The sequence below is a fragment of the Epinephelus moara genome, chromosome 13, assembly GCF_006386435.1.
Source record: "Epinephelus moara isolate mb chromosome 13, YSFRI_EMoa_1.0, whole genome shotgun sequence".
In the NCBI taxonomy this organism is placed as follows: domain Eukaryota; kingdom Metazoa; phylum Chordata; class Actinopteri; order Perciformes; family Serranidae; genus Epinephelus; species Epinephelus moara.
The window spans coordinates 20,561,557-20,692,748 of NC_065518.1; the positions used below are offsets into that span (position 1 = coordinate 20,561,557).

Below are 131,192 nucleotides of genomic sequence, written 5' to 3' on the forward strand. Positions count from 1 at the left end.
TTGAGTCAAAGACAGATGTATTTTTGGATATCTGTTTTTATCACTCCATGAATCAAGAAATGTTGCCCATTGCTATTAAAAAACAAACATTTTCACCATGTTTTTAGGAAATAAATGTTATATAAATCAGGTTCTGAATAATATTTGAATAAAACCCTCTGTAAAAACCTTCAGAATATAGATAGGAAAGAATTTGGTTTGTGTGAGGTGGGGTACACCTGGACAGATTATTGTAGTGCCAACATATAGAGACAGACACACATTCACACCTACAGCCAATTTAGAGTCACCAATTAACCTGCATGTCTTTGGACTGTGGGAGGAAGCTGGAGTACCCAGAGAAAACCCACACTGACACAGGGAGAACATGTAATCTTCCCCACCCTGGGGTTGAACCAGGAACCTTCTTGCTTTGAGGTGTCAATGCTAACCACTGCACCACCATGCCACCTGTAAATATATATAGTAAATTCCATACAGTTTAAGACCCAAAAAAAGGGTAAATTTTTTAACTAATACATATCACAATGAAACTTCCACAACTGATCACGTATAGCAGTTTTTTTTGTGTGTGTTGCAAGTCTGTTGCAAATGAGGCATCATCTAATAAACTATGTGCTTTTGGTGCTTTTTCCAGAACAGAAATTTGACCGAGAATGAACACAGTAATGTGTGTGTTTTTGATGTTTTTTATCCACTAGTCTGAAAGAAGTCATGTTATGGAAGCAAAAAAGCCCAAAATTTTACATCTAAATCTAAAATAAAAGAATAAATCAGTGAAAGGGTGAACAGATGTTATTTATTCCAGAAACAGCAATACATGTAGCTTACTGCACTTGTTATGCTCTTTCTACACTAAAATGTATTCATACTCTAAACTAAAAGTCACCGAACAACTTTTCTGTCTAAACCCAATTCATTATCATTCACCATTTAGAATTTACAACATGTATATCACAAAGGCTAAAGCAAAATATCTAACTTTACAGGCACATTTGTGAGTTAAATATGTTGTATTTTAAGTTACTGGCATTTTTTTTTATTTGACATCAACTGCAGTTTTAGAGTTGAGCCGTCGTCACGAGCGTATGCACAAAAGTAAAAGTAGAAATACCTTCGAAGTCATAGAAAACTAAAAGTAAACATAGCAAAAACAGCTAATTAGAGACAGGTATAACCTGTGCATGTGATGTACATGCCGTCTACACTGAACCAAATTTTACAGATAAAGAGAAATGTATTGCCAGATGAGAAGTGGGAGCATTGTAGAAGCTGTTTTTGAATTGACACGTGTGAAATTTTGCTGTAAAAAAAGAAACATGTTATTTTCTAACAACATCAATCTTGCTTAATGTGCTACTATTTGGCCAGCTGTCAGATTCTGACTGAACATGTGATTTAAGCTGCTGATTTGGCTCTGATATACTCAAAAATGCCATATATATTTAGCACTATTCTGGCAGATTTTAGCATGATAACCAACGTAATTATTTCCCAGATTTTGTAGTCCTAAAATATATGTAGAAATGTCGAAAATGAGATGCAAATTGTTGATTTCTTCCAAGGAGAGGAACCCTACAGCCTTCCCACCAAGCACTTCTCAGACCGAAGTTACACTCTTGCACGAGCAGCAGATTTTCCAGTGCATTTCTACAAATTCCCGCCACCGAGATAGACCTACTAAAATTATAGCTCAACTAAAACTGTTTTACAAAAATGATCCTGCAAAAAAGAGTCCTTAGAAATTATGTAATAGCCTCAGCTAGGCTGTTTTCAATAAATAAAAGACTCTATAATTGTTTTTCAGCTCTCATTACAAATTAAAAATCATACCTAAACATGTGCTAAAACCTAAATGTGTTTTTGTTTTTCAGTCAGCTGTCAGACTCATGACAAGCTCTTGTGGGAGTCCTCATGTTGCTGGAGAGGTATGAACAGCCGGACAGCTCCAATCCTGGGCGCAGTACCTCATGCTACCACAGGGTGGTGTTAAAGGGCGCAGTCTCCGGGTTGCTCAGAGAAAAGAAGCCACAGTCCTGCAACACAAAGGTTAGGGCATGAGCAAACCCAACATTAACCTATAGAGCATTTCCCAATATATCCTTACCTTCTGTGGTATTATTTAATAATAATACTGTAGAAGAAAACAAGTAAATATCGAAGTGTTGTGAGAGGTCTTACTGAAAGAGAGAGCCACTGAGCTCATCAACAAGGCCACCTGGAAAAAAGCAATGCATACAAAATTTAACCAAAAGTTGACAAACAAAGGAAAAACAACACAACAGTGCATGCACAATATACTTAATTGCCACCAACATTTACCTGGTGTGCAAATTGTGTCACACAGTATCGGGCAGATGTAGCAGGATGAGCATTCCTGGAAGACATTTTTTGAAAAGGGTTAAAATGAGGAGACTCTTGTCCCACTGAAATGTTGAAATTATTGACAGTTTTTTGGACAGATGCTCACTTGGCAGATCTCACAGTGTTCCGACTCATCTCCGTCTTCACAGGGGCATTGGTCGCAGTTTTTAGAGCAGTGCTGAAAGAGAGGAAGGTACAGTTTGTCAGCACAAGGTACAGTTATCATCACTTTCCATTTGTGAAAAGCACATTACAGCAAGAGTCTTGTCCTCGTAATTTTTACCTCACAGATGGAGCACACACTACACAAAGAGCCAGAGCGGTATTCCAGGATGTCGTCAGCAGGCTCCTCTTCAGTTGTCTCATTTGCTGTGTCCTCATCTTCAAGCTCATCTATAAAGTTAACAGAGTCAACAACAAGTGAGGCTTCTACAGCTGGACCGATACATCAGCCTGCCAATATCAGCTTGATGCAGATATATCAGTATCACTGCGTATTTAGAAACAGTGCCACCAGTGCATATTTTGTCCACCACTTTGGTCAAGACTGAAATATCACAACCACTATGGGATGGTTTATTTAGACATTCATGTTCCTCAGAGGATGAATCTTAATCACCTTGATCACTTTGGTTTATGACTACATCCCAGCAAAACTAGAGACAGCCTCAGCTTTACTTTGCATTTAGCGCTAATTAGCAAATAATAGCATGCAAACACACAAAACCAACGCACTGAATACGACTGTATGTAAAGAAGGACAACGCATTTCCACTCTACAAAAATAAAGCCAAAATATTACACAGACTGGCCAATCATAATGTAGCATCGGGCCAGCTCAGACCAGGGTCCGACAACAACACAGCTGTGCTCCTTTGACTCTAATGCAGTCGTTTCAGATTTCCTTCATTTTCAGGCTGGTGTTGTGGAGTTGGAGCTAAATGTTGTGCCTGGGGCACGTCGTGTATTAATGATACTCGTTACCTGGAGAGGTCGGAAAAAGATACACGTTTCTTCCCTATGTCAAACCCTGAAAAGTGTAGGGTTAGCTAGCTAGCTACTGAAGATATAGCCTACTGAATGTATACACATGCTGCTTTTGCTTTTTAATGATTATAACAGTGAAGAAAGGCCGACCCTGCTGTACAGGAACCAGTGAAGGGAAGCAGGGAAACTCTGCTGATATTCAACCAGCTCTGTGTCATCACAGTGTGTGCAGATGAACGTTGTTTGACTTCCCCTGGAGATCCCTATTCGTCCAGCGGCTGAGGTCCAGGAGCTTGCAAAGCCAGATACCGTTTATTTGCACACACTGTGATGCCACACAGCTGGTTCAATATCAGCAAAGTTTCCCCTTATATTCATTGTCTTCTGTGGCGATCAGCAGTGATGTGGTGGTTCACTTTTACACTGTGATCTGTAGCCTATAGTTCGGCTTTAGCTTCTAACTATCTTGGTCTTTTTAACCTGTTGTTGCTGCTGAGTCAGTTTGACATCCTGGATATATCCTTCAAACACAGACTGTAGACCCCTCTGTCTGCTTCTCTCTGGAATCACTCTTTCATTTTTCACAAAATATGATCATATTTCTTCAGGGAGTGCAGTTAGTTACAGTGTGGGCTCCATGCTAACTCCGACAGCTTGCCGGGCCATCACAAAGGGGCGGGGCTTATGGAAAGGTCAATTTGAGGTAGCCAACAGCCTGGTGTTATACATCCGAAAAACTTCTTGGCAATCAGACCAGGCCTCTAATCGAGACAGGCCTTCATTTGTCAAAATATGTAGCCACACTGGGCTAGTAAAAAGGACTGGGCATGCTGCTACCGAGCATTTAGCTGTTGGCTACAGCCTCACAGAGCCGCTAGCATGGCTGTAGACTCTCTTGTTACATTGTAAAACGTCCTGCTTGGTGTGGAACTTGGTCACAATCTTTTAAATGATATATCTAAAAGAACTTGTGTCAAGACTGCAAAAAAATAACACTTTTGGCTTTTATATCGTTACAGCCTCTGCTTCACGTGAACCTTCCCTTCACCACAGTACCTGTTTCAGGGTCTCAAAATAGCGACATTGGTTCAACAAAAGGCACGAATGGTTTAGATACTGCTGGGTGCCTGCAACCCCACAGATAAGCCGCTCTATTTTAGGACTGATATGTGTGACAGGGTTTCCACAGCGGCTGCAACAAACCCGACAATGTCAGGAGGCTACTGTGGAGTCAGAACACACACAGAGGGCCCAGGAAATAGTCACGTCCGTTATACTTTATATTCAGTAACTGCTTTGTTTGGTATTTTAATGACTCATATATATATATAGAAAAAACACATTTAAAAAAGTGGGTATACCGTCGTCCTCCTCTGCCTCAGCTGCATCCTCTTCCTCAGAGTCATCATCATCCTCATCGTCATTCTCCTCTTCATCATCACCGTCCTCCTCCTCCTCAGCTACTTCCTCTCCTTCAGCTGCCTCGTCATCCTCCTCAGAAGCCTCCTCTTCCTCCTCTTCTGCTGCCTCATCCTCCTCCTCCTCATCATCATCATCTACATCATCATCCTCTTCCTCATCTGCAGCCTCCCCCTCCTCCTCCTCCTCCTCCTCCTCCTCCTCCTCATCATCATCATCATCGTCCTCTTCCTCATCTGCAGCCTCTCCCTCCTCCTCCTCATCGTCATCATCCTCAGCTGCTGCCTCACCAGCCTCCTCATCCTCCTCCTCATCATCATCATCATCCTCAGCTGCTGCCTCACCAGGCTCCTCTTCCTCCTCCTCCTCCTCCTCATCATCATCATCCTCTTCCTCATCGGCGGCAGCCTCCTCCTCCTCCTCCTCGTCTTCCTGCTCAGCAGCCTCTTCCTCCTCCTCCTCCTCCTCCTCCTCCTCATTATCATCATCATCATCCTCAGCTGCTGCCTCATCAGCCTCCGCTTCCTCCTCATCATCATCATCATCTTCCTCTCCCTCATCATCATCTTCCTCTTCCTCATCAGCAGCCTCCTCCTCCTCCTCAGCATCCTCTTCTTCCTCCTCCTCACCCTCCTCTTCCTCTTGTTCATCAGCTTCTCCCTCATCATCCTCTTCTACCTGTTCTTCTCCCTCACCTGTGTCATCATCATCACCCTCAGCGGTTTCGCCCTCCTCAGCCACAACCTCTTCAACATCTCTGGCATGGAGGCCTTCCTCTGCTTCAGCCACGTCCTGGGCACTCACCAGTCCAGGGAGCGGGACCTGGGACGGGCACAGGAGGACCAGCAGAAGCCCCACCATCCAGCCTTTCACGGGCGCCATTTTGGAAGACTTACACAGCCACACAGAGGACCTCTTCTAAACTACAAATCCACACTGGATGATTGTCTCTGCTGTTTCTTCCACCAAAAACAAAAACAATCAGTGGGTTTTTAACACTTGAAAAAAATTAAATCCACAGAAAACGTCACAGAGCTGCAGGTGATTCAGTGATATTGTTCAAGTCTTTGCTCCAAGCTGCAGAGACAGACGGGCGGAGGAGGGCTGCGTTCACAAGACCAACAGAGCAGAGTGCCAGCCTTGTGCTGGGAACACAGAGGACACAGTGGAAACACAACTGGGTGTGTGGTGTGGTTGTGTGCCTGTCTGTGTATGAGTGACAGGGGCACATGTCCGGGAAGAATGCTCCTGATGCCCTTAACCCAGTGTATTAGAGAGGTGGGTGTGTGCTTAGGGCAGGCAGGGGGGGTGTTAGACTGCAGGAGGGAGGGGAGAGGGGAGGTCAAAGAACATAGGGAGACATTTAATTACCGACTTTAAATAATTCCAGAGCAAGTTTTAATTGTCATAGTGCTACACTTTATGTAAAGGTGTGGGTACATAATACAATAATGTCTATTATTTATTACTATTGTCATTATTTTTGTTTTATTTATTCATTTATTAATTATGTTGGGGTTTTTTTACCTACTTGCATGTGAGTTCAACAGGCCTGTGAATCCCCCAGAAAAGAAATGATCCAATAAAGACTAAATAAATTAAATTAAAATACATGATTTTACAGTTAAAGGTGCAGTATGCAATTCTGGAGAAAGACAGCTGATTGGTCGTCAAATACTGATTTGTTTGGTTGATGGTTCACTCATAAAGCAGCTTTATTTGATGACCTGGGAATGAATCAACAATCTTTTTCCCGAATTGCACCTGCATCATTTAAAAAATAAATAAATAAAAAAACAAAATAAAAATATTGGTTTTATAAAACAAAAAGATACAGAAAGGATGCTTACAATAATATTTGCCTGCATATAATAATTTAATAAAATAATATGAAATAAAATAAAATAAAATAATGCAGAATTAAAATAAATGACAGAAAAGTTGTATTTTTTTCCCCCTACTTAAAAAAAAAAGCATTACATTAGTACTAAGGGAGTATATTTCTACCATTCCTATCAAGGAGGGGAAAGGAAGATGAAACATTAATGGAGTTGTACAAAGTCTGCTCAGAATGAGGTCATAAATTCAATCCATTTATTCCAGACTTTAAAGATTTTGTTTCCCAATTTTTTCATTTTAAATATTTCCAAACTTATTCCATACCAAAGTAGGTGGTACAGGGTTTAAGCCAGTTTATTAGGATTGATTTTTCTCAATTAGTGCACCTTTGAGAAGTTTTAAATGAGACACATTAAGAAGAACCGATGGTATTCACCAACTCCCACACCTCTGACTTTTGCGGTTTACTCTGCCCAGTAAAGTCGTTGGAGTTGTAATTAGGCGCACCAATACATTCTCTTCTTTAATTGAATCTATTATTAAACCTGGCTGAAACTCAGGACTGCATGTGCACTCAACTCTACGGAACATTTTAATAAGGGGTCATTGGAGGTAAAAAATAATAGAAATAATTACAAACAGTAGTATTAGTAATAATGCACCCTTTAACAGTGGCTTATAAAGTAACCATGAGGTTAAACCAACACCTCCCAGACACAGTCTCAACAGTGCTGGTAGTATCTGCTTGCCAGTCTCAAAGCAGAGGAGAACATGTCAGGATGATGTATGGAATGGATGTAAATAGACGGAAATGGAGATGATGGCGACGTGCACATGTGCAGCAACTGACACGGCAAAGAAATGCTTCACATGTGAGGCACAGAATGTTTTTATCACAGGGATTTCATTAGGAAGACCAGTGAGAGACACAGGGGGGGGAGTTTGACACAGTGGTGTTGCAGGTTGTGTGAAATGAGGAGAGTTTAAATCAAACTCAGAAACTGCACACATGCTCACTTACACGGGTACATATTTGCACATGCAGCCGTCATGCAGTGAGAGGGCAAGCCAGGCAGAAAGTGATGACACCGCCTCTCTTGGTGTGAGCCGCTGCTGCGATTGACAGGTGGCCCAGCCGGCTATTTACAGTAAAGGCTCCTTCAATAGCCTTGCTCCACTATGTGACCTTCAATAGAGCTCTGGCAAACTGAAATTCAGCACCATGGTGCACCTTTTAAACTATCCATATCCTCTTCTCTTTACAGTACACCCAACTATCTCGCTCCTATGTTTTAGTCTCACTTTGCTTCAGTGATTCTCTTGTTAAATTTACATGATTTAGTGCCACATGTAGTTTGCATTTAAATAGTCATCTTAGTACAAACTTAATTTTCAGACTTAGGGTGTGTTACTCTTGACACGAAAGCACCATGTTTCATTTCTTTCTTGCCTGCAGTGTTTCATAAGCTAAACAAGAAGGGCCAGACAGTAATAAATCATGATTATTCATCATTAAAGAACTAGTTCATTAGGGAAGGACACATATTTGCTTTCTCGCCAAGTGTTAAAAGAGAAGATCAATGCCACTCTAATATTTGTGTAGTAAATACGTGGCTGGAGCCAGCAGCTAGTTAGCTTAGCTTAGCTTAGCATGACGACTGGGAACAGGGGGATACATGACAAATACCAGCACCTGTAACAAACTAACCTGTAACTGACACTGATTAATCAGTCACTTTAGGATTTTGAGATGTTGCAGTGGCAGCAATTAATGCAAATTCAGCCCTGTGAATTCTGCCTGACCTTGCAATTTTGTCCAATCAAGTGCAACTTAACTGCAAATTTGACTGTTTAAAAGAGGCAAAATCTCATGTCACTGTAGAGCTGTGTGCAGCATATTGATTCACTCAGCCCCTCTCTGTTGATGCTTCTCAAAGTCAAGGATCCTTCCGAAATGTGTCCTACAGAGGCAAGGCAAGAGTCACTCAGTGATCACACATGAATCAGGCGAGTGATTACACCTAGGTGTGTGTCATTCACCCTCTGGGGACTGAGGAGGTCTTAGGGTGATAACTTTGGCACTTTCTAATGTTGTTGCACAATTTGAGCAAATGCAAGCAGTATTTTCAGAGTCACATGACTTTTAGGAAGAATCTCTGGATCATACAAAAAAAAAAAAAGCACTCCGTCTCTGCTGTGACAGATTAATTTAGAAACTGTTCTGTTTTTATCAAAATCCCTATATTTAGAAAAAAATAATCATGTTATTTGGCGGGCGGCACGGAGGTGTACTGGTTAGCACTGTCACCTCACAGCAAAAGGGAGCCCTTTTGTGCGGAGTTCGCATGTTCTCCCCATGTCAGCATTTTCTCTGGGTACTCCAGCTTCCTCCCACAGTCCAAAGACATAAAGGTTAATTGGTGACTCTAAACTGGCCGTGAGTGTGAATGTCTGTCTCTGTGTGTCAGCCCTGTGATAGTCTGGCGACCTGTCCAGGGTGTACCCCGCCTCTCGCCCAATGTCAGCTGGGATAGAGTCCAGCGCCCCCACGACCCCCAACAGGATAAGCGAAAATGCATAAGCAAATTTCCCTACACAACAGTAACAGAAATAACTCATTCATTACACCGTATATACAATTTATTGAACAGAATAAAGTAATGTAGCAACACAAATACATGATTCAACATTTAAGGTTGCCAGAAAGTAACTGAACACAACAGTATCACAATATGCACATGCATATCAGTGACATTCAATGTAACCCCTGTAAACTATCATATATCGCAGTAAAAACCTCTATAAAAACCTTAAAAATAACAGCAGTAAAGACATGATAGCACTGGCAAACAAAACATAAAATATATCATGCCACATCATAAATATATACACTTGACTTTGGCATTCTTATAAGATTGATTGCACCCGTAAAATATCAGCTTTGGCATGTAATCAATACTGTAACAAGTAGTGATTTCTGCTACATGCTTTTGTAGTTGAGAACAATTAAAACTATTCAGTAACTGAGTCCAGTGATGAACGTGGCTGACAAACAGTACGACTGGGGGAGCAGCCAAGGTAAAAGCGCTTAAATCTTGTCTTATACCGACCCTGAGCAAATGAAGGCACCACAGAGGCTGAATCAGGTGGAATTGGAAGAGGAAGGGAACGTATCTGTGTGAAGAGGAAGAAAATGTTACAAAGCATGTTAAGTATGAACGACTTGAGGCTAACGGCACTAAAAATAAAGAGAAAACTAGTCACGCAAGCTTGGTGAAAATAAACCCATTACTTTAAGCATGTAGTTTCACTTGTTCCTGGAAAGAAACTTGCATGATCTGACTTTGTACCTCTAAGCGTAGGTGGAGGCCGAGGGGGTTTGAATGTGCTGCCTTGAGCCAAAGTATCCACGACCCAGCTGAGAGCACTTGAGCAGTACTCCATCTGAGGAGGAGGATCAAAAGAGCAGAAAGCTGTGTATTAGAATACAGTAACAATAACGCCATGCAGTGGGCTGGGGCCTTGTCTTGACACTTCCCAAGCTTTGAACATCAGTGCAATCATGTTGTGGGATTTTGTCTGAATGCTACTTGCAGAAGAGTTTTTGGAGCTGAAAATGGTCAGTTAATATCAGGCATTTCCTTAAAAGTTTGTCATTTGGGAACACTTATTTGCTTTATGGCAGAGAGCAGGCTAAGAGGTCGACTCTCATATGTGCCTGTTAATACGAGGCTACCACAAGCAGCCAGTTAGCTTAACTTAGCATAAGGACTGGTACCAGGGTGTAACAGCTCGCCTTGCTCTGTGTAACGGTAACCAAATCCAGCTATCACCACCTCTGCATCTTACTACTTCACACATTATACTTGGCTTGGGCTGTAGCTATTTTTTCACACCTTCATACCTTCCTTACATGTCACTGGGGTGTGCGGTATATGATGTTTTTGAGTAAAAAAACAAACAAAAAAACTTAAAGCTGAGCTGCTGGTAATAGAAGTTATTGTAGCATATATGACATTGTCAAGCCTATATTGCTGTGTGTATAACATGCAACTAGCCAAGTTAGAGAAGTCTTGTTGGTTTTAAATACTTACGGCCCATAGAATATCATGCATTTATAGATATAAATACAAATATAGTGACAAATTTAGGCAAAAGCAAGTATAAGTTTCAAGACAGAAAGGTCAACCTTGGCTCAAAATGAAATTAGTAATATAAACACAAAGTGATGAAAATTTGTCAAACAGATAGTCATATTTTGTTTTTTTGGGGGGGATGTTGTGTGCAATATTTTGAAATAAAATGGCAGCAAGCCCCAGAATCTTATTTTTCTACTTTCCCCTTTGAGTCAGGAAACTCCTTGCCAAATTTCATACTTGTATGACTATTCATGCTGATGTAGCACCCTAATATTTGCATTCACATAATTTTACCAGAAAAATTAGGCCCCCTGAGACCAAACAGCCCCGAGTTGGAGGTGCTTGTTATCAACATGTGATGGCCCACGATACAGGCTAACAGGAAATAGTAATGATAAAAAGGTAGCAGAAACACCATGAGGGCGGGACCTGGCTCTCAGTCTAAGGTGGTGGTGGCAGACTAGTAGCTGAATAAAAGCATGTGGCTAATAAGACTGCTTTTGTAGTTGTAAGATGTCATCTTAAGATAAAGTTATATGTGGCGATGTTTTCATGATTCCATAGAGTCATATTTAATTGATTAACTAGGAGGCATTTTTCTTTACTTGTCCTGTAATGTTATTTTCACCTCTCACAGTTGGCTTCTAAGCTCAGCTGTGTTGCACGAACAGAGACTGACCTCTAGTGGCGTAAGCTGTGCGCTACATATGTACATTCATATGGCAGCTCCGAATCAGTTTAACAGGAAGCGAAACATATATTATACCTTGTTTTTAATCCATACTAAAGTAATTCCATACTAACATACTATTTTATGGAGCTACATTAGGGTTAAAAGTTTTGTACTTGAAAAAATAAAATTTGAAACTGAAAATTCATGTGTTGATCTTGAATTTTGAAAAATACAACAATGTATTCAAAATAAAAATAAGTGTATGAAACATTTTTTCAGGTTAAATATAATTTTGATTCACTTTGGTAATTCTTTTGAATGAAGAATTTATTTTCACTTTTCACTTCTATATATATTTTGACATTTGAGGTCTTATTTTTTTCAGCTGCATGTTTTATCTTTTCAGATTCAGATCTTGTTTTTTACGGTTTCAAATCTTATTTTTTCACTTTCAAATCTTGTTTTCACTTTCAGATCTTTTTTTTTCCCACTTTCAGATCTTTTTTTTTTCACTTTCAAATCTGTTTTTTTTCACTTTCAAATCTGTTTTTTGAGTTTTAGACTTTTGACCCTGATGTGACGTGGGGTCGTGGCATCAACTGAACGTTTACTGGATGAGGAAGCATCAACAGGGCCGGTACTACTTAAATTATAAGATTGGATTTCAGGGTGGGCTGCTAGATTCTCTAGGTATATACTGCATTTATTTATTTATTTATTTATTCATTATTCCACTGAGGATTGAGTACTGTATTTCGTTCAGCATGTACATGATGAATGACAATAAAGCAACCTTAAACACTGAATAAAGTGTTTTTTGGTTTTTTTTACAAACTTGAAAGTCACTTGTGGTCCATTCAGAATGAACACACGACCTGCTTTTGGACCGCAGCCCACCAGCTGGGAACCACTGCCTTAATGCAATGTGATAGAGAACAACAGACAGCAACTACGACACCCTGTGATGTCAATACCGCTTCAGTTTAAGTGTAAGTATGCACGAAATGTGAGATTTCACTTAGCTGGTTGAATATAGTTTCAAAAGTGTTTTTAAATTACAAGGTTACTGTGGTTACGAGGCTCTCAGGAAGTGACGTGATAATTACAGCTCTCTGCATCCAAAACCATATATACTGTTTATTTAGACAAATGTATGTTTAATGCACATTTCTTGGCTCTGAGCAGTTGCCAGGCAACTAGCGGAGATTCCAGGAAGTTATTGGTCCCAGTCAAGAAATAGTCAGGCACATAACCCCCGCTAAAACAGTCAACTGTTGTTTTTAGACTAGCTGTTTACCCTCAGTATGCTAAGCTAAGCTAAGCTAAGCTACTCTAACCTTCTGTGGGCTGTGTAGTAGCTCCACATTTACTGTACAGACGAGAGTGGTAATTTTCTTCTTATCTGACTCTCACCAACAGAACAAATAAGCGTATTGTCCTAACAAGTATGTGATTTTCCCATACATAAACACACATTGTGATATCAGTATCAGAACATAGTGTTCTAGTTATCATGATGCACCCAGCCCTGCTATATCGAGATGGATGACATTTATTTAACCCTTACACAGGAGGGGCTGCCTGAGCAGACAGGCTCTTTTATAGCAGTATCAAGAGCGACACAAATGCCACAGATGATGAGCTCAGTTTGAAAAGTGTTCTTTAGTTTTACCTCATTCTCCAGAGCTCTCAGCCTGTGTTCAAAGTCTCTGCTTTCAGTCACGTGTTTGAGCACACCATCCACCCTAAAAAAGGACACGTTCACCTCAGTATGATGGAGGTAGAAAACAGGTAATTTTGCTGGTGCAGTGTTAGTTTGGGAAGATGTGCTCACTTGACAGACATCCGTTTGAGCCTCTCTGAGTCGCTGCTTTTCTGGATCTTATTCTGGGCGGTCAGGAAGTCCTCCTTCTGAATGGTTTCCCATGTCATTAGCCTGTTGGCTGCTTTCCCTTTTAACTGTAATACTAACAGAGGAAGGCAAAAGCTTTTTATCACTGCTGTCATTCATGTCAGCCTGAACAAAGCAGGAACCACAACAGCTGAGCTGAAGGCGATGTAATTGATGTTACATTAATTCGACTCGCTACTGACCAAAGTGGTGGATCTTGATGGAGGGCACCTTGCGGATCTGCCTCTTAATAAAGAGATTGATGTGCGAGAGGATGATGAAAGGAGGAGCCAGGGAGGGACGGGAGTGGTACTGGACGATCAGGTTGTAGCGCTGGAACTTCCAGTAGATGTCGCTGTTCGCCTGCACTTCAGAGAAGGTGTAGCTGCGTGGACACAAAGGCAACAGAGAGAGTTGGGGTGAGCGATAGTGTCAGTGAGGTCACAGAGACGGACTGACTTTAATCTTATTCTTTACCTAAACATGGCAATGAGCAGGTTGATGAGCAGGATATTGGTGACCAGCAGATAAACAATCAGCAGAATGACCACTATCCAGTTACTATACATCGTCCTGCACGGCTCCGCGCCGTTCTCGATCATTGTAATGTTGTGCGTGCATTCCATGTCCCACGTCTTTCCAACTGGAACAGACACAAAAATATAGAGAAGATTAAAATAAGTCCCATCTTTTCATTTTATTCCTTTTTTTTCCATTACATGTGTGAGTTTGGTACAGTATAAATCAGCTCTTATTTTATTTTTCTTCTCACTATTTTTTCCACTGTCATTGTTAGTTTGACTTTAGTTTCATCATTTGTGATTTAACTTTTTTTTCTGCTATTATATACAGGAATCAGTCACAGTACAGGTGAAGTACAGTAAATCTAAAATCTAGTTTCTTGACCAAGTGCAGCACTTTAAAAAATATTGTACATGTCTACAAATCAAATAAATCTGCTATCACGTCACAATAACAGTGATGGAATGGAATGGATATGAAAAAATGTCCAGTACAGGCTGCAACATTATTCTTAGACTACTTTAAAACTGTAACTTTTATTCTCTTAAGATGCCCTTTTACCATCCATCTCCTCCACAGGGATCTGTCCAAAGATGTGCAGGTACGGTCTGTAGAAAACCCGGCGAAAGATGCGATCTAAGCTCGGGTCGTAGGCGTAGAGCAAAGCCTGATTGGCTACTCCGTATGCCATGAGCCACACCATCAGGAAGAACAGGAAGAAGAAGACGTCCTTCATCTGAAAAGGAGCAAACAGTTGTCTTTCCATCATTATAATACAAACATCCTGCTAAGAATCACTGGTATGATGTGAACTTGTGGTGACGTTTCTCACCATCTTGCTGACAATGATGATTTTTGGTCCCAGCTGTTTGTGAATGGCAAAGATGTGAATGAGACGGAGGGTGAAGACCATGTAGTCCAAACACAGGAACTCCCGGCCAAATCCGTATGACGCTTCGAACATCCTAAAACACATAGGGAAGCAGATAGTGTGAGAACACCGCCATCTGTTGGTCATTTGATATAACTGCACTTTAAAGGCTGTCAGCTGAGCTAATACTGCGGAAGATTTTGGCATAATCCTGTAGTAATATACACTGTAGACAGTCCCTGTGTGTAGCTGTTATCCGTACCTGCAGATTACTCCGACAATGAACAGCAAGATGGCGGTGAGGTCACACTTGTTCCACACATCCTGAATGTACACTCTCATCCTCTGACGCCAACTCATCGTCCCCAGAAAGAACGTCTTTGAGAAGAAAAAAAAAACATAAATAAACAGAACATTAAATACAGCCAAATACTTTATAAATGCTGTTTATGTGAAGTGATTTTATGCCATATCTGCTTTTGCAGTGGTTAAATGTGACACAGATGCATGAAACAAGCACGATGTCTCCGCACTTACCTCCCGGATCTCCTCACACACGATGGTGAATACCCAGAAGTACAGCACATACTCAGTGATGGCCGGACCTTCGGGTGGCGGGGGCTTGAAGTCCACCAACAGCACGTACGCAAACAGCAGGAGGAAGAGGAAGTACATCAGGACGTTGCCCAAAAATGAGGTGACGGGTGCAAACCAGAACTCTCGCCATCTTGACACTATGAACGGACGCTTTGGTGGCCTGCGTGACTGGGGTATGCCTGTAGGGAAGGTTATCAGACATGGATTAGGAGCTGCTTGCATTCGTCATGGCTGCTTAAAATATTCATTTATGCATCTTTTTTAGAAGGTGCTGCGTTTAAAGAGGACTCACCTTTAATGGTTGCTGTTCTGGGAGTGATTGGACCTTGTGCGTCAGCTTCACTGGTACAACAATGACATATTTTCAATCAATCAACACAATAGAAAAAGCATTTTTGAAGTAATGTTCATTCAAGACTGTGACACCAGTGCATCCTGTTCACTTGCATTAGCATGATAAGTGAAAGGCAGAAACCACATCACTTAAGAGTTTATTTAGACTTTTTACATGTGCTTGATGTCCGAGAAAGAGAAGACGGTGGTTCCGTAGAGACTGTCGCTGTCCCTGCCCATTCCGTCCTCGTTAGGCTTCCCCTCATTGTCTTGGTGATGGTCCTCTTGTTCCCTGTGAGGTGGAGTTTGTTGTTAAGTATCAGAAATGAAATCTGAATCTTTTGAAAGCTAATGTTAATGAGGTTGTACGCCGTCGCACACCAGCAAGTTTCTCTTACAGTTTACATCCATGTCCGGACGTTTTTGCCAAATTTAAAGAAATTCCCTTAAGGTGTTCTGGAGATATCCTGTTTACGAGAATGAGACGGGTGCAAGATCACACTGACTTTGACCTTTGACCACCAAAATGTCACCGATTCATTGTTGGGTCCAAGCGGACATTTTTGCCAAATTTGAAGAAATTCCATCAAGACGTTCTTGAGATATCGCTTTCACAAGAAGTGGGAGAGATGTAAGGAAGGACAGACAACCCAAAAACATAATGCCTCCAGCTATGGCTATCGCAGGCGCAGAAGCATAAAAAAAATAAATAAGTACTAAAGTGGATTTTACCTGTAGGAGATGAGGTTGGTGTAGCAGAGGATGGGGCAGAAGAAGGTGAGCAGGAGCTTCCACACCTCTGTGTTCCTCTTCATGTCCCCCCACCAGATCTGGGACAGCAAAGACTGAAGGCAAAGAGAGCATTAGACCATTTTCACCAACTGTAATTAATTTGCTCTCTATGAAAGCCGGCTCTGTTGTATGTGTAGTGTTTACACTACAGACTGCAGGCAGGCAAATCATACCGACTCAGATCTTCTTATTTCATAACGATGTGAACCACAGAATCACATGGAATCTGATCCTATCTGATCTGGGCCACTTTCATATTTGGTCCTAAATCACATACAGGTCTGATTTTTTGCAATGCAACCTTGGAATTCATGTGTCTGTCACTCTAGATCAACATTCATCACAATTCTGCGCTGGCCGGAGTCAAACTGTTAATACAAACATGGAAAACAGCTGTGATGGACAGATGAAGCTGAAAGCAGCCCTTGACATCCTGAAAGTTGGGATGAAATCTGTTTCAGTGAAACCATTCACGTCACAATCCCACCACTCCTCACTCTACCTCCCCATTATTATTAAATAATTGAAATTTGGCTCTCTTTTTTTTCACCCTCATTCTCGTTATCAACCCAAATCCGCTGGCATGAGCATGACCACTTTACAGTGGAATCTGATATTGGCCACATTTAAAAAATAATGTGAACAGACAAAAATAAAATCAGATCTGAGCAATAAATCTGAATTGAGCACTAAAGCTTGCAGTGTGAATGTAGCCTATTTAAGCTCCATTTACAAATTACCTATTGGCAGAGAATGTACTTCAATAAAAAGGAAGACTTTAACTTCTTTAATTATTTTAAGTTAAAGAAAGAAATAAGCTTCAGCCAGAAAATCTGGCAAATCAAACATGAGATATACTTTGAAACATTTAAAAAAAGACCAAGCATAAACAGAACTGGTTATACTGCCTACATAAAGTCAGTTACTTGGCTCCATTGTTGTCTAGTCATGTGACAGTCACACAGGTGTGAAAACAGTGACACACCTGTACTCCGTCGTGGCTGAAGAAAAGTCGTGCATCAGCACCCATGCCCATCTGGAGGCAAGTGGTGCCACCCCAAACTGGAGATTTCCTAATCAGCAGGGTGAACGAGCGACTCTCATTGCTCCGATAGCAAGAGCTGAAGACGTCTGAGGAGAGGGAGAGATGAGTGCAGAGAAAGTTTGGTCTTTTTTTTCTGAAAATCAGTTATAATCATTATACAGTGGGCATGCATGCACCGCTTTATCTGACAAAAAATTTAAATACCTACCCATTGAAACACTGGTGCGTTACATAACTTTAAAACAAGGAGTGGCCAAATAACACTAGAGCAATTAGACTGTGAAGTTTAATACCTCATAGTCATTCCTGCACATTTATTTATCAGCTATTTTGTGTAATTAAACTTTGGTGGATGGTGCGTTCATGATCTCACCATGTGCCAGGTTCTCAAACCTCTGGGCCAGCTCCTTCATGGACAGTTTGGTCTCAGTCTCGACCTCCAGCTTGGATATTTCCCTCAGCATCTTGCAGCCACTCAGAGCACTCAACACTGACTCCCCTGCCTGGAAGAGACAGCAAAGGCCTTTTGTTGGTTTCAAAAAGCAGCAGAACATATTTTTGGCTTTCTCTAAGTCTCAGAGGTTTTTACCATCTCCCAGAAGAAAGTGGCCATCTCGCTGCGGTTCTGGAGGACGGCCCAGATGAAGAGAGAAGCCCAGGGGAAGAGGCAGCGCTTCTCCCGATACAAGCAGTCTCCTCGCAGCAGCTTACTGGCACGCTGAGGGATGAAGAGAAGCAGGGGAGGAGGGTTCAATTTGATCATGTCATTCTCTGTTGTCTTCACAAGCCCTACAGCAGTTCACTAGCTTTAATAGCTGTCTACATATTGGAAAAAAAGTACCCTCAGAGCTCTCCTCTTGGATGTCATCTGCTCTAAGCCCAAAGCATCGTAGTAAAATGGCTGGCAGACGTCACCCATCAACAGTTCCAGCACCCCTGAAACCTGAGGAAAAGGGGTGGAGGAGCAAACAAACAAAAATGTACATGTAAAAATTGGTTTTCTTTGATTCTTTGATTGTAAAAGTAGACGTTAGGCATGGCCGTCTCCCTCACAACACACCTCAAAAAGGCTGATCTCCGTCACCGGGCCACTCTGTATGTTCTCTGTTGCCACTCTGGAAGGCGAGTCCGACAGGTTTGATGTTGGCACGGGGACTGCAGTTCCCAGCCGCTCCGCCAGACGGCGCTGAAGCAGCTGGTAAAGCACCGTCCCATCGGCCACCGAGCGGTAGAGGCTCTCCAGCCTGCCGTAGGTCAGGTAGTCCAGGATGTTGAGGCCGTTCTCAGTGAAGAGACGCACAAACTGAGGCTTGTCGTTGACCAGGGCGTCCGTCATGGAGTCTTCCAAGTCTTCATACTGTTGGATTGGATAAACATGTCAGTATAGGGTCAAGACATTCTCACTTATTTCATACCAACACAATACACCACACATTATTCATCTACTTTACAGTGGTAGTATCTCTCTCTCTTTCCCCTCACCCTCCACTGAATGTCTCCATTGAAGAGTTCACTCTTGGCAATGTCAACCCTGTTCCACGTGACCGCTAGCTTCAGCTCTTCATTGTAAGGACTGGCATCCACTGACGCACGCTGCTTACTTGCTAAAGAACACAAAAATAGAAAATAAAGAAGACGAGAATAAGACAACAAGAAAAACAAGAATGAGGGAATGATCCAAATCATTGAGATGCTGATCTTTTTCCCACTTTTCCAATTTAGTGCACCCTTTTATGTTTTAGTATCCTCTGTACATCTGTTGCTACTTTTTTGTATTTGTCAGTATGTGTATGGAATATTTGGTGAAAAAGGGGGAAAACACAAAAATCACACCACGAACTTAAAGGGATAGTGCACCCAAAAATGAAAATTCAGCCATTATCTACTCACCCATATGCCGAGGGAGGCTCAGGTGAAGTTTTAGAGTATGGAGATATTTTGTGGTTTCAATGATGTGTTTTTGGACGTTTGAATCTGGGGCGCCTTAAGCCTCCATTAGGTGGAGTTGTGTTTATATACTTTATTAATCCCCAAGGGGAAATTCCATTTTTTCACTCTGTTTGTCAATTACACACAGGTCTGAACACACATGCACAAACAGGACCTATACATGCACTAAGTGGAGAGATGTCAGAGTGGGCTGCCCATGACAGGCGCTCAGAGCGGTTGGGGGGTTCGGTGCCTTGCTCAGGAGCACCTCGGCAGTGCCCAGGAGGTGAACTGGCACCTCTCCAGCTACCAGTCCACGCTCCATATTTTGGTCCGGACGGGGACTTGAACAGGCGACCCTCCGGTTCCCAACCCAAGTCCCTATGGACTGAGCTACTCCCTCTCCCCTGGGATCTCCGGGAAGTGTTGTGAGGACTCTAAAACTTCACCTGAGCCTCCATCAGCATATGGGTGAGTAGATAATGGCTGAATTTTCATTTTTGGGTGCACTATCCCTTTAAACAAAGACCCATTGCCTCTTAAAACAGCACTCTTCAAAACAGGAATGAGTTGTACCTCCCACCAGCGCTTTGAGCAGGACTGTATCAAACTCATTTGGGCCCTCCTGCTCTCCGTGGTAGACTGTGATGAAGTCTCTGTTCTGGTAGATGCTCAGGACCTGGAGACAAGAAAAGCAGGAATTTCAGCTGTATTAGCACTTGGTGATGCTGAGAAAGAGATTAAAAAGGACACGCATAAGGATAAAGAAAGACTTGGTAACAAAGGGTACTGTCATATCCCTGATATAGTTAAGTGGATGCCTCCTCATGCTGAGTGAGCAGCGTGTCTGACACTTAAAGATTGTATCAGGGTATTTAAATCTAAGAACCAACACGACCCATGAGTAGAAAAGAATAAGATTACAAGTGGGTATCCAGCCACACCTAGTTCAACAGAGAGCAATTCACACCACTGATTACATTAAAGATTTAATAATCATTAGGACACTGATAGAAGAGTCAATAACCCGCCACACTCTTTCAAGGCAGCATGCAGTGTTGATGATGTTCCATCACACAAACTGGACCCCCGAGACTCCAGCTCCATCGCAGAGTGCAGCTGTTTGTAGTCGCCTTCATTAAAATGTAGGGTATAAGTGCAGCACCAAGCTTCGGGACGAACTTCCCTCTCTCTCTCTCTCTCTCTCTCTCTCGAGAGGAAACAGGAACTGTCAGAACTTTTCGTAACCATGGAGGAAAACCCTACTTCCATTTTATGTTCTTCATGTTTATTTTTATCACTTGCATTTGATCTGCATGTGCTGCTTTTGTTCAGCTGAATATTTGTGTATTATCCTGTTGCCAATGACAATCACTTATGTCCCACTAGGAGTGTGGTGGCGTATTTTTTCTACAGAGACTCTGCACTCTGCCTGTAGTTTCTTACAGTCTATGCTCGGCGTGTGTATGGGCATGCACCCCCACAGAGCTCAGGTGAGGTCAGGGCTTTATAAAGAGGTAGCAACCAGGTGCCAGACTGTAAGCAGCGGGCATCCAAGAGACACAGCATGGCAAAAAAAATGCAGTTATAGTGAAGTGAAATGCCAAACGAGCGTGAATCTGGGGTTGGCTTTTCCTTTTAATCTGACTTACAAGTGTGTTTAATAAAATCCTGTATAGTGTACCTTAAAAATAGAACTTAATGCCAAGCTGCTTTTGTGGCATTTCTTTCACTTCTTCTTTCATTTCTTTTTTCTTTGTAAAAGATCTTCTTGTTTTTCACAATACTGTTATAAAATCTGCTTGGTTTTACAATGCTTTACAATCAAATGATGACATCTACTGTTTTCTAGGAACGAGAGAAGGGTATATTTGATACTAAACACAATGTAACCTTTACATTTTTTAACGTCTGGATGACAATATTAAATATCTATCTTAGTTTGAGCAGTTTACATTTGTACAGAGCGTCCTCTATGTCGAACACAATACGCCGTTGCATGTGGTCAATAAGTCATTGATGCTGGCTTGCCGCTGGAAGTTCTGTAACCCTGTAGGTTCTGTAAGGGTGGTTTAGGGGAGGCTGTTTGACAACATATGTCCCTAGGAGATCATGTGGATCAGTATAAAGGCATTTTTTAAAAAATGTAATTGTAATTGGCTACACACAGTCTGTTGTGCTACAAAAATAGTCCTGTTACGCCATGGGAAAACTGAAACTGACCTCCAAACAACAGCTTGTGAGTGAGGTAATTGTAAACAGCAACAGGAACAGCTAAATAACAGCCAGCGCTCTCAGGAATGTGCTGGGACAAGGAGTAGCTTGAAGTTCACAGGCCCAGTGGCGGCTCAATAAATGTTCATTACATGCAACAATTCTGTGTTGGATGACATAAGCAGCATTCTGATAAATCCTGCTGTTCATAGAGCCTCAACAGCAGCAACACAGCTGAACATGTGAGCTTACCCTGAGGGTAGAAGAAATAAAGGCTTCATACACTTGGGATGGCAGAAATACACACAGCAAGTTTGTTGGCAACCTGCCCATTACGATACTGCAAAATATCCTGCGTGAGTAAAGTTGGAATCTTGACCTTAGAGCATTCAAAGAAAGGTCAAGATGCCACAAAGTACATATGAAAGCCTCTGAGACTATGAATATCAATGTTTAATTGCATGGCAATCTAAGCAAGCAGCTGCCGAACATACAGCTTCTTCCTGTTCAGCATGTCAAAAGCCACACAATGACGACACACACACCACTCACCCGTTCGACTAGTTTGTCCGAGTCCGCTTCAGACGGGAAGTGCTTCTTAATCCGATCTGCCACTCTGTCCTTCAGATCCACGCTGGGGCCTGCCTCGCCCTCTCCCTCACCAGAGGCCTGGACGACCGTGGCTGACGACAGACTCGCCAAGACGTCGCTCAGGAAGTCGGCAAGGCCTCCTGAGCCAGCCAGCACCAGCCAGGGCATGGAGTTTTTCAGGGACAGATCCACTCTCTGACAGAAATTAGGGAAAGAGAGCGAAGCATTTCTTTATGGAAATCAAAGGCATAATATAAAAACTAACTTAATTATTTTTTTTGTGGAAATCAACAAACCTCGAGCATGCTGGCTTCCCCAGACACCAGCATACAAAGGACAGGGATGTCAATGCTGCCGCTGCCTAAAAAACAAGTTAAACATTTTTACAGTTAATTCGCAAGTGTGCATTGGTAAAATCTTTGCTTATACCAACTTCTCTTTGATGCAGGTATTTTGATTATGTTTACACACTGACAACAATCAAACTGCATATTTTTCTTGTGACACAAGAGCTTCCAGATGGCAAAGACACAGACAGAGCACCCTGCTAAATTTTTGACAAATCTCTGCTTGATTTTACATGTTGAGGAGCCGTGTTTGAAATTCCTGCAGTGGCATGCAGCGGCTCTCGTCCAGGGCATACCTAAGGTTCATCTTATCGTCACATGCACTAACCAAAAATCACCACAAGAGGGCCAAACAGCAATTTTACAGTTGTGGGAGCATTGTACAGTTTAGACATCTTTAGTTTTCTTTATATACAGTTCACACAAATAGATACATTCCTTGGAATATTAGTATGGGGAACCAGAGACAATACCAGCAAACGAAAGTGATGTGTTATTCTTCTATCTGCATGATGACTGGTTTCGCATATCCAGTTTTACCAGAAATTCCAAGGAACAACAAAACAACCAAGACAAAAATTATTAGGCCTACTTCCTGTCATATTTTTCAGTGAGTCCATGGAGAGCAATTACACCTCTACGATTCTACATACAATGCGAGACATTTAATTTTATTATCCCATCTCTCACCCCAGATGCCTGTGCGCTGGTGGGAGATGTAGTCCTCCAGTTTGGCCCTGAACCCCGTCTCTCCTCCTCTGCGTCCGACACTTCCATCGTCCACCAGGAGGAAGGCCTGGTAGTTGTTGTCCAGGCAGCAGGAGTCCCGGGACGTGTTCTGGACGTAGTACTTAGCAGGAAAGCTGCCCTGGAAGAGGAAGAATCCAGGTTAAACGGCAGGTTTTTGTTGAATCAATGGCTCAATCTCTATCTCTTACTCCCAATTTTAAGGCCTACATGCCCATGGGGACACAGATGGGTGCAAGTACATTTTTTATTTGCATTGGTCTGAAACTAGCAATGATAGTTGCACTGCACTGTACCGCGAGTGTTAGATAGGGCCCTGTATGTTTGTTTTTTATTTGGAATAATCAGTTATATTTGTAACTATAGTACGTGACAACCTCAGGGTTGATCAGCTGCTGTCGGTTGTGCACCAGGCCCCAGGGAGCAATGCCCAGCGCCACCACCTTGTTGAGGGACACCGATGAGGCTGCGGTGGCGTGATCTCTCACCGCCTCTCCAACACACCTGCCGACGCCTTCACGCAAGCCTGCTGTCAGGATCCACGCACCTGGGTGCAACAATCAAACATAAATGTGAGAAGGAAAGAAACTGCTTGGTTGTGGTAGTTTCTTGAGACAAAAAGGAACGTCATGGCAGAGTTTCGCAGTTCAAAGCTGAACTTCAGCGCCTGGAAAATGGTTAAATTACCGCTGTACTAGCTGTGTGTAGATTGGCTGACATATTCTTTATTTCATGTTAGGTTAATATGATTTCACACATCTACATTTTAATTTCTGAAAGCATGTTGTTTTACATAATATTTACAAATAGTCTACAATGATACACACTGTCCTTCCACAGCGTGTATCAACAACACACCTGCATGTTTTTACACCAGTCTAATTACTTTTGCTTTGGTCCGTAGCCTTCGAGAGTACAGCTTGTTTAAATGACCTCAAATGACAGGAGATCGCTATAATCCTCTGCCACCTGCACTTGGCACGGTAGTCGTGAGGAAATGGCCATTGTAGTACCGAATTAGGATCAGACCCCCGAGAGCCATAACGTGCAATGGTACTAGAGTTTGTAACAGCTGTGTTTTTCCCGCAAAGTCCACCACGAGGTTCTGCATCTTCCAAGAAAGTGTTGATTCAACATTTATCATTATTAGTCACTTGGAAACGCCTGCAACTTTGGACTTTACGAGAAGATTTTTACATGAGCAAAAACACGCAAAACTGAAATGCATGTGCTCATATAAGGCTAACAAACCAGTTATAGTAGCAGCTCTTTTCAGCTCTAAAAGGTGTCTGGAATTCATTTGACATCAGAGAAAGAGAAAGAAATCGGTATGAGGCAGCAAACACAGCTTCAAAGAGACCAAAGCATTTGCGCCCATGTTTCTTAAGACTTTTTAAGCTCTGCAGATGCCAGTCAAAGCATGTATTTTAGATCAAGGGGAACAGTCTGTAAAGTCATGACATCACATGCTGACCACAGACAAAGTGATTCACAACTTAAAGCTAACAGAGTGTAAAAAGCGTATATGGATTTCACAACTGGCATGTAACCTATGAACCACATTCGTAGCCATGTCTGAAGTGGTGGTTTAGCTACTTCAGAGTTACATTATGTTTACCTGTGCTTTGTGAGGCTTTCACCAGTCCCTGCCTGAGTACCTCCCGCACCCAAGTCTTCACCTTTGTCCTGCCTTCTCCGCCCACTATAGAAACCACCAGGTTGGGGGAAGGAAGACCCCAGTGGGCTGTCATCAGGGTGTAGACCATAGACGCGGGGGTGTCCCATGACAGACGCAGGAACTGAGGGTCCCCATGAGAGACAAAATGGATATTTGATCACATTTTACAACAAACTTTGACTTAAAAATGACAAATTGTGATCATTGTAGCATCAAAACACATGCTTAAGTTACGATAAAGCAGAGGAGCTTCACAGTACAGATGTGACTTCACTGTCAGTATATTATGTTTGCTTGTTCAGGTGTAGCAGTCGGTTAAAGAAAGGAGATGAAGCATTTAATGAGCCATTCAGAGAACATTTATCATGCAAACAGAAAGGCCACCCACATAGCTATGCCTCTTGCTGGCTCCTGCGAACTGCAATTCTCCGAAAGCATCAGTCGGGTATTCAGAGGAGTGCTGGGCGCTGTCCCAGTGGTTGACAATCGCTGTGCTGAAATAGTCACCGAGAGCCACAGAGCCATGGGCATCTCTCGCACCCCCACACTGACACAGCGCGCCATTACTGAGAGAGAGGTGAGAGGATAATACATGTGAAAACAAGATCATCCTTTGATGCATCACAACAGTAAACAGAGAGTGACTATCACGGAGGAATGTGCTCCACAGAGTTCACAGTACCTGAAAGAATCTTCTACGAAGGTGGTGCACACTCTTTTCTTGATGATTTTGGGGATCCAACTCTGAAAACATTTTCAACAGGTTAACACACTGAAATTTCGGACAAGCTGTTTAAAAGGTTTAACTCCATCCCTACCCTTTTGCGCTTGGAATTCATGTTGCTGCAGGGTGTAGGAAACTGTTAAATGAGAAACACTGACTTTGGCTCAGAGGAGGTGTTACACTGGTGAGATATGCGGTGCCTGAACACCTGGCTGTGACTTCTGACACGGTGCTGTAGATTCAGCTCGAGTTTGCGTGCATGTGTGTGGTGGACACGTAGGCTACTCCTGTGCAGGTATCATTAGTGCATACAGTACATTTTGCAGTACAAATACAAACCTACTTGTCAAACAAAGGAGCCTCAAGGGACTCTTTTTTTTTTTTTTACAACTTAAAACTGGACTGTTCTCTCTTTACAACTTTGAATTGAAAGATGCACTATAAAATATATATTCAAAATATTAATATCTAATCCACTGTCATCTCAACAGAAATATGATAATGGGAATACATATGTCTCACAGGACATTTTGACTGGTAAAATCAGTGGCGCCCCCAGAAGTTTTTCATAGGGGCCAGATGGGGCCACTGAAAATCTTAAGGTGGCACACCAAAAACGCTGTAACTGAATGTCAGGAATCTATTTACGAAGTTGAAGTACAAAGGCTGGCTAAAAACTAAGTCAATATAGAGAGTTAATGAATCACATACAGATTTGGTTTCTTATTTTACAGCTAATATTAGTAATTATCTGATGTGCATAGACGAATACCAGTACAGGTAACATTTTGAATTCCACATCAGTCCTGTTTTAATACGTTATATCCTCCTGAGACCCTGTGTCCTCATATGAGGATATTACATTTTGGATTTACTGGACTTTAAACTCCATTCTGCTTAACTTAGACCTGTTGTCTAAGATGGCAGCCATCTCTGCCAAGTCAGTCTGCAGCCGATCCCGACACAAAGACAGCAAGGTCCAAAACCTGATCACATTAAATGGTTAAAACTTTTACGTTTATTTATAATTAATAATGTTTGTAGTTTGATATGGCAACAAATTTTTACCAATTTTAGCAACAGTAACAAGCTAAGACACTGTTAATTAGGAAGTACTCATTGTAAGACACTGGGAATTTATCATCAGCTCGTTGAAGGACAGTGAGACTTAATTATTGTCTCGTTTGAGGACACTGGGACTTTATTATTGTCTCATATGAGGACATTGGGACTTTATTATTGTCGCATTCGAGGACAGTGAGACTTAATTATTGTCACGTTTGAGCTCATTGAGACTTAATTATTGTCTCATATGAGGACATTGGGACTTTATTATTGTTGACAATGTTATTTTTTCATACTTATCAGGTCCTACTAATCCCAAATAGCTAGGAGAAATTAAAAATGAACACCAAACAAAAGTTCAGGTCTCAGGAAGATATATCAATTAGGGTTACAAATTGTAAGCACTTTCCTTAATCGTTCATTGGTAACATTAACAATCAATTAATCAATTAATAATGATTTTGAATACACATAAAACATTGCTTATAAAGAAAAAATACCAACTGTGCTTGTTCCCTAAATTAAAGCTCAGCAACATGTTCACCATCTTACCCATAGCTCGAATGCAATAGGAGACTACACGTCGTTTATATTTCAGAATAAGACCTTTGTTTGATCAATTCAGTTTCATCCCTCATATCTATACATGCCAGGTGATTCATTGTTCTTTAAATAGGCTTGTCCTTTTCCTTAAAAAGACAAATTTACAGCTTTAGTTTGAAGTTCACTGACTGTAAGGAACAAAACATTTACTGGAAACAAAACTAATCAAGTTTAGTGGAGACTCGTGGGTATCCGGTGACCAACAGAACCCATTTTTATTCAAATATCTTGAGGTGAGAGTTCAAGGGGCCCCTTTGAAAATGCCAGCTGTTCCCTTGTCCAAATTTAGCCTAACTTTAGCGCATTAGTTAGCCTCCTTACCGTCAAGCTATGAATGCCTCAAGTGCGTCATAATAATCCTCTTAATTCAAGCAGTGATATCAGCCTCTCATCATTTTCACCAGGGTGGGCCACTGGAGAGGGGGCCGTGATTGTATCATGCCCCACCGCACGCCCTCCTTGGGGACGCCACTGAGTATAATCAGGAAAAGCACATCAACGGCTAACACGATGGCTGCGTTCCATTTAGCTGTGCCAGGGAGCGCCGTCAGTGAGCCAGCGGCACAACACCAGAGCCCTGGAGCTGGCACACCTAAATGGAATGCAGCCATGATTAATATTATTAGCAACACCTGTGCTTGTCGAGTTAAAGTATTTGCAGTTAAGACATGTTTTACCTTATATTATATTGTATTTTGTTTGTATCTTTTGGATGCCGGTGTTAATATTAAGGGTGGCCATGTCTGTTTACGTTAAAACTTCAACTTAAAGCATAAACCTTACCATACAAAGTTAACTAGGTTAGCTTAACGTTAAATATAGTTAACGTTAGCTTATGAAACGCTAGGGAACTGTTACTGAACATACAATGGGTGTGCTCTTGCCTTTGTTTTTACCGTCAGAGATAACGCAAGTAAACGTTTAAGCAGCGACTAAGTTAGAAATTGAGTCACCGAAGCCTTTCGTAAGTTATTAACGATGACCGGAATGTTAGCCATTAAGCGTAACGTTACGTTGTTAAACGGTCGAAAGTGCCTTTTTAAGCTAGCTTAACTTCCGCCGGTTTGACAAGCACACAGTGTCAACAGATACGAGCAGACCGTAGCTCGGTTTAGCTACAATAGGGACAAATGCGGGGCGGTTCACGCACAGTTGCAACCCTGTAGTGGCTTCGGTCATTCAAGACTCTTTAACAGTGAGTATTAAACCCCCAAAGGAACATTAGATACGTGCTGCCCAAAGCAGATTGACCATCGCTCGTCATTGTGACTCAGAACCTCGCGGGATAACTGCCAGCCGCAACTTTCCTCACCGCTTCCACTTTGTAAATTTCCTTTTTGTTAAATTGTCTGACAAAGCACCGCAATGATATCACAACAGGAGACTGAATAAAAAGCCTACCCACCTGATCCTTCTCAGATTTACAGATTTGGTCTCCGCCGCCTCCTTCTCCTCCTGTGTCTCTCATGTTCTTTTTTTTCCTTTCTCTTCCACTCAGTAAGAGATAGTCGGGGGAATGACTTCAGGATTTCTTCCTGACCATTTTCCAGTGACAATGCTCATTTCCTGGATTGCTGCATTTTTGAATGAGCGTGAATCAATGAAAAGGCCATTTCCAAACTTTTCTCCGCAGCCAGCCAGAGAGGAAACAAGGTGTAGAGCAGAGACACCGCACAGGTGAGGGTGTGTTTTTTTACAGGAGGCCTCCAAACTCTGAAAATAGGAGGGGCCACCCAAAACCACAGATATTTCATACCTGGGGTGTGATCTGAGCCAATGCTGATTATGATCCCCTTACAACATAGATTAAGATGCCCATCTCCTGGTGAGAAATATCTGATGTGGTGAAGTTAGGAGGAAAATACCCCTGGTCATTGATGACATATTTCAACACTGCTGTAGCAGACATGACAACTGAAGACAGAAGCTTGTGCAATGTGCACTGACCAATTTGTTACTGTCATGGTTGCCTAAAAATATCACAGTCAGGTCTGGATTTACACCATGGCAAGTGGGTCAGATGCCTCAATTAGTCCCCACACCATCTACAGCGATAAAGGCCAGATTGTTTTACACGCCGAAACATTTCCAACATCACATTTTAATCAGCATGTGAGAGAAATATACTACATATACTTGAAGACTTACTTTCCTTCATCTGATGAATTTTCATGCACCAATTTGTGTGTTTTTTGCATCAGTTCATGGTGTAAATGTCCAAATTTTTCCAAAACAAAAGTCGACTGCAACTTTCCTGTTTTTATTTAATGGGGGGAGTAATGCAAAATCTGTGCACCTGCATATAAGCCAATTTCTGAGTCTAGCAATTATGTTTCAAAGCCCCTCTGTTGTTTCCTAAAAAGCTAAATCTAATAATCCATTGAAAGAGCCTGTGTAAGCAGCATTCAACCTGTAGGAATCCATTTCTAATGCCCCTTGCGGGTTAACCCAGATATGCATAAACTAAAGCGCCACACACTTCTTTATATTAAATATTTATTGTACAATGCATTTAAATATAGAGGAATTTATATTTTAAAAAGTAACATAGTATTAACACTTCCACATTCAATGTGCTTAATGAGCATAAATCAATAAAAAGTACCAGTCAGTCAGATCATACAGAAATATTTGGTTGTAAATAGATGGAGGCTGTGTTGAGAACTCTCCACCTCCTTAGTCCTTAAGTGCCGCCGTCCCTCTTGGCCCCTATCTACCGAATCCCATCGGGTCATTGGCCTTTTTCGACTCCTCTTTGTCTTTTGTTTTGCTGATGTGGTATAAGTCGCTGGCCAGGTTGTGAACCTGGCATGTCCCAAGCTGGCATCCACGCTGAGGTGCGCGCCGTAGACGTAACTTCAGTGGCATGCTGTAGAAGGGGGGAACAAAATTGAAGTTAAGCACATATATTTACAGAATGTTATCCAGTTTTCACTTAAATAATAAACGTAAAATTTGGGTTTTGCTAACAGCCATAATTAGTAGAACTGAAATAAACACCATACTATTTATGCTGCAGTAATCCTGCATCATTAAATTACTACAGAGATTGTCTAAGCGATATAAATACATGCCTTTCCTCATGCTATATTGTATTATATTTTGTATTTCTAAACTGTAACATTCTAGTTTTATTCATTGTTTTTCATTTCTGCTCCTATATATCTCTATGCAATACATCAGATTGACTGTAACGTATCACAGTTGTCCCCCAGGGAAAAATATTCCTGATTTCTGAATATATATGCTCTTTCGCACCTGTTTTTCAGAGCCTCCAGGTCTAGGTGTTTGTCTTCTGAATGAAATGGGACGATCTTCAGTGCTTTAGCATGCTGCTCCTGTGTGTCCTCTGGTGTTTTCACCTCTGAAACCTGGATGGCGTCCCCTGGGAGGACGGTGTCTGACCTGTTGGTCCATCAGAAAAAGGTATTTATTAATATAGGCATCACGTGAACCAAACAACTCTGATTGTCAATACTGTATTACACAGATAAATTAACATATAGTCCAGTTTTTCCCTTCTTTCTACCTAAATTCCTCTTTTTTTTGAGGCAGTGTTGATATTCCATTTATAGATTAGCAGGCAGTGGGTGACACATTTTTATGGTTACTGTAAGTATTTTCCCCGACATCATTAGCTGTATATTTACTGATGTTTTTCACTGACCTGTGAGTTGGTCTTAGTGGAGTGGCAGCACTCAAAGGCACAGTCAGCAGCAGCAGAACAGCTATCTCCATACCGCAGTTGCCTGTGGCAGAAAAACCATGAGTGACGCTGAGGAAAACATCCTGTCAAATGGTCTATACAAATCAATATTAGTCGTAATGATACAGACAGATAATTGTTTAGACAACTATGATGTAGAGATCTGTATAAAATATCATAAACATGAATGCAGGATGAAACTTACCACCAAGATAATTCCAACACCCGCTGTAGCTTTTTGAGTGAACCATTCGTGGTCTCTTGATTGTTGGGTGTCCAAGTCTGTCACCTCTCTCTGCTCCTGGTCCTTTATAGGTTGATGGCAGGGTGAGGGGGTGTGTCTGTAGCGTAGTCATTATACTGTCAGACAACTCCCACACTTGCAATTAATCAGTTATGATGGCAGTTTTATCGTCTATTTACATGAGCTGTGATACTTACATAAACAACCTTTAAGCATCCAAGCATAACATTGTACTTATCTCGAGGTGACCTTGTCCCTTTTGAGATGTTTACACTGATTCTCAGTGTTCTCCCTTTGCTCCACCGACCTCCCCCCCTCCTCCTCCACATCCTCCTCCATCTCTCTCCTCCTTCACTCCACTTGCTGCTGAGCAATTGTTCCAGAAAATCTTTCTTTCATTTCCATCACCTGCAGGAAGCCTGCAGAGCCCAAAATAACCCCAATTCTCCTCCAGGCTTTTCTTTATCGCCCCATTTTTCCTGTGCCTTTTTCCCTTGAGTCACTTTTGCCGTCAGCATGTTTATTCCTGAAATGTCCTTCACTCACATCCCGCTACAAGCAGAGTTTCAAAAACAACTTCTTGATCTTATACTTTTCCTCAAACATAATAAGTCTAATTTTCCAGATAATGTGATGCAATAACAGCAGACAGGAGTGGTTCAAAGCTTCGCTAGCCCACTTATAAATGGTCATAGAAATAAGAAACGATAAACTTTTCAGGTTTGGCACAAAGCCACATTCTATCATCTCTCTAGGAAATTATCCCATTATTTTTAATCTTTTAATAATACTGTAAATCCATAGGGAGTCAGTGTCACGTTTTTCCAAGCTCCACACTCTGTTTCTCCCAGCCTCCGACCCTCTCTGTGAATCACAACTTCCCCCCTCGGCTCTATTGTGAACCTTTCCTGTGACAGCCATCTGGGCAGGTTGTGTTGTCAGAGCAGTGCACTGAGTCATCACTGGCGCGCGTGCATGCTACAGCATTAGCAGTGGAATAGTGAGTCAGTCTTGTGATTTCACGATTAAGCAATGAAATACACTAAGTGTTGTTGTTTTACGATTACAACCGACTTGCATGACGGCAGAGACTACAGTACGTGCCAAAAGAAAGCAAAGTCTTAGCTCTCACAATAAACTTGTTCCTGTGCACCTGCTGCAGCCTATCTGTGAGCAAATCAGGGGTTTGTGAGAAAAACATGAGCACTCTCATTTTAAACCCAAATAAATGCATACTACAATAGAAGGAAAACATTGTTACTAATGAGGGCTAAAACAAAAGACAGAAATGAATCAGATAATTAAGTAATTTTCCAAGCAAAGTAGCTTTCCCAAGTTTAATTCAATAATATCATCTTGTGCTTTAGCAAAGTGTGACTGCCATTTTGTTTTTACCATTTTCTCACATTTATTCACCAAATGATTACTTGATAAAATGAGAAAACAATAGGCAGATTAATCAACAATCAAAATAATTATTAGTTGCAGTCCTACATTAATGTTGTTTCTTTCCTCTTGGAGAGTTTCAGGATCTTTTTCTGCCCCCTGCAATGAAATCTGGAATTCACCTGGAGAATATGTGTAATGACCACATTTGTTTGTTAAAGGGATACTTTGCTTTACTTTTCAACCAGCTTTCTATCATAACAATGTGGGTAGTATGTGGGTAAATCTTCCCTCCATCTTGTCAGCGCCCAGATCTGCCCGCTCATTTGCTCCCCAGAATGATGTGAAACATGACATCGGATTTTTGGTGGCTTGAGGGCTGTTTCTCGAACTACAGTTTGTACCTCATTTTCAGTCAGATAAACTGTAAAGAAGCGGATCAAGAGCGAGAGATGCCCCTCTCGCTCTCCCACACTCAGAGCAAACTTAGATCAAACAGTTAAACTAGGCAGTGCTGATCAATATGAACCCAGATTCTGTCACTGTGTTGCCTATTTCTCACCTAAATTGTTTTCAGAGACAAATTTTAGCTCACCATTTAACTATACGAGCAAATAACGGTACGTCACCCACCAGCAGGAGCGCTTATTAGTCCAGTGTGTCACAGTGCATTCTGGTAGTTGTAGGTTTTCTACCTTTTTAGCAAAAGTGAATGCCACAGCCCTTTTTTTCTGTTCTCTCTGGTCATATGGCACCAGTATTTGCATCTTTCTACTTCAGCCTAGTTTATGAAAAGACCATCTTTCCAGCAGTGAAATAAGCTACTTCTTTAACTCAAGATCCCCTGTAGACATTTTTAAATACATCCAGAATCTATGAATATGCAATTATTTTTTATTTACCAATTTGTAAACACTTAACTTAAACCCCCATTTACCATTCATAAGCAATTAAGCATTCAATAAATGATTTATGACATACAAACACACACTATAACAAAAACATGGATATCCCCCTACTCGGTCTGAAACAGATTCCAGTAACAGAGGTCAGCAGAGTTTAAGCTACATGCGGTATATTGTGTCCCAGCAGCAATGATGGTTAGTCATGATGTTAGTCTGTGTCAGGATGATTAAAGCAGATAGTCCCGGAATGCATACATCAGTATACGCTTGTTTTCTCCCACTGGTCTGAAAGGTCACCAAGGGTCATTGGTCTCTTGTCGCGCTTGTTGATATCCCACATCTCAAGTGTCTAATTCATCTTGAAGGAATATGCGTCCGCTTCCATGCGAGCACTTTGTCAGGACTCCTCCTGACTTTTCTCCCGCTCTCGCTGACGTAGTGCGCATCCTGTTGTTGTAAGCCTGCAGCCACCGGCCGGCCACTTCAGCCTCCTGACTCTGTTTCCTCTACCCACCGGGCACAAGAGTGAGCATCCTGCCAGGAAAGCCTGTCATTCACTCATATGTCATCTTCTCACACAGGTCGTCTCTCAGGGCAGTCAAGACACTGCAACAAGTTGAACTTTATCTTTACAGGACGTTGTGTATAGCAGGTGAAAGTAGGTTAGCCAAGCTGAAAACAAAAACATCTGATTTACTGGGATAAAATCTGAATTTGAGCAATATTTTTGCTGCAGATTAATTTCTGATGCAGCTGATTTCATACAGATTGGTACCATCTGTAGTTTGTGAATAAAGTAACATTTTAAAGTTTACTTGCAATGTAAACATGATGCGCACATATTGTGAAAGAGATAAATAACCTTGTCAGACTTCATGGCTGGTATGTCATAACATAAAAAGCTTCTCCGTGTGGAACCAGCACGGGAACAGCATTAAAATACTTTCAGTGTGTAATTCACTATACCTTTTTTTATTTACATGATACTATGATCTTGGCCAATAAAAAAAGACATTTTAAGCTATAATAGGCTGGGAGCCAGGTTCAGATCTCAGGATGTTTTCCGCTTTCACCATTATATATTTTCACTATTTTCTGTTAGCCTGTACCTTGGGCGTCACAAGTTGATAACAATCACCCTCACCTCGGGGCTGTTTGGATTCAGAGGCCCGTAACCCCTTTTTTGGATATATTTCTGGCAAAATGATGTAGATGAAAATATAAAGGCACTACAGTTGTGTAAAAAGTCATAAAAATATGAAATCTGGCAGGGAGTATCCAGAAACAAAGAAGGAAGTAGCAAAAAAGAATTCTGGGGCTTTCTGTTGTTTTCATTTGAAATACCACAGAGAAAAAAGTATTCTGATTCTGATTCTGAAAATTCCCAAAAAGACAAAAGAAATTACTGTCAGCTTAAAGTCTCATCAGAAACTACTATTTCCCAGTATTTTATGGGGAATGTAACTGCCTCATTTGTCTATAGAAAACTCTCCAAAGATTATAACATGGGGTGCATAAATGAATGCACAAAGCTACCATGACATCAGCCATTGGTTATAAAATAAAAAAATAAAATAAAAGTGCTGTATTACACAAATAAATAAAAAATAAAATTCACCCCCTGTACAGTTGTCATGCATATTAGAATTAGCTATAGAGACCAAAACTGGTTGTAAACATGTTTATTTCCGCTGTAAAGTTGGGCATTGTAACATGTGGGTCTGTGGAGACCGACTCGTTTAGAGCCAGCCTCAAGTGGCCATTAGAGAAACTGCAGTTTTTGGTGCATAAATGTTGGCTTCATTTTTAACCCCAGGATGATACTGCTTGGTTCGTAAGCTTTAATTTGAGCCCAATATGACCTTTCTATCTTAAAAACAGAGTTTTCAGTTACTGGCCTTCCAGATAGTCTACTTGCCAGCATTGTGTACCTGCAAATGTTGTGTACCCCAAAGTAGGAAATGTACAGTATGGGTCCACAGCATTTAGAAAATGCTATAAATGGTCCTGCATATATTTTGAAATGTGCATAATTAGCATTAATTAGCTTAACCACCTTTTTGCATAATAATTCAGCAACTGCGTGGTCTATTTGGACAATATTGGAGTGGTTTGGGGGATTATTAAGCATGCTGAATCTGTTTTTATAATTCAAAATGGCCTTTTAAACCAGATGATGCTGTGCAGGGGTGGACTGGCCATCTGGAGATTCTGGAGAATCACAGAACGGCCGGTACTCCAGGACGGCCGGCGGCCGCCACGCAGTCATCACCGTTTTTTTGTTTGTTTGTTTGTTTTTTCCTTTTTCTCCCTGATAATCTACTGTTCCACGTCCAGTCCGCTAGGTGGCAGCCTTTAAATTGGATGCCAGCCGGCCCATAGATATCTATGAGCCGGCCGGCCGCCAATCAAATTGAAGAAGAAGGAAGCGCATACCGTATGCGCACCGGTTGTTGTGGGCTGGGCCGAGTCAAAGTCCAGGGCTGTTTTTTAGTCCCAGTCCGCCCCTGATGCTATATTTTAACTACCAGTGGGTCAATTTTGATTAATTTTAAATCTATTTATAAGTTTTAGAGGACACTAATTGATTCAATTGGACAAATAACTTATGTATTCAAAATAATTAAAAATAAATTGTAGGATTTTACTAAGGAACACAATTATCTAAACGATGTACAACATGGTAATTTTAATTCACAGACCATTACACTCTGAGGTAATTCACAACCGGGTATTGGAGGTAACAAATTTAAGGCAAATGTTATACCAAACTAAAATAATATGGCTATTGCTAAGTAATATTCTCAAAAAAGAGAGAAGGTTGTGTAATACAAGTAAAAAATGTTTAACAAGTAGAACACATGAATCCTGGCACACAGGTTTTAAAACACAAGTATACCCAAAACTTCCACAGCAGGAAACTCTATGTGCATTGGTTACACAATGCATTACAACTGGAAAACTACTGGTATAAACCATATCCTCATCATCAGCCTGAACCTGATACAGTGCTCATTACATTCACCTACTTAGACACACACACACACTTAGGCAGATGGGCATGAGCGATAGTCATGTAAGGTCTGGTATGCTGTATGTGATCACTTGCTGATGGAGTCATTTTTGATTATAAATCATTTTTCATGAGAATTTTTCAAGTGGTCTTTGGGGGATTTTCTTGGTGATTTATTTAAGATAGTGAGGTAGAAAGCCCAAGAATCTTATTTCACTTCCTCTCCCTTAGTTTCAGGATACTTCCTGCCAGTTTTCAAACTTCTATTAACTAGTCCATACCCATTGAGTGCACAGTTGCCCACGTACAGTTTCACATGGTGTGTGTTTGGGATACAGGTCATAGGAAATTGCAGATTAAATAGTCAACTGAACCCATTAAGAAGAGCAATGTATTCAGACAGAGTTTTTGTGAATTTGATAGTACGATTGCTTTATTGAAAGTACAGTAGTACCATTGCCAATAGTGGTAGAATGGTATCATTTGTCAAACATGGGACATAGCTTAAATTTCTCCAGTCACCTTGAGGCGTCCTGTGCTACATATCTACCACGTTTAGTAACAATCGATATGGCGGTTAGGCCTAGATAAGAAATTAGCTCTCTAGCGCCCCCATTTTGTTTGATGAGGTCAATAATGGAGGGGTCCCCTCAGATTATGTGTGGTCATATGCCTACAAAGTTGCGTGGTGATGGGTGAAACCCTTGAGATGTTATACACCTTTATGTGATGAGCCACGCCCTCCGCAATATTCATTGCCTTATAGAAGCTCAGTTTTAGTAAGTTTTCCAACTTTTGCCAAGAGGGAACTTTAGATATTGGTCCCTAGATTATGTTCACTGAGTTTCATGCAGATCGGTCAAACTTCCTAGGAAGAGATCGATTTAAGTGTTTTTCAGAAAAATTCAAAATGGCGTAAAATCTATATAACCGGAAGTTATGGGTTTTTTGAGGCAAATTTGTTCCTCATGAGGAGAGGCATCTCTGTGCAAAGTTTCATGTCTGTATGACATACGGGGCATGAGATATGCCCATTCAAAGCTTGCAATTTCAATCGGTTGCTATAGCGCCCCCCTTTGGTCAATTGATGCAATATTGCTTCATTCGCATCCTCCCATGACCCTCTACCACTGTGCGGAATTTCACATGGATTGACCAAGTCAGTGAGGAGAAAAACGTGGAACTCACATGGATTGACCAAGTCAGTGAGGAGAAAAACGTGGAACAGACACACACACACACAGAGTTTTTGTCATTATATAGTAAGATATTCATGCTGTAGTGCCTTCATATTTGCATTTACATCATTTTGCCAGGAACATGTCCCAAAAAGGAGGTTTTGGAACTGCCTTAATAACTGTCCGTTATTAACTTGTGATCAGTGGCATCCCCAGAAAGTTTTCATCGGGGTGGCCAGATGGTTGTGCTGAAAATCGTGGGTAGGGGGGCACACTAAAACCAAAAGCCATAACTGAATTTGCACTTGAATCAGGGGTTTGCCACTGGTTATTATGGCGGAAGATACAGGCAAACAGGAAATAATAGTTAAAAAAAAAGGGAGCAGAAAACATCTGACCTGGCTCCCGGCCTATAAGCTATCAGCTGAGAAATTTTGAGGTCATGTTAGTTGACTCTGTAGATACATTTCTCAGCAGTGTTTTTGTCAAGGTTCAGCTGAGCCATCAGTAGCACCAGTGTGGTTAGGCAACAGCTCGAGAGGCGTGATAAAAACAAAACCTTAATGGTTATGTCAGCTATTCCCAAGCTATTAAGAGATTTGAGTGAAAGAGTGTGTTAAAGCTGGACACACAGAGAGAGACACACACACACACACACACACACACACACACACACACACACACACACACACACACACACAGTGCAGCACAAGTCTGGAAACCTGTAGGTTAGAGGGTCAGCACTGAGAGATATAAGCTTAGAGTCCATTAGTGGATTATAACCATAACCACGCCATGGCTCCTGCATCTCTCTTGGATTAAAGAGAGAGAGAGGGAATAACAGAGAGACAGACAGAGAGATAGAGATGCAGAGACATGCTGAGTGCATGAGGGTTACTGGAAAGCAAGTGAATTGAGCAAATTCAAAGGTAGAGCGTTTTATACTGTGCATACGTGGACTGAGAAACACTGGAAGGCAAGGTGAAGCACTTAAGGACATTTTGGCCCACCTACGGTATATTATCTTAAACTTAATTTATATCACCAGGCGGATTAAGGTAAGTTAAGACAAGCGTATGGAGTTAAACTCTTGTAATCTGTTTGCAGTCTTTTCTTGTGTGTGTAAAAACACATCTTAGTATGGACAAGATTCCGCTTTCATTAGCTAGGAGGCATTTATCAGTGATCCAACGTATATTGTTAAAGTGAAGATAAGATGGAAGGATGACTATTTTACTGACAGTCTATCATTTCTGCTCTTTATTGTCACATTTATTGGCTTTTATTTCCACTGGGTGAATATCAGACCAAGCATATACCGTACCGGGATGTGTCTTTTTGTAGCTATGCGTGTAATCATGCATAACCGCTGTCACCGACCATCCTCTTTATTATTGTCGTTGTGTAACTTTAATTTTGTTATGGCCTGAATGATTATTCCTGTCCCTGTGTGTGTGTGTTTATGTGTGCGCAGGAAGCATGGACGTGGACCTGGAGGGGATTATCCAGTGCATCAAGCAGGGGGATGAGAACGGTGTTCAGATTCAGCTGCAGGAGTTCAACAAAGAGGTAAAACAACACAGAAGCTCACATATCCCCGTGTCTGGGTGATACACTGCTGCTGAGACCATTATGTTGTCCTGATTTCTCTCCCACAGTACGCCCAGTGCTTCTTCTTCGATGCAGAGGAGAGAGACCGAAGGAAAGTAAGTTAGTTTTTACTGATGCACCCATTAACTGAAAGAAAGTTAACCGTCATATCCCTGTCCTACCTGTGTTCCTTGAACTTAACCTTTGCTTAACCCCCCCTCACCCCAAGCCTCCGTCTCATCCACTCATCCCCACCCCCACTCCACAGTATGTCTGTGATTAGTAAATGTGCTGTATCAGTTATTCCTGATCCTCTATCCCTGCATGGTCAGGCAGATTGAGCCCAGGTGGAGCAATTGAATAACAACATACTGCAACACTTAAATCTAATTTGATTTAATGTCACTTTTAATGAAATGGAGGAAAAGGCCAGAGAGTACAGAGCAAAGTTCTGTTTTTTTATTTGTGAAATTTATTATGTCGTATTTATTCAGTTATTTTAGTATTATTTGGTTGTGATTTTTCTTTTGCTCTTTTTCCTCCCTATTCTAACTGACCTGATTGATTGAAGAGGTGCAGACAGATAGGGATGTGTAAGGGTTGGTAGATATGTATATAAATATATCTATATAAATGCATATATGTACACAGAAGGACAAATAAGCAAGGATATGCCCATGTGGATGTAAGGGATTGAAGTGTAGTATCTAGGAATCAGTACCCTCTTTATTTTATTTATTTATTTTTATGCTATTTTATTTATTTATGATTTTTTTTTAAAAGGCAAATGTAAATAAGACCAAAAAAAAAGTATCTGATGGAAAGTAAGTCCTTCCATTAAATTTATCCTTTAATGTTATATATATTTTTGAAATTTAATCTTATTTTTAATGTAATTTTTTCATTTAAATGAAATTAAATGAATTTGATTTAATTTTAAAATGTATATAATTTAAAATGTCATCAGTTTAACTTTTTTAATCTAATAATTTAATTTGATATTAAATAATAAATGTAAATATAAATATTGTATTTCTTTGTCATTATATTTTAATTTCATACTTTTTCATTCAACTTTTTATTTAATTTGGTTTGATGAGGAATTTAATCAAATTTTTTTATTTGATGACATACATTTTATGTTTAATTTTTTAAATTCTATTTATTTGTTTAAATTTATTTTATTTAGATTTACAATTTTATTTAATTTGACTAAATTTTAGATTTTGTTAATTTGTAAATTTGTCATTTGTTTTTTTTTAATCTGATCTTATCCAATGTAGTTCCCTTTTCCTGTTATGATAAATATGGTGATTCACTTTCACTCACACAGACTGCTCAATCATTATAGGCAATTGATGAGTAAATTTATTATAATACATGACGTCATCAAAAGCATCAGGGTCCACCCAAGTCCTTGATTCTTTGCCAGTGCTCTGAATGGTTGCGTATGACACTGATGCTACAGCCACAGTGATGATGCAAATATGTGTTGACATTATTTCCTCTCTTCTGCTGCATTGCTCACTGAAATCGGACTGCCCACTTCCTAAAGCAAAGAAAACTAGAAGAGGTACAGTGCTGCCACAGTTCAGAAACTATGCTCAAGTATTGCTTTTTTTGCATATGAGCGCAGCCTAAATAAACTGTATTTGATGTTATTTGTTCTTTGCTCTGCTGTTCCAGTTCAGGAAGAATAAAGTGAGGGATTACACTGACTCTGACTCCGATTGTGATGAGTACGACCAGGAGAATCAAGGTCTCATCCTCAGACAGGTGCCTCACACTGTCACTTTCTGCAGAGGGATTGACAGTTGTTGTTTTTTTTTGAAGAACGTTGTTAAACTAAATACATATTTTTCATCCTCAGAATTTAGCTGTCGTCCTGGTGAGGTTCATAAAAACAGGAATCAAAAGTCGTCTGTTGAGAGTATCTCTACGTACCCTGCGAATCCTCTCCAGAGACAAGAAGGTCCTGGCTCCCTTGGTAACAGACAACGCTCTCCTGACGCTGGCCAAACTAGCCGGACTGACCACAGCTGATACAAGCGATGAATCCAGCGACCCTGACTCTGATTTCTACGATACCATCATCACTTCTATTGCTGAGGCCAAAGCGTTACATCCCCGCCCCGTCGAGGACGAGGGTGACGTCGAAGCCAGTGACCAAAATGAAGAGTTCTTAGACGACGACGCCAAAAGTGACATAAGCAACGCCAACAGCGACAAAGATCTGGACAGCCTCAGCTGGTTTGGCAGCCACAGGACCAGCATCAACGAAATGCACAGGGGCGGCATCCATCACAAGATGCTGGAGCGAGGGAGGAAGGACCGCAGAGAGAGCAAGGTTGAGGTGGAGGAGGAGGAGGAGGAGGAGAAGGAAGGGAGCTCAGGAGAGGAAGCACAGAGAAAGGAGGCCATGAAGGTGTTGTGTAATGTTGTGTACAACAGCACCTGGGCACAGGAGAGGTTCAGTGCTCTCAGGTGGGCGTCCTCACAGAACACAACAGTCCAAAACACTGTTAAACACAGCTGCTGGCTCTGTAACTTGTCTGTCTGGGTTCACATAGCAGTTTTTTCCTGCACGTTACGGTCAAACGTAGACATTCCTAAATGACTTTAGGGTATTTCCAGTGAAGCTCAGACAAAATTGTCTATGGCTAATCACCGTGACAGTATTTTGTCATAACCTTCATTTGGCTTTTGTACAAATCAGTTTCCAGACAGCTTACTTCTTGTTATTTTTTTCCGTCAGGCTCATGAGTGGCCTTGTGGAGCTTCTGTCCTCCGGTGTTAGAGGCTCATCTCCCTCCAGTGTTCAGTTCTATGAACTACGCCTCATGTTCCTCATTACTGCACTACGGCGGGAGCTCAGCTCTCAGCTTCAACAGGTAACCTCACTTAAACACAAAGTTACTGTTGGGCCTGTTGCAATAGCTACATTTGGTGGATGATACATTGTCCCAGAGATAATTGCAATAAATTATTTATTATTGTCATTTCATGCCACTGATATAATGATTATTTAATAGCATCATAATGCAAGTACACCTTTTCAAAGAGCAATCAACTTTTAATACATAAGAATATTCAGACATTGAAACCATATGTTTATCATGTTACCTTGGATTTGTTCAAATAATGATATAAATAGACTCATGTTTACACCTCAGAAATGGCTTCCTTCCTGCTCTCACACTCCTTATGTAACTCCTGCAGGAGGGAGGTGTGTCCATCTTCACAGCAGCTCTGGAGAACTGCCTGGAGGTTCAGTGGAAGGACCAGTATGAGTGCGTGCTGGACCCAGCGGCACCACCAATCTCACCAGACACCTCTCAGTGTATCGTGGAGATCCTCAAAATCCTCTTCAACATCACCTACAGCACCCACAGGCAGGAGCCAAGTGAGGTCAGTGACTATGAATAAAGCTGTCAGCCACCAGGTGTGTTATCAGAGTATGAAATTTAACTTACATGGAGAGGAATGATCCCCACTGTGTGTTCCCTCCTGCCTCAGGATGATGCAGCTCTTTACCGACACCTGGTGGCCATCCTGCGTCTCTGCCTGATGAGGAAGTGTTTGCTGCCGGACGACACTGATGCGCTGCAGGGGTGAGCATGTACAAAAGTGAGGTCGTAAAGAAAGGAAACTGCAGTGGCAGTTATCATCAATCATTATTGACAACTACGCTGCAGATGCATTTAAAGTTGCTGGTGTTGCATTTTTCTTTCTTCACTCTCTCTTCTGTATCTCAATCCCACAGCCACACAGTCAACCTGTTGTCAGCGCTGCCTCTCCAGTGTCTCGATGTGCTGCTTATGGTGCCACTGGCGCCCGACTCCAAGCAGTGCCAGGGGGTCAACATGGACTGTGTCCACACCCTGGTGATGTTCATGGAGAAACGTCTGGAGCTGGTGAGGGAGCAAAAGCTAAAATTAAGAATTTGTGCCTGAAGTTTAAAAGAGCGACTGTTATAACTCGAGGGATTCTGTCTTGTCTGTTTGCTTCTCAGGGTGAGAAGATGAAGGAGAAGTTGACACCAATCCTCAATCTGCTGACAGAGAGCTGTAGGGCCCACAGAGAAACACGCCATTACATCAGGAAACATGTAATACTCCCCAAAACCATGATACCTCTGAGAAAGCTTTGCGCCTCTCACAATATTTGGATTATATTTGAAACTAGACAACTGAAGATGTAATTTATTCCTGTCATTAGATCCTGCCTCCTCTGAGAGACCTGTCACACAGGCCAGAGGAAGGCTCCACAGTGAAGAGCCGACTGATCCGTCTCATGACTCACCTGGACACAGACCTCAAATACTGCGCTGCTGACCTCATCTTTGTCCTCTGCAAGGAAAATGGTAAGACAACACATCATATGGAGACTCCACTAGAATTTACGGCATGCATTATTTACTCCCTATACATGTACAGAGTTTTAATAAGTTGACACAACTTTTTTAAATAATGTGAAAAATAAAAGATTTGCCTCAACATAAATTTTTGATCATCTACTTCCAGTGAGCCGTTTTGTCAAGTACACAGGCTACGGTAACGCAGCGGGCCTGCTGGCCACCAGGGGTCTGCTGGGCGGCCAGGTGCCGAGGCCTGTCAGCTCTGACGCTCAGTACTCCAGCGACTCCGACTCGGACACTGAGGAGTACCGGCAGGTCAAAGATCGCATCAACCCAGTGACGGGGCGGGTGGAGGCAGAACAGCCAGACCCCATGGAGGGCATGACAGAGGAGGAGAAGGAGGAGGAGGCTCGGAGGCTCATCATGCTCTTCAACAAGCTGTCCAGGTCAGTGAAGTGACAGTGTCTCTTATCGACAACCTTTCACTAACGGTGTGAAACATATAAGGGAGTCTTAAACCTGTGACACTCCTCACTGAAGCCTAAAGGAAATAGTGCTTGAAAAGTACTTGAAAGTCTTTGAATTTCATCTTGTAATGTCTGTATGAGCCCTGAAATTACAAAAAGAACAATGCTAATGAATAAATGGTCCATGTTTTTCACCCCTCATGTGTTTTGCAGAGATAGCATTATCCAGCCGATGGGGGTGGATTCAGAGGGCAAACTGGTCCCAATGTGCGGACTGGGGGAGAACTCCCTCACTGAGGAGGTGAAGTCTGAGTCAGAGAACGACGGAGAAGCAGAGGAAGGAGAGAAGAACTGAAACAGTTAAACCCATTCATTCACATGATTTTATTTTGTAAATATCCCATTTCTAAAGTTTAACAGTGCATACATACAGTGTGTGAAGTAAATGTGCTGACGACATGAAGTGAAGTAGTTCTCACCCACACCCAGTGAAACATGAAACTAAACAAACTCAAATAGGATACAAAGAGCTTTTTTTAAAATTATTTTTTCTTTTCTTTTATTCTTTGGATTCCGACTAATAATATAGAGCTGCTATAAGGTCACACTGGAGACTGAGACTGATAGTAGAAAATAAGAAATGATGATGATATTGCCCAATATTTTAATAAAGTCTTGGAAGCATTTTGTTTGTGTTGATATTATATGTTCAAATGCATAGTTTCATTCAGTCTAAATCCCACCACAGGCTGGTCCACACTCTAACTGGTCAGCTGTGACCGTTCAGTAGAAGATGAAATAAACATCTGCACAGCATATTTCTCTGGTGTGCTGCGATACACAACTGTCTCAGACTGTGCTCAGGTGAACACGGTGCTAAAACTGTATCGTCTGATGCAAGATCAAAGACATTTAGACTGAATCCAGATGTTCTGATCACACCTACACTGATAAATCAACTTTAACTCCAGTCTGATTGTAGTTTTTACTCAGCAGTTGAGTTAATGGCTACACACAGTATTTCAATTTTGATTAGTTTTTCTGAAAGTGTCCGTCTTTATCTGTTTCAGTACACAAACATTTGCAAGGGCAGAATGAAGGAAGAGTGGAAGGCCTGCGAACAGAGTTTGTTTACCTCCTGAGCTGACGGATCCTTTATTTAGCTCAGTTTCTTTGCATTGGAAAGCAGCACGCTGTCTTAGAAATGTGGTTTTAATCCTCAAACACTAGCACCAATGCATCACTAATCATGGAAGAAGATCCTCATTGTTTTACACAAAAAACGCCATTGTCTGAATTAATTTAAAAGCACATATTCATATTTAAACATGGTGCAAGTTGAAAGTACATGATCTATTTGGTGTACGTGTCAACATGATTATTTCTGAGATGTTCTTGTTAAGGATTACAAAGGGTAAACAATGACTTGAAGGCACAGCAGAATGTGTCAGTACATCTCCATCATCTCCTCGAGGGACATCTGCAGCTCCACAGACTGCAGGGAGGAGGCGCCACCTCCTACAGCCATGTCCTTCAGTACCTCCATTGACGTCAGGACCACCTGAGACAGACAAATAAAGAAGGGGGGAGCAGAAAGTCAGATGCCATGACAAGAACGAGGAGAGCGAGATGGCAAATTTGAGCCTGACAGAAGCTGTGAAATCCGAGAGAGCCGGAGCAATGAGACGTGTCGAGCCGCTTTCTCTAAAGTAACTTTTTGTATAAGCTGTTCATTTCTCAGCATGCGCTCCTCTGTTGAGGCTCAGGAGCAGAAAAACCTTTTACACCCGAGGGATCAGCTGTCACCACCGGTATTCAGGCTTTGTTCTCTCACTGCTATTAATCAATACTGAGACAAAATTGCCTCTTGAAAAGTGCTGCTGACTACAGCTCCCTTGAGTGGGCAATTTGGGGGGTTTGATCACTCATGAAATTTGATAGAGGTGTGTGCAGCGAGAATAAAAAAATAGCCGTCTCTGCCAAACTGAAATACTGCTTTAAGGTCTGTGAGAGCACAACACTGTCTGTGGCCTTTAATAATTCAAAGGTACTCTCACCTCCACCATGATGAGTTTCTTCTCCCAAGGCCTGTTGTCTGGGTCAGGCCACTTCTCCCCGAGGCAGAAGAACAGGGAGCACGGAGGGCAGTCTCTCCCATCAATGAAGTCCAATATTCCTGGAGGGAAGGGACAATCAATCACTGCATCAAGCCAACCTGCAGGCTACGGCACATATTCACAGGCTGACAAAAAGCTACATAATTCCTCTCACCAACCTCGCACAAAGTCCTTGAACTGGTACAGTGGCTGAGGCTGCAGTTTAGAAATCTCTTGGGGCTGCCTGTTCCTGTCAAACTTGGAGAAGCTCCAGAACGCTTTGGTTTCCCCCCCTCGTCGCAGTCCGTAGACCACGTGGCCTGACACCCCCACGTCTAAACCATCCAGCTTGTCCAAGATGCGTTGGGTCAGATTGGCTTGGGTTTGATCCAGCATGGCTCCCGGACTTGGCAGAGAGACCAGGGTGAGGCCTGACTCGTGATCCACAACCGGCCCGATGAGGTCAGGCCTGATGTGAAGACAACACTCAGTCATTAGATTTTCAGCTGAAAGCCAGGTTATAAGCACAGCAGAGCCACACTGTGGGAAATACGCTTCTTTCTTGCAGAGAGTTAGATGAGAATGGAGCCAGTTAGCTTAGCTTAACACACAAACTGAGAACAGGGGGAAACAGCTAGCCTGGTGCTAATTAATGAGCTTTAGGCCCTGTTTACACCTCAAATAACACAGGTCTTGGGTGATGGCATCACAAGTTCACAGCTCTAAGTACAGGTTTTAATGTAACCCTCAGTTTGTCGAGAGATTCGATCACTCAGACCATGTTTGGAGGTGGCCTGGGCCGCATATGGTCACATTCTTTAAACAGTGTGTACAGTCATGTATCATGGGCCACACTGAAGGACCGCCGACTCAGCCGACCTCCTTGCTTATCTGACTGCCCACCAGATAAGCTTTCTGTTGCTGCCATTACACAGGTTTAACACAGCACTGAAGGACCGTCACCAGAGCAGCTTTCCTCGTGGCGAATGGTCAGTTCAATGTCTGCCCAGTTAGCACAAGCAACAAACTCCCAGCAACACTGAATCGGCTCCACTCAGTCTTTACACCTGTCAATGACAGCCAAAATACATGGGGCAAAGACATGATGCGTCACGAAGGTGGAGCGGAGCGGTGTTTTTACCTGCTACACAGACTCTGTCTTTGCAGCGTGTGGTTGCTGCCAGCTTCACTGTATGTGCATATTGGGTTTTCCCAAGTGATCGTGGAGTTGGTTAGGGAGGGTTTGGAAGTGTAGGCTCTATCAACTAGTACTGAATTAATCAAATGGATCGTTTTAGCAACAGGATGCATTGATTTGATCGATTTATTTTAATGTGAAATGTAAAAATACCAACAAGGTTGCTGCTGCTTCACATTGCCTCTGTTTAAATAACGTATTTATTTTAATCATTTTAAAACAGACTGTTCTATTTTTAATTTTATGTCATTTCTTTAACTGTTGGAGGACTGCGGAGAAAAAAAAACAACAACTAGTTGGGGAAAAGTAGCAGTTACAAATAGCGGCGAGCAGTGCAGTGCCCCTGCTTCCATTGACAGTGTAGCTGCTTCAGTTGATTATGATGCAGGCATGCTGCAGCACTTTAGGTAACGTTAGTTGTGGGATTCTGACAGTTAGCCCTGTCATTGTGTGCGTGTGTGTGTGTGTGTGCGAGTGGACTCTCACCAACGGTCACAGTCCCGCAGCAGTAGTCTCCTATGACGGTGTCTGACGTGTGTTCATTTGCATATAGGGCGGGGAAGTGAGGTCCGATCAAAAGTGGTCACTTGAGACACACTCTAACGCCAAGTGTAAACAAACATTTCAAGCTGTCCACTTGTGATCTGATCGACCAAGACGCATGATAATATCAGGAGTGAAAAGTGTCTTAGAAGAGCTGGTAAGCAGAATTTGACACCTTTGGACGGAGCAAGCTGCTTCCCTGTTTCCATTTTTTTATGCTAAGCTAAGCTAATTGGCTCCTGACTGGACATACTGACCACACAGACATGAGAGTGGTACCGACCTTTTCATCTCTCACTCTCAGCAAAAAAGAGAATAATGTGTTTCCCAGAATACCAGACTACTTCTCTAACTAGGCTAAACTTTGGATTTTGAACATTTATGAGACACATTTCCTTTGATAAAAGCTTTTTTTTTTTAAAAATGATTTAAATGATTTTAGACCCGAGGCCCTGACTTCACTGTTATGAAGTCATTTGACAAACTCATAAAAAGAGAACTTCTAATGAAAACTGAGCCCCAACTTGACCCACTTGTTCACTTCAGTTGCTGCCAATCATTCAGTTCACTCTGATGATGCAAAGGCTGTATTCCATTGTTTTAGCTCACTATATTTGGCTCCTCCCACCTCCCTCCGACTGTTATGTATGCACACTCTTGTGTGTTCACAGGGGCAAAAATAAAGTTGAAGTTGATGGAAGCTTTATTTTTATGTTACCTGTAGACGAGGCGAATTCCATCTTCATTCTGAACCAGCTGCTCGGACACCTTCACTCCTCTGTAGTACACTGTTATCCTGAATTGAGTCTCTATAGATTCAAAGAGATGAGAAGTTCATGAGAAAAGATGATTAACAGCTGATAAAAACAGGTTATTCAAGGTGTAAATCATGACTGACATTATTCATATTAACAGGCCACATTGTTTTTATGGCCTTACTGAAGATATACCATGTTAATATTTTGTGAAGGATGTCATTTTTAGTGTCTGTGCAAATCAGTAAAATCCAACTTACTGAAATTATCTCTATCACTGGTCTTGGTAATAGTATGAAGAAACTGCTCCACCAACTGCCCATCACAGGCTCCTCCCACGGCTCCCTCCATTGGATGTGCCGGTTGCTCAGGCAACCCAGCTTCACCGACTGCACCCTCAGACATTACTGGATACTGCTGTTGCCCAGGCAACGCATGTCCACCAATCACAACCGGGTTTTGGAGCTGTTGTTGCTCAGGAGGAGGCTCAAAGCCTGCGGTGCCCTCTGTGGAAAAGTTGGAGAAACTGAAAAAGTGTTTCTAGGAAAAAAGTAACTTAGATACTCTTGTTTTCTGCTCACACTGCAGCAGCGAGGAGGAAATGACGAGCAGAGCTGATACCTGGTTCAGGGCCAATGTTCAGTCCCTTTAAACACTCCTGGAGAATATCCTGGCCGGCAGGGGAGTCTGCTGGCACATAGTGATGGGTTCAGAAATATTCAGACAAGTGATTCCAAATTAGCGAGCATTTCTGGGAATATTCACATTTACCTTCGGAGATACAAAAATTCATTCACCAGATAATAAATAATCCCTTACCGGCTTGAAGATAGTCATCAAAGCATGGGACGACCTGGCTCTGAGATATCACAGAAACACAAATCATCAAATCAATTCAATAACATGTTTTAATTTCACAGCATTTACATTTTACAATCCACTAACACAGCTGCTTACTTCTTGTATAGGAAAGCCATAATCCTCAAACAAATCAGGGTCATCTTGGTCCTGGGATCCAGCAGAGGAGTTAGCTTTGAGAGTGAAAGCAAAGAAGCTTAGTTAACATCTGCAGCTCGCTATCTTTGAATCATTTATTCGCCTCAGAAACACCTCTTTAATCCTCCCTCTAATCCCCTTTACAAATGGTATTGGCTCAGAATTTGCATACTACCTTGACAAATCTCAACCACAGAGACATAAATCCGGACATAAATGTATGCAAAACAGACAGTAATGTGATCAAATCAGGTAAGGAGGTAATCAGATATGTGGTGTATGTGGCAGGGGCGTAGAACCAAATTCTGGGGACTATACATAAGCAGTCTCTGTGGGGCCCCCTGTCCTTCCTCTCTTGATCCTTTCTTTCCCTTTCCTTTCTTTCTTTTTGTGGTACCCTGATTTCTTGGGGAAAGACATGACAGTGTACGTTGGTGCTCCAGCAACATAAGGCCTTGTTCGCACAGAAAGTGTTTTAGGAGCTGGAGGCGCCTTTTTGTATTTGTTGTTAATGAGAATGAAGCTTTTTGCCAGAGCGCTCTGAACTCCTTGAGTTGAAAAAACTTCAGCTCAGAGCAGAAAAGTGCCCCACGTCATTTCTTTTTTCGTCATCTTTTTCCCATTGTCCAATTGAATGATTTGAGAGGCGGACCTTCTGTGGTGGTCATGACAACAAGTTTACAGTTGGTAAAGAATAGAGGAGAAACTGGTGGTAGTGGTTGGTGGATAACCAGAGCTATACGGCCCGACCATAGACAGCAGGTTGTCAAACTGCCCACGAGTCATTCTAAAGACTAAAGACTATGCCTGGAGACGGCCATCATCGAGGAGAAGCTCCTGGACCAACTGGTGGTACTCCCCGTGATCCACCCTCTTTATTAGGGTCTCATGTCCCCACACAGATCTCGGTTTATCTGTGCCGAACAAACCATCTGCTGACAGCCTCTCACGCTCAACCAGAGCCACAGCCACTTCCCTCTGCCTCAACATTTTATGAACTAGCTACTAATTACTGTGAAAAACAAACAAACAAAAAAATGGTAGATCGATTATATGGGATGGTTAGTGTAAGGACGTGATGGGGTGGTTGCCTAGCAGCAATAAAAAGTGCAAGGGTGGACTAAACCATTTGTACCTGAGGGGAAAGGGGTCTCTAAAAGCTTCACTGTTTTTCATACAGTCTTTCAACCCATTAATTGACGCAATTTTAATTTAGTTATAGCACAAATTAATTAAAAATAAAAAACTGCAGACAGTGTTTAATCCCAGGCATTTCGAGGACCGCCCTCCCATTGGGGCCCTGGGTAATCAGTCCCACGTTCCCCGACTACAACGCAAAGAGTAGACTACAATGCCCCTGGTATGTGGCCACATAGATGGAAAGGTGCTTTTTTGTTTTCAAATCCATTTAATGCCAGTGAATACAGATCACATACACATGTCATTACATAGCTTTAGGTACAGATCATCAGAGGAAACAGTCCTTTATCAGCTGGCCTGGTGTCCACTACCTAAAGCATCAGTGTAAATTTCAGGGGGGACACGGGGGACATGCCCCCCTCAATAAATAAATAAGACATTTTCACCACATTTACACCATAGATTGATGCAGATAAGGCACAAGTTGGTGCATTAAAATCACCAGAATACAGGAAATTAAGTGTTTGATGCTCAAAAATTTCTGGCGGAGAACCCCCAAACCACCCGTTTCATTAATGTCCACCCAAGTGTTGAAAGAAACCTACGTCCTTGCAATAAAGGACTGACTGTCTATGGGGCGCACTGGTGGATCCTCACCTCCTGACGTTGGCTCATCCGGCCAGCGAAACACTTTATGGGGGTTAGCAGGGTCGTTCTTGTTGTCGCTGACCAGTTTGAAGCCTTTGGCTCGGAGGGCGCTGCGGAAGTTCCTCTTCCACACCGAGGGGTCCCCATGAACCCGCCCATTGCCACTCCCCTCTGCCCAGGCCTGCAGGTTAAAGACGCAAGTTAAAGGCAGGGAGTTTTTTAGAATCGTGTTATTGATGATGACTGAGTGTGACTGTCACCTTAAAGATGAGGATGTCCATGTCGGAGGAGTCCTGTCTTAAAGCATGTTTCCACGGGATGGAGAACTCGGTTTGCTCCAGGTTCGTCCACTGGACACCAGGATACCTTTTGCTGTCAATCTGGGTCCGCAGCCAAGGGATGAGCAGTGGTTTAGAATGAGACATTTCTGCAGGAGCAAGACAAAATGGCATGTCAACAGTGTCATCAAGGCTCCATTTGGCATCCCTAGTCATCAGTAATTCAATTTCCAGATCATTTATAATAGAGAGAATTTAATATATTCTTATACCAGCGTCATTAGATGTTGATATTTGGTTGAAATTAGGTTGTGACAGTGACCAAAATTCAATTCATTGGTCTGATACCAATGTCAAGACATAGACAGATGACGTAGATATTCCAGCGTCTTCCAAACCTCTCATGCAAACAACATTAAAATGTAGTATAATGACATTTAGTCGTAAGGTATGGAGAACAAAACCCATCATATCATATATCGGACTGTCCTTATCACCCACTGCAAAGGGAGTATGAGCTCTGAGCTTTAGGCCGTGGGTGCAGGTTCCTGCTAAGAGGACAATGAGATGCAAAGTCTCTTTTGTTTGCAGGTGGGGCAGCAGTAGCTCAGTCAGTAGGGACGTGGCTTGGTAACAGGAGGGTTGCCGGCTCAAGTTCTACTACGGACCAAGTATGGAGTATGGACCAGTAGCTGGAGAGGCTAAAGTTTGCCTCCTGAGCAAGGCACTGAACCCCCAACTGCTCGGGGCACCTGTCCAAGGCAGCCCCCTCACTCTGACGTCTCTCCATTTAATGCACGTATAGGTCCTGTTTGTGCATGTGTGTGTATTTCGAGCCGTTGTGTATATGACAACAGAGCGAAAAATCAGTATATCTTCTACTTCTCTTTCTTATTTACATAGCCTGATTTTGCACGTGATCTCAGCACCTGAGCATGTGACGTACTCTGCATTAAGCTGTTTCTCTTCATTTGAAGTTTGTCCCTGTGCTCTGTCTGGATTATTTCATTATGTGATTACACCTTTGCATGTTTATCGATTTATGATGCATGTACTACTCTTTTACCTTTCTGTCTTTTCCCACACCCAATAAATTATAAAAGGTATGACAGAATTAAAAAAAGCAACACACGGCATCTGAGCATCAACATCCTGGTTACTGCAGTACCACTGTGCAGCTGGGGGAATCTGCTTATATTTGCAATTTCTGAGGTGTAAGAGGAAGCAGGAGAATGTCAGCCCAGGTGTGGTTCTACACACAGTGCAAACAATACTCTGATATGTGTAAATAAATAAATAATAAAACAAGTACTTAAAATATTACAGAAAACTGTATTTAAGTGGCACACTCATGCTGAAGAATGTGCCCTTACACTAGTATTGGTGTACAGTAATTTAATGTTTGTACTAGGTTATAAAAGTAGAAAGTCTGACATTGAATGCAGCATGTAGCACTTTACATGACATACTGAGTACGTATAATTAACGCCCCCAGTCTCTATCTGTGTGATGAAACACTCCTGTGACTGTGTGATCATGTGTGACAGCAGAGCAGGAACAACAACAGCTGAGAAGTTACATGTGTGATAACAGGTTTAACATTCATCAACAGCTTCCCAACAGAGCACTAATTGTAAGTTTTAACCTCAGGTGAAACACGTAAACACAGCACTGACAGCTCGTTATAACGGTTCTCCTACCTGTGGGCTCGCGCCGAGGTCTCAGCCGGTGTTGTGTGTTGAGTTCAAGTGCAGCTCGTTTTCGGGGTCAAAGCGTCAGAAATACGATGCAGGGTAACGGCTGTGAGTAAGAGATGAAGGTGTATGTGTGTCAACACCACTTGTCTATTCCTTAAATGCCGTCTGCAGTCCGGACCGGCTGCTCCCTGATGTGTTGAGGTTTTCTCGGGAAACTCCGACTAGTCGGTTTCGTTTTCCTGGTGTGACGTCACGAGAGTTTGATGCCAGCCGGGCCCACTAGGCGGGGTCAAACAAACACACACACACGGTTATTTTTCTGTACTTAAAGACCCTGGACCCTTAAAGGGGGAATACCACCAGGATTTAAAATTTCCAATATGTTATTTCCATGACATAAGAAAGTTTAATCAATGTTTGTGAGCATGAGCTGCTCAATTTAATTCAACAGGCTTTACTGGCATGGAATTTAACATGTGCTGCCAAAGCACAGATACAATTAAAAGACAGTGAATGCAACAACCAACCAAGAAAGACAATATTAGTCAATACAGTAAAATAAGTGGGCTAATTAAATTTGTTAGGAGGAATAATATGTAAAGGAAGTAAATGAATGGGGCACTCAGTTGACCCCAATGGAACTGATACGAAACTGTAAATTCGCAAATATTTTTTATTTTCAAAAGTACTGGATGCATTTTTAGTATGGAAGCAAGTTTCTGCCAATATGATGAAAAAATATGTCATTTTAATGAGAAGCTTTCTTGGCATAATGCTTTAGTATCCCCAAATAATGACTTAGTATCGCAAAATAATTATTTAGCATCCCCAAAATAACAACGTAGTATCTGAAAATATTGACTTAGTATCCCAGAAATAATGACACAGTATCTCAGAATAATGACTTAGTGTCCCAAAATGACGTAGTATCCCAAAATAATGACGTAGTATCTTAGAATAATGACATAGTGTCCCAAAATGATGTAGTATCCCAAAATAATGACGTAGTATCTCAGAATAATGACGTAGTATCTTAGAATGACTTAGTATCTAAAATGACTTAGTATCTCAGAATAATGACTTAGTATCTCAGAATGACTTAGTATCTAAAATAATGACATAGTATCTCAAAATAATGACTTAGTATCTCAGAATGACCTAGTATCTTAAAATAATGACGTAGTATCTCAGAATAATGACGTAGTATCTCAGAATGACTTCGTATCTTAGAATAATGGCTTAGAATCTAAAATGACATAGTATCTCAGAATAATGACATAGTATCTCAGAATGACTTAGTATCTAAAATAATGACATAGTATCTCAGAATGATTTAGTATCTAAAATAATGACCTAGTATCTCAAAATAATGACTTAGTATCTCAGAATGACCTAGTATCTTAAAATAATGACTTAGTATCTTAGAATAATGACTTAGTATCTAAAATAATGACATAGTATCTCAGAATGATTTAGTATCCCAAAATAATGACTTAGTGTCTCAGAATGACCTAGTATCTTAAAATAATGACTTAGTATCTCAGAATGATTTAGTATCCCAAAATAATGACTTAGTGTCTCAGAATGACCTAGTATCTTAAAATAATGACTTAGTATCTCAGAATGACTTAGTATCTAAAATAATGACTTAGTATCTTAGAATAATGACTTAGTGTCCTAAAGTAATGAGTTTTTCAGAATGACTTAGTTTCACAAAAGTGACTTTTTCCAAATAATTACTTATTAATATCAAAATAATGGTTTAGTATCTCAGACTAATGACTTAGTATTGCAACATGAAAAACCATTTTAAAATGACTTAGTAACTCAAAATAATGAGTATCATTTATCATTATTTTGACATTTTCAATCAGTATTTTGAGAAAGTTTCTCATTAGATAATACCTCATTATTTTCAGTCATAAGTTTCTCATAATGACTAAGAGGATCTTTTTTCTCTCATCACACTGGTGGACTGTAGTTGCGATGTTACAAATCATGCTCGTAGCGTACATGTCTTCAAAGTCATTTTTACAGTGAGCACAGAGAAACTTTACTCCTTCAGCAGATGAACGAGAAAACAGCTTTTTCATGTGTCAAATTCTGAACGTAGAAGGTCAAACATCCAAGTCAAGACACGCCAACCACATCTTAACCCCGAATAAGTGACGACCAGTCAAAAATGTCCTCACAGGGGTGGATGTAAAGGAACGCACACACTGTAGGGAAATGAAACACCATTTGTTCTTTGCAGATTTTATTTGTTTCTCAAATACAGGAGAGTTAATGTACAGAAGGACAAAGAATTTCATCAAGAACTGTACAATATTTACACGCCTTTTTTTTCCTTTTTTTATGGAAAATTAGATTGTTTTCAAAATAAGTCATAGTATGCACAAACATCAAAATGATAAAAATGAAATGACTATTTCCTCTTTAAATATTACTTATTTATACTCCTTCCCACACGGGAAATGGATAGTTTACTTCTTTTTCTTTGCACCTGCATGACTGATGATTGAACTGAAGCACAACAATGTTAAGTTTCAAATAGATTTTCCCATTCTCTTTTTTCTTTTCTTCTGTTTTTTTTTTTTTTTTTTAATCGTTATTTTACACCCACTGTATTTGATACAATATTTCTGTCTCGACGTCTGTTCTTTTGTATAGAGGGGAAGACGGCTTGGATATGTGGGTTACGATTGTATACTGATCCTGTGGAAAATAAAAAGGTATTTAAAATGTTAGGGCAGCAACCCAGCGCTTGTGAGAGTTTAAGTTAAAAACCTCCTCATATAAATAATAAAAATGTGTTTATATATTATCACACAGCGGACTGGTGCTGCCCTTCACGTAGCACAGGATGAGAGAGAGCGCGTTTATTAACACATTTCATGTTTCTACCCGCGGACGAGTCCAATGTTCACGCTGCTCACGGCACACTCTGCACGCAGTTTTTTTAAAAAGCATTCTCACCCTCTTCCACTCTTTTCAAAAGCCAACAGCTGATGTTAGTCTTCAAAAAAATAATTTATGTAAAAACTAAGTGGTAATAGTTTCTCTTTGAACTATCGTCTTCATGACACACAGTTAACAAGATGTCAGTGGCTCCTCCGTGGACTTGGCGTGATGGCTCCTCCTCTTTGTCCTTCGCTCCCTTTTCACCAAATGGTCAATTCCCTCTTGACCCCGCCAGTGACCCCTGATCCGGTGGGGGGTGGGGGGGGGGGGGTCCCCGCTTCTCACAGAGTAAGACATTTCTTTAGTCAGTGATCAACAACAAGAAAAAGAACAGAGGCCAGTGTCCGGGGTCACATGAACAGACCCCCTTGTGTTCATCGAGGGCCTTTTAAAAATTCATCCTCAGATCGTAAGAGATTTGAAGAGGGTCGGGGGGCTGTACAGTGGGATCCATCTCTTTCCGTTTGTATCTTCATTTTGTTTTTTGTTTCTTTTTTAAATCCTCTCGCTTTAATCCATTTCATCTCTCTCTCGCTGTCTTTGTGGTCGACTCAGGCTTTGGTGCTGAGCGTGAGCAGCTCGATGAAGGAGCTGAAGAGGGTGTCCAGCCAGCTCTGGTTGGCCATGCACTGCTGCACCACTTCCTCTTGGCCCGGGTCCTCAGCTGCCTGCTCAATGGTGTTGGTCTGGAAAAGTGGGACAGAGACACAGACAATTGTGACGCCAACACACAACCCAGAGTCTTAGACTACACAGAGCCAGCTTGTATACTCGTTTTTTTTCCGCCGTTCTAATGAGATTTGAGCTTCAGCAGTGTATTTGAGGGAATGCATACCACAGATTTTTCAAGCATGTCTTGGGCTCCATTGTCTAACATGACTGAAATGTGTTTGCTTACCTCTTTCTTGCACTGTAGGAAGGTGTGGTATTTATAGTGATGCAGGGAGTGGTAGAGACTGTAGATCCGATACGTCTCCCCTGACAGTTTAAGGTCCTTCAAATAAAAAAAAAAGACGGAAATCAAAGTCAGACTCAATTCAATATATTCAGAAGAACAAAATTTACAAAGCGACTGTGAATATTAATCTTACAGTTGCATGTGAGACAGAGTGAAAGTGGAGGAGGTTTGGAAACTCGCAGCAGGTGTTAGAGGGGAAGCTGTTTCACCCTGTCTGCCCTCAGCCTGTCACCCGCCCCTACCGCCAAGCTTTTTACAGTAATGGTTACTTTGGTGGACGAAATGGTTTCAGTCTCACCCAGAAACCAGAAAGAATCACCTGATTATGGGCCAAAAAAATCTCCTTTAGAAGTGTATGAATATTTGACAACCCAAATAAAATTGCAAAAATGGTACTCCCTAGTGGAGTGTCTTAACAATACATTTAATTATCTATTAAAGATATATATTATGTAATATTCCTGCATTAAAGTGTCAAAAAAACCAAACAGCCGTTACACATATGTTTTGTTAATTTTTGTACTTAAATGACCCCAAATGTTTCCAAGAACGTTACAACCAGGGCATAAAATTAACGTTTTTGTACACCGGCCAACTGGCTACTGAATGTTGGGATGGGACTGAAGCAAAACCCGTCAACTGCATATTTTATCTGCATATTGCGAGTGGATGGTGCCAATTTTCTACCCTGGTACTTTTATTCAAAGTGACACTGCACTTCATTTTGTCGCCTGTTACCTGCGTCACAACCCCTTAACCCCTCTAGCTGCTCTGACTTCAGGGGAAACACGGAAACCACAAGGTGATAGGCAAGAGAGTGAGGAGGGAATCGTATAACGTAACAGATTTACCTTTTGCAACACAGTACTCCAGACAATATATTAATTTGATATTTCAATACTGATCCAGCTTACTACAATGTGCAAATACGACAAGTGGCTCATGCCAGCCACCAAGCTAATATGTGCTAACTACGTTCAACCTGTTCATTAAGTTATTTTTAGAACGATTGTTTTGACTACAAATAACAGTGTCGTTAGGTGACCTAGTTGTGGTTATTTCATTAGAATCAAATGACGTCAAGTAAATAAACGTGACTAATAGGGCTGTACCGCATAGTTCAAGGCTTCAGTCATAATGTTGACATTAAAATTCTAAATCAACATTAGAATGCTGCGCAGCCTTTTTTCTGTTTTGCATGTCTATTCGTTGTGTTAAATCCCAGTATTTCTGTACAGTCGCAGATAAAGATTAGTATAAATTAATATTAACGGCAGTAACATTATAGTATTAAACTTGTAGAATTAGATTTCAGTGGTGGCTGTGTGGGATTGTTTTCGACTGTAATGATCCAAAAAAAAGTCCCAAAAAATCTAAATTTACTGAAAAAAGACAGACGTTATCATCTCCAAAATCCACAATATGCTTTTATCAGATGATATATTCTGCTTCAATCAAAATTTCTTTGTGTTTAGCCTTTCAAAAACAACATTTTTACTGCCGTCAAAAAAACATAAATGTGTGCTGTACAGCTTGGGAGGTGTGCCCCTGTAAAGAAAGTTGAATTTAATTATTTAAAAAAAAGGACTAACTTATTTAATCCATATGAAACAGATGTTGGAGGCTTCAGTCAAAAACCTCAATAGAAGCTCTGACTGTAAAGAAAATGACATGTTGCAGAGCCCTTCTATATAAAAAATTAAATACATGAACACGTCCGTGAACACAATTTTTGCCTGACTCGCATCATCAGCTAGACTTTCATCTGCAATGGACAGCAACTCCCATGATCCCACGCTACCCCAGGCCGTCATCAAAGTCTTTGATGACGGCCTGTGCATTTAACAGCCTACAAACACTCCTGGCCCTCGAAACACTCACACACACCTACCTGTGGTTTAGGCAGGGTCTTTTTGACTCTGTTGAGGGTCTTGCGGTTGTAAGCGTCCCCGCTTAGCCGCACCCTCACCACTCCTGAGTCCAGGGGGTCTACAATGATCTGGGGGTACGCATGCAGGACCTCCTGTCAGGGAGGAGATTTAACAGACACAGGAAGACAGAAAATGAGATATCATCAGATATATGTACGAGAAAATGTGCCTGATGTGATTTTTAGTAACAATATGTCTGTTTTTATGATTATTAATTAGTTTAGAAATCATCAGAACCCAAGGTGGTGTCAATTTACAGTGACATGAAATAAAAAAAGCAGCTAATATTCACACCTGAGAAAATGTTTGACATTTTTATATGATAAATGACATCAATTTCTAGTCGATTATTGTCCTAAATTAACTTCCTGTTTATTGACTAACCAGTTAATCTACTGATTGTCCCAGCAGTGGAATCCATGACGTTATTTCGGTCGTGACGGACACAAGACAGAAGCAGAACATTCAGGACAGATTACCTGGTGCTGAGAGCTCATGCTGACTCTCCTCAACAACCTCCGCTTCTGTTCGCTGAGGATGCTGTCAATCTTCCTCATCGGTGGGAGGTACAGCTCATCTGGTGGCCAATGGAGGCAGAGGAAGTTTCATTAGTCATCATTCATGTAGCTGCCAATCATTTTAATACCAAGGGCAGATTCAAAGCGGCTCTGTCTGGCTATCAGCATTCCCGGGGCTTCCCTTCAACCTGTCACACCGTGTTTACTTGGAAAGCCATTAAAAGAGTCATCATTCTAAATATGTGCGCTGCAGAACAATCTCCCTGCTGCCGTGAGATCAGTTTGTCCAGCTGGATGGCTTGAACCGAGACTTGGCAGCCGCTACTTGTCAGTGGCGGTGGTGTTTATTCAACCTGCCCAAACTGCACACGGATACTTGAATCCTCTTTTGAAAATTTCCATAACAATAAGCTCGATGCAGCTGTTTCGATGCACGCGTTTAATCTGCGGGAAACATGCTGCCACACAGGAAGGTCTGGTTAGGCTGGAGATCTCAGACACAATATACAGGCCGCATCGGATCTTTGATTCTATTTCTGTCTCCTATATGTCAGGAGATTTTTACACTGAGCTTTTAATTGTTGCTAAGGAGGCAGCGTGTGTGTGTGTGTGTGTGTGTGTGTATGTGGGTGTGTGTGTGTGTGTGTGAGTGCAGTTCTCACCGTCTGTGTCCTCCAGGGCTTGGATCATGTCTGGATCCAGGGCTGTGCTGACCAGCATCTCCACGTAGCTCCTGAACATCTCCCTCATGGCACGGTTGTTCACTCCGCCTTTCACTGGCACTGAGAGGACGAGAACCAAGAGTTTACACCCTTCTACTACCTTTACCTCCATTACTATGATGTCTAACGTCAAAACGCGAGCACAAAGAATCAAAATGGCATCTCACTTTCATTCTCACTAGCTGCCTCCTCTGATGAGTCCGAGTCAGACGACGAAGGTATTTCTTTCAGCCACTTCTTCCTCTTTTTGGGCGGCGGCTCCGCCTTCACTTTGGCCGGCTTGGACTTCGGTGGGCGCTCAGCCTTCTCCTTCTCCTTCCTCTCCACCGCTTTCTTCTCCTCCTTCGCTCTACCTCGCTCCGCCGCCGCAGCACGTTTCTCCACTTTTTCCTGCTGCGGCTGTACCCGCCTCTCCCTCTCCCTTTCTTTCTCCTTCTCCTTCTCAGGCTCCCTCTCTTTCTCTTTCTCCTCCCTTTTTGCTTTGGGCAGAGCAGCCGGAACCTCCTTCTTCTCCCGTTGTTCTCTTGTCGCTGCTGTCGAGGTTCTTGTTCTCTCCCTCTGTTCGCGCTGGACTGGCGGAGCCACTCGCTCCTCTTTCTCGACTCTGGGTGGCACCTGGGAGGCAGGAGGGGAAGCCATTCTGGGAAGGGACTGGCGCCTGTGACACAGAGAGGAATCGTTTTAGAAATGGGAACCACTTAAAAGATCAACAAAATGTACAGATTGCCAAAAATCTCTAACGAAAATTGGGTACTAGTCCTTAAAAAGGTCACGGCAGCAATATTTTCATCTTACCTTTGAGTCTCTCAAATGGTGATATTTCAAGTATTAATAGCCTACTTCCATAGTTAGGGTGCAGTCAACCAAATCCTCCTCTTTCACCTACATGGATGTCAATTGGGGCTTTTCAGGCTAAGACCAACATGGCCCCCGGGAGTCTGAGCCTTGCCTCCAGGAACTCAACTGGGACTTACTCTCCCTGGCCCAGCTATAGGAGGGGCTACTGGGCAAAGTGATTTTAACCAACTAAATCCAGCAGGTCTTAATCGATTAAAGTAAACCAGGGATGATACTGAATAATCGACGATCGATCAATCGGACGCTAAGAACGTGAAATTTGACTGATTAAATAAAGATCTGATTCTGAAATACCGACAATGTATTACTACTGTAGTAACTACTTATAACAAAGCAGCCAACTTCAGGTCTGGAAGAAGAGCGCGGCGGCAACATTGGAAAACGAAGCAGGCAAAGCAAAGCATTTCAACATGTTCCATATATCTAGGTCTCTACATCTTTATGTTTCATAGGCTAAGCTGTGCTGTTAGGGAATATGTATATGTTGCTTTGTAGCTTTGATTGGGGAGAAAAACACATTCGGTACTTTTTAGCATAAGCAAAGTTTTTAGTTTATTTTAAAATCAGGATCACGAGAAGGTGCTTAAAATTTGCGACCCTTTCTGAAACATGCATGAATATTAGAAATGACTTCAACACTCATTTTCCACAGAACTGATACTCTAGCTGCGCTTTTTCGTTCACTTATTGTAAATGTTTACTACAGTTGTTCTGCTGTTCTCTGCCACTAGCCAAGACAAGAAAAGAGCCTTGTTATATTTATCTTTTAATAAGATTTTCAAACTGTGTGCCCTCAATGTTAATTATTTCCTTCGTATCTAAAATGGTGTTGAATATGGAGATTGTACTGAAGGTGGATATTCCAGTATCGTGACAACACTAGTTCAAAACAGGATTTTTGGTATGGTAAATACTGGTACCTGAGGGCAGGTGTGGCTCTGCGCCACGGTCTCCGAGAGCAGACTCTGACGTAGTCCTTCTTGTTGACATTCTCCAGAAACTTGACGTAGATCCGCTGATATCGCCTCTTGGCATCTCCAAAGTAACCAAGATACTGTGCCAGAAACAGGAGAGTTAATTACACAACCGCACAAAATTGACTGTTGACACTGAGACAATATGGTGTGTAAGAATCTATCCATATACACTACAGTGTTTTCATCATACTCTGTGATGCAGCTGGGGCTGTGTGAAGCGTCTAAATCAACATGACTGTGTGCACGTGTGGTTAAATCAGCGAGGGCCCCGGGGGAAACTCACGTTGCTTGTGGCGCAGAACTGTCTCTGTCCATCTTTGATCTCTGGGCTGAACTTCTGCAGCAGAGCTTTCTGCACCCTCCATATGGGTGGAGGCTCACGGCCCATCTGCAGGGCCAGCTGTGCAAACACATGACACACAGGTAAGTATAAAATGTCTCTGTGATTTGGCAGCTACTGAAGGATTCAAGTTCCAACTCATTTTATGCTTCTCTGATGGTTATTCTGATGGTTTTAACAATATCTTTAATTACACTATTTTTAGCCTGTGCTGACACCTACGTATCAGCGTAGTGATTTTGTAGTAGTTAAAATAATTTATTCAGTTTGTTGCCTCTACACCAGAAAGCATTTTTCTATTTTTGGACCAAAGAAAGCACATTGTAATTCTTTAACAGTCAACAACACACAAATACCTTGAGAGTTCGAATGTCTTCCACCCGTACCACAAACTCGTCCCTTTCTCTGAAGATGCCCTCGCCTCCGCTCTCGCTCTCATCCTCCTCACTCTCCCCAGCGATGGCAGCATCCTCTTGCTTCTGGGCGAGGTGCAGGGAGGTGATCTTAGGAGCCGGGGGCTCCTCGGGAGAGGCGGGGGACTCTGGAGATGGCATGGGAGACTCCTTCTGAACGGAAGGTGGTGGAGGAGGGGAAGTCGCAGGAGGAGGAAGAGGAGGAGGAGGAGGAGAAGAAGCGGCAGACTGAGGGAGAGTGGCGGGTGGGGGAGGTGACGGTGAGGGGGATGTGGGAGCGACAGGGCTTGGAGGCTGGGAATTCTCCTGCTGTTCCTCCGGTGGAGGCAGGGGTGAGGGGAGGGAGAGGGGAGGGAGGGGGGAGTGGGAGGGAGAAGAGGATGAGGCGGGAGATGGAGGGACAGAGGGAGGTTCGGGAGTTTCTGGCTCTGGAGGAATCTCAGGGAGGGGCTCTGGAAGGAGAGAAGCAAGGCTCAGGTCAGTTCTACAGATCAATTCATCACAATGTTAAAACGGCTATGAGAATTTAATCAAATTAATTTTATTACAAATATAATGGGACATTGGGACAAAAAAAAAGTACAGCAATAGCTACGCCTGAGGGGAAATTATTAATTTACTTAAGCTGAGCTGTAGAAAAATCAATGTGCAGGAAAATGGGACATGAGAGGAATAGAAAGTTGGCATTACCATCAAGATTGGGGGCACCCAGTGTCTCCAGCTGTGGCTCTCTCTCCTCTGTCATATCACTCTCTTCTTCTCCTCCCGTGCTCCTCTCCTCCTCATTCTCCTCCTCCTTGTTCTCATCCATGTCTCCATCTTCTGGCTGGAGGACGTCAGGTTCGTTGGACTGGGGCATTGCGTGCGGTGTGTGCATGGTCGGCTGTGGGCTGAGCGTGGGAGGTTGCAGCGTGGGAGTAAGTGGGGACTGGCTTGCCTGAGGCTGAGGCTGGGGAGGTGGAGGAGGTAGCGGGGGCTGGATGTTACTTAGCTGAGGAGTGTCGTACAAAGCGGAGATGGCTGAGGAGATGCTTTTCTGGAGGTCCTGGTTCTTTCCCACTGAGTCCTCCTCGTCAGAGGAGAACGACGGCAAGGTCTCCAGGTTCCTCTTTAGCTCGTCCTCCAAGCGCTTGGGGCTGGGGCAGCTACCCAGAGCGAGACCCCCGTTCCCTTCACTGTCCCCGAAAGGAGGCGGCGGCGGTGGAGGGGGAGGTGCGGGAGACAGTGGGCGCAGACCCCCTGATTTACAAGGTGAGGTTTCACCATTGTCAGGCTCCATTCCTGGTGAGATGTCCAAGCCTGGAGGTCTCTTCCCTGTCTTCAGGAAGTCCAAGAATGAAGCGACGAAGCCCGCCTTGGATTCAGAGTCCTTTTCATCGCCCTAGAAATCATAGAAAAGAACAACACTTACCACCACTAAAACAGTGAACTCCACAGCTACTATAACCTGAATCAAATCTGTTTAAACTTTAGGCAATTTTTTTTTTAGCATTTTCTGCCTAACTTAGCGAAGATATAATCCTGTCGCTCTTACCCTATCCTCCAGCCCCTCGTCATCTACTCCTTCACTCATCATCTGGCTTTTCTGCTTGTTCTTGTCTTGACTCCTGTTGCTCTCAGTGCTGCAGGGGGGTCCAGGACTTAAACCGAGGGAGGGAGCGGAGCCCACTGAGCCGTCCGACAGAGCAGGGTCCGTGCCAGACAGAGAGTCCGTCCTCAGCAAGGCATCCGAGGAGGACAGCGTACCAATTGGTAACTTGATCTAACAAAAAAAAAAGAAAAAAAAAAAAAGGAAACTGTAAGATTTAAACAAGCATTGGGCATGAGTTGATTAAAGTTACTATTAAAATTATTCTTATTTTCTGCAACTGCGTTCACCTAATGGAAATGCCGTTGTAATAATTAGGCACATTTCTGAAAGACTGATTTTAAATATGGAAGCTGAAAAATTGAAACACGCACACATTAATTCATTTGTCATCGTTTTTACCCTTTTTTAAGCATTTAAATCACAGGATAAGTTTAAGACTGACTGAGCCTGGCCGTGAATGTGCTTCTTCTGACAAGAACAAAAGGAGTGAGAAAGAAAGACAGACAGAAAATAAAGGATCCTCAGCGGACACATTGCCATAGCTAGTAGCAGCCATGCAAACTACAAACACTGCAGGTATCGGTGGACTCTCCTTTCCACCACACAAGCACACCTCTAATTTAAATAAAGGGCTCATATGTGAATCTCTTGTGTTATCGCTTTTGCAAGGATACCCAAGACACCATATTTAGCTTCAATAACTAGTGTTTGTTAGTAGCACCTCTGTGCTTAAACAAGAATTTGTTTCAACATTCCCAAGGCATTTCCAGACCAAATGCCACTGACCTTGAGAGGAGGAATAGGCTCGTGTATCTGCTGTTGGGGCTGGTGATGAAGCGGCTGTGGCTGCTGCTGATGGAGGTGATGGTGGTGCATCTGATCCTGCTCCTTCCCGCTCATTTCCATGTACATATCTTCCCTCCTCTGCCCTCTACCTCGGCTCCCGCGGCCCCTACCCCTGCCTCGTCCCTCCACGCTGAATCCCCCTCCTGTCGTCGTTCCGCCCATCTCCCCCATCATCCCACGTGGGGTGTAGGGCTCAGGCATTGGGCGGATGCGAGGCCTGCCTCTCGGCCTAGGGGGACCCTCTCTCTTGGGTCTGGTGGGCTTTCGGCCCCTCTTCTTGGGTCCATCTTGAGGCAGAAGAGAGTGTGAGCCCATAGAGGTGTAGCCGGAGGAGTGGTAGAAGTCAATGTCACCCATTAAAGGGCTGAGGGACCCACTTCCTCCTCCTCCCTTCCTGCAGCTGGACACCAGGTCTGGCAACAGGTCCGGGAGCCTCCGGCTGTTCAACCGGATGTCAGCCGGCTGGTCGGCTTTATCCTCATCGTCTTCAAACTCATATTCTTGAGCGTAGCTTTTCTTAGGCAGTGTGTTGGGGTCCCGGCGCTCCTTCAACAGGTGGAAAGAGCTGGACTTGAGGAGCTTCTTGGGACGAGAAGAGCAGAAAATAGGAGATTGGAGGCCTCCGGTGCCAGGTCCTTGGCTCGTTCCTCCAGGCCCAGAGGACAGTTTAGCTCCAGAGTTGTTGGGACCAGCGGTATTGGAGCCCATGCCCATAGCTGGAGCCTGGGACTGTATCAATCCCAGCTGTTCAGTGTTCACAGTGGAAGGGAGCTCGTGGGTTTTAAGTGAATCTAGATCCAGAGTCATGGTGTTGTTGCTGGGCTCTTCCAGGCCATGGCAGTATGGTTCATAACCCTGATCTCCACCATGGTGACCCATTATGTCATAGCTAGCTCCACTACCTCCCGCTGCTCCACCTCCACCCTGTCCAGCTTTCATGGAATCCATTCCCTCTTGCCCAGTGTGGCTTTCGTTCATCTCCTCCTGTCCTGGTCCTGCCCCCCCAGCACAACTTGACTTGTAGTCCTCTGCGCAAAACATGTCTTCCATTCCTGGAAAAAAGGAGCGGTCCTCATCCTGAAGGAGGGAGTCTGGGAAGCAGATGGAAGTCAGGGGTACAAAGCGGTTACTTTGTTGATTCTGGTCTGCTTTCTCCACCGGGCTGACGGTGTCAAACTGGTGCTGCTCCGACCGCTGTTGGTCCATCTGGCTCTGCTGAGGGGTGAGCTGCTGCGGGTCAGGCTGAGGCTGGGAGTGGGCTGAGGCAGATGGTGGGGGTATGTGATGAGGGTGTGGGGGCTGCTGCTGAGGGTGAGGGTGGTGAGGGTGGGTTTGTTGGTGTTGAGAGCTGGGGTGCTGCTGCTGTTGCTGCTGCGGGTGGTGCTGTGAAAGATGGTGCATGTGAGGCGGGGTGGATAAGCCGATATCGGGCTCGGAGAGGAAGGAGTGGAGTTCAGAGGCTGAGTGCTGCTGTGAGTGATGGTGGGATGGGTGCTGTCTCTGCTGCTGCTCCTGCTGCTGTCTGTGACGCTCACTGCTGCCTCCGTTCCTTCCCCCGCTGCCTGCTCCACCGCGTCTGTCCTCTGCAACGGCTACGTCCGTGCTGGAGGTCTGAGACAGGGAGCGCTCCAGCATGTCCAAGGAAGACACCACTGAGCTTTGTTTCACCTGGCTCTGCTCGTGCTGATGTGGAGGGGGCCCGTGGTTGTAGTGAGCTGCTGCAACCTCCAAAGCCTGGGACTGGAGCTGAAGCTGGAGCTGGGTGGTTTGGGACTGAGACTGAGCCTGATGTTTACTTGAGCCGAGTGCTCCGCCAGCACTTTCCATCACAGCTTGCTGTTGGCTAATAGAGTGCTGCTGCTGTTGGGGGTGAGAGTCCATTTTATGGTGCTGTTGGTGTTGCGAATGAGAATCAATTTTGTGGTGCTGCTGATGCTGATGGGAGTCCATCTTCTGGTGCTGTTGGTGCTGTGGGTGGGAGTCCATTTTTGGGTGCTGCTGATGTGGTTGGTGGGAGTCCATTTTGTGATGTTGTTGGTGTTGCCGATGAGAGTCCATTTTGTGGTGCTGTTGTTGATGTTGTTGGTGGGAATCCATCTTGTGGTGTTGTTGGTGTGGCTCAAGTTTGTTGCGGGTGGTGTGGGACAGCACGGACTGGAGCAAGTGTGGTGGCTGACGGGATTGGTCAGTGGGAGAGTCCATGAGGGAGGCAGCAGCTTGAGATTGGGAGTGCTGCTGCTGGACTTCCGGTGTTTTCCGGGGATAGGGGATTTCGGCGCGCTCCTGTGGCTTCTTTTGGAGCTCCATTTGGGTGTGGGATGGAATCTGTGAGTGAGAGGACACGTGCTGACTGTGTGAGGAGTGTTGGGGAGCAAGGGAGTGTTGACTATATGGGTCACCCCGCCCATAGTGGACTACCGAGCCTAGGTTGTCATGGTGATGGAGATGGGAGTGCACTTGTTCAGCGCTGCCTCTCCCTCCACTGCTTCTGCTGCTTCCAACAGACCTCTCGTTCCTTTGCTGCTGCTGTTGTTGCTGCTGCTGCTGTTGATGATGGTGTTGTTGTTGATGTTGTTGCTGTTGTTTCTTTAGTGACATCTCCAGCTGGTTGTCCAGCCCTGAGATGGACCCTCCAGACCCTGCATTACCAGTGGATGTGGCACTGTGGGTACGTATGACACTCTGGGGGTGGTACCTCTCCTCAGAGCTCTTACCCATGTCATAGCTCAGCCCTTTGCCTGAATCAGTGGTTGGGGGCACTGACTGGGGCTGAGGCTGGGTTTGTTGGGATGTCTGTTGGGGTTGTTGTTGAGGATGGTGATGAGCAGCCTGGGGAGCGGGACTTGCTTGGGCTTGCAGCAGGTGCTGGATCAAGAACTCATCATCATCGTCTACTTCCTCTTGGGATCTCTGAGAGCCCACTCCTAGCATGGAAGCGTCCGCCTTTGATTTAGAGGAGGTGGAATGATAGGACTGAGGTTGGGAGCTTGGGCCTCTGGTGTCGGGGAAGCCCTGAGGGGAGGCGAGGAAGGTAGGGGAGAGAACTGAGGAAATGTATTTATTCGAGCCCGCACCTCCTGGAGATTGCGTGGGGCAGGTCGGCACTGGGGAGTGCAACCCCGGACGGATGATGCCTGAGTTGCCTGATGGAGACGGGCTAGAGTCTGGAATATGATAAGACCCTCCACCACTACCACCTCCACCTCTCTCATTAGTCATTCCATTTCCCGCTCCTCCTCCTGACCCGGAGTTTCCACTTCCTGTGCCACTGCTGCTTCCTCCCCCAGATGCTCCACTGCCTGAAGAACCACTCGACCTTAAAAGGGCAGGGGAGTGACCTGGGGCTCCGTAGCCTAGTGATGGGCTTCCAGCTCCACCCAGAGAGGATGGAAGCGATCCATATGCAGAGTCTGCTCCATATATATCAGTGGGGTATGACTGGCTTCGCCCTCCTAAACTCCCATAGCCTTTCCCACCTGTACCTGAGCTCAGGTCTTGGGCTTGTGGTGAACTGAAGCCTCCGTAGGACTGAGCCAGGTGAGCGGTAGGGGGCTGATTAGGGGAATATGACTGCGTCTGTTGTTGGGGTGGGGTCTGACCAGTAAGAGCAGAGGTGGGGGTCTTCACAGGGGGCACAGGAGAGCCATAGCCTGAGAGGCAGGATTTGGTGAGAGACTGGGGGGCTGACGTGGATGTGGCAGGGGGCTGTTGCTGCTGTGGGGCCGGGGGAGGCGGAGCTGGTTGAGGGGGTGGTTGCTGCCTGGAGGGGGCTGCGCTTGAGCTGGAGGTGGGGATTGAGTTGGAAGGATGAGCCCCAGAAGTGGCAGAAGAGGAGGATGAGGAAGACGAAGTGGAGGAAGCAGAAGGGGGTGTGTGGGGAGTTCTTGAGGATGATGCTGAGCTGGCAGAAGAATAGCCACTGCTGGAGCTGCTTTTGGTACCTTTCCCAGCTGAGGAAGATGACGAGGAGGAGGATGAGGAGGAATAGGGGGGCTGGATGATTGGCCGGTACTGCTCAGTGCGAGAGGTGGGCTTGTGGTCAGATGAGGGGCTCTGGTCGCCCAGTGGGCTGCAGGAAAGGCCAGCATGCCTGTGGTGAGTGGCAATCTGCTGGTACCCTGCCCCTCCACAGCTGAGGTAGTGCTGAAGGGAGTGGGCAGCAGAGGATGAGAGCTGTGACTGAGCTGGCGTGGGCCGCTGGTAGTGCTTAATAACGCTGTCCTGTCGGGGAACAGCCCGTTCCTGAGCCGAATTGGACTGGGACTGGGACTGAGGCTGGGGCTGGGCTGAGGAAAACACTGATGCGTTGTACAGCTGGGACGACTGGTCCTGGAGCTGTGATGACAGCAGGTTGAACTGGTGCGACTGCAGGTGCCTGGCAGAGGACGCCTGGGCTGATGTGGCACTCGTGGGATCCTGGCTGCCCCTGTAGGCGGCTGCCGCAGCACCCTGCGAGGACAGGAGTCTATCAAAACCCAGGCTGGACTGGGAAGGGGCCTTGATGTGTAGTAGGGGGTCATGTGGGGAGAGCAGGCCGTTGGATGTGGGACTAAATGTGGGCGTATCCTGGAGGGAAAGGGAGGCTGTGGGGAAGGAGCGGCTGGAGAAGGATGCTGGATGCTGATAGGCTGAGAGAGCTGAAGAGGAGGGGAAGGAGCCAGAGCCAGGAAGGGCTCCAGAGATGAAAAGTTCAGGAGGAGCAGGCGTGTGCATCGCTGTTAGGAAAAGGAAGACATATTGCAAAATTACTCAGTATTACTCAGTATCCATCAAACTATCATTTCAATAATGGAAAACTAAAAAAGCAGTACTTTAAACTGAGTACTTAAAAAGTATTCGAGAGTAAAACTATTACCAAGTTCAAGTAAAAGGCTTTAATTAAAATTCTCAAACAGCAGCACTGTAAGAATAACAACAATGCAGCCAAACACTGGGAGGATCTTTAAATGTCATATTGACAGTGGGGCCTGTTTGAATGTCAACACATGAGGGAGGATCTAACACAGCCCCACCTGTCTGCCAGGACGGCGTGCGGAACTGGGAGAGAAGGGAGGAGGCAGAGGGCGGAGGCTGGGGACCCCGAGACTCCAGGGCTGAGATCAGATTCATGACGGAGGCATCTGGGGCGGAGGGACTGGCGTGGTGGAGGCCAGTGTCAAAGAGCCCCGACAGACCTTTGGGAAGAAGAGACAGAACCAGGAAAATTGATTAATTGATAAATAATGCAAATATTAGACAGTAATTGCAGAGATGTAGATGATAATATAACTATCATAAATCATTATTAAAATATAATCTAAAGAAAAGGATTTTAGGATCTGGAGTTGATCAATGATTACTTGGCAAGCCTGGTGTCACACGTACAACAAATTTAAATCAGGACATCAGCGGCTGCGAGTGTAGCTCTAAGTAAATGAACCTGTGTTGCTGAAAACATCCCCTAAGATATTGTTAAACTGTATGAGAATGAAAGCTGTGACTACCACTTTAACATCTAGGGCCTCAACTCAGTTAAGCCATAATGTGCACATTTTTCAATGACAATCTGCCAGGGCCTGCATGGCGAGATGGAGAGACATAATAATTCATTGCCTGGGCCCCTTATGGTGGTGACATGGAAGGTATGACATTTATCTCACCCAAACTCCGTCCAGCTGCTCCCCAAGCCCCGCCTTGGCCAGAGCTCCCTGGGTGGTGATTGGTGGCATAGCCCTGCAGAGGGTGTGGGGTGGCGTAGGCTTGTCGGTGAAGGAGCTCAGACTCAGGGTGGGATGATCTGGAACTCCCATATACAAGACTACAGAGGAAAAGGGGGAGTGGGGAATTGGGAGGTGTCATTAATTTCAGAGCACATTTACATAAACTAAATCTGTTCCCAAAATGTGACCCTTGGGGGGGGGGGGGCGCTCTCTAGGCTTGGGTTAGTTTTAAAATACATAAAAGCTCTCACACAAGTAGTTTGTGCTTTAATTAAAAATCCATCAGGTGACAACTCAAGGATGATCATTTGTTTATCTCCATGTGTAACTTCTTAACAATAGCCTTCATAAGAAAGCCAAAATCCCCAAGGAGTGTGATCTATATTTGAAGTTAAGAAGAAGGATTCTTTTCAATCAGTATCTAGACAGATGACAAACTTGGGCATCACACCAAAGTGTGTTACAGTAGGTGCAAATCTGTCAAACCAGCAATGCAAGTGTCATGCAAAAATAATGGGATGGTTAATTTGCAATTATTGTAATTGACCCACAAGACTCAACCATTATCTACTCTATACATTTACAAACTAAATAAGCTTCTCGCCCAACGCTGAGGCTTGCCCAGATGCTTTACACTTCGCTTTACAAAGAAGAGATGAAATGCGTGGCTGCTGCCTGGCTGGCCACAAAACATGCTAGCATCTGCTGCTAGCACCGCCTAGCAGCAATGCACAGCACCTATGGTAGAGATGCAGAGACTAGGCCCAAACTGCTAGGCCAGCATTTCACGTGTAAATAGACCGTGGGTACCCAATGTTCAGATTTAGTGCCAAGTGTAAAAATACAGTTTCTTCAATATAAACCAAACACAAGCGATTCGTGTGTCTGCAACCATTGATTATGTTGATGTAGCTAACAGCTGGACGGTGTAAGTCGACGCAAATGCATGCTAAAGCTGCATGCAAACACCAGCAGCTAGCCAGGTTTGTTTAGACAAATATCACTTCCAATAGGAGCACGGTGGCTTTCGACTCTGATAAGGCAGCAAACTGTGGGTCGAAATATCTCAAATGTGTGCAGCTATGCAAGAAGTGATGCTCCCGAGCGCAGGCCTCGACTCACTTCCATGCAACATAACGCTAGCTTGCATGCTAAAGCTAAAAGCTATCTTTGCACAGCCCAGGCAATTCTTCATCATCTTGTAATTCAACCAGGCCTTGCATTTTGCAGTTTTTGTGGCATTAAAAAAATGCAAGTTTAATGCAGTGGGAATATTCCACAATTTCATTATGCAAATTAACATCCATCACCAATTATCTGGATCACGCTTGGGCAAAATACATCACAAATCACAGTTTTATTAGAGCACAGCAGCACGTCTACTTTAAGATTTTTATGTTCTGATTTCTTTGCAAGGCAACAATTAAAATCAAATTTATTAAATGCATCTGCTCTTCTTGTTGATGTCTGTCAGGGGGGTTTTGCTGTGAGGGGTTTGCTGCGTCTGCACTCCTCGCAGTTGCTATCAATCCAGTGAATTTATCTCTCAGGGTCTGTGTCCAGGCCTGCACACAGGGAACAATAATTCCTATGGATGCTCCAGACATACCCCCACCTCCACCCCGCCAGGTCCACTAAAACCCACGTCTGTCAATCACACTCAATTCATATTGCCAACCTTTCCTTTCTCCACCCCGCCCACCCCCACGACACGCACACTGCTCCATTCCTGTTTATAATATTATTACTATGCAACTGTTTGGATGACAATGCACTGCACATAATGGCAAGGCATGGCACTAGATATGAACCCAATGGCGACAATTTGTTTACATGGGCCACACAGTGCCCTGCAAAGTACCAGTGATGCATGCACATTGTCTGAATCCAATGCATACCTTGCTTTTGCCGATCTCTCGTAACTCCATCCTGCTCCTGCGCCCAAATCACCAAATCCTGTTCCCGGGTAATTTCTATCCATTTATGTGGCGTACAATGTGTGCGATGAGGACGAAAGCAACGAGATCGTCGCAGAGCAGATTACGGAAAAAAATCCAGTCTTTCCCGTTTTCGGTTTCAGGCTATTTTCCCCGGTTTCATAAGCAAGTCCTCAGGAGTGGAAAACAGCATATTGAAAGAGAAATGGAGGGGAGGAGGAGAAAGCTGGATGAAAAAAGAGGGGGGTCTACGGGGTTATAATCCAACCACCTCCAAAAAAAGCCAGTCTTTCTCCTTTTCCTTCGCCTTTCACGTTTATCATTTCCACGAATTCAGATTCAGTCCAAAATCAGTCACGGTCATGATGAAGGCGCCGCGGATTTGGCCGGTAATGGACGAATTGCTGATAAACATTTGATTTGAATGCGTCCTTTTTCCACCGTCTCTCCTCCCCTTTCTTTAGCCTCCTCTTTGCTACGATGCTAGCACAAGCAAAAAGATTGCAATCGACGGGCCACGTTGGTAGCAATCACTCCCCATAGACGAGCAAAGAAATCCCCAATTTCAAAATCTTTTTTTTTTCTTCTTCTTTGAATGCAAATGGTTCCCACCCCCCTCCGGAGCAGAGCTGTGGGCTAGCAGCAGATGCTAACTGTCAGTAACGACGCATCAAAATAAAACAGGGCTGCCTTTATTTCCCCCAAATGCTCGCTCCCCTGATTTCTGCTTTCTTTGGCTGCTACAGTAAAAGCGACGACGAGTTTGTCCACACCGGTAAAAACACAACAATAGTACGAAAACATATGAATACCGAACGAGGAAGTGTAAAGAAAGAAGGCCGCGTTTTAATATTTTTTACTCATTTTCCTCCGGAGACGCCATTTTTGAAGGCGGCTGGCCGCTGTCCGTCCTCCCTCTCCCCCTCTCTGTCTCACCGCTGAGACTCACTCAGTGTCTGCGGTGACCTCCATTCACCGGCCCTCGTCTGCCAGCCAGCCCTGCATGCTTTTTCCAGATTTTCATCGTACCGAGAGGCTGAATATTGACTTAGACTACATTTTACACGAACAAAAATAAGTCAGCTGTCTGTCCCCGTACGCTGCGATTGGCTGAGACGCATTCGAGTGCGAAAATATTTCCAGTGAAAACCAGATTTAAATAGGCCTTCGGTCGCTTTGCAAATTCACATCCGAACTGTGCAGCCTGTTTGAGAGACAGTGGCATTTCCTGCCTCCAGTCAGATGCTTAATTAGGCTGCAGTTTGCTTCTCAGCACCACTTTGCATAGGGGGGCATTTATCCCGTACATTTGCTAAAATTCATAAAGACACCAAGACCCGTTGTAGTCCATGTTATTATCACTATATACATATAGTCCTGATTTTATTATTTAGAGAATCTGTCTGCCAGAGCTTGTATGCACTTGATTTGTACACCAGCAGATGGCACACTGGATTTTATGGTCATTATAAAGCAGGACGAATCACTGGGAGCTGATCCAGAGAGATGCTGTTTCTCACTTTTCATATTTTGACCAGGGTGTACTGAGACACTGTGATTGGGTTTCCCATCATATTAACCTGTCACTGCCTCCAGTTGCACACACCGACTAAAATAATATCAGAATAGTATTATAATACATGAACATGCATCTAAACTAGGTATTGAAGCTGAATGTAAATGTGATCTCTTTTGTTTACAGGTAACAATGATGCACACACTGGAGGCCCATTTGTCCAGATAATCTCTGTACATGACTATGGTGTATGAGTGTTTGTTGCCCTCTAGTGGTGAAGTTAAATTCTGTAACTAAAATACTGTACTTACTGAGTGACCACAACAAGGGTGGTAAACTCATTTTAGTTCATGGGCCACATACAGCCTAGTTACATCATTGAAACCACTACATAATAACCTGTAAAACACAACACCTCCAAATGTTTCCCTGTCTTTTAGTGTAAAGAAGTACAAGTACATTCTGAAAACAATCACTCATTCACAAAACAGATGATGAGCAGCCAATCTGCAATCAGCCAGTCTATTACCCATTGTCATTACATGTGCATTTTTCCATACATGCACTCCTGTGCAATAATGCCAGCATCACCACACCAAACTAAGGTGGCAGCTATTAAGGAAACAGGTTAAGCTATTCATGCCTCACAAACCAGTTACAAATCAAGTTATTGTAGAGCCTCAGCCATAAGGTTTCTGCAAAATGCAGCTGCTCAGCTTTTAACTGACACTAGAAAACATGACCATATCAGCTCTGTTTCAGCTTCTCTTTACTGGTTACCAGTCAGTTTTAGAATTGATTTTAAGATGTTAACTTTTAAGGCACTTCATGGCTTTGCCCCCAGCTACATTGCTGAGATGCTGCTCCCCTATGAGCCAGGTCGAAGCCTCAGATGCTCAGATAGGGCTCGGTTGGCTGTCTCTCAGTCCCGGCTCAAAACTAGAGGTGACCGGGCATTTGCAGTCAAGGACCCTCAGCTCTGGAGCTCCCTGCCTGAGGATCTGAGGCTCGCTGAATCAGTAACATCTTCTAAATTACTTCTTGAAACTAATCTGTTCAAAAAAGCCTTTTATTAGTTTTAGCATGCTGCTTATCTTACATATGTCTCATTTGTGTTGTCATCAGTTATTTCGCAATTAGTGGCCAACTTAGCTTATCTGCTTCAGAGACGGTATTTTATCTTTATTTTATTTTTATTTTTATTGTTCTTTGTATTTTCTTAAAATTGCCTCATTTTATTTGCTTGAATTCAGCATTGCTTCAAATCCAGGATCAACCATGTAAAGCACTTTGTAACTTTGTTTTGAAAAGCCCTTTATAAATAAAGTTTATCATTATTATTATAATATTGTTTTAAGATAGAAGTCTGATGCAGATTCTCTTGTAGCCTGCTGAAGCTGCTAACTGCCAACACTTTGCACAATGTTTTATATCTCTAAATATGACCAAAATAGGTATTCCTGTGTCATATGTGCAAATCAAAGGAGACAAAGCATCTCCTATGTTTTGTCCTGTATTACATGCACAGTGATGGAAATACATTTAGTCATTGTTTTAATTTACTGTCATTTCTTTTAAATAATCATTATTTTACCCCCAAATTTACACAGTATTTACATATTTCAATTGACTTCAATTAACATTTGTATTTGTATTTTTATTTTTTTTTTGCAGCTGAATAATTGCCGTCCTTTTTTCCCATCCAGAATTAGGAAAAGGAGCCTCACACTGTCATCCAGACGCAGTTGTTGAAAAAGCAAGGTGAAGGTACGTTAACTGTACTTGTTCTGTCAAACTTTTTACATAACATTTAGAGGAGAAATCACTTACACATCCTAAGAAAATTCTAAAGTTATATGTTAAAATGTAAAAAGCACAATATATTTTGATGAGCAGCAATGGGGGGAATGTCTTCCCCTTTTTCTTAAGTAAAAAGCTATGTATGTTCATTAGTGTATGTGCTTACAAGAGGTTTGCTGATGTATGATGAAAAACCTTTGACTGTGGGACAAAAAGTTTCAGTGTAGTAAATCTCGGAATGCTCAAATGCATGCTGCTGTGTAGATAAATGTAACACAACCAGGACAAGATCATTTGGATGTTCAAAATAAGAAACAAAAGTGTGTTCCTGCAAAGTATTAACCTCACTGATGTGCTTTTATTTTCATCTTATTTTCAGACTATTAGTTACATCCCTTCTAACACTGCCTTCAATGCCAATTTGACATTTTATTGGTGAAACAAATGCAACAACTCTCCGCCTCTTAAGCCAACAAAGCAGCGTAAAACAAAGCCAGGCTTTCCAGGCTCTCTTCAGGAAAAAGGCCCTCCCCTGTAGTGAGTATTTTAGATGCATTATGAGGTCTTTGTAATGCATAACGCTTGACTCAAAAGGTCAGCCATCTGCATATTCATTAGGAAGACGGTAAAACAAAGAACAGGAATGAAAGCATTTAAGAACACCTGAGTTTTAAAGGTTGATGAACATAAATAGGAAAGAATATCAGAGACAAAGAACTCATTTCATCATAACATAAATAGCAAGACTAGAAATTAAAGTTAGAATTTCTTGCATATGATTAATTTCTTCCGAGTTCACCGCACAGGGTCACTGTCCTCCCCCCCTCCCTCCCTCCCTCACTGTCTTACCCTCCATCTCTGGAACTAATCTGTAACCATACTTGACTGCAGCTCCTGAAGCAGCGCACAACCACCACAAACTCCAGCTCTCCTCTGTCAAAAATGCCAGACTCTAATGAAGCTGTGCCAGCACCATGCCAGGTTATCAAAGAGGACGTTGACAAATGGTGAGTTCTGACAGGAATTATGTGCAATTATTAATGCTGAGGAAGGTATTTATGCAAATGCATTAAATTTGCACTAGCCAAAGTGAGAGTCATTGGTGTCTAAGTGTGTCTTTGTATAACTTTGAGCCGTTAAGGAAGACTTGTGGCTGTGTTTTGGGCTCCAGCTAAATCCTGGTCACTTTCAATTACACCCCTCGGGCCATTCTCAGTCATCATTACTGAGTTGTATGCATGACATCCTGTGGATCATTAACTCTAATTAGACTTACTGTAACTTAACTTGCAGTGAATCCACTCTACATCACAAGACTAAGTGTCATGACATTTACAGCAGGCCCTTACAGTGACATGAAGGTCTTGAGAAGCACAAATAGACCTGAGGTTTAAAATAGGCTTCCACATGTATGACCTATAGCAGAGGATCAGCACATTCCAGGCTGCTGGTTCATGTTACATGAAAGAGCGACAGACGTTTGGTGTGTGTCCAAGTGCAGCTGTGATTAGTGTTAGCGGAGCTGCTGCACGTATTGCTCAATCTTCCTCTCGTACGTCAGCGAGCGCAGATAAAAGCAGCTGTGTGGGTTTGAGCTGAAATATTATTATCAGGCTATACTGTAATAATCCCTTTGATGCGCATAGACTAAATTTAAAGATTTATTTCCTCCACAGTTTCCAGTGGATGTGTTCATTTGTTCTACATCATGCAAATTTGCACTGTTTGACCTGAAACCATGTTATATGCCAGAGAGGATAACGCAGCAGTGTGTGCAGAGAGTGTTAAGTGTGGTTTATAAATCCAGCTTTGTGTTTCAGTGTCAGAGAGAAGGGAGCAGAGGACTGTAAAGATCTGATAGATGCCTTCCAGGCCTGTATAAAAGCCCTGTCTGAGGGATCGTGATACATGAGAAGTACATCTTTATAAAATGTAAGTTCACACAAATGACAAACTATTATCATTGTTTGTTTGTTTTTCCTGAATAAAGACCTGGGGCATTACACAGATAATCAGTGCGTGTAAACCAAAATAAAGTAATAATCTCTCAAAGCAAGCAGTTAATCAGACAGACACTGTCAGTTGGTATACTGGGGTGTTTTATGTCTTTTGGATTTTTCATTTTGTTTAGGGGATGCACTGAGTAGAGAGAGTACCGATCCAATATTGGTGTTTGAACGAGCAGTGTGTAGGATTTACTGGCATCTGCAGATTGCAACCAGCCGAGACTTCTCCAATGTGCAAGCATGAACTCCGACTTAGGATTCCTTCAGTTATCAAAGTTGAGGTTTTTACTGGGAGCCAAATTATCTCCAGAAGTCTCCTCCTCCCCCAAATAGACTAGGTGACTAAAAGTGGGAAAAACACTGAATAAAGCAAAGTTTTTAAAGTGTTTCCAATGCCGTTTGGCTCACCACAGACAGGCTGTTAGCCTAGCACCTGCTAATGTCCTTTTATCTCTGATAACTTAAGATCCAGATGTTCAAAGAGATTTTACCAGGAGCTGAATTATCCTCAGATGTCTCTTCCTACCTGAAACAAATGGATCCGTGGATTTAAACCAGCAGTAAAAACACTACGTAAAGTAGTTTCACATTTCACATCAATTCTGATGCTATTCGGCTCGTCACAGTGGGTTTACTAACTATGGTGGCCAACACAAAAACGCAAAAACACGAAAGCGCATATGGCCCTATCTAGAGCCACTTTTGTTTGTCCATGCAGGGCTACTGTAGAAACATGGCCGTGCAACATGGTGAGCTCCATGGATAAGGATCCGCTCCTTTTGTAGATCCAAATGGCTCATTCTGAGATGACAAAAATTTGATGATTCTTATTTTCAGGTGATTAAAAAAACTAAAGAAACAATACTTATTATGTAACATTCCATTTCTCCAAATATATAAAATCTTACACATTGGACCTTTAATTAGTAAGATGTGTGCTTCACTGTGTGGAAGTGACCGCTATCATTCTTTATGTGTAAGGCAACATCAGGCTTGACTTAAACATTGATTTCCTAATATTGTAAAACAAAATGTAACAAATAAATCAATATGAATTTCCTGAATTGTTATTTCATTATTAAAATAATAAATTGTGCACTGGCAACTTGGTAAAAAAAATCTTCGTTAGTAAAAATGCAGCAACAGATGAGTCAAAAGTTAAGTAAGAATCAAAATACAGGATACATCTGCAAGAAATGAGAACAAAATATAAACATTAAATCACAATTAAGTGCAAACAAACTTGATAAATACCAAATATACAAAATAAAAAGGAAGCAAATTCTTTTGTAAATGTTTAGTGAAAACAGGAATTTACTACAAATATAAGATGATACAGCAGCTGTAAATGTAGAATTGTATTAAATAGATCGACCCATGTAACTTAGAGTCAGTGCAGTTGTTTGAGTCAGAATTGGATCAGTGCATCCCCAATTTTATTACATTACTTTACTTATGTCACTAGCAGATACCCAAGATTATCAGTGAGTTTGTTAGGATGAATGCTGATGCTAATGAAGGATCATGTTACCCAGAATCTAAAATTTAAAAGGAAAATTTAAAAAAATGAAAGGACACCTAAAAAGTACTGTGCAACTCAGGAAAATCAGAAACAAAAAGAGGAAACTGGATGCTGACAAATGGATATTGTGAAATGGCAATCTGAGTACAATATTCAAGTTACTAACAACGCATGTTTGAGCTTTTATTTTCAATATTTTATTTGTCTATTTTAGGGTGAATATACCTTTAATTCCAAATAGTATTGTGTTGTATTTGGATTATTTGAATCACCTATTTTGTCACATGTTCTACTGCAGTCTCATAATAACATGTAGTCTTTTTTTTTTTTTTAAATCACAGCTTCATTTAATCAAAGCCTTCCACTTTCCCAGCATTCCCTTCGATGCTTATTGCACTGGACTGAACCATCAGAGAAACTGAGGAGGGGGGTGATGACACTGTGCTTCTGATACTGTATTCTTCTGTCAATGTGAAAGATGTTTGTTTTTTTTCGTGAATGTTCTAACTTCATTATGGACTCCACTATAACACTGACTGCCTGTGCACTGTAACATTTTATGCACAAAAATACAATAAAAATACAATAAATAAAAAGCTTGTCCATTTACCTCATACAGTCTACTGTTTTTCTTGGTTATCACAGATGTTATTTCACTCACCATATTTTTGTTAGGTCCTTAAACTATTAGAAGTACCGCCTCCTCTGGCTGAGCACAGGCTTCAACATGGAATAGCTACTCTTAATGGAATCAAGAAGAGCCTGTTAATCTCTGCTTAATCCTCACATTAGTACTTGCACTGAGCAGTCTAATGTCACTTCTCCATTCTGAGCTCTTACAATGAGTGTGAGGATTGAGGGAATCCACAAAAAGAACCAGGAAGAGAAGTTTTTTCTGGAGTTCCTCGCTCTCAGTGGAGAAGGGAGGAAAATGTGTGTAGGAGCCAAAGGGATTTACTTACAAGCTGGATGCTAGAGAATAACCTCGTGTGATTCTACAGAGTCGATCCTGGTGCTGTCAGCTGAGGGAGAGGTTCACGAACAAGCTCTGGAGACAAAATTCACATGAGGGAGCGTAGTTAGTTGTCAGACATTCAATTGTGAAAGAAAACTTAGGTAGCCTATATTTGTATGTTGCAGGTTTATGGATAAGGCAAACTTCATTCTGTCTGCACGTAGACTGCACGTTTCGTCCTACTTTTGCTTCCCCCAGCTTTGCCTCTTGTACTCCCTTTCGCTTCAAGTCTTTTATTCTGATATACTGCTTGTGGGAGAACCAAACACAGCATGATTTTTTTTTTTACAATCTATCACTCCCAAACGTAGACTTGTTTGTTATTTTCCATCAAGGTAGATGGACTTTATCCTTTACAGCATTGATTTAGGCCTTCACTTGGATTTGAGCCTTTTTAACTTGAAAATACTTGACACCTTACCCCCAATCCCAAAGATTAAAACGTATGTTATTTCAAGACATTCTCGCTTCCGACCTCGTCACATATTGATGTACTTGGTCATGGATTTTCCACGTCCACATACGATGTGAAAGGTACCCTGGGTGCGTTGGTTGTTGATGTTCTAGGACACCGTGTCAAGTTCTGCCTGTTACATGCATCGTCTTCTTTCAAGATACACTTCCATTTTCACAGGAAATGTAAAGTTTACATACAGTCTCTTTCAAAATAGACGTCGGCACAACCAAACGTGAATTGACTTTTTTTTTCCTTCAACAACAATCACACATGGTGGGGTTTAGGCAACGAAAGCAAGTGGTTGGGTTTAGGCAACAAGAACACGTGGTTACAGTAGGTCTAGGCAACAAGAACATGTGGTTAGGTTTACGCAACAAAAACATGTGATTAGGTTTAGGCAACAAAAACAAGTGGTTAGGTTTAGGCAAAGAAAGCACATGGTTAGGTTTAGGCAACAAGAACACGTGGTTAGGTTTAGACAAAGAAAGCACATGGTTAGGTTTAGGCAACAAGAACACGTGGTTAGGTTTAGGCAACAAAAACGTGGTTAGGTTAGGCAACAAAAACGTGGTTAGGTTAGGCAACAAAAACATGTGGTTAGGTTTACGCAACAAAAACATGTGGTTAGGTTTAGACAAAGAAAACACATGGTTAGGTTTAGGCAACAAAAACATGTGGTTAGGTTTAGTCAACAAAAACATGTGGTTAGGTTTAAGCAACAAAAACACATGGTTAGGTTTAGGCAACAAAAACACGTGGTTAGGTTTAGTTAACAACAACACGTGGTTAGGTTTAGACAACAAAAATACGTGGTTAGGTTTAGGCAACAAAAACACGTGGTTAGGTTTAGACAACAAAAACACGTGGTGAGGTTTAGTCAACAAAAACATGTGGTTAGGTTTAGTTAACAACAACACGCAGTTAGGTTTAGACCACAAAAATACGTGGTTAGGTTTAGGCAACAAAAACGTGGTTAGGTTTAGTTAACAACAACACGTGGTTAGGTTTAGGCAACAAAAACATGTGGTTAGATTTCGGCAACAAAAACGTGTTTAGGTTTAGGCAAAGAAAGCACATGGTTAAGGTTTTGGCAACAAAAACATGTGGTTAGGTTTAGGCAACAAAAGCAAGTAGTTAGGTTTTGGAAAAAGAACAGGGTTCAGCTTTAGAATCTTATGGGACGCGAACACTGCTCTCTCTGTTGGACCCGTCCACCACCCATCCCACCTGCCCCACCCTGACATTCACAGCCTTACCTTTCGTCCTTGTCCCTCCGCATTTCCCCCTGAAGCCGCCGGGTGCCATGGTATGACACATACATGTTCCCCTAAATATCTAAAACAATGAAAACATAACCAGTAGCAACTTTATAGCAATAGAGGAGTTTTATTTTGATAAAATAAATAAAATAAAGACATTTACACTATAAATTGATATAAGAAATGCACAAATTGGTGCATAAAAATGTTGTTTTTGTTATATTCTTGTGACACATGACGATACCATGTAGCAGTAATGTCCCTGAGAGTCTCAACAGCAAGCATAGCTCATGGGACATTTAAACCTCTCACACACACACACACACACACACACACACACACACACACACACACACACAACAAAAATCTGATGAGCACATCCCCTTAAAGAAGAGTGACCCATCACACCTCCTCATCTGGGGAGGACACTGAAAACTGTTTGATGCTGATATAAACAAATCAAGCAGGAATGACAGCTTTACAAATAAAAAAGAGTAAGTAGGACATTTGAATGTATCATCTGTAAAGTGCCTTGAAAAATCTCTAAAATCTCAATTTGAAATGTTGTGTGTGGGCGGATAATTCCCCAAAGCCCATCTTCATCTGCGCCTAGCTGGTTGATTTACACGCAGCCAGAAGGATTTGTCTCCAACCATGGAGCAGAAATAGAAACGGGAAACATACTCATGCTACCATTTTCTGGTCCATTCTAATGGGACACATATAGTCTGTTGAGATCAAGGTACCTCAGTGCGATTAAAAATAAGTAGTAGTAGTTTCTACCTTGATGGAAGACAACAAACAAGTCTACATTTAAAACAGATACACTGTAAAAAATAATTCTTTGTTTGGTTTTTACACAAGCAGTATGTCAGAATTAAAGACCTGAAGCAACAAGGCAGTACAAGAAGCAAGGCTGGGGGAAGAGAAAGTAGGATGACGCATTTGAATAACATACTCTTTTTTATCTTTGAGATTTGGGGTAAAGTATCAAGTATTTTCAAGTCAAAAGGCTCAAGTCCAAGTGAAGTCACGAGTAATTGGTTTTAAAGTCTAAGTTGAATTGCAAGTGTTCTTTGATTTTGTCAGGTCAAGTCTGAATGCATCAAATTTGTGACTCGAGTCAAGTCAAAGTCAAGTCAAATTTGTGACTTGAGTCTAAGTCAAGTGACTCAAGTCCACATCTCTGCTTTAATTTATTCAATTACATGACTTAAAGGGACAGTTTACCCTGAAATCAAAAATACACAAAGAGTATTTCAGAATAAAAAGAAGCGAGACAACGAGTAGAAGAAGCAAAGCAGGGGGGTGAAAAGTAGAGTGAAACGTTTGAATAACAAGCCCGGTCTCACTCAGAAGCCACTTGTGATTTGTCAGAAACCAACAAAACCATGAACCATGGCCGGCTGCCATACTCCACTAACTTCTCTTCCAGTAATTGATAGCTATTAAACACTTTGAAATTAAGATTTTACAAAACATATGGTCATCTTATAAAGCATGATACATTTTTATACATTAACAACACTGAAAATTGAACAACATGAAGCTTACGTTTAGTTCTGACATGCACATTCTGTCGTTAATATCTGTAGGCTACTTGAGTAAAATGTTTGAGTGCAGGAGTTTTACATGTAATGGACAGAGGTGGAGGAAGCAGTCAGGTCCTTGAGTAAAAGTATTCAACAATGTAAAGAATATCATTATGCACAGTGGTCCCTTCCACTCACTTTTATTTATCACATTCTGTATTAATGTCTCTTTGTTATGTATGGATCAATTAATGTTTTTATGTCACAGCTGGTCACGGTGGAGCTCTTTCAAACTGCTTTGCATACAGCTGGGTAGTTCTAACAATGCATCATATCCTATGAGTTAATATGTTTTTTGTTTAAAATATTAATCTAAAAAGTACTTAAAGGGACATTTCACCCCAAAATCAAAAAAGATAAATTTTCCATGTACCTGCTTTGAGCACCACAAGCTGATTGCCATGTAGTTCTATTATACTGGAGAGAACACAGACATCTCTATGACTGACACCAAAAGAGTCTAAATTGATCAACAGCACTACAGGTAAGAGGAAAAATATGTATTGTTGATTCTGGGGTGAACTGTCCCTTTAAATAAAGTATTTGAATAAATTAAAGCAGAGGTGTGGACCACCTTTATCCACTTTGTTTGAACTAATCCGACAGGAGGGAACCATGAAGAACTAATGTTACTGAAACGTTAGCATCAATTGGAAAAAAATTATACGAAAGATAATTTTATTCGCAAACAAAAACTATGCTGTTAGAATGATATAATTAATGAAGAGTGCATCATGACTTGTTTGGGACGTGAAACTTTAAATTTAGGACTTGGGACTTGATCTGGGATTTGTCTGTCTTGACTTGGGGCTTGAGTGCAAAAACTTGAGACCTACTTGTGACACGCAAAACAATGACCTCTAAATTAAAGTTAGTTTCATCCTCTAGCAATTGAATTTGTTTCTTTTTGTGCTGTATTGTTACTAAAGTAAAAGTAAAAGGTCCCAATGCTTCCTGAACAGCTGCATGCCAGTCAGTTTTCAGAGGTCTACCTCTAAGTCACTGCTTCCCAACCTGGGGGTCCCGACACCTGTCAGGGGTCACCAAAGCTTCATGAGGGGCTGCAAGGCCGTCTTGATTTTAAGGGGTGTAAGAAAACATTTTTTTAGATATACAGTAGGCCTATTTTGCAGCACTTCATTCATTTCTGTGAAGAATACTAAATAAATTGCTATTTTTAAAGTTTAGATTATTATTTAAGCTATTAACTTAAAAAATCTCCCATGATAAGGGCACAGTGAAGACCTGAACACAGGCTATATTCACAGAGTCTTCACTTTCTGCTTAATGGCCCGACCTGATTTTGAAAAGTATGCAGTTAAAACAACCACAGAGCTTGTAGAACAATTGTCAAACATAAGAGAGAAGAAAACACTGAATTTGGCACAAAAAAAAACAAAACCTTGTATGCATGATGATTAAAAATAAGAAATATAATACAGACAAGGCATTTTACAAAAAAAAGTTAAACTCACCTTTAATGTAAAATTCAAAGGAAATAATCTGCTCAAAATTCATCCAAACCACTCTTTTTTTACACACACTTCCTGCAGTCATTGCATTCCCTATTTGGGTTAATTGTACAGTTTATCAGTTTAGTTTAGTTTAGACTAGTTTAGTTTATTTAAGAAGGGACAGTGCAAATTAATAGATACACATGGTATAAAAATGTCAGAATTAGCCAAAAGGCTATTTTTTATCTGTAGTCCCTTGGCCAAGACGTTACACAAGGCCATCTAAAATACCACAAGCCACAAAAACAAACAAAATACAAAACAAAACAAAATAAAGAAAAAAAGAAAACAGGGCATCCAGTCTAAAAGACTTCTTTGAACACATCAACAACACTAGTTTATCAGTGTTACTATTGTTATGCACTACATACGAAATATCCATAAAATATGTCATTTAGTTAGGGGTCATCACTTTACTCAAAGATTAAAAAATGGGCCCCTTAAAGAAAAAGGTTGGGAACCACTGCTCTAAGTTGTGCTTCACCTCATTTTCAGTGAAATTGAAAAGAAAATACACCTGTGGGACACCAGTGCTTCAGAGAGGCCAGAGCCGGGCCAAAGCACCCCAGTGTCCCCTAACAAGCAGCGTCCCGTCCGCTGCCTCCGGCCATGTTTACACATGTCTGTCATGATAACACTGCCGGAGGGGTCCGCAGCAGCTGTCGGGGCCCACAGTGTCGCCACGGTGTGGAGGTGAATGCAGAGATAAGCGTATTTTGAGGAAGATGATCAGGAGGAGGAGGAGGAGGGCGGGGGAGCAGAGGCGAGAGGAGAGTGGATGGAGAGAGAGTGGGACCCGGATGCTGATGCGAGTGAGACGAAGGAAGGAAGAGGGGAGAGAAAATATCGATTTACGGCAAGAAAACCGAAGGGAGTATAATACAGGGGGCCTTTACCCTGCGTGAACTGTTATCACAAGTGAGGAGGGGGATAAGGCAGTCGATAACAGTGCGGGCTAATCTGCGGACATCTGTGTTTTTTTTACCTGTGTATCCGCCGGTGAGGAGGGAGGAGGACACGCCAAAGGAGAGAGGAGAAGATGCTGTGATCCGCTACTTGCAGGGATGTAGAGAGACGGGGAGAGACAGGGAGGGGGAGGACTACGCTACGGCTAAAGATGGTTGTTTTGCTAGGGATACGCGTTTCACCCCGACATATTGCGAGAATGCGGCGGTCGTGTGATAAATCTTACCGTTTGGCGATGCCCAGAAACTTCAGGAGGTGTCGGTTTTTTTGACAGCGAGACGGCCGTTGGTCCGGGCGTTGAAGCTAAAGCTAGCCTCGCTGCTGTGTGGGAGAGCGGCGGCGAGGCTAAAATAGCATGTTGTTGCACCTGTAAAAACAGGCCTGACAGAGAGAATAAAACTGATTTAATTTACACTGCTAACACCCACTTGACGTATTTGACCGTTTGTCGGTAAAACTCAACCAGCAAAGGAGTTAAATCTTTGCGGCAGGCGTGAAAAACACGGTTATTTCCAAGCTATATAACGTTACACTGCGATAATTTTCTCACTAACCGTCATATCTAGTTAACGTCACACACGTAAGTTACACTAATAAGCAAATGTACAGGGGTGACACTCTTCAGTTAGCCTAGCTTGTCATCTTTATATCTAGGGTAGTGGTCAGTATTTAACGCATAAAAACCACCTAGTAACTCGCTGTCATCTCAGTTTTCTCTGCTTTAAGCTGTTTTTGTTCAATATCAACGTTATACATGTTTACCGTGCTTCATAACAACAATATTTAGCTTTGTGTATTAACCAGGTTTCAATGAAGGATGTCCATTCATCATCCAGATGTTGTAAATCAGCACCAGTGCTTTTATTACAGAGTGGCAGTGTTATCACTGAAATAAAAGGCACCATCTTGTATCCCACAATAACTGTATAAGCTGTATAATATCACAGTAATTGCAATAACAACTGTGCAGTAATAGTAGAGGTAGTAGTAGTAGTAGTAGTAGTAGTAGTAGTGTATTAGCCTCCAGTCAGAGCAGTATGAGTAAGGAACTGTCTCTAAGTCAGTCAGCTCAATATGTTGGGCCCTACCGACTGGAAAAAACACTGGGGAAGGGACAGACGGGTGAGTACACCAAACTGTATTTTTAAACTACAATTTCATGTAGAAATGTATGTGTAGATCAGTGGTTCTCAACCCTTTTCACCCCTAAATTTGACACCTAAATTGATACACATGAGGTCATGGAGCCGATTTGATAAGATCCATCTGAAAAGATTTTGGTTGTTAGATATGATTAAGACTAGGGCTGCAACGATTAGTCGACTATTGAAATAATCAATGACTATTTTAGTAGTCGACTAATCGGTTTGAGTCATTTTTCATAGAGAAGTACTATAAAAGTACAAAAATAAGAGTAAAAATACTCTTATTGCAGCTTCTTATGTTCACATATTGGCAGCTTTACATACTCTCCCATGACGGTGAACTAAAACCCTTTGGCGTGTGTACGAAATAAGACATTAGATGACGTAATTTTGGGGTTTGGGAGAGATATTTTTCAACATTTTGACACATTTTTCGATAAAATGATTAGTCGACTAATCGAAGAAATAGTCGACAGATCAGTCGACAGTGAAAATAATCGTTAGTCGCAGCCCTAATTAAGACTAGAATTCTTTAATTGTCAACTAGAGCTGCAACGAGAAGTCGATTAATCGTTTAGTCAATGGACAGAAAAGTAATCTGCAAGTATTTTGATAATCGAATAGCTAAACATTTGCTGGTTTCATGTTGTTGAAGAACATTTGATGCTTTACTTTATCAAATATAATAATAAATGGAATTGATTTGAATTTTGGGACTGTTTGCCAGATAAAAACTACCATTTGAAGACAACACCTTGGGCTACTTATTAGGCTATTTTCTTCGATTAATTGAGAACAAATAAAGGGCGTATTAATCAATAATTAAAATGATCGTGAGTTGAAGCCCTATTGCTAATAACTGAGGAGAAAGAGTCACTTTTATGAGTCTACTTACATTTGGCTCACCTCTATAATTAAAACATGAAAACAAACTATGCCCTAGAACTCCCTCAAGGCCCCCCAGGGGTCCCCGGACCTCTTGTTGAGAACCACAGCTGTAAATGATGCCTGTCTGTCTCTTATTTTTGTCTCCTTCATTGTGTCTGTCAGGACTGGTCAAGCTCGGGGTCCATTGTATTACGGGTCAGAAGGTAGCGATCAAAATAGTCAACAGAGAGAAGCTGTCTGAGTCAGTCCTGATGAAGGTACAGTGTGACGCTGCTGAGGTTGTTGCGGTGACGATAATGCTAATTTTGTATATAGCAGGATGTGCTATGCTGTACTCAAACTGCTCCCTATTCTCTATATTTAACTTCTATATTCATGAATTAACCTCTGTTCTGTTGCTTCAAAAATGACACTGAGTGGCGTGTGTGCTCTGCTTTAGTGTCCTCTTCTCTTTTTCTGTGCACCTATCTCTTCTCTATAACCAGGTTGAGAGGGAGATTGCCATTCTGAAACTGATTGAGCATCCGCATGTGTTGAAGCTGCATGATGTTTACGAGAATAACAAATACCTGTGAGTTCCCTCTGCATTCAAAGGAGCCTCACTACTTGGCTGAGTGCAGTCTGCATGCTCCTTTTTTGGTGCTGAATACTGAACTTTGGAGCAGGATGGGTATAAATATTACTCTAAGAGCTATATTAATCTGCTCTCATCACTCCAATTCTCACTTTTCCTTCATGTCCTACGATTATTCTGAAAAGTTTTTGATCTGTCTTGGGGAAAATACTCGCTAAAATGCTTTAACGCTGTTATAAAAAAGCCACTGGGGGAGTAGACAGGCAGACAGGTCAGCTGAAAGTGAGTACATAAAAAAAGAAATTACAAGATATCATCACAGTGTTGTGGTGCTAGAATCCAACATCATAAATTAGTGATATCTAACAGTTGAATGAATGAATGACTTGTCAATTCCCCTGTCTCGTAGAGACGTTTTAAATCACATCGTCGCCCCTGTGTGTGGACAGGTACCTGGTGTTGGAGCATGTGTCAGGAGGGGAGTTGTTTGACTACCTGGTCAAGAAGGGCCGGCTGACTCCGAAAGAGGCCAGGAAGTTCTTCAGGCAGATCATCTCTGCTTTGGATTTCTGCCACAGTCATTCCATCTGGTTGGTTTTTTGCAGAGAGCAGTGGTTCTTAAATTAAACTCTTGAAACAATGAGGAATCCATGCAAATTTGATGTGTCATTGCAGAATAAGTCACAAGACTTGATGTTTGCGGGCACTTCCTTACATTTCTTTTAGACAAATTGCCTGTTTGTGATGGCATACCAAGCACTACATGAGTGGCAGAACTTGTAATTGTGTAGCGAGAACTAATATTAAAGCCACAGTTAGCCACAGCTAGCTGCGAGGATTGTGCATATGCCAGGCGCAAACTCCTGGTTAGAATTCCTTCAGTGTTCATTGTCCAGGTTTTTACCAGGAGCTGAATTACCCAAAGAGGTCTCTTCCTCTCCTGAAGTAGTTTCACATTACAAATTTGTGTTTCTCCGACACTGTTTGGCTCGTTGCAATTGAGCTGCTAGCTTAGCACCTGCTAATGTGTGCTCATCTTTTCTTCTGATAAGTTAAGATCCAGATGTTCAGGAGGTTTTTTTATCAGGAGCCGAATATCAGCAGAGGTCTATTCCTCTCCAAAACAAACAGACCTAGTGATTTAAACCAGTATAAAAAACTGAATGAAGTGGTTTTACGTTGAAAAATCAAGGTTTTTTCCAATGCTTTTTAGCTCTTTGCGGAGGGGCTGCTAACTGCGGTTGCAGATGCAAAAATGCAAATGGAACCATGTAGAGCCAGTGTTTGGTTTGTGTGTCCTGGGCTACTGTAGAGACATGGTGATGCAACATGCTAATTATATTCATTCCGGCCTATATATCCCGCTAAATCCTACACGCTGGACCTTTAAGTCACAGTTAAGATGAAATACCATTATAAGCACTAGAAGACCTATAGTATCTGTTGTGTTTGTGCAGTCACAGAGACCTGAAGCCCGAGAACTTGCTCCTGGATGAAAAGAACAACATCCGCATCGCTGACTTTGGCATGGCCTCCCTACAGGTGGGAGACAGTCTGTTAGAGACCAGCTGTGGGTGAGTATCAACACCGTAAGTGCATTCATAAATAATGTGTACACATGTAAAAAACACACGGGTCAAATTTTTGCATTTCAGAAACAATGCAAATCTGTGCTTATACCATAATGTATTCTTCACAATAAAGAGTACAGTAGTTACCACACGAACAAGAGACTGTTGCTTGTAACACTTGTCTTTCATTTTTAGATCGCCACATTATGCTTGCCCTGAAGTTATACGGGTAAGTGCGCCTCAAATGTTGCTACCTGTAATATAAATGAGCAAACGATGTTAATAAATTATGAATTCAGCGGCAAATACGTCCTTACATGACACAAAGACATTACTAATTGTTTCAAAGTCATGAAAATAATTTTAAAAGTCTTAAGTAAGAGTGATTCTTGAAGGCACTTGAAGGCAAAAAGATGGTTTCACGGTATTTTGGACTGAGTTTGACTAATTGCTGGATTTAATGGATTACAGAGTTTCCTTTGACTGAGATTTCATGGATAAGCCTTAAATAGGATGAAAGTACCTGAGTGAATTTAATCAATGTATGTGGTTCATTTGTGTTTTCACTTAGTAGTTTGGAACTCATGTGGATTCTGTCTTTGTCAGGGGGAGAAATACGATGGGCGGAGAGCAGATGTGTGGAGCTGTGGGGTCATCCTTTTTGCTCTGTTGGTGGTAAGTTTTTTTTACTGCTGTCTTCACAGTTACAATTTGGTCCTTTTATAAATACCCCCTCGTGTGTTTGCAGTTCTTGCTTCACCTTTTTCAAGTCAAGTGTATTTTATCACATCTGTTTTTCCTTCCTTCCTTCCTTTCCTCTCTTTTGTTCTCCTACAGGGTGCCCTGCCCTTTGACCATGACAATTTACGCCAGCTTCTGGAGAAGGTGAAGAGTGGGGTGTTCCACATGCCCCACTTCATCCCCCCGGACTGCCAGTCACTGCTCAAGGGCATGATTGAGGTCAACCCTGAAAAGAGGCTCACGGTATGAGACAGTGCACATACACAGGGGGGTTGAATGCCGCCTAAACACCTGGACTTCGGTCAAATAGTCAAAAACATTATGTCCTCTGTCTTTCCTGAACACTTTTCCTTGAACTCGATAGAAAACTTTGTGAGAGCAGGGAAAGATGTGAAGGAGAATTCCTAAGGACTGACAAAAACAACAGCCGCTGTACTGCTTGCACTTACACTATGATGGCAGTTGTTATTGACGTGGGTCTATTGATGTATAAAGAGAACTGGACACAGCGCTGGAGGCAGGGCCAGGTTCATTCCTATGAAAGTTGCTCAGTGGCTCATGAAGCCAAAAGTCATTTGACTTCTTGGGTATGAAATTACCTGGATCTTCCCCATCATAGAGCATGCACACTAACAGACTTTGGCAGGCTGAGAGGCTAACTTTTGGTTTAGCCCTTCGCTAACTTGAATGGAGATAAAAGCTCCTCTACATCTTCGAAATGTTATCCAACCAAATGGATCAAATCCTGATAGTGAAAAGAGTCAGTGTTAGAGTCTGAGCAGGGATTGTCTGCACATAGCTCTCAACATGGAGGTGGCTGAGCCGGCAGCTAGCAGCTAACAGTGCTAACAGTTAGAACAATGCTAACAGTGTCAACAGAACCGGCGGGTGGGCTTCTGCAATGACTCAGTTCCATCACTTTATGTTGGGATGGCGTTACCAGCATTAACCGCTGTATGAGCGTAGTGTAGAACGGCGGTGTTTAGCTAACCACAGGGGTACACACTTAGGGACGTTCACGTGTTGCCTAACTGGCTACCACAACAAAGAACAGAGAAGCTCTCATTATAACACACAAAGATGGAAAGTGATTTCATTCTCTGCTCAGGACACCATTATTCTACCATATCTTTACATAGCAAATAGTTGTTAGCTGCTATATTAATGCTCTAAATGTCGCATACAGTTCCTTTAATGCCATGTGTGAAGGAGGTTTTTGGATAGTGGATTTGATTCTCCATACTTGGGACAATGTCAGTGTGTTCACTGCCAGAATAAAATATGGCTCAATAAGACTGCTCCAGCACACTTAGTGATGCATAATTTTCTGCTCTATTCTCAAAATCACTAAACATTGCAAAGTTACAAACTGTGATTTAGTATACAATATTTAGAACTGATGAGCTGTCTTGTGCGTGTCAAGAAAAGTATCTGGTGTGAAATGTTTACACAGCACAGCTCTGCGGCCATCTGGCTGCGAACAGACTGTAGAAACTAATGGCCCCATCTGCCCTGTCACCCTTTACAGCTAGAGGCCATCCAGAAACACGCCTGGTATCTGTGAGTATACGTTCATTTTTACATACACGACTGCTCAATGGAATACTGATTTAGAATGATGCTGCATCGTATTTAAACCAATACGTTATATCCGTGTCTTCCACGTGTGTTTTATTGTGTGTTGCGTATGTGTGTGGCTCCCAGGGGAGGTCGTAATGAGCCGTGTCCTGAGCAGCCTCCTCCCAGGCGGGTGTGTGTGAGGCGAATCTTGTCCCTGACTGAGCTGGACCCAGATGTGTTGGACAGCATGCACTCGCTGGGTTGTTTCCGAGACCGAGGCAAGCTCACACGTGATTTGCAATGTGAAGAGTAAGTATCGCTTTTTCACCCCTGAGCATGACCATCGACCAGGAAAACAGAAACATCTAAACATAATGCAATGTAACAGCCATGCAGTAAACACACCACTGCCTTACTTACAATGGACAGTTATATGACTATGATATGGTGTGATTTAAAAACTTTATTGTCTTGAAAGGTTAAATCATTACAGTGTTAATGTTATTCTGGTCACTCAGTCGTGTACTTAATGAGTTACAGCATCTTATTTTTTATTGACCCCTGTGTATTGTGGACAGACATTTTGAGTGCCGTCTGGAAGCAGACAGGGGATACGGCTTCCTCTCCATCACGCCATGTGAAACTCCTGTTCTGAGTCACTAGCCACGGGGTTAAAGAATGCAAGATGGTGGATAGACTGCAGCTGTGCGATCTAGCCTCACAAATATCAAAGTCATAGCGCAGTCAGGTGCTCCTTGTCACAACAAAGTGATAGTGAGGGCTTCAAATGATGCACTGGTTTGTGCTAAAAAAAAAAGTCTGCGTTTTGTTATAACGTATTCAGTCTTTGGAGGATCCAGCTCTGTGAACTGAATAAACTGTTAAAAGCCAGTCTTGTAGCTCTGTGGTGCTAACACTTACCACTTACCACAGACTCTTTAGCAGGGTTACCAACTCTAATGACATATGACTCCCTTCGACATCATTCTCTCAAAATTTTAAAATCTTATCTGATGTCTTTTTTTCTCTCTGTTTCAGAGAAAACCAGGAAAAGATGATCTATTACCTACTGCTGGACAGGAAAGAGCGCTACCCCAGCTATGAGGATGAGGACTTGCCTCCGCGCAATGACGTAGGTCAGTCATTAGGGGGCAGGAGGGTTCCACTCAAGGGACGGAGCTGCTTTTCCCAGCCTCATTTGCTGTGAAGCGATTGTACCACAGTCTGTGAGTCTGGTTCCGAACACAGGTACTCATTACCTCTGTCGATGAATTCGGGATTATTTAAGATAATCTATTAAATGTTATTAAATTTTGGATTAAATGTTTTGCACTGAGAGCCTTTAGCCTAAGAATCAGTTACTGTGTACCCTCTTGGTGGGTTTGGCTTTGTTGGCAAAAAGCCTCTCTAGGTTTGTCTGAAATTTGTACAAAAATTATGGATTTTTCTGGAGCTGTGTGCAAATTTTTTACCAACAGTAAGTCACACGATACGATAATTAAACCAGACTTTGCAGGACATCTGCAAGATTTTTCTGTGGGACAAAACCGGGAGAGGGCAGCTATTCTGTCTGAGCAAATCAAGCTAAGTTTATCACAGTCACAGATGGTGCAGTGAGCCAAAGAGCCTGTGGAAAAATCACTTTCAACATAACGTAAAAAGAAAAGAGAAAATAAATGCATAGTGACAGAGTGACAACAGGGAGCAGAGGGATGAAGACGCAGCAACATCTCTTACTAGCAGGAAGCAATATGGATTATTAGAAATGTGTTTCAACAATGCCGCTTCCAGGAGAAAGAAACAAACCCTCTTTTTGGGAGTGGTGTTAATTCGTTATGGCAGTTGCACAACATGATATTTGATAAATACGTCTTCTACAGCGGACCCTCCTCGAAAGCGAGTTGACTCTCCAATGCTGACGCGCCACGGCCGCTGTCGCCCAGAGAGGAAAAGCCTGGAGGTGCTGAGTGTTACTGAGCAGGGATCCCCTACCCCGCCTCGCAGGGCCCTGGACACAGCTGCACACAGCCAGAGGTACAGTTCAATAGACTTACACATATACAGAACACACTATAAATGTTGCATCCCAAGAATGCATTCAGTCACACACACTCTCTTGTTGGTTATATTCCTTTTTGACATTCTCTTAACCTCTTGTCTCTTCGTCAGGTCTCGCTCAGTCAGCGGAGCATCAACTGGACTCTCCTCCAGCCCTCTCAGCAGTCCCAGGGTAAGGGCCTGTTGGCCACCTTTTAACAAACTGCGCACTTACAAGTGTTGCTGCTTTGATTACCTGCACTATCTCTGAACATGATGCAAGCATGCAGTATAAAAAATGCATTTCCATTATTATTTTGTGTTATTTAACTCCCTCTGTAACCAAGTACAGTTAAAGGGTAGGTTCACAATTTTTGAGTCTGTCTTAAAACAGTAGTCAGGTGCCCATACGAGTCCTGAAAGCTGTAATCATTCCCCAGTTTATGCTGGCGATTAAAAGATCCGGTCTTTGTGTTATGGTCCCTCAGCTCAGCTGTGAAATGCTGTCTTGTAAGCCTCAAATTAGCTTAAGATAAACCATAGGAATCATATTTACATAACAAAGACTGCAAAGTTTGTCCCCAATCACAAAAAACTAAGAGTTGTTGCAAGTGGACCCAAACTCAAAACCCAGAGCAGGAGGCAGATAAAGTTTAACAGGTTTAATGCAGGAGTTAATGAGGCAGCAGACGACCAAGGTGAGTGAATGGCTGGTCAGCGTGGTGGCAGAGGAAACAGATGGAATGAGCTGGCAGGCACATGAGTGGCACCTACTAGTAGAGTCACTTGACTAGAGACCTGAACACAGCTACCATGGAGACTGAAACAATGACTTGGCATGGAGTGGTAGAAGAGCTGAGGTTGATACGCAGGAGAGGTGATGAGCAGATTGCCAGCACGTGTGTTGGATGAGCGGCAAGACGGGAACGAGACAGACGCATACGGAGAGGCAAACCGGGGACATGGAAGACACAGGAGAAGTGGGGAATGCAGGGAGACACAAGAGACAAACTCTTTCAGTGTTTATATGGGGACCTGACTTTTGTTTTAAGACACACTTGAAGAGTTGTGAACCACGATAGCCTTCTGTTTGTGTGCTGCAGTGTTTCCCAGCCAGCAGAGTCAACATGGTTAGCATTGTCATTGCGCCCTCGAGTGTACATTGTACTTATGTTTAGGTCATGTGTATCCTTACGGTTAGAATCAGCAGAATCAGAATCAGATTGAGCTTTAAGGGCTAAGTCAGTGTGTACACATACATGGATTTTGAATACAAAGAAATTGTTCCAAATTAGTGTGCAACAAATTTGAAAGAAAGACTGAATAAGTAAGAGATATATAAAGAGTAGTAACCACCATAACATTCTCACTGGCCTCCATGCTGCTTTCTACTTTCTGTTTTCTGTTTTCCAACCTATCCGTGATGTCGAAGGTGACACACCAGAAAAAAAACCCAAAAGAGCCATGTTAGCAAGCTTTCCCATGTTTAAAGAAAACGCTAACACACACTAATTTTGTTGGAAAAGGGGTAATACAGTAAGGATGGCAAAGCTAGGTGATAATGGTATGGTTAACAAGTTGTAATTTGGGATTTTAAGATGCTGACATTAATCTGGGACTCGGTAATAATTCAGAATTATTATTTTCTTGTAGGTTTTGTGACATTATTTCGAATTATATGAACATGTATTAAGCCTTTTCAATGTAAATGTGAATGCTTTACTAATTATGCTGTAAACTATCAATATAGATTTTGCTGTGATACATATTGCAAAATTGTTTTTGCCGGTATTGCCTGCTCAGCATTCAACTGCTATCAAATTTTTAACCACACTTCACAACCCCCCGAAAATATCCATTTATCAAGCTCCTCGGTCATTCTTGCACATCACTGCAACACCACTTCCTCAGATTTAATCTCTCACCCAACAGGAGGTTTGTGTGGCATCTCTCTTCTGTCTTCATGTCACTTCTCTTCCTCACCATGCATGATCTAGTTGTATGCACAGTTATTAAGAATAGAGCCTTTAAATAAGATAATTTATTTTGGTTTGTGGGATAATTTGCTTTTCTGGTGTGCGTATGTTTCTAAACTGCATTTAAACAGTCTGTAGGTTGTAAACTGATGAACATTAACTGATAGCAACCACTGAACGGTAACAACTTCACTGCCGCTGTCCTTTGTCACTGCATTTTTAACCCTGTCACTACCACAGCTGTCACTAAACCCTCACTCACATAAGATACAAATGGCTCAAACGACTGAAATGAATGCTTTTATAGTCAGCACTGTTAATACAGCATTTGACACTCTCACTACTCACAAGATGCACTCTTTTGTCATGAAGCATGATATTCATTTCCATACTTTCTCCATGTTCCATCCCTTCTCTTTCTTGTTTTCCATCTCTCCCACCCCCCACCCCACCTCCCCACCCCACAAACCCAACCCCCAGTCCTATCAAAGCCCCGTCTTCACTTTCAGCCAATCAGACGTCACCTCTGCCACCGCTACTCCCCTCACAAAGGAGCCCAAACAGGGAAACGCCACCACTCCTCGCTCAGCACGGGCTCATGACAAGCCCAAAGCTCCCCCCAACCCAAAGACCCAGACCCTGCCCACCAAGGGACCGGCAGACCGACCCCATCTGCAGCCCATCAAATCCCTGCCTCTGCACAACCCATCCTCCCGCTCACCCTCCCCTTCTCCGCTCCTGTCACCCATCCCTCGTTTCTTCTTCCCCTCGTCCTCTGTCCTAAAGTCAGTGACTAAGAGCTTCTACCCAAACTCTGCCCACTCTGTGCCGCAGGTCACTCCCCAGGGCTCTCCGTTGCCCACACCCCTGGGCACCCCTGTCCACCACCCTCACCACCCCTCCTCCACCCCGCCCTCCTCTTCCTCGTCCTCGTCCTCCTCGCGGGCGGAGGGAGGGGGAGGGGTGGGCTCACTGTCGCTGACCCCGCCTTCCAGCCCAGGAGGGGGAAGCGGCATGGCGGCCAGCAGCTCTGCTCACTGGAGGACCCGCCTCAATTCTTTCAAGAACAACCTGCTGGGCTCGCCCCGTTTCCATCGCCGTAAACTGCAAGGTGAGTTTTGTAGGTTTAACTCAGTGTTATGTGGGAGTTACGTCATGTTTTAACAGATGCACTGCTATCTGCACAGGTGTGGAACAACTAAACTTAAGTAGGTCATCAGTTTCCAGAGTTTTCTCTGCTCTAACACTGGGAAGACATTTCTGTTTCAGGCCCTCTACACTGGCAATGGATTATATCTCAAAAATTTTTTTCCTCTGGCTTACAGATAAAGTTCTAATGTTGTACACAAATGTCAAATTTAAAGGGGCAGTTCACCCCAAAATCAAAAATACATATTTTTCCTCTTTCCTTTTGTGCAGTTTATCGATTTAGATTTTTTTGGTGTGAGTTGCTGAGTGTTGGAGATATCGGCCGTAGAGATGTCTTCCTTTCCTCAAATATAATGGAACTAGATGGCACTCGGTTTGTGGTGCTCAAAGCGCCAAAAAAATACATTTGAAAAACTAACCCTATCTTCGCACAGAAGGAAACGTGCATCTACTGCTAGCTCATTTAGCATCCCTGTCCCTGTCGTCCGTGAAGAGATCCACGCTTCCTTCTTCGCTGTGATACGTTTGGCAGGTGTAGTTCAGCAGAAAGAAAATAGTTCCTACAGGAAACTGCTCACAACAAGATCCGTGGATTATCTTGAGTAACCAGGTCATGATTTCTGGAAGGAGAAATTGCTGTTGTCAAGTGCCATCTAGTTCCATTATACTCGAGAAAAGGCAGAAGTCTCTGCAGCTGATATTTCCAACTCTCAGTAGTCTACTATCTAGATTGATAAATAGCACAAAAGGCAAGAGGAGGAAAAAATATGTATTCTTGATTTTGGGGTGAACTGTCCCTTTAATTGTGAGTTCTCTCTTACAGTTCCTACATCAGAAGACATGTCCAGTCTAACACCAGAGTCCAGCCCTGAGTAAGTCACACTCCCTGAGATATATTGCTGAGGTTTCACTTGTTTTCAAGCGTGTTGTTTTCTGTGTTTGTGTTCTTCGATGTTTTCTATGACTCTGCGTATTCGCTCCTACTGTATATTTTTTTGTCGTGCTACCAGGCTGGCTAAGAAGTCGTGGTTTGGGAACTTCATTGGCTTGGAGAAAGAGGAGCAGATCTTTGTGGTGATCAGAGACAAACCTCTGAGTTCCGTCAAAGCCGACATTGTCCACGCCTTCTTGTCTGTGAGTATCTGATGCGGTCTGTCTTTCACGCCTCTCACTATCAAAGCTTGTTTGTAGAAGGCATGGCTCTCACTGTCAAAGCCGTAAGGACTTCACGCGCACTCTCATACTGTGTACGCACTTCATTTCTTTTCATTATTTCAGTCTTCTCTTTATTTCAATCTTGCTCACTCGTGGCACGTTGATGGATCACTTTGCTTTCACCAATGGCTCACTCTTTCTCTCCTCTCCTCACCCTCACCCTTTGTCTCCCTATACTCACGTTGGCCCCCGTACCTCTCCCGCCTCGTAAGTCTGTCGGTCTCTCTGCTTCTTCTCTGTCTCCCCACCACGCAGATCCCGTCACTCAGTCACAGCGTCCTCTCACAGACCAGCTTTCGGGCCGAGTACAAGTCCTCCGGCGGCCCCTCTGTCTTCCAGAAGCCCGTCAAGTTCCAGGTGGACATTGCTTTTTCCGAAGGCGAGAGGGAGCGAGACAGGGAGAGGAGCGAGAGGGAGGGCAGGAGGGAGACGGGAATCTACAGCGTGACGTTCACCCTCATTTCAGGTAAGTGGAACATTAAATTAAACCTATAACTATTATATTTTGGAAGAAGTTTTGGCTGTACAACTTAAAATAAAAGTTTGACAGTTTTGGAAGTTTGGAATGTCCTCGTCTGATACAGTCAAGCTAGCTGATTCATCCTGTTTCCAGTCTTTATGCTAAGCTAAGCTAACAGGCTATAGCCTTACTTTTAATGGGAAACTTTGATATTTTTCAATCAGACCATATTTTCCCATGTGTTTGTGTCTGTGTGACTGAAGGAGACAACATTTTTGAAGCTGGTTCAGTTGAGCAAGAGCGCTGCAGTCGGCAGCAGCAAAACATTCTGCTGTACGTCCACTAAAGTGCTTGTTTTTGCCACTGACAGGCTCTGATTATTATTCTGAGTGTCTGACATTATGAAAAGGATTCCTACAGAGATAGACCATTATGTTAAAGAGTAAGATCCCTTTTTTAAATCAGAAACAGCCTCGAAATTGCTATCGCCAAACCCACCAGACTCCAGTTAAATAAACAGCAATTTTATCATTGTAAAACACACTTCATTGAAACTCAACAAAATCAAAATAAAACTCACAAAACTGACATGGTTCACCTTTCAGCTGTTACAGAAATCACCAACTCTGGTTTGGTTAAAAAATAAACACTTAACTCAGCCATTTAGATGTGAATATATACTGGCTCTATGCACACTAAAATTAATGTTTTTTAAGTGGAGTCTGGTAGGTTTGACAATAGCAATTTTAGGGCTGTTCCTGGTTACACAAAAGGGATTTTACTGTTTAACAAAGAGGTCTGTCTCTTTAATGATCCTTTCAATAATGTTGTCAGACACTTAGAATAATAATGTAAGCCTGTCAGTGGCAAAACAAGCACTTTACATTGCAGCCCTTTTCGCCGCTGTCAACTGAAGCCCTGTCTCTCAATATTGGACCATTTTCAAAATTTGCTGTCTCCATTAGTCACTAGGACACAAAAACATGGTAAAATAGGGTCCAGGTTGAAAAATACCAACGTAAACCTTTATCAGACAGATATGAAAGTTACATCAACTTTTCAATCTAACTACACCAGAAAGCAAAAAGTCTAAAATGTTGAATCATTCTTTTAAATTCAAATAATTCCTGGCTCTGAAGCTTTGCCACATCCTTTGTCTTGTTTACTTAATCTCCGATTCAGCCAATTCCTAAATGACATTATGATTGCGGTACTTTTTATGCTTAATTTGAAGGCTGTATTTTGTGTAGACATAGGGCAACTGACATTTAGGGTTCAGCACTCCATTGGGAAGTACATTGTTGAAGCATAACCACCTTTTTTCAAAATAGCATAGCTGTGGTTCTTGTACTGGATCTCAAGCATCATATTGTGCATGCCTTGCTGCATCCCCAGGTCCGAGTCGCAGGTTCAGACGAGTGGTGGAAACAATTCAAGCCCAGCTTCTCAGCTCCCATGATCAACCCATGGTACAAGCCCTATCTGGTGAGACTGCTTTCACATACCTGTGCACCCACTAGAGTAAAAACATGTAACATTTTTCCCCTCTGACTTTTTTCTTCTAGGTACGTACATGGGCAGTCTTATTTTTACCTCCTTGGTGGAGTTTGTGTGTTTGTCAGCAGTATTACAGAACACTACAGTCCCGATTTAGACGAAACTTGGTGGAAGGGTGTAGCATGAGCCATGGAAGAACTTAGTAAATGTTGGAGGGGATCCAAATCACAGGGTGGATACACAAATTATTTTCATCTTTCGTCAATACTGCGAGATAAGGCATTTGGCCATGGCAGAGTTTTGCGCTTTCAAACTGCCCTTTTAGCTTGTGTGTTTCTTATGCTTATTTGTTTTTGAAATATCTTTAATTTGACTTATTTTCTTGTGCAGGAAACATATTCAGTAGGATGATTCTGCTACGTCGTGAATTTTCTGACTATTGCATATTTAATCTTTTGTCCAAGCAGGTTTTAGTTTATTCCAAGCAGTGGTTTGTGTGGAATCAGCATTAACCTCCATTGCTGCATGCTTAATGTTATTTGATGACACGGTTGTTTTCTGTTGAAACAACATTCTGTTTTTTACTAAGTATGCCCTTGAAAGGTCGCAGGCTCTCATCACCTGCAGAGGCCGAAGCAGAGGGAGAATGGTAGTTGCCGCCTCCATTTTCAGGCTAACCCCCCACTTTTTTAATCACACCTACATTAAGTTCATTTCTAGCCCTGATCCGTGGAAACTGTAGCACACATACATCGAGAGTGACTTTCCTGTTCTCCTCCTGATCCCTTCCCAGATGAGAAGAACGGCCGACCCCACGGGACCCCCACCCGCCAAAACTCGAGGCGCTCCGAGGGTGGGGGCGACAGGTGCGAGTGGGGTGACCGGGCAGATGGCGGAGGCATAGGAGGCAGCGGGGGAGTTCTGCAGCGCAGAGGCTCGGCGAAAGAGAGAACCCGACTGCTGTCCTCCAATGGAACCCAATCCCAACCGTAGGATAGAAAAGCGAGACCACGCAGCAGGGTGCCTGAACCACAGCGGACAGAAGACAGTGTAACTTCATCACCCAGTATCCCTGCAAGCCATGAGCTACTCCTATTCTTCCTTGACTAAGTTATTGAAGGTGCTTGACCATAGCAAGGATTGAGCCGTCATGCTTTTTTTTTTTTTCTTCTTCTTCTTTTTTTTTTACCAACTCGACATTCTTTTGACGTTTTGGATCACCAGGATTCCTACCCTTAAATGAGAACGAAGTGTTAAGGAATCACCCTTTAATGATAAAAAAAAAAAAAATATGTGAATGAGCAGTTTGGTATCCATCATAGATACAGCTTCACAGATCAAAACTAGGAATTTTGAAGTGCTAATGTGCATGCCAGTTAGCAAATCAGCCTGCTAAAGGATGCTGAAACGATCAGATAGGCTAGTCTACCATATCATTATAATACAGTATCTGACACCAAAAAGAAATAACGGTCTTGTGATGGTTCTCAAGATTACTCTTAAAAGATTAACCGCTCATATCATTATCAAGCGACATGCAAATACCAGTCCATACTGAGAGAAATCATAGATGAACCCTAAGAGTTAGCAACCTGCTCCCACTTCACCGAGTGGTGACGAGCTGAAAACAAAAGGTCCTGATTTTCTCAGGAGAAACTACATCCTGGAATTCCAGCAGTGTCTTCTCCTGACGTAAAGAAAACCAACAAAGTAAGCTAAGTAAGTGAATGTGAAAAAAAAAAAAGATATTTTTTTATTTAGTTTTTATTTATTGTTTACACGTTTCTTTTGAGGATGTCAGTAGCACAGTGATAGCAGTAATTGAAAACAGTGTCGAGGGAGGTTGGAGGAGTTGGGTTTTTTTTTAAGAAGGCGTTTGTTTAAAGTTAAATGTTTTGATTCTTTTGTATTTTCTTTCTACTCAGAGACAATACGAAACAATGCATCTAAGATTTTCCGCATTGGACCCCTTGTTGCTCTGAAGAAAAGTATTTTTGATTTGAACAGAAATATGAACATTACTATATGATGAAAAGAAAAAAAAACACTATGAGTGAATAGTTCCATGAACCTCATCACAGCTGTTTGTGCCCAGATTGAATGAGAAGAGCATTCCCCGGCCTGTGGATCGAACAGACGCCACCCTTCTCGTTGAGCTTGTCTCCTATCGCCATAGTATTCATGTACTGACTCAACAAAACAAAACAAAAACGACGACAAAAAAAAAGCAAAGGAAATCCATCAATGGACATTTTCATAATGCCAGACTTTAAAACGGCTTGCGATGTCAATTCCTTGTTGAACGGGACTTCAAAATGGGAAGCAAGCAAAGAGTCTCCTAACCCCCCCCGACCCCATGCTCCTCACTTCAGTGTTCACCAACAAGCCAAGTAGTCCATCACTGCACCCACGCTCATCGCCGAGAGTCGCGCCATTTCTGCTAGCAGACGTAGCAACTCAGACGGTCATGTGTCACTCCAGCACTCTATCAGAGTAGTCGATGTGTTTCACCAGTCTTCCATACAGCACAATATGCAACAAAAGTGCAGAATGTTTTCAGAGAGATACACAGTGCTACAGTTGTTTATTTTAATTGTATTTCTTTTTTTATATTTGTCCACATGCCTATCCATCTATTTATTTATTTATTTATATTTATTTATTTGTTCACATGGTTGTCATGTATTTGTCTACAAACTAGATTTTACGCCAACAAAAATATATCAAGAGCTAATTCAAGAATTCTAATTCATTTCTTGTCATCACTCTTTTTTTGCGCTTCTTTCTGAGAAGAGGAAAGACTTTGATAGCAGTGCTGACAAGTTGATTTCATCTCGCTTCATTTATATCATGCTTATCTTCGGTAACTGGATCGTGTGTGTGAGACAGGTGGATGACGACCGAGCGAGAGTGAGCTGAAAACTTCGCAGCAGATGCATTTTGAGCTGATGTCACGTACGGAGATTTTCGACTGACCCAGGAATACTGCATTAACTATCACAGCCGGACCCTAACAGGCACATAATTTTCTCTCACGCACATTAAACGCTTGCTACTTCGCTTCATCTCTTGCTTTTAAGCCTTGTCCCTTTGACCTGTCTGTCTGCCTCTTCACCTGCTGTGTAGCCATCATCACAAGAGAAACTGTACAGAGTTGTTTGCCTCACCGTCCGTACACACTCTTTGATTGCTCACCGTCACCAGTTTCATCTTTCTCATCACCACGCCACCTTCTTCACGTCTCATTGACCCAACTCTGGCTAAGATTGTAAACTATTCTCCATTCATAAGGGTCAGTAGAATAAGGTGTTTAAAAAAAGAAATGTCTGTATCATAATTTAAATATAAAAAGTGCACTATTATAACTATTGCCTGTGATAAAAAGAACAATTATGATTGAATTGATGGTCAAAATAAAGAGAGATCCACCTTATTGTTATGGTTACAGTAATAAACCCTAAATTCATGTGTGTGTCTATTTAGTTTCTGGGTTAAAATGGTGTCTGTTCATTGTAGGTGGCTGTATCTTATGGTTCTACCACGTGGATGCAAACATTATTCGTAGTATTTGCTGTAATAATAATCACAACATGAACCTAAATAGTTATTCTCAAACAAGATAAGCGTGAGAAAAAATAAGCATGAAAGTTTTTCAAGCTCTTCCTGGAGCTTTCAATCACATCTTAGGGTTTTCTTGGTAAATGGAATTTTCCAGAGCTTTCAACTAAGTTGGGGTTACTTCATCAGAACACTCACCACCACCATAACATAAGACTGTGAGAAGTGAAGGTTTAAGAAGGATCTAGTAAGTGAGTTAACATTTCTTTTGCCAGGACTAGAAATGTGTATGGATAGTCTGTCTGAACAATAGTCTCACTCAAAGGCTGACTTTAACTGTCTCAATGAATGAATTTTATTCCAAACATATGACAGACATTAAAACACAAATTGATCTTATATAGAAAGTCTTTTTCATAGTCTTTATTTTGAATTTTTAACATAAAATGTAAGCAGGCACATAACATGTACAGAAACATACACATACAAATGAAACTGTGTGAAAATAAATTAAAACAGTACCAAACAGAAAAAGACAACAAAAGCAAAACAAATATATAAAAAAGTAGAAATAAAATACAGGTGACTTGAAAATTTTGGAGATAGTGCATGCATTTAGCATTTTGATGGCTTTTTTGGTTTGTGAGGAAGAAATCACTGACATGTATTGTTCCATTTCCTTCATAAATACAAAGAATTGAGTTTTTTTGTTTGTAAATTTACATTTCTGAGGTGAAATTTGCCATTAAGTAAAATTAGTTCAATAAGGAAAAATGCATTACTATCTTTGTAACAGTAATCATAGCACCTAAATATATTTCTATAGTAAATAGTAAAACTTGAAAGACTGTTGACTGTTGTCAACTGTATATTTAGTAATATCTTTGCATAGCATATATGTAAAATTACAGGACCAAAATAAATGTGAGTGAGTTTCAGGATTTGCAAAAAGAGCAAATTATATCTATGTCACACTTTTAACTTTTTAAAGACATGTTTCAGTGGTTGTATCGAAGCTTTTTTGAAAACCTTATCTGTTTGAAGAAACTTTGGTGGAAAGGACTAAACTTTCTACCAGTCAATTTCACTGACAAAATTACTCCAATAAAATGTAGCTGCAGGAATAGAAACCATGTTGTCCTAGAACAAAGCCCTTATTCTAGAGTCCATAGCTCTAGGCTAGAGCAAACTTTACAGCCAACTTGTTCTTATATAATATAATGCAATTATTCCAAATATAGCATTTCTGTTGAGAGAAAGTGTGCATATAAATCAGTGCCCATGCTAAAACAACCTGTCAGTGAAAATTAGAAAGTTAAAAAGGGATTGTTTTGTGTACTACAGTTATAAAACAATGAATTTAAGGCCGCCTTATTGACATAGAAAGTCAAGTGAGTTTCCAACCGTCAGATTAAAATCAGATGTTGACAAACGCTTCTCCCCGCCCCTTAAACACAGCACACACCTCGCTGCCACTGCGTGATTGCGACATTTCCGACAGTCGCTGAAGGCAGCATCAGCTGTAACGTTTGTACAGTTGCTGGAGGAGAGGGCCGAGACCACAGCAGGAGACAGTTCAGACACACACATCACAGTAAGTCAACGGGCTCTTTGTCGTCGTCAGAAGCTAACTGTCGTTTTCCTGCAACTCTGGACCCTCGACATTGCGTGAACAACAACAACAACAACAACAACAGGTATGCTAACACGGCTGTGACAGTGTTATGGTGCGTTGTGATGAAGACTCCATCAGCAGCCGTTAGTGTGTAGCTAACATCATAATGGGCTGGACCCTCGGCTAGCCAACACTAGCAGCTGCTAACGTTAATTTTCATACCTATTGTAGTTTAAACGTTAGCTAGCGTTAGATTGGCTTTCCGTATAATTAGCATAATAACGTTAGCTAACAGGAGTGTGGCGCTTTGAGATTTAATAAGAATACGAGGTTGACGACGAAGTACGTAAAATGGTTAATATTAACATTAATATTGTAACTGCTGAAGTAAATTTTACTTCGTGTTCACGCCCAAACATGACTTTTAAAAAAAAAAAAAAAAAAAAAAAAAAAAAGATATAAATGCTAGCTAGCTATAAAATAACGTTACCCCCTTTTTTCACACTTCCTGTCTGCTCTTTAATTCTGGCTGACTTTGCTGGAAGAGCTGGAGGGTCAACTTGACTGTTGACGTTAACGTTATTTGCTTAACAAACAGTTGTTGACTGACGTTTTTCTGCCATATGGCTCTTAGTTAATGGCACAGTGCATGCCTTTATTAATGTTTCTCTACAGAGTTAACACAGTAGCCAGTTTCTGCTTGTGAAACATTGAAACATGCACAGCTCTTGCTAGCCCTTCCTCATAAAACAATGGCAATAACTAAGGTAATGGCTTACAGTGGCTTTAAAGCTCTGTCTAGTTGAAAAGACTGGGTTAAAGGTGTACATGTCTCAAAATGATAACACACTCACTATGTAAGCCTAGCCTGAGATACCAGTGTGCACTCTTGAATTCCTCCACCAAAAGATTATAACTTTATTTAGATATAGTGCTCAAAGACAAAGTTATGAGGTTTAAATACTCAGCAGATCCTAAACAATTGATGTTTGAAGTCATTTAAATTTGATGCTAATTTTGCCATATATATTTTTATATAAAGAGCTCCATAGTAAACCATTGAATAATAAAGAGTAGGTCACCTTGGGTAATGAGGCATGGTTATGGCTGAGTTCATATCGGGTCTTGTTTATCAAGCTGACCAGAAGAGTCCATATGATTGCCACATAGATGTATAATAGGATTGCCCCCTCACGACCTTGTACGTGAACAATTCGTGAGAGCTTCCAGTTCAGGAGTTTGTGTACACAACTAAACAGGAGCTCACAAGTTCCACTTTAACACAGCATAAGAACAGCAAAGACTACTGTTACTGTAACAAGGAGCCCTTAATGTTGAGAGTAAAAAAAAAAAATCAAACAATGTGTGACCAATGGTCAGAGTCAGTTTTAGTATTTCAGTCTGACCACATGTCTCTGTACTGATAAAAAGTCGTGTCTGGTATCTGAAGGATGGATTTGACTGAGCTCTGAGCACAGGGGTTTGAAGTTGTGACAAGACTTAGCTTTATCTTTTTAAGGTCTGCAAATGATTAAAAGTAACCCAAGCTGAGTACAAGACCTAATTGTGCAACCGCTTTAATGTAACCAAAAAAGTATTTTGGATTTTTAGCTAGCATTCATCAGGGCATTTTGACATCAGACACTCTATGATAAGGACACATGGTGTGGATTACATAACTGACTAAACAAGATCTGATTTTACTCTCAAATCTGCTTTATATGATAGTGATATCAGCTTCAAATGAGAACATGTCCACACAGTGGTTCGCATCTAACCTTGGCTAATAGTACTGTTTGCCACTTGTTTGGGTTGTGCAGGATATTTGTGTTTTTGGCGATTTCAAACACAAAAATATTATGTATGTATGTCAGAGTTCAAAATCAAGAATATTTTGTGTCCAGTATATGTGTGTCTTGAGTTGTGTAATTGCTGTTACAGTGTGAGGTTGATAACAGTAACCTGACGATGTTACATTTTTAGTTGTTGCCATAATGGGGGCATAGTTCTGTCACCATACAGCTATTTTCCATCTTTTATTTATTCATTGTTGGGCAGACTGCAGGAAAAGGTTAGCCAAGGTAAGTTCTGATAAGGCAGAGCTTAGACTATATCTGTTGCAGTGTGTGTGTCTGTGTGTGAAGTTCCAGTAGCTCTTCACTTTGCTTTAAATATATTCAGTCTTTACTTTTAAGTTATTGAGTAGTTACTTGTTGTCACTCTTAACCGAAACTGCTGTTTTACACTGGAGGGCAAAACGCTGCAAACAAACTTGAAAATCTTTAAGTCGCTGTCAAACAATAGAATGAGAGATTTAAATGTGAACTTTACTTTTGTCTTTATTTTTTCTACTTGATCATTATTTAAACAAATATACACATACGTCGTTGAAGTTTTTTTTCTTCTTTTGGTTGTTTAATGTATCTCACTTGAAGAAATCATATCCTGCCCTTCTGTAGTTTATCAAGTTTTTTAGATGCTGTGCATAAGGCCAAAGTCATCTATCGCAAGTTAGTAGTAGCACGACGAGTAGCACAATTCGTTTTGTTAATAAGATATCAGAAAATTGTGAAACATGCCCTGAGTAATTTTCCAGAGCTTAATGTGACATCTTCAAATGGTATGTTTTATCGTAATAGTCCAAAAATCCAAAGCTATTTAGTTTATAATCATGTACAACACGACAAAGAAAAGCATCAAATTCTCACATTTAAGAAGCATGAAACCAGAAAATTTTTGCTATAAAAAGAGACTAAAAACGATTATTCAATTATCAAAATAGTTGCCAGTTCATTTTTTGTTGATTGCCTAACTGATTAATCATCAAATTGTTGCAGCTCTATTGCTCCTGTCCATTTTGTTTGGTGTCAGGCCTGAATTATGTATCTCAAGTTTAATACACTGAGTATTGTTATGGTCTTATATGCATTTTGCATATTTACTGGAGATCTGAAGACCTCTGAGGTGTGTTTACCTGTCACCTAGTTTACACACACTGACCCCAGTCTCTCCTGTCCTCTTCCTGTTTAATATTGATCTGCTTGCTTTCTGTTTGGCAGTTTTCCAAAATTCAGAATTCAGGTTTGTTTAGTTGGTGTTAAGTCCTCGTGCCAAGTAAGGAAAAAGTACAGGGTTGTGTCAGTTCTTCAGATAACCCCTTTTCCCCTTTAAAAACCTTTAAACTGTGAACAGACTTTACTATTCATAGCCCATTCCCCTCATTAATTACTCTATTAAATTATACTATATTTGCTGCTGAATTAAAATATCATTGTTAAGCTGCATCATTGTCTGGCCATCTTTTTTTGTAACAGCTCTAAAGACTTGAGCTCTAAGTAAATTGGGAATCCAAGTTGCAGAGATGCTCGGGATTACCCCGCTGTCAATGCAGATTAAGCTCTCATGACATTTATTCCAGTCAAAGGGATATTGGTAATAAAAATTTAGCGTGACCAGCGTTTCATTAAGTGGCTCCTTAGTGAGCGTGCAGTCAGCACTGAAGTGAGCAGGTGTGTTGTGTCTGCGTTGGCAGTAAAAGAAGGGGGCTGAAATTTACTGCTGTTTGTCCTTGGAACAGGAACGACTGTATCTGCCAGATCTGACATAAAGAGCAGAGCCTCGAGAAGGCTTGATGCTAACTTTTAAAAGTCAGCCTGGCAAGCATGCATCAGCTTTTGGTTGCCGAAACTGAAAATATGGTCGCCATTTTTAGTCATCTTAAATTTTAAGTAGGCTAATTAAGATACAATCAAGGCTTGCACGATATCAGGTTTTCACTACACGGTTGTTGTGGCCAAAAGTCTTGATGATAGGAAATTTTAAGTAATTTTTATAGTAAACACTGCCACTGATGGCAACCAGAGGCCAAGAATTGGTTGCCAGTTTCCCAAAATGGTTGGCAACCATTTCTGTCAAGCCCTGCTTAATGGGACCTGGGGACAGTGAGGGAATAGTGTGTGTGTTTGCCCGTTTATAACACACACAACCAGAGCAGACGTGGCCTCCACAGGGGTGCAGTCCACTGTCAGAGTGACTCCACCTCAGGGCATTATCCATAGCCTATTTGTGGAGGGAAATCAATTCCCTGTGTGAAGAGACGCAGTTATTGCCTTAAACAAATAGACCCAATGGCATCAGCAGCCAGTCAGCGCTTTGCCATCAGACTCTATCACTTTCAAGCTGACTTTGCATTTGAAAGGACTCATAAATAATGTTTCTTTTTGAGATTCCCTTAAAAATGCTAATGCATCAGATGAATGTGTTTTGCCAGGCGCATACACAAGTTTTGCAATTCATCATCAGTTTGATGAATCATCCGCAAGTCCTTTCACAGCACTTGCTACCACCTTCAGGGCTCATTTTCCCGTCCGCTGCTGCATTGCAGTCGCACACATGAATTGCATTTTCAGTTTACAAAGCATTTTGTTGCTGTTGCTTTTTGCATGTTATTCTTATTGACAGCTTGCATGCAGTTCTCAGTGTCGTAGTCTGCCCCCAGGGTACCTAAATGTCATATTTGAGGGCTCATAGGGAGTGTTGTGTATTCTTTCTCAGCACAAACTCCAAGAGCAGGCAGGGATGTCTCGATAGCAATGAAAGAGTGATCAGTCATCCTAAGAATTATCTTTATTATCTGGCAGAAGGTTTGTTTTTGCTACAAAAGGTGATGCTGTTCATTATTTCTGAATTTAAAAAGAATGTGTAGCAATATATGTGTTTGTGTGTGTATGTTTGCAGGCACACATGCGTATGTACATCTAAGCTGGGCTCCATTCAAATGTTAACAAATGTTTTTTACATAAGAATGCTAGTATTTGCACATGACTTCCGTTTTCGCCTGAGATCAGTTGTCTCACCGTGGTCATTCAGTGTTCTTGTGTTTGACTAAGGCAACTGAAATTTAACAGACTGTGTTAAACAGACATTCCCACTTGCCTTTTCCTCTCCTTGTCTCTGTCTCTCCCTCTGTCCCTCTCATCGTGCACAGTCACCATGGCAGAAGCCCACCAGGCGGTGGCCTTCCAGTTCACCGTCACCCCAGAGGGCATTGACGTGCGGTTGTCCCACCAGGCCCTCACTGAGATCTACCACTCTGGTATACGCTCTTGGAAGAAACGCATCATCGGACTCAAGGTAGCTTCTCTCTTAGCTCTTAGTCTTTTAACTATGGTCTTTTAATTGCATATAATGCTTAATTTGAAATGTCATGTTTTAGTTTTGGTTGTATAAGCCTGTATACAGTATTCAGTGAGGTTTTTTCCTGTCGTAATGTGTGGACTTCATTGTCAATCAATAATGAATGCCACACATAATGACACACTTTCTGCATGCGGGTATCCTCGTGTCTTTGTTTGATGCTCACTTCACTCAGTCATTCATTTCCAGGATTGAATATGAGAATTTAAAGTGATGTTTGATGTGTAGGCATTTCATACCAAGTCGGACAAAGCCATAAATGAACAGATAAATTCCAGGTGAATGTCTGACACTGAGCTAAATGACATGTATTGCTTTAATGTGATCATTTCTGAATTGTCTGTGTGCATGTTTGTGTAATGATTGCAAACAGGAAGAATGGGATTTCAAAACAATCTCTCTTCTTTCACTGTTCAACAGAACAGTGTGTTAACAGGGGTTTATCCTGCCAGTCCTTCCTCCTGGCTATTTGTGGTCATAGCAATCCTGGCTACTATGTACACACGCTCCGACCCCTCCATGGGACTCATAGCCAAGATACAGGAGCACCTGCCAGTCAGGTAACTCATGTTGTGACTCCATGAAGTGATTTAAGTTAACAATTAATCCTTTGATTCACCAGACACCCCTGCAGACACTAAATGTTTCCTTTCACAGAGAGTTTAGGCCTTGCTCCTTCCCATTCTTCCTTTTTCATTGTCTTCTGTAATGTCTATCGTTTATGTTTCTTTTTGTGACATCTTTAGTGCTCCTGTTCTTGTTCCTTTCTCTTTTCTTCTGCTTTCTTCCTTTAAAGTAAATAGATATTGCTCACACAGCACTGATTTGGAAAATGGGACAAATTAATTTAAGATTTCCTAGCTTGGTATTTCGATTGTGAAACAGCTAGCTTTTCTAATTAAAATTTCAGAAGGTTGTTTTTCTTCCCATATATCCTTGCTCATCTTCCTTCTAGTTAAATTTATTTATTCTGCTATTTGTTTCCACTCACTATTCCTCTTCCCCTCTGTCTATCTGTCCATCTTCTCCCACCATTTCCAGCCAGTCTATGAGTACCCAGTGCCAGGCCTTAGTGTCAGCAGTGCTCTTCAGCACCATGCTATGGCTCTTGCTCATCTTCACCATGCGCCTGTGCCTCAAGCAGCTTCTCTCCTACCACCGCTGGATGTTCGAGAAGCACGGCAAGATGTCCCACACCACCAAAGTCTGGGTGGTCAGTGCTGTTTCACACCTTTTCCAATTGTTACTGTAAACTAACAATACCTTACACTGTCCTAAAGTTCTTTGATCCAGGGTGTCTGCATCTCCTTATAAAGTCTTCAAATGTCTTTAAACCTACCACTAAACCTAACACTGCCTTTTTTATTTGTACTTGCACTTAAAAATACAATTAGTACAATGTAATGTATTTTCTATGGTGAATGAGGTCCTCTAAAAGAAAACCAAAAACCGAAAAAATAATTAGCCTTAGGTATGCCCTTCCTTTAATATTCCGACTGTGTTTGTTTTTTAATGCTTGTGTTTCTATATCAGGCGCTGGTGCGGATCTTCTCTGGCAGGAAGCCTCTGCTCTACAGCTACCAGGGTTCGTTGCCAAACCTGCCTGTGCCTGCCATCAAGGACACGGTCAAGAGGGTGAGACGTCACACGAAGCAGAGGAAATGACAGCATGCCGAATACTGACCATGAAACAGATGGACCACTTTCTCACATTCATCATTTTCTGCCTCTGTTGCACCAAATGCCCTTCGTTAGCGTCTGAGTGTTTTTTATCTGGCTGCAAGCTAGTTGAGGAACAAATGCACGGTATCCATCCACCATTTTAAAGTGAGAAATATTAGACAGATGAGAGGAGATAAAATGGAAAAGAGATTTGGTATTTTATCAGCAGAATTAGATGTGGTTATGTTGATTCATTGATTTACAAACCAGTGTCTGTATTCAGTAGGCTAAGTAATCCTGTCATACATCAAAATGATGCTTACAACTCTTATTCTTTGCACATCTCCTGTTTAGCACTTGGAGTCAGTGCGTCCGCTGATGGACGATACAGAGTATGAACGCATGACCAAGCTGGCGGCAGAGTTCGAGGGCGGCGTCGGCAACCGCCTGCAGTGGTACCTCAAGCTCAAAGCTCTCTGGGCCACCAACTACGTGAGTGGTTGACCTCATTGCTCTGGTTAAGTGTGTCTGCTTTCAAACATCACATAAATGTCCAAAGCCAAGCAAGCCAAAGGAAATTTAAAATTCCATTAACAATGTATGTCTTTGAGGTGCCGACTTTAAAATATTTATCCCGTATGAATATGTAAGTGACTGCCAGTTGGCTGCAATATTGGCTTTTTCACTAAGATTCTATTGTGTGTGTGTGTTTTTATTTTTTCAGGTTAGTGACTGGTGGGAAGAATATGTCTATCTACGTGGACGGAGCCCAATTATGGTCAACAGTAACTATTATGGCATGGTATGGAAATCTTTTTGGTCGAAGAAATTTCTGGTCTAACCTGCTGTAGTCCTCAATTTGGATTTACTCTGTTTGATTTTGGAGTTGGGTCACCACACCAACTCACGTAGGACTTCTTATTTCATCTCGTGGATTTTTTAAATGTAAAACATCTATTAAACTCATGGGACCTTGTAAATCCTATAGCTCTACTCTATGTAATTGTTTGAAGAATAATTTGCAAAATCTATTAATATAAATAGTTGCTGCTGAATGTTTTACATTAATCAAATTGATTTTTAAAAAAAAGACCTGAACAAAGAATCTTTAATTTTTCAAAAAATATTATCTCTACTTTTTTTGTCTTGCAACCAAATTGTGATTCTGTGTAGTTTTCATATAGTGCAACAAATCCAGCCATTAGCTTTAACTTGCAAATTTCCTGCACCTAAAAAAAAAACAGGCTCAACGGGTATCACGCAGAGATAACCTTTAAGTTAACATGTCTACCTATGGAAAAAAGACACTGGATGTATATTACATTACAGTGAAAAGTAAGAATAATAAGCTATTTTCAAAACAATATTTAATGATGGAGTAATAGAACATCTTTACATTTGTATGTACCTGCAATGAGTATTAAAACTATCCAATAAAAAAGTTTAAGGAAATAAAATGATACAGTGAAAACATCTTAAAAATCGGGTCGACATGCTCCGAAGCTATATTTTGCAAGATCTTTCGCACGCAATTTTTATATGGCACCAAATCATTTCTAGATGTGGTAGAACTATATTAATACTGCAGAGGATCAAAATGTGGTTGCAAGAAAGTGACAACTTTATGGAGATAATGATTTCTGAAAATTAAAGACTCTTCTTTATGGTAATAAAAAAATCTGATTGCTGTAACATATTCACCAGCAATTATTTACATGAATACATGTTGCACATTATTCTCAGGGGTTTTTTGGATGTTCACTACAAATTTCAACCCAATGCAGTAAAAAAATAGCAAATGGTGAGGCTTCGAATACAGTTGCAAAAATAATGAAATTTAGCTCACAGGGACAAACTTCAAAAATTAATAACTAGAAGAATATTTAAAGTAGAGCTGTCAGATTTTGCAAGATCCCATTAATTAATTAGAAGTTTCGCTTTTTTTATTCTTTGAGAAAATCCATGACATGACCTGAAAAAAGTCCTGAATTTTGGGCAAGTTGGCATGAAATGACCGTCATGTTGACTCTACAGGGTCTCAAAAGGTAATTGAATCTGTATATAGACTTTGTGATCTTTGCAGATTCATTCTGTTAAAAATTTGTGGCTGTGTGTTTGTTATGAGGACAGAAAAATAATGAAAATAGTTGTGTTAATGCTTGTTAGACTAAGGCAAGTACTCTTGTTTTTACCTTTTATTAACAAAGAACAATTTAAGTTCATTGCAAACAACGCTCACACTTACATTGGTAGAACTCCACACATTCACTTACATGAATGTGAATTTTTTTAAGATATGGCTGCTAAAAACACAACTATTTCCTCATGTTACAGAAACAATCCTTTGTTTTTGGATTTTTGAAGGACATTGATATTGATTTGGTAACCCCAGATGTGCTTACGGATCTTTTTTTTTTTTTTTTTTTTCTCATGTTTATCCTCCCTCTGACTCCCTGTCTCTGTGTGTGTTCTCCCCAGGACTTCATGTATGTGACACCCACACCCATCCAGGCGGCCAGGGCGGGCAACAGCCTTTACGCGTTCTTCCAGTACCGCCGCAAACTCAACAAAGAAGAGCTTCAACCTGTGAGTGTAGCTGCCAGTCAACCCTGGCTGCCCCCGTATATACGGAGGCATTCATTATTCATGTCTCTTTGCTATGGCAACAGAAGTCTTGTAAATCAAATGTCTCAAATTTCGGGATATTTCTATGTGTCGTGACCGTGTGAGTAACACCCATGCATTACTGTTTGTGTGTCTTGTAGATCTCTGTTCATTTTAGTTTCTATGTTTAGGTGAAGACATTTCCCTCATGTTCTCATACCATGCTCATCTCTCACCCCTCTCTTTTGTACTTCTTTCAAACTCTCCTTCGCTTTAATTTCCTCTCACTCTTTAAAAAAACCTCCCTCTTTTTGTTCGATTCTACATTCCCTCCACTTCTCCCCTCTGTTCTTTCTCCTGTGCCCTTGCCTTCGTCTTCTCCTTTCCATTTCCCAGACCCGTATACCAGGCACTGTCATTCCTCTGTGTTCAGCTCAGTGTGAGAGGCTATTCAACACCACACGCATTCCCGGAGAGGAGACCGGTAAAGAGATTGACATGCACACACACATAGGCAAATGCTGTGGCAACACGTTGCTGATATATGATACATGATGTCTGAACATGAGCAGCAGGTAGCCAAGTGAGCAATGCCAACACACCACTGTTTGGGAGATGATGAGGCATACTAAAGGTGTCTGAGCCCTCTGGAGTTGGATAGAAAATCGTGTGAAAGCCAGTGTGTGTGTGTATGCTTGAGTGTGTGTGTGTGTGGTCTCAATAAGCAAGGCGCCGTGATTCACTGAGTCATAGTATGTCTGCTGTACAAGGCCATCCTGTCATCTCTCATCTGTCTCCTCTTGCCTTCTGGTCTCATCTCAGGTCTGTCTGGGTTTCTGGAAGCGGTCTGTCTCTAACTAATGTCTGTTTTCTTCTGCCCACACATTTTGTTTTTCTTATCTCTTCCTTTCTATCCCTGGCTGTCTTTACATTTCATCCCCAACACTCCGGTATTTGTTTTCTACCATCCTATTTTGTTTCCTCTCTTTCTCTTTGCACTGGCCTGTCCTCCTTTATCCTGCTCAGTTGTTGTTGAGGTCTGCAGTTCCTTGCTGTTCCTATCAATATGAGCGGATGTTTGACACTTGTCGAATCCCTGGAACGCTAACAGGTAGTATTTATATTTCTTACACAACTGGCCCAATTGCTAGTTTTAGATCTCTAAATGTCATGCCAATATAAATGTGCCGAACATCTTTTTACTGTGTATAATTAAGAATTTAAAATGAAGATACATCCCTCACTTGTACAGTAAATGTTCCTTCAGTTAACGAGCCAACATCTTGATAGTCACCCTGTCAGTCGTTTCAAATACCACGATAAAAAGAAACACAAAGTGCATCTTTGCTTTCAGTGTTGCAGCACTGACCTTTACTCAGGTATGCCTCCTACAGCATGTCTTCATTCCTCCATTTCTTAAGTCGGCCTTGAAAGGAAGCTTCTGTGTTTTTCAACCTAGATTCTATTTTCCCATGTTTTTGTGTCTAAGTGACAAATGGAGACAACAATTTTTGAAAGTGGTCCAATATTGAGAGAGAGTGCCACAGTTGCAGCAGCAAAACAGCCTGAAATGTAATCCATACGGGCAATTGTGCACCATTAAAAGTGCTAGTTTTTACCACTAACAGGCTCAGATTGTAATTAAAAGTGTCTGATAACATTACAGAAAGGACACAACAGAGAAATGAAACATTTTTCTTTACCTTTCCCTTGTCTGTTTTTCATTGTTATCAAGTCTCGCTCAAGGAGAAGTCTCGTTCTGAAATCTCACAAGAGGAAATTGTTGCTTGTTGTTGATAGTTTGTCATGGCTGAATATTTCACTCATAAGAGGCAGGAGAATGAAGTGAAGATAACTGTTTAATAGAGATAACAGGTGTACAGATTAACAGATGATGTGATTATTAAGATTTGACAGAAAGTCGTTGGCGCTTGGAGTCCAGAGGGAGATTTGTAATCAATGGGCATTTGAGCAGCAGCAAGATAAATCCCCTTACAGAGTCTAGACACTGAAGGTGGCGGCTGATGACTGAGACCGATGGCTGATGTTACTGATGAATCTGCAAAGACTAGGCGTTGATGGGGAGGTGGAGGGTGCGCACAACTTCAGCATGAAAGACCTACAGGCAGAACGAGAACCATATTTAAAACAAGACGTAATAAGATGATAGGCTAACAGGAAGGGTGTGATGCTGTGCTGTTGATTAACTGTGACAGAAAATCTGACATCTCAATTGACAGACCTCGACAATAACAGCAAGAAATAGAGTGAGCATGTGTGCAAGGAGTGAATGTAAAAAAGTTTTAGGAGGAAATTACAAACCTAAGCATGCACAAGTATAGTCTTCCTGACTGAAACTTCACTGAGCTTTATTTAGCTGATTGTGACAGTGTGGTGTGAGACTTCTCCTTGAGCAACACATGGTTACACACACTAACAAACAGACTGGATCAGTGAAAGGGAAGAAAAAGTGTTTCATTTCTGTGTGGGGTCTTTTCTATCACGTTGTTATACACCTATAATTACAATCTGAGCCTGTCAGCGGCAAAACGAAGCAACTTTAATGAACGGTAATTGATGATGCACAAATACCTGTAGGGGTTACATTGCAGCCTGTTTTGCCGCTGGGGCTGAAGCGGTCTCTCTCAGTACTGGACACATGTCCAAAATTGTTGTCTCCATTAGTCACTTAGACACAAAACATGCAAAAAACAGAGTCTAGGTTGAAAGTTTCCCTTTAATTAATCTGTGTCAGAGTCATCTCAGTCATCCAGTTTGCAAAAGGTAGAAAATATTTCCCTGTTCGTCTGAACTCAGTCAAGTAAAATGTGTGCCAGTGTGAGTGTTTGCATATGGATCAGACCTTAACGGGATAGTTTAGATTTTTAAAAGTGGGCTTGTATGACAAACTTATCCATAGTCAGCGTATTACCTGCAGTAGATGGCAGTCGGCACACCCCTGCTTTGGAAAAGGCGGCAGGAATACTGCTAAGGAAGCTAAGCAATTTACTGCCATGGACGGGTGCAGCAGCAAAACATATTTTAGCCTCCCAAAAAAACTGGAGGCGTTATCTGTGCTCTCTTCAAATCAACCAGACTACATTGTCAAAAACATTAATTTGAATTTTAGCAAAAAACTGCCCGTTAATCATTCATGATTCTGACCACACAACATTCTTCCACATAGCATGCATCCTACACATGCATAATGTTTATTGTGTAAACTTATCTAGTAAATGTCACAAGGACATTTTGCAGACTCAGTCGTTCTGCGCTGCAGTCCCAACAAAAACTGAATTGTGAGGAAAAACCGATGCCAGCAGGTCAGACAAAATGCTGGGGATCTGAACGACCCTAAGCACAAGGCACACACACATCCCCAAATAAAGAGCATCATTTCTGATGTATATATGTTATCATGTCATGTCTTTGTCAAAATATTTACATTTCCCGTCTTCCTTCTGTGCAAAGACACTGTGCAACACTGGCAGGACAGTGACTACATAGCAGTGTACCACAGGGGTCGCTATTTCCGCCTTAAGATGTACCACGGAGGCAGACTCCTGTCGCCCAGGGAGATTGAATTCCAGATTCAGAGGATCCTTGATGACCCTTCAACTCCATGCAAAGGAGAGGCCAAACTGGCAGCCCTGACTGCTGGAGACAGGTCAGTTTGACATGCCACCACTGCTGCTTAAATCACACAGACCACACAGTGCACTGCATCAATATTAATTAATGTAATGTATTAATGTTCCTTTGTTAACCAGAATTCCATGGGCTAAAGCCAGGACGAAGTATTTCAGCAGTGGAGTCAATAAGCGCTCTCTGGACTGCATTGAGAAAGCCACCTTCTTTGTGACCCTGGATGATGAGGAGCACTGCGTGATGGGAGAAGACCCAGCAGCTAGTTTAGACCGCTACGCCAAATCCTTGTTGCATGGGAAATGTTATGACAGGTGACAATTTTACACTTAACTGATCACTGAGGAACATGTAATTAGTTGAAGATGATCTATTATGCTGACTTTTAGGTTCATACTTGTATTTTGGGTTTATGTCTTTAAGCCTCCCTCTGAAAAAGCCCAGTCTGCTCTGATTGACAAGCGTTTCTGGGTGTTCTGCATCTCAGTGTGTCTGCAGCCTGGAGCAGATGACCATATAAAAAAAGCCGTCACAATCTGACGTCAGCTTGTCTCAAAAGAAGAAACCCTTGTTGGAAACAGTATTCACAACAGTGTGAAGCCTGTGGCCAAGTTGCTCGTTGCCTTTTTTCCCATGTTTTTGAAAGAATTCGCACCAATTTGCTCAGGGTTCAAAGGTTTAAATACTTGTGAAAGGTGTCTGAAAGCAGCACATAAAAAGTGATGATGCTCCAGGTTTCAAAGGGTTAATATGTGATGTTTTAACATTATATATATGACAGGAAAATAAGGAACAGCATTTAAGGTCCCTATACATTAGTTTTTTATGTCACTCAATCTGTACCTTGGTTGTCGTGCAGGTGGTATGACAAGTCCTTCACGCTAATTTACTACAAGAATGGGAAGTCAGGCTTCAATGCAGAGCACTCGTGGGGCGATGCGCCGGTGATATCGCACTTATGGCAGGTAAGGAACATGAAGGAAAAGTAGTACACTGTTGTTACCTGGTTGTGAGAGGCCTTCACTTATAATTGTTGTGTTTCCAGGTTCAATTGTCCAATGACTGTTTCCAGCTGGGTTACAATGCAGAGGGGCACTGCAAAGGAGATGTGGATTCATCACTACCAAAACCACAGAAGCTGAACTGGGAAATCCCTCCAGAGGTTAGTTCTCCATTCACATATTTCCCAACGTGTGTTTTTGTTCCTTGGTCAGCAACAGTCAATATTGTTTTTTCACACATGCAGCAGAAAGTATGTTATAAAAAGATGCATGTATTATAATTGTTACACTCACGCTGAGATTATGAAATCACAATTGCTCCTAATCAGATTATTCTAGTTTTAATATTCAGATATTTTTACTGGGTTTTAAAACATTATAAAGAAAAAATAAATGAAGCAAAAAAGAAGAAGAAAGAATTATAAGTAAATATTTTACAGTGATTCCGTAAAGTTATGGTTATCAGTTACAGCCATTGAAGATAATTTCTGATCTTAACACCCTTATGTTAAATAATGTTGACATAAAAATTTTAAGGATTTGTTGGACTGTTGAGACTTTTAATCCAGAGAAACACTGTGTTTTTAAAGAAATAGTGTGACATTTTGTGTATTATTTGTTTTCTTGGCAAGAGTTTGATGCGAAGATCAGTACCATCCTCATGACTGTAGGCTAAATATTAAAGTACAGCCAGTGTGTGGTTAGACTAACTTAGCATTAAGACTGGAGGCAGGAGGAAACAAGTGGTTTTGCTCCGTGCAAAGGTCTAAAAGTACATCTGTCAGATCCGCAAAATTTTAAATGTTTAGTTATATTTTAGCTGCATTAATCAATACACTAACTGAAATGTAAAAACAAGAAGTTGTGGTTTCACAGTGCTAGACTATTTTTATTGGCTGGGTGCAGTAACTTCAAAAAGTCTCTACATGTTGCTTGACAACCTAATGACAACACCGCTGCCAAGCTATTGTAGCTTCGTATTTGGTATACAAACACAAGAGCAGGGTTAGTCAGTTAACGTGTTTTCAAAAACACTATTGAAGGATTCAGTTTGATAGACATTGCCATGCAATGTACTTGGATCATTTTAACCACAGAGTGTTTGTTTTAAAATGACCACATGGTTTGAAAAGATGAGAGTCTATCCAATTGACACATATATTTCATGATCAAGTGACATGTGAAAAGGGTTGTAAAAAGCGTGGGATGTTCGCGATTAGTTGACTTGCTACCCTCATTAGTCAACACCAGAAATACTATTTTATTAAACTTATTATTAAATTATAAATGTGCACTTTAAATTACTTACTTGCATAATTTGCATAAAAATATCGCCTTTTTTCTACTTGAATGTTACTTTATAAAAACATGCATCTGTTAGCTTAGATTTTTTTTAAAAAAAGAGAGAAAGTGAGAGAAAAAAGACAAAATAAAAGCAAAAAAAACTTTAGTGAGCTGTTGTAGCACATTACCGACATTTAAAATATGATTTGGTCATTGAAAAATGTGTTCAAACTTCGGTTTTATCATCAGGGAAAATAGTCGTTAGGAACATCCCAAGTTAAAGCTGACTCATTATTTGTAATAATATGGAAACATGGCTCGCCCTTTTGAATTCACAGTGCAGTGGTTTCAGGTGTCTCAGTTCTGTTGATGTTTACTCTTTGGATGTGTGTGTCACAGTGTGAGGAGCAGATCTCCCAGTCCCTGGCAGTGGCCCAGGCCCTGGCCGACAACGTGGACTTGCACGTTTTCCGCTTCGAAGACTTTGGCAAAGGAAAGGTCAAGAAATGTCGCGTCAGTCCAGATGCCTTCATTCAGATGGCTCTTCAGATAGCCTACTACAGGGTGAGCCTCCCTCTGAAGTACCAGCGGTGTGTATGTGTGTGTTTGTGTGTGTGTGTGTGTGTGTGTGTCGGACACTGAATTTGTGACTGTCAATATTATCTGATGCATGTGGTTTTGTTTTTGTGTTCCAGGATCAGGGGAGATTCTGTTTGACGTACGAAGCCTCTATGACCCGTCTGTTCAAGGAGGGCAGAACCGAGACAGTTCGCTCCTGTACCAGTGAGAGCAGCGCTATGGTCCGAGCTCTGGATGGTGGAGAGGTGTGACCATTTAACTGTCTTGTTTGTCATCATTATTGTACATAGCAGTAACTCAAAAGAAGATGAAGGTTCTCTAATGAAAATGAATATGCTTTGCAAATCTTTATGTGAAATTGCTAATTCGTTGCATAAATCATACAGTGTCATTTTTGTGTGCGATATGTCACTCATGCCATTCTCCACCAGGCAGCAGATGTGTGCAGGCGTTTGTTCCACGAAGCTGCAGAAAAGCACCAGCATCTATATCGCATGGCTATGACTGGAGCTGGCATCGACAGACACCTCTTCTGCCTCTATGTGGTGTCCAAATACCTCGGAGTGGAGTCTCCTTTCTTGCAAGAGGTTCATTTCTTTCCTTCCTCATTTTTATATTTATATCAGACTGTCAAGCTCAGCATGAATATTTATGTCTTTAGTAGAACTAATACAGCAGCGACTTGATGCGATGGCTTCTTGTGGGTATTGCAGGTGCTGTCCGAGCCCTGGCGGCTGTCCACCAGTCAGTCTCCAATACACGTGGAGATGTTTGATTTAGTCAACTACCCAGATTACGTGTCCTGTGGAGGGGGCTTTGGACCGGTAAGTGTTGCCCTCAGAGCTTCAGTCAATTAACTGTTAAAAGGATGACTCAGTCTGCGCTCTTTTCCAGGTTGCAGGTGTAAAAACAGTGATGTAGGTTGGAGCACTGAGAGGGATAGCTATGGAAGCTAAGCAATGTACTGCTGCGGACGGGGGCAGCAGTAAAACTAAAAAAAATCACAATTAAAAAAACAATATGAATTTTAGTGTACTCTATATTAAGAATATTTTCACTGCTTCACCTTGCCGTCAAACGACCCTTTCTGTCGCTACATATCCTTCAGTCTCGTGTAGCTAGCCCCAGCGCTGTGTCAGTGCAAGAGAAATACTTCTTGCACATACAACTCAGACTCTTCTTCTGTGAAAGTAGCTCCGTGTTCTGATTTTCATTAAGCAGCCATGATAATAAATATTGTCTACGTCTCTTTCAGGTGGCTGACGACGGTTATGGGGTGTCCTACTCCATTGTGGGAGAAGACATATTAAACTTCCACATCTCGTGCAAGCGCTCGTGTCCAGACACTGTGAGTTCAATGAAAGTTGTCGGGATGTTTTTTTGTTTGTTTGTTTGTTTGTTTTTGAAATCCCAATTTTCCTTTATCATCATATCAAATTTTCCTTTCTATCATACATGATCGTGTACGTTGGTGCTCCAGCAGCATACGTCCAGCAGCATAAGCAGTCACTCACTCGCCTCTAGCTGCATTCAGAGACGAATCCTAGTGCGGGGGTGGACTTAACCATTTTGTGCCTTTTGTGAGGGGTGACAGGAACCTCAGAGAGCCTCCACTATTTTTTTTTCTTAAACAAAGCTCTGTCTGTCAAATGATTTATTCATATGATATGTAATAAAAGAAAATCAGGTGTGTTATGAGACAGGCATTATTGTGCCAGGACTCAGTTCCGATTTTTATGCAGTGCATTACATCTCTTGCTTGGATTTTAGAAAGAGTAGACATGATAGTAGACATGATATTTGCATTTTCGAAGCAGATGCTGGCATCAGTAAGTGAGCGTTAAAAAAATCTACGATAATAGCACATTTTTGTTTTGAGCACAGATTTCTTTTTACCCTGAGGTTGTGAAGGTATTTGGGTTTAAAGTTTATCTCTGTTATTATAGAGATTTATGAGAGCAGATGAAATGTAAAACATAAAACCGTTTTGGATTAAGTTTCATAAAATGCTAAGTCTTTTTCAATCTCCTAGACACATTCTTTTTATCTTTACTTTTTATTCTACGTCTCCCTTCCAGGATGCCCACAGGTTTGGTGCTGTGATCAGAAAAGCTCTGCATGACCTGATACAGCTGCTGATGCCCAACCAAACAGAGCCCAGCAGGAGACAGCAGAAGCGGCCGGAGGTCAAGAAAAACCTGTAGGCGGTTACTCAGGAGAAAAGGATGCTGAAGGGAAGGTGTGCGAGCAGAAATGTTCCACTGTGAAGTGAGAAAAAGACAAAGGGTTTTTTTTGCTCATGCATTGGGAGAATTTTATAGCCAGCCAGATGATATTCAAGGGACAGCTTCAAAAGGAAACTGATAAAATGGTGGTGATGTCTTTACAGATATGCATCTGTATCTGTGTGTGTATAAGCTGTGTGATAAGTGTGTGAGAAGACAAAGGGTCCATAGAATAACAAATCAAGAAGTAAGGTTTATTTGTTCAGTTTTGTCAAACACTGGGGAAAAAAATGTTATTATTGTGACATGTTTTGATTATTTTAAAAAGGCCAATATGAATTGCACCACTGAAAGTTAGGGTAGAGACTCCTAACACTTCACATATTCAAGTGCAGTATGTTTTGACACTATTAAGCGTGCCACACTTTTTGTGCCACTAATCATCTGTTGAATTTGTTAGGAAAGCGTATTTGGAAGAGGCTGATGCATATTGAGTTCCAGAGCATTGGCACAAGAGAGAAAACGTGCAGGGCTGTTGAGGTGATTTCAGTTTCTAGCATCTGAATGCAACATTGCTGTAACAGTGATACCGCGCATTTCAAAATCTCGGAAGTCTGCGACTTCTCAGTGTTTACTCATCCTGTGTAAATCTGCTTTCTACAAAAACACATGATTGTAATGCTGTGCTGAGAGCGCCAGGCTGTTTATACATGTAGTGAAATGACATGGCTCTGTTATATTTATATGGTGCCAGCTCACCCGGGATATAACTTAAATTTTATGTTTAATATAACAATAACAATGTAACGTCGGTCAGTTTTTCTCTCAGCGGCCACTCGCATTTCAATTTTACCAAGTCAAAAAGTGTACTGTAATGAACTCCAGTTATTTCACTGCCATCTATAAATCTGTTTTGTATTTATTTTTATCACTGTATTATTGAAACAGCACCATAACAATGCAAGCTATATTATAAACATCATGTGCAGGTAGTTAGGCTTGAGCAGCACTGCAGGTCAGATGTAGATTACATGTGGAGTGAAGCCATCTGATTCAAAGGACGCTGTGTACAAGTGATGCAGATTCCTGTTTTCATTGATTATTGCCTCTCTTTTTTTGTTTTCAGTTGAGCTTGTCTCATTGTTGTCAGCTTTTTTTAATGCGATATAACGGGGGAACATAAAGTCATTCTTAAAGAAAAATAGCCAGAGGTGTTTGTTTTTGTTGCATTAACAGAGTACTCCACTGATTTAACATTGCACTCCCATGTTATTGTCAGAGTCATGAATCAGCAATATCATTTTTTTTAATTCAATACATTCCTTTTCCTCATCAAAACCAGGTGCCTACATTACCCAAAATGCCTCTCTACAGTGGACATCACCTGAGTTTACCAGATTTTTTTGCAGCTCCCTCTAGAGCCCCAAAATGGTGTTGGAGTTTCTTTTTCAAATGATGCGCACAAGCTTGGATTTGTCTAAAGGGAAAAAGTTTATGAGTCTATTTTATATTTTTCTCTGCAAATGGACACAACAAGCCTACTGTTAATTAATTATGAGAAATAAGAGTGAAAGACAGCATGAAACAAAGAAATAACCTCATCAATACATAAATAACATCTGTGCACAATGTCAAATACCATGTGACTGCAGGTACAAAAGCTGTAGGAGTAAGGGGATGTGTGCTGCCTTTAAAGGAGCTGTATACGATATTCAGAGCATATCTGATTCAGAGTCTAAGTCAGGATGTGTGCGCATGGTTCACAACATGGAGGTGGCTGAGCTGGCGGCTAACAGCTAACGGCGCTAACAGCTGTCGTGTAAAATTTGAAATACTCAAGCACGAAAAATAATTCACAAAACACTGATGGGCTGAAGATTGAAATTATTATCGTACCGTCATCTGACTTGTTTTCCAGTCTTTAACAAACAGATCAGCAGAGCTTACAGTAATCAATATTAAAAGTGATAATATTTTCATACTGATCATCCTTTACAGGGTCGCAGGGGGGCTAAAGACAATCCCTGCTGATTTTGGGCGAGAGGCGGGGTACACCCTGGACAGGTCGCCAAACTATCACAGGGCTGACACATAGAGACAGACGACCATTCATACTCACATTCACACCTATGGATAATTTAGAGTCACCAATTAACCTGCATGTCTTTGGACTGTGGGAGGAAGCTGTAGAAAACCCACACTGACACAAGAGGGCCACAACTGACTTGCAGGTTCAAAACCAGAACCACTGGATCACCATGCAGCCCTTACAAGTTTAATTTCAGATTAAAGTGTTAATCTTGTCGCTCAATCTTGAGTTACATTAACACAGCGCTAACAGTGCTAACAATAGCAGCAGTGCTGACAGAGCTAAGGGCGGGGACACATACCGCGTCTTCTACCCCCTGTAAAATCCGAGTTTGGATGCAGGGCGCTACCGTTGTACCTATTCTCTGCTAACTTTCAAGGGCGTGTAGGCAAGTTGTGCCTGACGTTGCTAATTGGTCATGACCGGCACTGTATCATAGCCGACTTAACCAGAAATCCCAAATTTGGAGCTGATTTTCGTCGTTTGTGAAGTGTGTAGGCAAATGAAATATTGTCTGTGAAACTGGTCGTACAGCACTGGGTAGCCCTACACTTAAATTCTTATCCATAGTTACCTTAGACTGATATTTACATTAGAATGGAAAGATATCTGTGTTTGTTTACTGCTAATTAATGCTCTGAATGTGGTATACAGAACCTTTAAAACACACCAGGGTTTGTATTCATTGTCTCTCAGTATGTCCTGGAGTAAATTTAATGTCTTGTTCGGCACTGCAGATAATTTCATATTAGCAGCTTCACTCTAACAGGCTTCAATGATGTCCTTCTCCTTTTTTATGGAAAATCTTCCCATCAGGCTGGACTCTCCACTGAAGCTTAACCCCCTCATACTTTTCTTGGATCTGTGGAAGCACGAAAAAAACACACGTTTATACAAATTAGCTAGTTGTTATGTGACTATGATAATCAGCTGTGTACACAGGTGTCAGCTGCACCTACATTTTAAAGAAGACAAAACTTACCTGGTTCAAAATGGCGTCCATCTCAGCAGAGTCACTCAAGTCTAAGAATGAATCTGATTTTATTTCCAACCTCACAATCATCCTTTTTCTTTCCTCTATGGCTGAAACAATGCATCAGGGACACTGACAGTATGTTAGATCAATTATGTTGAGAATGGCATTGAAAGAAAGAAAGATGCTTAATTGAATCAGACTAAAAATAGATATACGCTCACCATTATAGCAGTAGAAGGGAAGTGATGTAACACACTGTCTGTCAAACCACTTCTTGGAAGAAGGTCTATACAACCCACAGACTCCATCATCATTTGGCTGAGAGCTCGCCCAGTCTCTGAGGGAACTGTCGCTCTGGTCCGACCAGTTCCACTCATCTCTGAACAAACCGATCCAGACCAAGGACAGCGACGGCACCTTTTCATTGATGATTTGCTGCAATGCCTGATTTTCAGTCTGGCTCCTCACACTGGCCAGGTCAGTGCCGTCCAGTCGACAGTGCTCTTGAGCTTGCCTCCATGACTTGTCTTCAAGAACAACATACATCTTACCAGACCCCTCACCTGTGGACAGAGCAACATAGACTGTAGAGATCCAAAGGTTTGGAGAGGATGGGAAAATGTGTTAATTACTTACCTTCCTGACAGACAAAAGGAAGTTTTGTTCCACAGAGTTCACGGAGCCATTTCCCATCACCCTTCATGCCTCCACAGTGATGAGAAGAATCAAGTGAATTGGCCCAGTTCATGTACTCAGCTACTCCGTAACTGCTCTGAGTTTCTCCCACAGACCACAGCCAGGACGTCATCTCGGCCTTTCTCAGACCGATCCAGATCTCTTTTGTCTCGCCGCTGGCTTCTGTCATGTCCACCAGCCTCTTCATGTCATCATGGCTGCCGATGGTAGCCAGGTCAGTGTGATTCTCTCTGCAGTAACTCTGGGCCTCGTCCCAACTCTTCTCCACGGTGATCAGGTGATACTCTCGATAAATGCGTGAGCATAAAGTTACGGAACCTGCAGAAGGACACCCACTTAAACATCAGATAAAGCAGGCATTATGATTATAACTGTGGATTTTAATTTCAGCATTTTACATAAAGACACCTACCTGAAGTTAGCAGCAGAATCACTAGATGGAGCATATTTTCTCTAGGGTATAAAAGGATTAATGTTATACAAGTTATACACGAGTCTCAAATGTAGTGCTTTATTTGCACACATCAGTGGAGCTTCAGCGATTTAACTGCTTAATCTATCAGTCAATATACAGAAAGTAAATCACTATTTCAAAGGTCCAGTGTGCAGAATTTAGGGGCACTGGCAGAGATGTTATATATTCAGAACTATGTTTTCATTAGTTTCTAATCACCTGAAAATAGGTATCATTGTGTTTTCTTTACCTTAGGATGGGTTGTTTATATCTACATACAGAGCAGGTCCTCCCCATGGATGTTTAAAGAGACCTGAGGCCATATTAACATATTCACAGAATACTCTCAGAGAGCTCCTAACTTAGTCTAAAGGTTTTTAGTAAGGAGTCCTAGCTTAGGAGTGAGTTAGGAAATTTCTCTGAGCAAGGAAGGGACAGAAACGTTTACCTTAGTGAGGAGGTGTGGTTGATGATGTATTCTTTTAACGGGTGTGATTGGTTGTCACATACACACCCCCTTGTGAGCCTGCAAGGTGTGGACACCCAGTGGAAATGAACTGCTGACTGTGAAAGTGTTGTCATTGTTAGTGTGATCACTCTGAGAGATAAATGGGGATAATCGTTCAGCTCTGCTGGACTTTCCAAATGTTATCAGACCAAATGGATCAAATCACAATAGTGAAATTAATGTTTCAGTGGAGTTGTTAAGCTCAAAAAAATGTATCCACTGATTTACACTCGTCTTTTACAAAGTAGGTCAATGGGTAAAAGTGTTTTTGGGACTCATGACATCATGTGACAGACTTGGATGTTGTGATTCCACATTTGGTCACTATGTAAAATTGGTTTCAAAGCCCTGCAATGCTCCTGGAGGCTCTGCCCTCTACCATAAAGTCTACAGTGTTGTTCTGCAGTAGCCCAGAATAGACAAATCAAACATGCCTCCACAAGCTTGGCATATGAAAGAGGTATCAGTTCTGGAACCTCATCACTAGATGCCACTACATCCTCCATACTGGACCTTTAATTGGTAAATCAGTCATTTTAAAGGAAAAATGCCAGAAAGTGTTCTGGCTACATCTTCTCCAGTGTAAAATACGCTGCTTCTGTCTGGTTTATATTGAATAAAGCGAATATCTTTGGGTTTTGGACTACTGGTAGGACAAAACAAGATACTTGATGACATCATTTTGTAAACTGAACAATTTTGTTGAGTGAGAAAATGGCCAACAGATTTATCAGTAATGAAATAATAGTTAATTGCAGCCCCTAAAGTCCTGAAAGGTGATTTTTTTTTATTTATCTTGTGCGTGCAAGATATTATCTTCCAGGAATAAGCTATTATCTTGTGTGCAAAAGATAATAACTTGTGCTCATAACTTAAAAAAATATCAACTTTTAGAGACTTTAAGGGCTCTGTAACCATGTTTTTTCTGACACATTCATGATCCATAGAAATAAAAAAGAAATCCACTTCTCCATACTACCAGATATGTTCTTTTTATATTAAAATATTCTGACTAAAATAAGCTCAGATTTTGTAAATAATTATAGATATATAAATGATTCTCCTTACCTGATGCAAAGATGTTTCCTCATAAGAGATAAAAAGCACCTCTGCAGGTTGTCGCCCCTTCTTTGTCACTCTTCACACCTGGCATATTTCACTTGCCCTCAAAGAGCATTCATATTTGTCTTTATGGAAATGCTATTTGCATTTGACCAATCGCAAGGTCATATTTGCATTTCACCAAAACATCTGTAAAAAGCAAGTGTGGTCATGTGGTTACAGCAGGCTCTAGATAAGAGTGTGATTTTTTTTTTTTTTTT

At 41.8% G+C, this 131,192-nt stretch overlaps 7 protein-coding genes and 1 long non-coding RNA gene across 18 annotated transcripts; 4 read left to right on the forward strand and 4 right to left on the reverse strand.

Moving 5' to 3' along the window:
- Positions 1-777: 777 nt before the first annotated feature.
- On the reverse strand, positions 778-5,988 carry LOC126400287 (cilia- and flagella-associated protein 251). Its single transcript, XM_050060849.1, has 6 exons — positions 4,713-5,988; positions 2,648-2,757; positions 2,471-2,542; positions 2,323-2,377; positions 2,182-2,218; positions 778-2,036 (listed from the first exon to the last, which is right to left on the reverse strand). Exons 1-6 carry the CDS (start codon positions 5,650-5,652, stop codon positions 2,015-2,017), a joined length of 1,236 nt encoding a protein of 411 aa, XP_049916806.1. The 5' UTR covers positions 5,653-5,988; the 3' UTR covers positions 778-2,014.
- A 3,249-nt stretch (positions 5,989-9,237) lies between these two features.
- Positions 9,238-29,102, reverse strand: LOC126400120 (transient receptor potential cation channel subfamily M member 4-like). The gene is made up of 28 exons (XM_050060601.1): positions 28,776-29,102; positions 25,661-25,722; positions 25,367-25,544; positions 24,919-25,099; positions 23,678-23,847; positions 23,244-23,421; positions 22,503-22,567; positions 22,168-22,401; positions 19,978-20,080; positions 18,955-19,076; positions 18,533-18,829; positions 18,314-18,415; positions 18,062-18,190; positions 17,846-17,975; positions 17,413-17,558; positions 16,368-16,480; positions 15,811-15,927; positions 15,595-15,644; positions 15,243-15,481; positions 14,968-15,083; positions 14,667-14,799; positions 14,396-14,570; positions 13,790-13,955; positions 13,516-13,697; positions 13,256-13,388; positions 13,094-13,166; positions 9,960-10,053; positions 9,238-9,783 (listed from the first exon to the last, which is right to left on the reverse strand). The coding sequence occupies exons 1-28, from the start codon at positions 28,836-28,838 to the stop codon at positions 9,752-9,754; spliced, it is 3,783 nt and encodes a 1,260-aa protein (XP_049916558.1). The 5' UTR covers positions 28,839-29,102; the 3' UTR covers positions 9,238-9,751.
- Positions 29,103-38,695: 9,593 nt separating this feature from the next.
- On the forward strand, positions 38,696-44,580 carry si:dkey-94f20.4 (synembryn-A). The gene is made up of 14 exons (XM_050060451.1): positions 38,696-38,860; positions 39,277-39,371; positions 39,461-39,508; positions 40,948-40,965; positions 41,079-41,168; positions 41,263-41,876; positions 42,148-42,283; positions 42,612-42,800; positions 42,909-43,003; positions 43,156-43,306; positions 43,405-43,500; positions 43,611-43,755; positions 43,916-44,195; positions 44,430-44,580. Exons 2-14 carry the CDS (start codon positions 39,282-39,284, stop codon positions 44,569-44,571), a joined length of 2,094 nt encoding a protein of 697 aa, XP_049916408.1. The 5' UTR covers positions 38,696-38,860; positions 39,277-39,281; the 3' UTR covers positions 44,572-44,580.
- Positions 44,581-44,585: 5 nt separating this feature from the next.
- Positions 44,586-53,799, reverse strand: irf3 (interferon regulatory factor 3). The gene is made up of 11 exons (XM_050060452.1): positions 53,571-53,799; positions 51,853-52,019; positions 51,602-51,773; positions 49,766-49,839; positions 49,628-49,667; positions 49,430-49,495; positions 49,069-49,314; positions 48,772-48,862; positions 46,492-46,781; positions 46,274-46,392; positions 44,586-45,777 (listed from the first exon to the last, which is right to left on the reverse strand). Exons 2-11 carry the CDS (start codon positions 52,015-52,017, stop codon positions 45,664-45,666), a joined length of 1,377 nt encoding a protein of 458 aa, XP_049916409.1. The 5' UTR covers positions 52,018-52,019; positions 53,571-53,799; the 3' UTR covers positions 44,586-45,663.
- Positions 53,800-55,807: 2,008 nt separating this feature from the next.
- prr12a (proline rich 12a) lies at positions 55,808-74,619 on the reverse strand. The gene is made up of 15 exons (XM_050059530.1): positions 73,280-74,619; positions 71,322-71,479; positions 70,695-70,856; positions 65,623-70,397; positions 64,780-65,007; positions 63,936-64,626; positions 63,189-63,697; positions 62,776-62,892; positions 62,436-62,569; positions 60,825-61,315; positions 60,598-60,717; positions 59,897-59,994; positions 59,378-59,509; positions 57,427-57,522; positions 55,808-57,214 (listed from the first exon to the last, which is right to left on the reverse strand). Exons 1-15 carry the CDS (start codon positions 73,360-73,362, stop codon positions 57,080-57,082), a joined length of 7,929 nt encoding a protein of 2,642 aa, XP_049915487.1. The 5' UTR covers positions 73,363-74,619; the 3' UTR covers positions 55,808-57,079.
- A 2,863-nt stretch (positions 74,620-77,482) lies between these two features.
- Positions 77,483-80,776, forward strand: LOC126399907 (uncharacterized). Of its 2 annotated transcripts, none has more exons than XR_007570931.1 (3): positions 77,483-77,641; positions 78,455-78,566; positions 80,504-80,776. It is a non-coding gene; the product is annotated as an uncharacterized LOC126399907 (long non-coding RNA). The 2 variants fall into 2 exon arrangements; XR_007570930.1 differs by having other exon boundaries at positions 80,536-80,776.
- Positions 80,777-86,834: 6,058 nt separating this feature from the next.
- On the forward strand, positions 86,835-105,230 carry brsk1a (BR serine/threonine kinase 1a). Of its 7 annotated transcripts, none has more exons than XM_050060662.1 (19): positions 86,835-88,087; positions 89,161-89,255; positions 89,484-89,569; positions 90,022-90,162; positions 91,030-91,146; positions 91,339-91,372; positions 91,750-91,818; positions 91,981-92,127; positions 93,413-93,444; positions 93,589-93,753; positions 94,483-94,580; positions 95,325-95,478; positions 95,614-95,674; positions 97,938-98,568; positions 99,430-99,478; positions 99,617-99,740; positions 100,077-100,287; positions 101,677-101,766; positions 102,572-105,230. In XM_050060662.1, exons 1-19 carry the CDS (start codon positions 88,003-88,005, stop codon positions 102,769-102,771), a joined length of 2,589 nt encoding a protein of 862 aa, XP_049916619.1. In that variant the 5' UTR covers positions 86,835-88,002; the 3' UTR covers positions 102,772-105,230. The 7 variants fall into 7 exon arrangements, with proteins under 7 accessions (XP_049916619.1, XP_049916618.1, XP_049916620.1 ...); XM_050060661.1 differs by having other exon boundaries at positions 101,677-101,763; positions 102,557-105,230; XM_050060663.1 differs by having other exon boundaries at positions 99,445-99,478; positions 101,677-101,763; positions 102,557-105,230.
- Positions 105,231-106,829: 1,599 nt separating this feature from the next.
- LOC126399552 (carnitine O-palmitoyltransferase 1, liver isoform-like) lies at positions 106,830-126,357 on the forward strand. 4 transcript variants are annotated; one of them, XM_050059586.1, is made up of 19 exons: positions 106,830-107,033; positions 111,939-112,084; positions 112,568-112,707; positions 113,189-113,360; positions 113,681-113,782; positions 114,164-114,301; positions 114,534-114,611; positions 116,288-116,395; positions 116,810-116,897; positions 119,885-120,080; positions 120,184-120,372; positions 120,918-121,023; positions 121,104-121,220; positions 122,743-122,907; positions 123,039-123,167; positions 123,354-123,509; positions 123,636-123,746; positions 124,178-124,270; positions 125,001-126,357. In XM_050059586.1, the coding sequence occupies exons 2-19, from the start codon at positions 111,944-111,946 to the stop codon at positions 125,124-125,126; spliced, it is 2,355 nt and encodes a 784-aa protein (XP_049915543.1). In that variant the 5' UTR covers positions 106,830-107,033; positions 111,939-111,943; the 3' UTR covers positions 125,127-126,357. The 4 variants fall into 4 exon arrangements, with proteins under 4 accessions (XP_049915543.1, XP_049915546.1, XP_049915544.1 ...); XM_050059589.1 differs by lacking the exon at positions 116,810-116,897 and adding an exon at positions 117,440-117,524; XM_050059587.1 differs by having other exon boundaries at positions 106,830-107,032; positions 111,935-112,084.
- Positions 126,358-131,192: the final 4,835 nt, after the last annotated feature.

Bases quoted from the DNA above. Each gene is read 5' to 3' on its own strand.
- prr12a (XM_050059530.1), bottom strand. From the start codon at position 73,362: ATGGATAGAAATTACCCGGGAACAGGATTTGGTGATTTGGGCGCAGGA. The intron at 71,480-73,279 runs GTATGCATTGGA...TTTCCTCTGTAG, and splicing joins GAGAGATCGGCAAAAGCAAG to TCTTGTATATGGGAGTTCCA. The intron at 60,718-60,824 runs GTGAGATGCCAT...TCGTCCTCTCAG, and splicing joins GGCAGCTAGTGAGAATGAAA to TGCCAGTGAAAGGCGGAGTG.
- brsk1a (XM_050060661.1), top strand. From the start codon at position 88,003: ATGAGTAAGGAACTGTCTCTAAGTCAGTCAGCTCAATATGTTGGGCCC. The intron at 99,479-99,616 runs GTAAGTCACACT...TCGTGCTACCAG, and splicing joins ACACCAGAGTCCAGCCCTGA to GCTGGCTAAGAAGTCGTGGT. The intron at 101,764-102,556 runs CTGGTGAGACTG...CCTGTTCTCCTC, and splicing joins ACCCATGGTACAAGCCCTAT to CTGATCCCTTCCCAGATGAG.
- LOC126400120 (XM_050060601.1), bottom strand. From the start codon at position 28,838: ATGAGAGACACAGGAGGAGAAGGAGGCGGCGGAGACCAAATCTGTAAA. The intron at 25,723-28,775 runs GTGGGTAGGCTT...AAATGTTTTCAG, and splicing joins GTAAATCTGAGAAGGATCAG to AGTTGGATCCCCAAAATCAT. The intron at 15,084-15,242 runs GTAAGTGCGGAG...TTCTTCTCAAAG, and splicing joins TGTGTGAGGAGATCCGGGAG to ACGTTCTTTCTGGGGACGAT.
- si:dkey-94f20.4 (XM_050060451.1), top strand. From the start codon at position 39,282: ATGGACGTGGACCTGGAGGGGATTATCCAGTGCATCAAGCAGGGGGAT. The intron at 41,169-41,262 runs GTGCCTCACACT...TTTCATCCTCAG, and splicing joins AAGGTCTCATCCTCAGACAG to AATTTAGCTGTCGTCCTGGT. The intron at 42,284-42,611 runs GTAACCTCACTT...TAACTCCTGCAG, and splicing joins TCAGCTCTCAGCTTCAACAG to GAGGGAGGTGTGTCCATCTT.
- LOC126400287 (XM_050060849.1), bottom strand. From the start codon at position 5,652: ATGGCGCCCGTGAAAGGCTGGATGGTGGGGCTTCTGCTGGTCCTCCTG. The intron at 2,543-2,647 runs GTAAAAATTACG...CCTCTCTTTCAG, and splicing joins GTGTGTGCTCCATCTGTGAG to CACTGCTCTAAAAACTGCGA. The intron at 2,378-2,470 runs GTGAGCATCTGT...AATGTCTTCCAG, and splicing joins AACACTGTGAGATCTGCCAA to GAATGCTCATCCTGCTACAT.
- irf3 (XM_050060452.1), bottom strand. From the start codon at position 52,017: ATGTCTCATTCTAAACCACTGCTCATCCCTTGGCTGCGGACCCAGATT. The intron at 51,774-51,852 runs GTGACAGTCACA...TTTAACCTGCAG, and splicing joins TGGACATCCTCATCTTTAAG to GCCTGGGCAGAGGGGAGTGG. The intron at 46,393-46,491 runs GTTGGTGAGAGG...CCTTCCCTCCAG, and splicing joins GTTCAAGGACTTTGTGCGAG to GAATATTGGACTTCATTGAT.
- LOC126399552 (XM_050059586.1), top strand. From the start codon at position 111,944: ATGGCAGAAGCCCACCAGGCGGTGGCCTTCCAGTTCACCGTCACCCCA. The intron at 120,373-120,917 runs GTGACAATTTTA...GTTGTCGTGCAG, and splicing joins CATGGGAAATGTTATGACAG to GTGGTATGACAAGTCCTTCA. The intron at 124,271-125,000 runs GTGAGTTCAATG...TCTCCCTTCCAG, and splicing joins AGCGCTCGTGTCCAGACACT to GATGCCCACAGGTTTGGTGC.